General features: G+C 37.9%; 1 protein-coding gene and 1 long non-coding RNA gene across 9 annotated transcripts; one reads left to right on the forward strand and one right to left on the reverse strand.

The window, feature by feature from the left end:
* Positions 1–511: 511 nt before the first annotated feature.
* Positions 512–23,053, reverse strand: MBIP (MAP3K12 binding inhibitory protein 1). Of its 7 annotated transcripts, none has more exons than XM_038544521.1 (9): positions 22,904–23,053; positions 19,103–19,222; positions 17,108–17,332; positions 16,924–17,020; positions 14,186–14,251; positions 13,800–13,967; positions 9,512–9,609; positions 2,395–2,433; positions 512–1,136 (listed from the first exon to the last, which is right to left on the reverse strand). In XM_038544521.1, the coding sequence occupies exons 1-9, from the start codon at positions 22,985–22,987 to the stop codon at positions 1,029–1,031; spliced, it is 1,005 nt and encodes a 334-aa protein (XP_038400449.1). In that variant the 5' UTR covers positions 22,988–23,053; the 3' UTR covers positions 512–1,028. The 7 variants fall into 7 exon arrangements, with proteins under 7 accessions (XP_038400449.1, XP_038400445.1, XP_038400447.1 ...); XM_038544517.1 differs by having other exon boundaries at positions 512–1,133; positions 22,859–23,051; XM_038544519.1 differs by having other exon boundaries at positions 512–1,133; positions 13,800–13,952; positions 22,859–23,050.
* Positions 23,054–23,101: 48 nt separating this feature from the next.
* Positions 23,102–93,073, forward strand: LOC102153957. 2 transcript variants are annotated; one of them, XR_005363141.1, is made up of 6 exons: positions 23,102–23,186; positions 37,425–37,515; positions 42,486–42,534; positions 86,785–86,865; positions 91,495–91,727; positions 92,833–93,073. It is a non-coding gene; the product is annotated as an uncharacterized LOC102153957 (long non-coding RNA). The 2 variants fall into 2 exon arrangements; XR_005363140.1 differs by having other exon boundaries at positions 23,141–23,211.
* Positions 93,074–144,179: the final 51,106 nt, after the last annotated feature.

The following is a 144,179-nucleotide window of genomic DNA, read 5'->3' on the forward strand; positions in this document are numbered from 1 at the left end:
GAAACAATCAAGAGGCACCTGGAGACACAGAGAAGAGATGAACTGTTGGTGACCTCCTAGATACCACTATGTCCAGCTATACTTCTTGCAGTTAAATGCCAGACTTCGGATTATTTTTAACAACTTCCTGTTTACAGGCTATTTTAGGTGACTTCTGATTCTTGCAACCAAACAGTTCTTGACCTAAACATCTGCTCCTTGACTGTAGCTGCATCTTACTAAATGTTTAATTTGTAACTATGGAAATACATATACTGCCTAACATAACTGGGATTCTAAAAAAGTGAGGCTGAGAGGGACTATTTGTAATATCTAAACACTTTCAAAGACAGTCTTGGTTTTATAGAGTAACAATAGCTAAGATTTACTGAGCACCTCCCTTGGGCCAGTTTCAAAAGCTGTGCATGCATGATCTCACCTATTCATGACAAGTGTTTTATTATGATCAATCCCATTTTGCAGATAAGGAAATTAAGGCACAAAGAGGTTAATTTCCTCAAGGACACAGTCATTAAGAGAATAAAGATGGGATCTACTATTTATTTACATTAAAATTGACATTTGAAAAAAAAGTATGCATTCATTTAAAATTCATTTCAGTTGATACATTTTTGTTGAATGCCTATTAAATACAAAGTACTAATTTAAACTAATAAATTGGTTAACACTGATGTTACAAATATAAAGTCCTTTTCAATATCACTATTCAAAATAAATCTTCTGTGGTACACACACACACACACACACACACACACACAGATGTGCTTTCAAATTAAGTTTTTCAATTTCCAAATACCTCCTTTAAAACAGAAGGGAATACATTCTGACAATGCTGTTTCTAATACCTTAACCATTTCAAAATTCACTGGAATATTTGAAGATAACTTGTTGCAGGCTAAACTCACATGAAAAGAAACCTTGACTTCAGAGGGAAGTCTACATTGATAAATACATATCCACTTTGTTAATTGCAGTTTAAGTTACATGTATATATAAAAAAGTAAAATGACAAGAATGAGAGGAGTTTTTCACGGAAGGTGGTGAGTAGCCAGGGATTCTGCTTCTCTTGATTTTCTGAGCAGGGCTTGTTTGAGGGCACTAATTTTTTCATCAAGTTCAGCCAGTGAATAGTTCTGCTGTAAACAATAAGAATACAAATTGCTAAATGATTCTGAAGTATCTTAATGCAGATAAAGTGCTAAATGAACTATTTAAAATACGGTAAATATCTTTTTTTTCCTTCATGAGAATAATTCTTAAAGTGAACTATATATGTTGACTATATCATTAATTTAAAGATATAAAATAATAAGGCTTAAAGATTTCTTTCTTTTTCTTTCCTAATGACAAAGCTCTCCTGGACCTCTTGTACTTTGAAAGGATTGTAAAAACCTTTTCTTTAACCAACTATTCTCATAATCAATAATAAAAAAGTTAAACTTTAGGATTAGATAAACTGCTGGAAATTCTCTTGATGGATCAACTGCAATCAACTACCTCTCCTGAAAAAAACAGATGCTCTCAAAAATTTACTCAAAATTTTACAATTAAAAAATAAGTAGTATGCTCTTAAAAAATAAATTAAAAAAATGTTTAAATTTTCCCCAACTTTAATTTTACATCACTGCCATGAACAGATACCAGAACCTCACTAATTAAGATTCAACTAATTAATACAGTAGTACTGTGGACAGTGAGTGGTGGGCTTAAGTCAACTTCTGTCAAAGACCCTTTTATGATTTAGATGCTGCTCATCAGTAGTGTCAGCAAAGGGGGGAGGAGGAGGGGTGCCTGGCTGGCTCAGTGGGGAGAGAATATAGCTCTTGATCTTGGGAGTCCCGAGTTCAACCCCCATGTTGGATGTAGAGATTACTTAAAAGGTGGAGGGTGGGTACTAGGGTGTCTGAGTGGCTCAATCAGTTAAGCAGCAGACTCTTCTTTTGGCTCAGGTCCTGATTTTAGGGTCGTGAGATTGAAATCCCATGGGCGTAGTGCATTGGGCTCTGTGGTCAGGGTGAGGGTGGGGTGGGGAGGTGGGATTCAGAGGGTGGGTGGGGAAAAGTGAGATTCTTTCTCCCCCTCCTATTTTCTTTCTCTCAAATCTTTTTAAAAAGCAGAGGTTATATTACCATTTATTATTTTTCAGCATTTTGTAACTGATACATTCTGCTACAATTAACAGCTAGACAGACTTTTGTATTTAGCCCATCTGAATCATTCCATGCCTTGAAATAAAATTATTTAATTCAAGTCCATAAATTTAGGCTGCCCTTTTTTTCCAGTGCTAAACCCTGGGGTACGATCTAAAAGCAACCAAAGTAGGAACTTTTGATAAGAGAATTATAAAACTAATCAAACTATTTCAGAAGCCTCCATGAGAATGCAGTAATTTACCTGAGGTGGTTGAACTTTTCTTCTTTTTCCAGAAAAGCTCTAGATTAAAAGTAAAAAAAATAAGTAATCAATGCTTAGAAAATCTAAACAATTTTACTTTATAGAATATTGAACAAAATATGGAGTACCCTGGCAGAAATGAAGCCCACGACCCTGACTAGGCACTAGCTGCCAATGACATCTGCCTTCCTCCAAATGATGATAATAAAAGGACATGGTAGTAACATTGAAGCAACATGCTCCTCCCTAGCTATACACATATTCCCATTAATTCCCAGGTTCTAATGAGGATAATTACGGAAGGAGATGCTCTGGGGTCTTTTTACTTAGTTTCCTTTTTTCTAGCCTTTCATCCCAGGATATTGAACAAGTGAAGCAACATTAGACAGAGGAAAACACAATTTAGAGTACCTGGCCAAAGGGTGAAAAAACATACATGCACACACACCCTTGAGTGACATTAAGGATCATTGTGATTAGAAGCAGCTATCCACTGCTCCGCCAAGTGACTCAAGGGAATGCCGATCGTACCCTGGTCCTATCAGTGACTGGAACAGACATTGGCCCAATTCTGGCCAATGAGTAAGGGGGAGAGCTTCTGGAAAAAAAGTCCTCATTCTGAGAGAGAGCCCTCAAAGGATACAATTTTTCTGGACACTGCTGTATCTGAACAGGACACCTGAAAGTAGCTGTCTTGCCATTGGCCTGGGAAAAAGCCAACACCAAGTAGAACTGACAACTCTGATTTAGCCAATGAATCAATTACCGTGAAGGGTATACTATGCTGAACTTCCTTTATAAGATAATTTCCACACTGTTTTAAGGCAGTTTGAGTTTAAATGTTTATTACTGGGATGCCTGGGTGGCTCAGCGGTTAAGCATCTGCCTTCAGCCCAGAGCGTGATCCTGGAGTCCCAGGATCAAGTTCCTCATTAGGCTCCCTGCATGGAGCCTGCTTCTCCTTCTGCCTGTCTCTGCCTCTCTGTGAATAAATAAAATCTTAAAAAAAAAAAAAGAAAAAAAGTCTATTAAGCTGACAACATTCTCACTGACATGCTGCTGAGCCTTTTAAACTTTGACCAAATGAATTTTTTTAGATTTTGTTCTTAGTCTCACAGAACCCCAAACTTCTGAATGGCAAATTAGTATACATTTGATAAAGACACGGTCAGTGTAGGTGGCAAAATTTTCTCATGAACATTTCTAACCACTGAGATTTAGAAGAGAAGGTAAAAATTCACATTTCCCTTTGTGTCAAAAGGTGTTTCAAAGAATTTCCAGGTATGCCTTTTATCAGGAAATCATAAAGTGTTGGAATTATTAAATATGGGGGAAAACTGCTTATATAAACAGGTTCCTTCCTTTGCCAAACTGAGGTAGATACCTGTGATGGGGCCCATAGGCAAGTTAGGGCTTAATGTTTAATTTTGGTCAGAAGACTTCTTAGTCTTCTGCCTTTCCAAGAGGTGTCTTTCACACACCTGATTAAAATATACCTCCCCTTGTAAAAAAAAAAAAAAAAATTAGTAAAATATACTTCCCCTTATTTTCCTAATAGCTTAAGTCTGTAAAATATTGATAGTTTCCATGTCACTGAATAATCAGACTATTATTATATCATTAAACAAAGTGAGAAGTATCAGAATCAGGAGAATAAGGACTGATTCAGTAACTTAAACAGTAAAATGTGGTCTTTGGGGGCTTAGCTAAGTGTAGTTTCTTAAATATTTCTTCTCTTCCAGTCCCATCCCACCACCTTGATTCAGATCTTCATTTCTCCCTGGTGTGGACAATGCTATGTTTCCTAAACTATCTTCCTTGATTCTTCTCTCTCTTCAACTCGGACTTCATAATGCCACCAGATAGGAACCTAAATTATAGGCTCCTCTTTCTCAAAAAATTATGCACCAGTGACACTGTAATTGCAAACTGGTTAGTGTGGCCTTCAAGGCCTTCCAAAACATGTTTGCAATTTAATTTTCTTTTTTTTTTCTTTCTTTTTTTTAATTTTTATTTATTTATGATAGTCAGAGAGAGAGAGAGAGAGAGAGAGGCAGAGACACAGGCAGAGGGAGAAGCAGGCTTGATGCACCGGGAGCCCGACGTGGGATTCGATCCCGGGTCTCCAGGATTGCGCCCTGGGCCAAAGGCAGGCGCCAAACCGCTGTGCCACTCAGGGATCCCGCAATTTAATTTTCCAGCCAGATCCAGTTGCCATCTCTTATTTCGGGCCCACCACACATTTTACAGGAGATTAATTCCCTCTCCCTATCCTTTAGAACCAGGAGTTACCATTATAGACTGGAGTTAAGATTCCACCAAGTCAGTGCTTTGGAACAAGTTATGCATCTTCAAAAATCCAATAATGAACTATCAGCCAAACCCCATACATTCATACGTTTATTCAATGCCTACTAGAGTCTGTCTACATGCTCAAAGATGAACAAGACACAGTTCCTGCCCTTCAGAGGTTCACATTACAGTGTGAAAAATAGATGTGTAAACATGTAAGTGGTAAGTGCTAAAAATCAAGAAAGTGCTATAAAAATGAACTTGTGAAGCATGTTATATTTACTGTTTCAAAGGTCATAATTTAAAAATCAGTAATTCTTTGGAAATACTCATAAGGATTGTGTGTTTTATTATTTTTTTAATTAATTTATTTTTTTTTTAGATTTTATTTATTTATTCATGAGAATACACAGAGAGGAGAGAGAGAAGCAGAGACACAGACAGAGGGAGAAGCAGGCTCCATGCAGGGAGCCTGATGTGGGTCTCCAGGATCACGCCCTGGGCGGAAGGCGGCGCTAAACTGCTGAGCCACCGGGGCTGCCCGGATTGTGTGTTTTAAATGTTTTATTAAGTGATGCCCTTAAAAATTTTACAACATTACCACGTTCAAATCTCTCCATGTTGAATGTGAAGAGTAAAGATATTAGAACTATTACATTAGAAGGTGCAACAGAATCCTAATCTTTATTTTAATTCCTGCTTTATATATATTTTTTGGAGTTTGTTTTTAAAAGATTTTATCCATTTATTCATGAGAGAGAGAGAGAGAGAGGCGCAGAGACACAGGCAGAGGGAGAAGCAGGCTCCATGCAGGTGCCTAATGTGGGACTCGATCCCAGGACTCCAGGATCACGCCCTGGGCTGAAGGCAGGCGCCAAACCACTGAGCCACCAAGGGAATCCCTTTTTTTTTTTGGAGTTTTATGTCTATTTCATAACTGAAAAGAACTTCACTTTTAGTCTACTTTTGTTCTATGAGCCAAATACAATTTACATATTTTTTTCTATTAGCTTTTTCCCTTTTCATATGCTGCACTTTGATGTTACTCATGGTAACCAATTTCTATTCAACTATGAGTCTTCCCAATGTGTAGAATTCACCTATATATGGGACGCTTAGTGGTTGAGCTTCTGTCTGCCTTTGGCCCAGGTGTGATCCCAGGGTCTCGGCATAAGTCCTGAATCGGGCTCCCTGCATAAAGCCTGCTTCTCCCTCTGCCTGTGTCTCTGCCTCTCTGTGTCTCTCATGAATAAATAAATAAATCTTAAAATAAACAAAAAAAGAATTCACATACATGTTAATCTGATTTAAACACATTTCAGTTAAAGTCTTTTGAGTTCAGAATTCAATTTTTCTTTTTTTTAAAAGATTTTATTTATTTATGAGAGAACAGAGAGAGAGAGAGAGAGAGCGCGTGCAGCAGAGGAAGAAGCAGGCTCCATGCAGGGAGCCCGATGCAGGACTCGATCCCGGGTCTCCAGGACCATGCCCCGGGCCGAAGGCAGGCGTTCAACCGCTGAGCCACCCAGGAATCCCCTAGAATTCAATTTCTACAAAAATTCAATCCTTAAGAAATTTAATGGGCTCAATTTTCCCTTACTAAATTTAGAAGCTAGAAGACTATACAGCATATGTAGTCTTTTCTGTATGCTTTTGAAAGATATGTAAGAATATGTAATTGCGGGTGTTATTCTGTATGTTAGTAAATTGAACACCAATAAAAAAAAAAAATAAATAAAAAAAAAAAAAAAAAAAGAATATGTAATTGCCATGCATGTACTCCCAGCATGGGGATCGAAAAGTGATAAATAGGGATCCCTGGGTGGCGCAGCGGTTTGGCGCCTGCCTTTGGCCCAGGGCGTGATCCTGGAGACCCGGGATCGAATCCCACGTCAGGCTCCCGGTGCGTGGAGCCTGCTTCTCCCTCTGCCTGTGTCTCTGCACCTCTCTCTCTCTCTCTCTGTGACTATCATAAATAAATAAAAATTAAAAAAAAAAAAAAAAAAAAAAAAAAAAAAAGAAAAGTGATAAATAACATGCTATGTCCTCTACGGGGTGTATAACTCCTCTTATGTACAAAGACATTCCTAGTGCTGGATCTATTTCAAGCAAGGAGTGCGGCTCCCAGGGATGGCACATTCATTCTATTATGGAAGGGTGAGTGTGAGACTTCCTTCCCTTTGGTGTTGTGACATATTTATTCATAGGAATTGAGGACAGAGTTAATCTGAACGTTTAAACATTTTCAGTATTTCATGTTTCCTTGTAGCTATTAACTTGGACATGTCATTTCTAATACTAATTCTGAAATGATCCTTCTAATCAAATAGATATCGTTTAATAGATTTGGAAGTATTTTTTTAAAGTACTAGTTTTATCACAGGTATGGCAACCTAACACATCTAGGCCCATTCTGCTTATATTTGTAATGCTTCCTGGGGCTGAAGTTAGGTAGTCACCAAGTTCTAGACTTCAGGCCTCTGATAGTCTTAGTTCTTACCCATTCTGTTTTAACTATCACCTCTTACACAGACTCTCCTGATTCTCTCAAGTATAGGTCCTACTCTTGAAAAGTTTAGCTGATGTTTCTATCTGCATAACCTGATAGGACTTTAAATTCACATTTCCTCCCCAAATATCTCCCCCTTCAGATTTTCTTATTTCTGTCAATGATGGTATAATTTTTCTAATCAGAAAGTAGACTAATCCGTTCTCTATATCTCTTTCCACAGCCAATCAATTATCAGTATTTGTCAACTTTATTTCCCGTCTCTTGCATTAATGTCTTCTATTCTCACTCTCTTGTTCTTACTTAGTTCAGGATCTCACTTCACATCTATGGTAGTATAAAACTATCTCCTCATTCTTAGTCTCTCCCTTCCCATTTATCTTCCAGAACAGTATTAGATAAATCTTCTAAATAACTTGCAAAAGTTACTTCCCTGCTCAAATAGCATTTAGACTTTAAATACTTTATATTTCTGGGTATAGCATTTAAGGTCCTTTATAAGCTGACTATTCTACCTCTTTAGAGCCAAACACTCTAAACATTCTATGCTGTGTATAAGAGACCCCCAAAACAAGATTATGATTTGAAGGGTTGTTCTTTTGTTAACCAAGTTCAATGACACGTAGATGTTAAGCTTCATAAATCGAAGAGATTAATGAAGGAGCAAGGTCTCTCTGGAAGCATCTAACACTATGATACTCTCTTGTAAGATCAGTTCTGTTGTAACAAGAACTGTATTAACAACGTATGAAATTGAACTAGAAAAAATAATCTGCCTACGGATTACTTAATGAAGGCAGCTTGAATGGGAACAGCTTACAGTAGACTGTCATAGGCAAAAGCATAAAATCTTTATCAAGTTTTCTAGGAAGATACATTCAAAGAATCATCATAAAATTGGAAAGACCTTTCTAATTATGTAATACAACCAAGAAATCTTCTAAATTAGACCAGTAAAGGCCACATTTATACAGCTACTTCATAGATGGTTTCTGAAACTAAATAAATACTAATAGTTACTGAGATTTTACCATGTACTAGGCAGTGTGCTAAGTGCTTGACTGATATTATCTCTTTTAATCCTTGCTTCAGGCCTTAGAACTTCAGTAAACCTCATTTTTTCATGAGAGTAATAAATCACTAAAACTCTCTAAATTTCTGATCTTTGGGATTCACTGCTCATATGTATTATGTAATCTGCCTTCTTCATCTGGAAATATTTCTCTTCTGTACCTTACTCTAAATACTCAATTTACCACTTTGGAAAAACTGCTGCTATATCTAAATAATTTTAAATATATTTCACCAGTTACTTATAAGGATTCATGCTAATGAGTAATATTTTCTTTTTCTTTTTTTTTTTTAAATATTTATTTGAGACAGAGAACATGAGCAGGGAGGAAGGGCAGATAGAGAGGGAGAAGCAGGATCCTTGCTGAGCCAGGAGCCTGATGTGGGGCTCAATCCCAGGACCCGAGGAACATGACCTGAGCCAAAGGCATACGCTTAGCTGATTGAGCCACCCAGGTGCCCCATGAGTAATATTTTCACTAAATGTTTTGTAAATCAAAAAAATGTGTTCACTTCTACACGTTATTTTAGTTCTTTCTAATATGGTGCTGCTTTTAAAAAAAGAGAACCTCAGGCATTATGTATATAGTCACCCCAAAAGACTGAGGAAAATAACACAATGAGCTCAGGATCACTTGTCTGAAACCTGCTGATAATCAGCACAACATTGTTTCTTAAAGTCCTTGGAAAGGGGGATAAGGATGAATCAATGAATGCTAGAGTTGAGGAATTAAACATTGACTAGTCTTTCAAAAAGCTTGGTGGTTAAGGTAAAGAAAAAAAAATAAGGTGGCAGACTGAGATGTTTGTTTAGTATGGAGGAGAAATGCAAAACATGTATGAGTCGAGGGAAGCAGTCTGTGGACAGTAAGAGATTAAAGAAACAAAGGATAAGCAACATAGCAGGATCCCAGAGGAAGCCTTTGTTCTATAAGCTAGCATGTTCATAATGACAGGATGGACAACTACCCAGGCTCATTTATTATGCCATGAAAATGGCTGAAGTTTGAGAATTTAGGTAATATGTAACAATACCTCTCTAAAAAAATTATGAGTCTATATATAATACAGTATTTCAGAATCACAATTTTAAATTCGAGGGTAACCCCCTACGTATGACTATGTTCAACTTTGAATTATTAAAACAGTGTTTTGCCTGTAGCAGACAAATGAGAAAACTGTTAATATGATGAAGCATTGTAAAATAAAAAATATATATATACATTTAAAGACACTTATACTTACTACGGATTGAAAATATTCAGGAGAGATTCCTTCCAATTCAAGGATTTTATCCTCAAGTTTTTTAATTCTCTGATAAATATCCCTTGGCACCGGACCACCTAAATACATTAAAAAAAAAAAAAATCTGAGATACTATTGAGTAATTCCTCTTACAATTTTTATTCTTAAAATACCATGCAGGGACACCTGGGTAGCTCAGTCAGTTAAGCAGCCAACTCTTGATTTCGGCTCAGGTCATGATCAGGGTTCTGGGATCCAACCCTGAGTTGGGGGCTCCCTGCTCAGTGTGTAGTCTGCTTCAGAATTCTCTCTCTCCCTCTGCCCCTTCCACCCCCTCTTTAAACAAAAAAAACAAAACCAACCAACCAACCAACCAAAAAACCATGCATAGAAGATACTTATGCAGAGGTATGGGAAATATTTAAGCCTGAGAAGATAATGAACAAGAGTAAAATAAAATGAAATTCTTAGCTCACATTTTCTTATCACTCACTATAGGGCATATTATTCTATTACATCTCTCCCCAAGCCCCATTTATGCTTCCTATATTGCTAGTTTTATGTTAAATTCATTACAAGCTACTGAAGAGCTCCTGCATAGAAAAATTTATACTTCTGATAGATTTTGATAGTTACCTGGGAGGAGAAAAATGCACAGGGACAACTAACAGCTCAATTCAGTGACTGCTGTTATGTCTTTACCACTTCCTTCCATTTGTATTTCTCCTTACATGCCACATTTTCTCTTTTAACCTCAAAAAATGTTAAAAGAGGAGCTTTATCATAATTCTTAACTAACAAACTTTCCATAGAGAGGGAAGATAAATTAAATTAAGGTTACTCAAATTTCACGGTTACGGTTATATACCAAACCCTCTTATTTCTCAGCACCTCAATGTGACCATTCTGTCTACAACCCCCCATCTCTCTATGGATACCACAACCTCCAAATTGGTCTCCTTTCTGCCTTGCTTCCATAGTCTATTCTTTTTTTTTTTTTTTTTAAAGATTTTATTTATTTATTCATGAGAGACACAGAGAGAGGCGCACAGACACAGGCAGAGGGAGAAGCAGGCCCCATGAAAGGAGCCCGACATGGGACTTGATCCCGGGTTTCCAGGATCACGCCCTGGGGGCGCTAAACCACTGAGCCACTGGGGCTGCCCCTCCATAGTCTATTCTTAACACAGCAGTGACCCTTTTAAAATGTAAAAGTCAGTGTCATATCTCTGCTCAAAACCTTCTACAGCTTTTGCATTTCACTCAGATTAAAAATCAGAGCCTTTATAGTAGTATTCAAGGTTCTGCACAATTTGGACCTTGTCTCCACACCCTTATCATTCTAGCCACTTGATTCCTTTTTTCTGTTATTCAAGTAGGCCAAATACTCTCACCTGTACTTCCCTCCTCCATATTCACAAGGATTGCTCTCCCCAACTTCAGGTCTGAGATCAAAAGTTATCAGCAAGGCCTTCTCAGACCACCCTGTAATAAAATATAATGCTACAACCTCCCGCCTCACCACAATCCCTATCCTTTCTCTTATTTTTCTCCAAACCATTACTACTACCTGACAGTCCATATATTTTGTTTATTGCCCATTTCTCTACTTTAATATAAGCTCCAGGAGGGCTTAATATTCTTTGGTTCATTGGGTATGGCTGTGCAGCTTGTGCACTGCACAAATCTGGGAACCATCAGTTCACGAACCACACAGGTGCTCGGTATTTACTGACTGAATGAATACATAATTAGATAATCATTATGCAATTAAAGCATATGGGCAAATTTTCATATCAAAAGTATCACCTTGTTAAATACAAAAACTCTAGGAATAGGTTTCATTTTTGAGAATGTTTTTTTATCTTCGATTCTGGGTCGTTCCTGCTCTTGAGTAAGGTAAAATGAATAACTTATTCAACTGACTTTGCTCTTGCTGTCTCCTTTACCTAGAATGTCTATATATCTCACTTCCGAATCTCTTAAGAGCTAGTTCAAACTTGACTAAATCAGTGAAGCACTGCCTCAATCTCTTCACATGGAGGCTCCTTGTGCCCCCACCATACACTTCCTTCATAGCCCCTATAACATTTCACTTCAATATTATTCTTTCTTCAGATTATAAAGTTTTTGAAGCTAGGGACTGCAACTATATCATTTTATAGCATCCCTTATGTCTAAAATAGCACTTGGCACATAGGCATTCAACAGATATTTTTCATAATTAACTACTTGATACAATTAGATTTTTTTTTTTAAATCTAGAGAGAGAGGGAGGGAGAGTGAGCACAAGATGGGGAAGTGGAGAGGCAGAGAGAAAGAAAGAGAATTCCAAAAGGCTCCCATGCCCAGTGTGCGGAACCCTACAAAGCTCAATCTCATTACCCTGAGATCATGACCTGAGCCAAAATCAAGAGTTGGATGCTTAACTGACTAAGCCACCCAGGTGCCCTGATACCATTAGACCTAATAAGCCAATCAATCCTTTTATACAGTTGTTTTTTAAAATCCATTTATTATGGGTGAGATTAATTTTTAATGCTAATCTCCTATTACCCTCATAGTTTTACTCAGTCTCATCTTCTACTTCCATCCAGCAAATACTCCAGCTAGACTGGACTCAAATTCCCTAACTGTATTTTTTGTGTTGCCTCAGTGCTTTTTACAGATGATGTTCCCTCTTTTTGGAATAATTTGCTCCTGCCTGGTTACTACTCCTTCAAGGGCACAAATGTCACTTCACCAGGGATGCCATCTCTTGACTTGCTGTAAAGAGCTGAACAATAACTTTGTGTACCCACTGCACTTTGCATATTATCTGAAAAGGTGAAACGAGCAATAGTTCATTTAAAAACTCTTGAATACCTGGTTTGGTACCAGACACTGCACTAAGTACAAAGTTAAAGAACATGACAGATAATTTGCTCTCACAGACCTTATTATCTAGCAAGGGAAACAGATATTAAACACACACAATTGTGATAAATGCTATAAAGGAGGATAGGGAGTTACCAGGTGCTTTTGAGACTACATAAAGAGAAATCCATACCAGTCTAGGATCAGGAGGAGAAAGCACAGTCAAAGCCTTGGTAAAGGCCCTAGGACAGCAAAATGAGTGGGAATTGGGAAGCCTACAGATGGGGCTAGAACTATCAATGTAGATCATATCATGCTACTTAAAATTACAATCCCCTCCTATCCCAAGCCTTTTTTATCCTCTCCTGGTCAAGCTTTTATCTGTAGCTCTTCTTATGTAGCATATAATTTATGTACTAGAATTTCTGTTCACATGTATTTTCAGTGCCTAGAATAGCACCTGGCTCATAGTAGGAACTTAGTATTTATCTGTGGAATGAGTAAGTACTAAGTTTGGTATGCATATAAGGGTAACAAGAAACCACCTAAGAATTTTCAGCTGGGGAATAACAAGATCAGATTTGAACTTCAGGAAAAGTAATTTGGCCACTGGTAGAGAATTGGTCTTGAGGAAGAAGTCTAGTGGCAAAGCAACCAGCTAATACCCTTCCATCAGTCCGAGGCAGAGAACACAGTGATTTCAACTATAGTAGCTGTGGAAGTAGATAGAAGCAGGTAGTTCTTGAGAAATATTTAGAAGAATCAATAGCATCTGGTGACTTCTGGTGACTAAACAGGGAGAGAGACTCAGGCTTTGCAGCCAGTTAAGATTGAGGTTTGATTTCTATTTGTGATTACTACCTTGGGCATGTTGCTTGAGCCCTCTGTACTCAGTTTATCTGACAATAACAGCATTGACACCTTACAGGGGTACTATTAAATACTGAGTGAGTTGACATATATACTACTTTGAGAGTGACTGGCACTTAGTATTATTTAGTTCACTTCCCCTATGGCATTTACAATTTATATGCTTATCCTGACTGAAAGATCCCTGAGGACTAAGATCACACTTACCGATATTTTGTACCTAGCACAGTGGGTGATAAGAATGAGATATGTGATTAAGTTACGAAATTGGTGGCAAGAAAAAGACTACATTAATTTCCAGCTGAGACTTAATAAACTGAGAATGTCAGTATTTGGAATCTGTTCCCATTCTACTAACAGTCTCAAACTGGTGAGAAGTGTAAGAGGAGGAGGAAGAGCATAAACACATAACCATAGATTCCTTGAGAGTAGGGACTATGCTTATTCATCTTCGTACCAATCAGAACAATGTTTTGTACATGGCAGGTACTCAATGGAAATTCTGTGACTCAATAAATTAGAGTTTCTTTATCTGTGGGGCACTGCCAAGCACTCTGCTTACCTGTTTGCAATCGCAAGTGAGCCTCAATATTTTGTAGTCTTTCTTCTACAGCCTGATTACCACAATCTCGGAGCATGCTGTTAGGCTTATGACCTGACCCTTGAATTCCTTCAGGTCTAGTCTGTGGTCCATATGTATTCACAACTCTAGAAACTAAATAAGAAACTTCTGAAACATAAATTTAATAGGTTTAAAGTCAGAAATTCTATCTCCCTAACAGTACTTTATATTCTTTGTATAAAGACCATCTAACCATCAACCCAAGAAAGAAGCCAAGACTTTTTGTTTAAAAATAAAATTTAGACAGGAAGGTGATTTTTATTTCATTTTGCTTATAATCTACAATAAGCTTCTGTCAATGATGAAGATATGTAGTGGACACTTACCTTTCACATGACTTTTAAATCCTGGGTAAGGAGTAAAAATGGCATCAGTTCTTGCACAACTGTTTTCTAAGGAGAATTCAGATGAGTATAAGTGTAAATATATTCTTAACTTCAAATGTATGAGATTTTGATAAACTTTCAATCATTCAAATTAACATACTAACAAGAGAATTATTATTTTAAATAATAGTAATTAAATTACCATCTTATACAGGATAAAATATAGTGACCCTTACCCTCTAAAATTTATAATCTGTAATCTTCTCTAATTTTCAGATTTACATACAGAAAAATATCAGCATTCAGTGGCATAACTTAATATAATTTTTAATAAACACCAATATCCCCCCAAACCATCTGGGTCTTTGGAGAAAATATATTTTATAGAGAGCATTTAATTCTAAGCCAAAGAGACATTATTCCCTTTATTTCATCATATAAATAAAAAGAACTTAGTACTTTTACTGAAATATCTTTTTAAAAAAATACAGCATTTTGATATTGCTGATCAAATTAGGGATCATCTAATAATAAGGATTAATCATACATAATACATTTTTATTTCAGAACTCCACACAAAAAAGAATAACACATACTTTTCCACTTTACCTAGGTTTCCAATGCTCATTTAAAAATCTAGGGCAGCCCAGGTGGCTCAGCGGTTTAGTGCCACCTTCAGCCCAGGGGGTGATCCTGGAGACCTGGGATCGAGCCCTACATCAGACTCCCTGCATGGAGCCTGCTTCTCCCTCTGCCTGTGTCTCTGCCCCCACCCCCTTCTCTCTCTGTATGTCTCTCATGAATAAATAAAATCTTAAAAAAAAAAAAAATCTCTAATCACAAAAGCTATCTCTTTCCAGACTGCTCTTTTCAAAAAATTCAATTTTTGGAAAAATAAGTTGTAAAAATTTGTTCTAATTTTTTCTAAGCTGAGAAGTATAATTTTCTTCAAATTAGGTTATCAACAAATAAATTAAAAACCCATGGGAAAACTGGACTAATGTTAACATAATATAAAAATGTTTCAAATATAAAATAATATTTAAAATGACATTAAGTAAACCATGCATTGATGTAAATTTCCTGAAAAACTCCCCTGATTTTATAATAAAAAATAGTTGGTAAAAGAGATTCTGAAAGAAAATTCTTTTTTTCCCCTATGGAATTAAAAAAAATAAATCTGATGTTTATATTTTAAGTCAAATTGACAGGTATCAAAGGAATACACTAACACATTACAATACATTCATATTTTTTCAGTCTAAGTTTCCTTAATTGTTCGGCTGACAAATCAAACTGTATGAATATAATTCCAAATTCATCTTTTGTATATAGATGATACTAAACAAAATCATTTTCTTTTTCTTTGAGACACCTCAATATACGTCTAAAGGGCCATCACTTCACCATTCTCTTTCTACCATTTCATGGGGCTAAGGGTTAAAAAAAGAAGCTATCATCCATTCCAGAGTTATATTCCAAGTATATAGATTAACTGACCCATCAGTGAGAAATTCAGCATGGTGTGAAGATAGTGAATGTATGAGTGCTAGTCACTCTCCACAGCAATTCTTGCTAGCACTGTTTTGAGCCAGCAAGGGATTGAATGGACCAGGGAATCCTGCTGAGCATTTCAATTCTTGTCAATTTCTATCCCCTGGTGGTTTATAATAATAGAGTTAGCAGGGAGAACAGAGGAATAACATTACTGACACATGTGCTTGCTCCCTCAACAAACCCTTTCTCATAGGTTGCTTGCAGTTGGATGGACTGTACCTGAGCTTTTGCCACTATTGTACCTGTTCTGAAAAGCTAACAGGAATATACAGTAAGTCTAGAAATATGCATATATAATGTTAATAGCAGAAAAGGCTGAATTTAGGACCCACTTGAGCCTGTATTATTTCATTATTAAGAGAATCAGTGCACCAACATAAGAGTCAATTCTAGGTTCATCTGACAATTCTGTATTCATAATAATTAGCTAAGAGATGTTACAGGCAACAAGAAAAGTGTTCATTCCAATTAGGAACTCTTCTCCATAATTTTTTCTAAGAACTACTTGTTCTGATTATTACTAGGATGCCTGAGTAAGATCTACGCCAGTGCTATGCAGTATTTTGTATTCTGCAGCATACCTGCAGATCTGTAAATACACTATAGCATCAAGTGGAGAGGAAAAGGAGAATCTGATGAAAAACACCAAATGTATACATTATGAGAGAAAGGAAAAAAAAGCATAAGACGCCATAGTCTTGATGACAGATTGCTTTTATCATGACAGAAAACATTTCAAAAAGCTAAGGAGTAGTGAGAAAACTGCTCCCTCTTGAGGAGTATTAACTTTACTAAGCTCACTTTATGTATTAACATAGTTTCAAAAGTACATTTATAGGCTCAAAATTTATATAGCTTAGTTCCTTATTAGTGAGACTAAACAATGCAGTCACCCATACTTCATTTCCTAAAGGAACTTTAAAAGAATCTTCACCTGTGGCAAACATTAGCCCTTTTGTGTCTGCATTTATTTGATTTTTTGCATAATTAAAATGAAAACTGTTTTTGCAATGTAGTCTTATTAAATAGAAAGAATTTCTGTTGCCTTAGTTTCTAAATAAACCTGTGAAATAAATTAAATTGTGATTTAATGTTCATTTTTAAAAACAAATGAAAAATCAGAGCAACTCTAAAAACTATGCTTAAAATCCTATGAAAATTTACTTCTTCCAGGTAGTTACCTTGATTACAATCAATAACATTGCAAAATTCCCTGACGTTGTTTTCATTGATTTCAGCTTGCTTTCTTTCAATAAACGCAGATATTCGTCTGTCAATCTATAAACAATAAGTATGCATGTTTTAACAATTCAAGCATAAGACTTAAAATCATACTCTTCCCACCCCCAAATAAAACCTTCTTACTTCTGCTTTTCCAGCCTTTATTTGTACTACTTCTGGATCAAAATGGATCTGTGTCTTTTTCACATCTCCTAAATCACAATCTTCGTGCTTTTCTTCCTCTTGTAGGTCACTAATGGGAAATTTGGCATTTACTTCATTCTTGTTCCCTGTTTCTGTTCTTTCTATCTCTCCAACAATAGTTGTATTCTCCTCTTTAATCAGAGGCTGAAGTTTTGCTAAAAAAGGCTGAGAAGAACACAATTCCATCTGCAGACGTTCAAACTAATCAAAATTAATTACATATTTAATATTTATACAAATTTCCACTAAGTAAATGCAATATTTACTACCAATTAACTACATATAAAAACTTGGCATATCAGGACACATACATCTGATCACATGTAAATGTTTGCTGTTCTCTGCTATTGTGACCATTATCATTTGGTATAAATCTGCTTAAAAAAAAAAAAAAGAAAGAAAGAAAGAAAACCTGAGGAAATTTAAAATTTTCTTTGAGGGAATCATTCTGTCACTCATCTTTTATTTTGTGCCAAATCAAAGCCTCAGCCTCTGGCACCAATGCCACTTAATTAACATGTCATTCAAATGCCTCCTCAGAACACTAAGGCTTAGTATTTTTCCTCCTTAACATGAGAGCCAGTGCTCTCACTCAGCAAAGCCCTGCATTATCACTGTATCACTGGAGATTCTCCACTTGAAACTGCAGTTGGCCAAAGTGAATGAGAGAGCACAGACATGAAATATATAGGTGTTATGCTGAGTGAACACTCAGGCTTTTCCTGACATGGCAAGATATCTTCTTGGGTCATGAAATTAAATTTTTAAAAAAGAAAATGAACAAGGAAAAAAAAAAAAAACTACCAAGATCCACAGCTGAAAAGAGATATATGTCTATCACTATACTAGAGGAGGTTAAAAAAAACAAAAAACCGATTATATAATGTAAATTATACTACTCATCTCCCTCCCCCCCATAATCAGGCCTCAATTGAGTTCTATTGCTCATTATTTCTGTCCTTTAACATTAGGGTTAACTATTTCAACATGAAACAGAATTAAAATTTCCCATAAAGGCATTGAACAGAGAGCTGAAAATTAATGTTTATTCCATTAATCAAAACACACCAATACTTGTCAATGTTCCAGTTATTTTTCATACCTATAATTTTGCTTGTTGTTTATTATACCAAGTACTCTTCTGAAACCTTGTAACATTTTGATAGCAGTAAAATGACCAATCCAAACAGTTCTCCCACTTACCTTCTGACACTTCATATTTTATATTTTGATTAGAGATAAACCTCAAACTTACAACAATTATAATTGCAGAGATGTTCAATTGGAAACCAGCAAGATCATACTACTGTTCAATTATTGAACTGAAATATTAAAAATATTGCAATACTATTATAAATAATTCAATGTTGACTTCTAATATAAAGGATGAATTCAAACTGTTAAGAAAAGATAAAATAGTGACTGGCTACTTACTAAGATGAGACATTAATGTCACAGAAATTACTTTCTTTTTAAAAACTATGCTGAAACTGTTTAATTGCAATAGACACTCCAGGATGTGTCATGCTGGGATAATGCCACTTCTTGAACCACTGAAAGCACTCCATGAGCCTCCAAACTCACCCAAGGCATGGAATCATTATCATAGCATGACACACACCTGCCGTGTCTTATTGCTTAATTATAACCCACCATAGATGCAACTGTATTGAATTTTCAGTCAAAGTCTAGAATTGAATAGAATTGCATTCATTCAATCTTCATAGCCACACTGGCCTATTGGGCTATATTCCTGACTGTTCAGATCACTATGTAAATTAACAGATTTGGATCTAATCTGGCTGAAGTAACCTTTTATTGATAACACTATTAATACAATGTTAGGACAGAACTGACAAATACTCTAGCTTATAATTTAACTACAATTAATTTCCATTCTTAATACTGACTTAACATTTTTAACAAGAAATTTACCTGTAAATATAAAACATGTTGCTCAAGTGCACTAAAGAGCAATGCGGGCTGGAATGCTGAGAGGCTCTGGAGCTTGTTCCAATCGATTGTAATTTTCACCACATCATCTCTGAGGTTAAGCTTCAAAGGGGCAAACCAGCAACATCACAAAAATTACACGATTAAGCTGTATATATAGGATGTCACAAAAATAGTATTTCTTTAGGGTAACATGACTATCTAGCTCAAAGTTATCAGATTTTTAACAATACATTAAAATGCTTGTTATGCACCTCGTTACCATTTTAAAAGGCCATGAAAGGTGCAATTTTCATAGAAAAAACACAATGGTATCTCATTCTAATTCTATTCTTGGGTCTGTGTAATGGGACCATCTTACAGGTGAAACACCATCCACAAAAGATGGAAACATGAGGCTTTTTTGATACTTCATTATCTAAAACCTTTGGATGAGGGCCAAAATAGGCTTGCCCTATTCAGTACTTCCAGCTCAGAGCATTAAACAGAAGGGGCAGACACATTTATGAAAGTTCTCATACAAATATTTCTTTTTGTTAAATATGTACACAGACATAACTGACATATATCATTACCCTGATGTTTTCTGAATCATATTTTTATCATTTTCATCTTTAACCAATTTTAAAATAATCTAAAAATCAAGATTATTCATACAGATTATAAAGCCTAGGGATAAATGGCAACATGTTTATCTACTTCAAATAAAAAACTATTATCTAGCTGTGGAAATCTGAATGTAAAAAAGAAATACTCCTCCACAATAGTGAAATAAATGGTCAGAGACTGAATGGAATGGCTAGATCTTTTGCTAACTAGTATTTTCTAATACTGTGTGAGGGGGCTTGTCATATAAAACTTATAAGTTGGCTATGTATGACCTATTAGAATAAAATTATAAACAGAAAACTATCAAGAACCTGAATATAAAATTATCATCAAAATCAATGAAAATTTTAGAGTGAAAGCCTCAATCTCTAGGCTTTCAAGTGAATACAAATGAACCTCATAAACTTTTCTAGAGACATGTGTTTATAGCATACTATAAAGCTATGATGCATGGTAGAATTAAGTTTATTTTTTTTTCAGAAATCATTTATTAAGTCATGTTTTCCACAAAATAAAGGCAAGTATTACATTAGTTCAAATACTGATGTTATGAGTTGTGATTCTAATAAAACAAAAAGATGAATCACTGTACAAAGAACCAGAAATCCAAAGTTACCCAAAAAAGGCAGTATACTTAATGAATACTGTATGACAAAAATTTACCACCTTTTCCATGAGACAAGAAACATTTAAAGTCTGTATCAGACAACTATAAAGAAATAAGAAATTTTGGATAGGCTACACTGGCAGAGATTAGATTATATTAACTAAAGTTTTACATTAAGATTACTGCATTAATCTTAGTTTATATTATTTAATTACTGTACTTCTACAGTCCTCTAAGAGATCTACAGTTCCTAACAAATTTATAAATAGAGTTTTGGGATAACACAGACAAATCCTCAACTAAAGTAAAGCATCAAATTTCCTAAAGAAAATAAACAAATAAAATAAATCTTAATGTTGGGATCATATTCTCCTTTCAATTCAGCATAATTATGTAAGCCTTTCAAGCACAATTAAAGACACTTGGTTTTTTTAAAGAAAACTACATAATGATACAAATTAACTTTAAAATTATCATAATATATCCAACTATTTATTCAACAAATTCCCTATTAGTAATACGAATTCGATGCATTTTTACCCTTTATAACTTGTAAACGTAAAGCATTCACTCAAAAATGTATTGGTGTGACATTAATATGGACTATTTAAGTAAGCATTTTCCATAAAAAATTAGTATGAAACTCCAAGCTAACAATAAATAATGCTTCAACTTGGTAGAATGAGCCATGCTGTGGCAAGCAATAAGGTTAAAATAAGTAAATTTGAAATCTGGGATACTTTTTAACATTCAATTTTATGTTTCCTATTGAGGAGAGCCAACAATATAATGATACTATGCAGAATGAAACTAGGCATATTGAAACTTACTTTTTTTTTTTTTGAAACTTACATTAAAAAAAATATCCTATAAACTTGTTGCAAAAGTACATAGTGATTTCCTCCAGGGGCAATTTTATAATATTGTGGCTTTCATTCTTCCCTTTAAACAATACATCTCAAAATATAAAGACTAATATCAAAATAGTATTTAATTGATGAGACAATGATTTAATTTTTTGACACCTGTATAGATGGTCCCTTCAATGTGTCATGTAAACTTTCCAAATATGTACTCTCAACATTTTTGACAGGTGACATAAGTAAACTTTAATCACAAAATACGCGAATGTTTAAAATCTGTAAATGAGTTTTAAAAATTCAGTATGCAAAAATATTTCAAAAGAAATGTTTAAATTATTTCTTAATGTTACTTTAAAAAATTTATCACCACTGAAAATAAAACTGTAAATTACAGGTAAGCATAAACTTTTTTCATCGTGACATTAAAATATAAATAAACCTTAAAATTCCAATATCCAAGACAGAAAACGTTCTCAGACTTTTAACCATTACAGGTCTTGGGTGATAAGACTAAAATGTTAATGTCCCCAAGTCTTTAAAAAATTTTAATAAGTTGGCGGCAAACAACTGAGCTCAACAGTTACAACTTTTAGCAGATTCTGTTAATAATTGTTCCGTTAGACCAAATTAAATGTTTAACTTAGAGTAATGCTTTTTCTAAGGACAAACATATTAGGATTTTTAAAAATACTGAAATAACCTTTTAAAAAATTAATTCTCCATCCACTCACGGCTTTTAAAAATAACTTTTTACAAACTAGACAGGTGTTGTTTTCATAAACATTATCCTCGACATAAATGTTTGCTGTGCCTACTACATGCACTAATACCAACCCCATAACAAACTTTTAGAGTAAAAAAATATTCCGTCTAAGATACAAAAGATTTCCTTTTTAAAAGCAAACAAACTTATTTTCAAGTTGTTTATCATTTGTAATATGCTTTGCATTTTATTTCATGAAACAGTTGACTTGATTGAATAGTGTAAGGAGTACTTTTATTTAAACCCAATTTATTATGACATTTCTGCAGAAGCTATTCATCAGTCAGTTAAATTAGCTAATAATTAAATGACAAACAGTTCTGATGCAAACTCTATCAATCATGGATAACTCATCGAATTTTATGCAAGAAGTATTTACATTAATTCCTTTCATTTTTCCTCCCCATATGAAAGGGTAAGAGATGCACATGTAACAACCAGAAGGAAAAAAAAAAAAAGAAAGAAAACCAAGTGACTCCTAAAAGCAAATCAACCCCCCCCCCCCCCCAAAAAAAAAGCGGAGAGAGCTTTGCCAAAACTCTCAGGCCGTTACTTCTATCAATTTCTATCACAAATTCACTGAAGGATAGGGGATGCTGAGCGCCAGGCACCCTCCAAACCCACAAAGCTTTTTACGCCTTCGCTCTCTCCAAGCATGTTCTTCTGGGAGCCAGGTTTTTCACTTACACTATCCTCTCACTCTTGGGGAGAATTGCCAGCCCGTACGGCCTTCCTCGCTCCGACCGCAGCTAGGCTCAGGCTCCTCCGCCGGCCTCAGTACTCAGTCCCGGTCCCCGGCAGCCCTAAGCAGCCCCCCGCCTCCGCTAGAGGAAAAAAGGGGGGAGGGGCCGGAGAGTTCCCAACCCCCTGCTCTGCTCCCACAGACCACCACTCACTTGTCCCACCAGGCTATGCAGTGAGCGAAAGATTTCGCGGAGCACCTCTTGGGAGAGATTGGGGCTGCAGCTCCGTTCCGGACTCCTGTCACCACTGCTCGAGAGGCTAAGCTCAACGGCAGCAGCCATGACACCTTCGCAGGCTACCCCCGCCACCACCGAGCTGTGCTCACAACACCCGCCCCCCTCGCCCGCCCGCTTGCGTCGCCGGTAAATGACGTAAAAACACAGCGTCTCGTCCGGCCCGGGCCTTCGAGGACCCTCGTGACTGACAAGCCGGTGCGCCAATCAGGTGCAGCTGGAGCGTCACGCCAAGGAGCCGGAGCGGGTAATTGCCGACCTGGCGGAGCTGCGTACGGAATTTGGGACGGTGATTGGGGCGGTGGTCTAGGGAACGTTAGCGTCTGAAGCCTGTCTTGTGTTTTTAGGTGTTGCTTATGAGTGTTGAAGAGGAGACTTAGACCTAAACGTCAGAATTTTAGAAGTTAAAATTTTAGCTTTTAACATGGCGCTGTGGAGTGGTCTGGACAAAGATTGCTGTTCGGGGGTGCAGCAGGGCCCACACCTCTACACCCTGGAAAACTCTTTCACGTACGCTTGTATTTAGAACATTTTCACTTCTGCAAAGTTTAAAAACTTACACAAATTAACGTGACTAATTTTTCATGTGAGGGAGCAGAGGCTATAAAAGAACAATAAAATGCTCTACTGTTCCTGCTGTACTATCAATGGAAGAAAGGACATTAATTACTTTAAATCTGCAAAATAATTATGTCAAGTTTTAAAACGTGCATCAGTTGCTATTCTCTGAGTGATACTGTAGAGACACTCACCTAAACCTTTCAAAGAAGTGAGACACTCAAAACGATTCTAACAGTTTAATTCAAATAAGTAATTGCATGCAGCACAATCTTTGAAATTAGAAAAAATAAATGCGAATTGAAATTTGACAGCGTATTACTCATCAGATAGATTTATTAAAAGATATTTGAAGTACTTTTATAGTCCAACATTTAAAAGCTTTATGTTCAATTGAAGAAAAGAACAAAGGTTAGAAGAATTTTAAATGTTAAGCTCTATTAAAAAACAAAACCCGTCAGTTCAGAGATTAGGGACAAGGTATTTAAAATTCTTAATTCTAATAGTCTAATGCATTTACAGTAGAGGAAGCAAAGGTAGAAACTTGCACAATATGTATTCTTCAGTTTTAGAGTAGGCTGAATGAAAAGGAGCAGAATAGGCATCAGAGAACTGGAATGGGGTCAGTAGGGATAAAAGAACGCCTTTGACCTGTCCCTAGGGAGCCTCTTAATTAGGCTTTCATTTCCAAAGATCACCAGGCTTGACAGGATCTTGAGAAATCTTGTCTGTTCCCTTGTTCACAGCAAGATATACAATTTATAATCCAGCCTATGTCTAGAAACATCCAGAAAAAGATTTCACAATATATAATCCCAAATTGAGCAGCCTTCTCATTCAAGGCACTCATCTCCATCTCTAATTTAAACTCATGATTCTTTGCAATGCTGTATATTTTCTTTGCCTCTGGTTCTCTTTTTAGAAGAGAATAATTATAACAGGGTAACTAGAAAAAAAATTTTATGTAACGAATTAGCAACCAGTTTCAGATCATTTGTTTTCATCTAGATGTGAAGGTTTTTTTTTTTTTTTTTTTTTTTTTTTTTTTTTTTTTTTACCAATATTCAGGACACTGTTAGGAAACGGTTGGGGACATGTTTTGTATATTATAAGAATACCCCATAGATGTTTGGGGTGCCTGAGTGGCACAGTCAGTTAAGTATCTGCCTTTGGCTCAAGTCATGATCCCAGGGATTGAGCCCCACATTTGGCTCTCTGCTTAGCAGGGGGCCTGCTTCCGCCCCCCCCCCCACCCCACCGCTTCTGCTGTGCACTCACTTGTGCACTCGCTTCCCCTCTCTCTGTCAAATAAGTGCATAAAATCTTTTTAAAAATACCATTTTTAATACAGTAGTTCTTGTTCCTGTCTGTGCCATCACTGATTTAGAAATTTCAAGTTTTACCTGTTCCCTTGAACCTCTATTATAGAATTGATGGTCATTTGATTTTATATAAGTTCTCTATGTAATTCTGTGTTTCAATATCCAGACCTACACTTACATCTTGGAATTGCTTACTGAGATAACATTTGGGGTTTAACTCTTTTATGCATTATTTCTACTTTCTAAGGACCTTTCTTACTCCTTTATGATGTTTATTACCTTCATTTTGGAAAATTTCTTATTTTTGTCAATTTATTTTAAGTAGAAGAGTTTGTAGGCTGAAAAGATGTGGATTTCCTTGGGCTAACTTTATTTTTTTTAAGATTTTATTTTTTATTCATGAGAGACAGAGAGAAAGAGAGAGGCAGAGAAACAGGCAGGGGGAGAAGCAGGCTCCATGCCGGGAGCCCAACGTGGGACTCCATCCTGGGTCTCCGGGATCATGCCCTGAGCCCAAGACACACACTCAACCACCGAGCCACCCAGGCATCCTCCTTGGGCTAACTTTAAATAGAAATATGTAGATAGTAATGTATAACAAAAATATGAAAGTTATGACATGTAGAAAAGGAATAAAGGAAATAATTTTCCCTTTATAGGAGACTAATTATAGTTTATAAAGTGGGTTTCTGAAAAATCTGCTGCCTAGCAGAAATGATTCAAAGTGTTAGTCTTAGCATTACCAGCAGAATTAGAAATACTGCCCTGCAAGTTTATGATAAGAATCAATTGAGAGGATAGAAAGTATAAATGAAATCTGGGCTATCTATCTTATCAACAAAAATGTCCTTTATAAAGAGCCTTAAAGGCACAAATCCACTAAATAATCCAGTGCACAGCAAAATGCCTGCAGTATTATATGTGCTCAACAGATGTTTGTTCAATGCATATAGTATAAATTTTAACTAATGTAGCAAAGGAGAAATAAATATTATTTATCTTCTCTGGCTCCCCATCACCTGTGGATAAGTGCAAGTTCCTTAGAATGGCATCTTAGGTTCTTCTCATGATCTGGCCTTTGCCTAAATTTTCAGCCTCATTTTCTGCTACAAACCATCTTGTGCTTAATGCTTCTGAAACTGCCTTTAGTTCTTCAAAACTTTACTATTTTTGCATTGATATTTTGTTTTTGTTTTTTAATTTATACCCCTGCTTGTAAAATGCCTATTCCTCCTTCAAACTCCAGCTCAGAAATCTCTGGGAAGTCTTTCCTTAATTCTTCTCATCAAGAGTTTATCTTTTCTGCTAAACTACTACAACTTGTATATATTTTCCATTATTGTACTTATTCAATTGATATTGAAATTTCCTTGACTCTGAGTCTGTCTCCTCATTGAACTATGAGCACTTATGTATCATGTTTTTGTGTTTAAGGTTTGCTATAGTACCTGGCATACGGCAATTACTTAGTATATGCTTGTTGAACTGAATTTATTTGCCTATCTAGGGTGAATAGATATGTAAAATGGAAAAAAAATTGCTACTCTTGACGGGAAATTGTAACACATAGTAAAAATGATATACAAACTCATTTCAAATAACAAAGCATGTCTGCTTATCCTCTTTTGGAGTAATACCTGATTCATAGTGCTCAAATTTTTCTTAATGAATAAATATAGCTAGCCTTCATAACCATTCTTGTGAATGATAGCCATACCAATTAATTGTACCTTCTATATGCCAGACAATCTGATCAGCAGGGAGATCTAAAAATCAGACAAGGACTCTCTCAAAGAGTTCCAATTTTAGTGGGCTAGATATATACAAAGAGTTCCAATTTTAGTGGGCTAGATATATATGTAAACAAACAAACAACTATGATATAATGTGACAGTGATCATTTTAGAAGTATGTATAAGGCAATACAACTATTCTCATCCTTCTATCTCCTTCTCATCCTTTGGGAAGATGTTTGGATTCAGTGTCAGGAAAAGCTCTAAACACTTGATGTAAAACATGGATTGAGGCTCAAATGATGAGTTTAAATTTCTCAATTTAGATAAAGCATGAGAAGCAACTTGAACATGCTTAATGTGTTTAGGGAGGATACACTGAATAGAAGTAAGGCTAAGTCAGCATTTCCCAAAGTTTGTTCTGCTGAGTACTAGTCCTGTAACATACTTCTCTTAACAAGTTTCCATGGCCAAATAAGTTGGAGTGTTATTGACTAATTGTGTTGCCATGTCATGAAATGGATCACAACATTTCACTTTCTATTAGCAAGGAGCTCATACTACGATCAAAGGACACAACTAAACAAATCCCAGAATTCCATCTTTGAGGATATGTTTACTGGGATTCTCCATACCAATTTCTGAGTCAGCCAGGGTTTAGTTAGAAAATAGAAGCCATACCTGTTATTTGAACAGAGAAAATGTTAATAAAAATTGTTATTAGGATAAATTGTTGACTCAAAAGATAAGAAAACAATAGTATATCATAAAGTTAGCAAATTCAGGAAACAGCTAATCCATCTTGGGCTAGGGGAACAAAGGGAAGAGTTTGGAATTATTAAAATTTAGGAGCTTAGAGGAACATTCCTGTGAAGTCCCCCAGAGAAGGAGGTGGTGCTCAGCTGGGATTGGTATCTTAAGAGGTGAGGGGATGTGATGAGGCTGATTTGGCAAGTGTCTGAAACTGCAAAGAGAGCATCCAAGCACTGAAGGACAATTCCATGCAGTCTGACAAACATATAACTGGAATCCCTAAAGGAGAATAGAGAGAGATTGGGATAGAAGAAACATTTCAAGAGATGATGGCTGAGAAAAATTTTTTTTAAGATTTTATTTATTCATGAGAGACAGAGAGAGAGAGAGAGGCAGAGACACAGGCAGAAGAAGAAGCAAGCTCCATGCAGGGAGCCTGATGTGGGACTTGATACCAGGACTCCAAGATCACTCCCGAGCTGGGCTGAAGGCGGCGCTAAACCGCTGAGTCCCCCCCCCCCCCCCCCCCCCCCCCCCCCCCCCCCCCGCCCCGCCCCGGGCTGCCCAATGGCTGAGAAATTTCCAAAAATATTGAAAGCATCAAACAACAGATCCAGGGACGCCTGGGTAACTCAGTGCTTGAGCATCTGTCTTCGGCCCAGGGCATGATCCCAGAGTCCCAGGATAGAGTCCCACATTGGGCTTTCTGCATGAAGCCTGCTTCTCTCTCTGCCTGTGTATCTGCGTCTCTTTTTGTGTGTCTCTCATGAATAAATGAATACAATCTTAAAAAAAAAAAACAAAAAACCCACGATCCAAGAAACCCAGAGAACTCCAGTATTAGTTATGTACTGCTGTGTAACAAATTACTCCAAAACTTAGTGGCTTAAAACAACAAAAATTACTTGTCTCCTAGTTTCTGTGGGTCAGAAATAGGAGTGGCTTTGCTTGGTAGTTCTGTCACCCACTGTGGAGAAAGCCAGCAAGGCAGAAGCCATAGTGCCTTTTAGGACCTAGATTTTCAAGTCATACACTCTCACTTCCATCTGATTCTATTTGTCAATAGCAAGTTATGATATTTGGCCCATATTAAGAGTAGGGAAATTAGGTTCCACATCTCCATTTCAAATATGAAGGGGAAATAAAAATTTTTTTATGTAAACAAAACGAAGATATTTGATGATATCTCAGCAGGGAGATCTAAATCAGCAGACCTGCACTATAGAAATGTTAAAGGAAGTCTTCCAGGCAAAAGGACTGTGATAGCAGAAAGACATTTGTATCTACACAATGAAATAAAGTTTTAAGAAATAGTTAAATTAAAATGACATATAAAAGACATTCTTTCCTGGGGTGCCTGGGTAGCTAAGTCAATTAAGTGTCCCATTCTTGAATTAGGCTCAGGCTTTGGCCTCAGGGTCGTGAGTTTGGGCCCCATGTTGGGTTCCACACTGGGTGTGGATCCTACTTAAAAAACAACATTTTTTCCTCATTTTTATTTGTTCTAAAGATAGTTAACTGTCTAAAACAAAAATAGTGGCAAATTTATTGTGGACTTATAGCATATATAGAAGTGTGTGACAACAGTAACACAAAAATTGGGAGGGAGGAATTTTAAGTGTATTTATATTGTAATGGAGCAAATATATATTTGAAAGTAGACTGTGATAAATTAAAAATGTAAATTATAAGCCCTAAGGCAACCACTAAAATTTTTTTAAAGAAATAAAATTAATATGCTAAGAATGGAAATATGAAGGAATCATAAACATAATTCAAAAAAGTGGGAAAAAGAAGGAAGAGAAAAGAGATGAGGCAAATAAAAAATAACAAGGTAATAGATTTGAGTCCAACCATATTAATAATTACATTAAATGTAAATGATGTAAACACAAATTGACAGCCCGATTAAAAATTAAGATATACTTATATGCTGATTAGTGGGAACTCACTTTAACTATAAAGACAAGAGATAGGTTAAAGGTTAAAAGATAGGAAAATATACTGTGCAAGTACCAATAGAAATAAAGCTGGAATGACTATTTTATATCAGACAATGTAGACATCATAAGAGTAGTATGTAAGTAAGTAGTATGTAAGTAAGAGTCAGTTCACCAAGAAGACTTAACAATACTGTTTGTGTACCCACAACGGTACTTCCGAAACATTTCATACTATCAGCAAAAACTGCTAGAACTGAAAGGAGTAAGACATAAATCCACAATTATATTTGGAGACTTCAACACCCTTCTCTCAATAATTGGTAAAAAAATATATAGAAAAACAGTATGTTCGTTGCTAATTTTAGTAGAAGATACACCAACTAAAAGAAAATGGCTCATCAAGGGAAGAAAGGCACATTTTAAATTTGTTTGTTGTTTTATTGTAGTTATTAATCACCTTATTTATTTTTATAAATGCTTACCTTAGATTAAATTTTTTTTTTGCAGGACGCCTGAGTGGCTCAGTGGTTGAGCGTCTGCCTTTGGCTCAGGGCATAATCCCGGAGTCCAGGGATCGAGTCCCTCATCGGGCTCCCTGCATGGAGCCTGCTTCTCCCTCTGCCTATGTCTCTGCCTTTCTCTGTGTCTCTCATGAACAAAAAATAAAATCTTTTAAAAAAATGTTTTTTTCCTTGAAAAGTCATGTAAATCAAGCTTTATATTCAATCCTCCTTTCCTCTTTGACCTGCAATTTCATTTCAGAGATAGTATTCATTTCTAATTCATCTTTCACAAGTCAGTAATTCTTAATATTTAAGTTTCCCAATAAATGTATAAAATCTATATGAAGAAAACTGTAAAATGCTTTTGAGAAACACAAAGTAGACTTGAACAAATGAAAAGATCTGCATTCTTGGCTAAGGATTCAATATCATGAGGACAGTTCTTTCCATATAAATGTATAAAGTTAATACTCACTTTAATCAAAAATATCAAAAATATTTTTTTCTGGATTTGGAATGTTCATTTTAAAGTTAATATGGAAAAATTAGGCAAGAATAGTCAGGAAAATCTACATATGTTATGCTTTCATAAAAAATTATTATTGAACCTTACAAGGCATTTATCTTTAAAAAAGAAAACACCAAAAAAGTATATTTTATATTAAATCACATATTCATCCTTTCTGGTGCTCTTCATTCCTTTGTGTGGATCCAAATTTTCATCTGGTATCATTTCCCCTTTGCTTGAAGAGCTTCCTTTAACTTTTCCTGAGTGAAGATCTGTTGGTAATGACTTCTCTTCAGTTCTTCTTATGGTTATGGATCATATTTTCCTGACTTTTTGGTTGCCAGACATTATAAATTTTTATATTGTAAAATTTAATTTATTTACAATCTTATATTGTAAAATTGCAAATTTTACAATGTTGCTTTATGGATTTTGAAGCATTCTTTTAAGTAGGGTTTTATTTTGATATACAGTTAAATTACATGTAATCCGTTAGCTGCTTTTTGAGGCATAGTTTTAAGTTTTGTCTTGGCATGTTTAGAGTAGCTGTAGGCCAGGACTAAATTAGCCCCACAATGAAAGCAATACCCATTCTGAGTGTTCTAGTTAATGTTCTTTGTATTGCAAGAGCTTTTCACCGTTTTTGATGAAAACAAACTATTCTTATCCCTATCCCAATATGAGCACTGGGAATTGTTTTGCCTATTAGTTTCCAGCCTTGAGTATTTACTCTCACATGTACCTGAATCAATACTCAGCCAAAGAACCAAGGAGACCTCTGTGCAGATCTCCAGAACTATCTCAGCAGAGCTCCCTTTTCTCTGGTACTCTGTTCCACCAATTCTCACTGCCTTGACTCCTCAAACTCTGATTGCTCTCCTCAATCCAGTGAGACAACCAGACTTTATTTGCATTCTACCTGCAGGCAGGAAACTGTCTATAGGCAGTGAACTGATGGCAATTATTGAGCTCAACTTGTTTGTTTCCTTTCTCTCAAGGAACACACACAGTCCTATACTTCCTATTATCCAATATCTAAAAACAGTTGCCTTTTTTTGTTTGTTTGTTTTAGTTATTTTTTTCACCTAGTTGTTTAAGTGAGAGAATAAATCTGGACCCTGTTACTCCATCTTGGTCAGATATAGAGACTGATTTTATTAGGCCTTTTGATTCCCTTATGGGTCATGCAGTGGTTGTGACACTCAGCACAGGTAAAACCCTTCAGAATTGAGAAAGCCAAATTTGTGCTAAGCCATGAGTACCAGCAAGGCAACATTTTCATTGTAGGGAGAGGATGTTGGGCAAAGCACATATGATTCCCAAATGTCCCTGACAATGCCTCGACCTCTAATTTTCTACTGTTCTTAAAAGTTCATTCTCTGATTTAACACCACTTAAAAGAGTGGTTCTGTTTGTTTCAAGAACTACAATTACAAGTCCACTTCTCTAAACATCTGAAAGCAAAGATCTGTGGGTGTTAAACTTTCTATATTCTCATGTGTCTGAAAAATCTTTATTTTGTCGGAAGTCTTAAGTGATATTTTGACTTGCCAAAGGTTTCTAGGTTCAAAGTTTTTTTGTTATTATTTTTCCTCAGTACCTTGTAAGTATTTTTCTGGATTTTGTTTTTTCCTACTACTAATAGTACTGATAAGAAATATAATGACAATATTTTCTCATTTCTTACAGTGTTCAGTATTTGCCTGGAAGCTTGACAGTATACTTTATACAAGTTTCACCATGAATTTAGATATGAATTTTTTAAACTTAATTTTGATCAGCATTTGATAAATATTTTAAATAAGTATACGTGGGTCTTTTAAAAAGAATTCTGCCAAATTTATTTTAAAATATTGCCCACCTACCATTCTCTCTCCTTTTCCCTCCTGAAACTATGTAATCTAATGTCATTTTTTATGTATTATATTTTTCTTGTATCTTGGTGCTGAGAGCTTTCCTCAGTTCCATCTCCCCACTCATTAATTTACTTTTCATCTGTATTTTGTCTGCTATTTATCCCGTTTTCTGAGTTTTTAAAATATAAAACACGGTTTTTATTTCTAAGATGTCTGGTTATTTTTCTTAACTACTAAGTATAGTGTGTGTTTCATCACCTGTTTTTGTTTGTTGATTTCCTTTTTCATCTCTTTGAAAATATTAAGTGTATTCATTTAATATTTCTAACCCAAATTTCTGTATTCTGTCAAGCATTTACTGGCCAATTTCTCCCTTGGACTGTGTGGGGATAATCCCACCAACTTCACAGAGTTGTATGAAATCAGATAGTATTAAAAATTCAGAGAACACTGGTAGCACAAATAATAAGCCTACTTTTTTTTTTATCACTTTTCTCATCATTTGCCTATATTCTGTTCTTTGATTCTCATTGATAGTCCCATCCTTACCCCTTCTATTTTGCACCATCTGTTACTTTAAGAAGAAATTAAAAGTGTACATGTCATTCATTCTTTCTCCTAATTGTTTTCTTCTTCCATTTTTTTATCTCCCCTAATTGGAAATTCTATAATATCCCTCAAGATTGGAAAATGTCTCTTGGCATACCTCCTGGTTGACTAGTAGCAGTTTTTCTTATATTCTACCTTTATTTTAGGGAAGCCTAAATCTACTTCCTGTGTTGATAAATTGGCTCACCACACCTAGTTGCTGAAGTGATTACTCTTCATTGCTTTTCTCAATTACGTAATTATCTTTATTAAAGTAATGCATTTAAATGCTAGCACATTGTGCCATGCACATAGTAAGTTCTTAGTAAAGTTAGTTATCATTATTTTAACTTCTTTATCTTTTTGAAAAGAGAATGATAATTAAAAATTTTTTCTAAAGATTTTATTTATTTATTCATGAGAGACATAGAGAGAGAGAGAAAGAGCGCGGCAGAGACACAGGCAGAGGGAGAAGCAGGCTCCACGCAGGGAGCCCAATGTGGGACTCCATCCCGGGTCTCCTGGATCACACCCCAGGCTGAAGGCAGTGCTAAACCGCTGAGCCACCAGGGCTGCCCAAGAATGATAATTAAAATTGATGATATTCTTTAAATATCTTATTATACTAAAATAGCAAAATGAAAATTGATTTGAGAGTTTCTCTTTTTAACATTTAAGGGAGATGCAAGGAAACCTTTTTTTACAGATTTTTAAGGATTGTAAAAATAAGATTGTTCTCAAAGGCAGTAACATTGACTGCATAAAATCAAATCCCTTCTGATCCTGTGGCTGCGTCTTGTATTTGGTAAACGTAATCTTGTCATCTATGCTAAGAAATTATTCTAAAACACAAGAAGTTTTGAGCATAAAGATCAAATGCCTTTCGGTTTTTCCCCCAAATACCTTTCTATTTATATATGTTTAAAAACTAGAAATATCTTGTGAATTTACACTGATGATACCTAAAGACTCAAACAAAATGGGAACATGCTAAGAGAAAAATGTAGGATAATAAACTGTATAGGTTGTTAACTCAAATACTGGAATAATGCACAGAAAAAAGACTGAAAGGAAATTCACATAATATTAACTGTGATTGGTTTAGAGTGATCTTTTTCTGCTTACTTTCCTGATAATTTTTTTCCTATAATTTTCTACAATGACTGAATTGTTTGAAAAATCAAGGAAATAGGGCAAAAAAAAATCAATGGTCTAGTATTAGCTGCATGACTTAACTTACAAGTTGTTCAAATCAATTGAGATAGAGTATGTGAAAGCATGTTGTCAACTATAAACTGAAGTAGTAAGCTAAATTATTGTTATTATCAATAACTGAAGGATAATATAATTAATCTTTTGAACTCTTTGCATGGAGAGCTCTCTTTTCAGTCATTTTCATCTAATTTATTTTTGTCAATGCAAATGGGGTTCCAAAATACTTGGAAAACCTCCCTGAGGATAATAAACTATATTATCTTTTTTGTTATTGCTTTGAACTTTACTGTGATGATAACAAAACCCTTTAAGATGGTTTTACCTCCTATTCTTATACGTAAGGTAGCAGCAGTATCTCCCTTAAAAAAAAGTGGGGGGGGAAGAAAAAATAAAACTATTCAGATTTAAAATCTATAACTTTCTCTAAAAGGTGAGTTAGTTAAAGTATGGGCAAAGAAAATACCAAATTTACAGGAACAAATATGTACTTATTAAGTAACACATTAACTGCAAGTAATTTCATATGTAGATTATCTGTAATTTGAATGCAATTTTCTAAATTTTTTTTTTATGTGGGTAGTTTCAAAAGTCCTTTGGTGTTTAATAACATGTGCTATTATTAAGACAGTTGTTTAAGTGCAGATTTTTTGTTTAGTGCCTGATGCTTTCAAGATACTGCCTATGAGAATGTTATTACTTATAGTTGAACTATTTTGGGGCCTCTTGACTTCCTTTCTTCTCGGTACCAGTTATGTGTCTGATGCTTTGGTAGACAATGGAGGGCCAGCTATGAACACGCCAGATACAGATCCATCCTTGGGTTATAGAATCTTGTCACACAAATATTTGAGTGTCTGGTTTGTACCCAGCCCTATCCTGAGAATTTTAGGGTTCCCAAAGAAAACCGTACCCCTGCTGAAGAGCATTTGAGTTCTTACCCTCTTGCATGGTATTTTCCTGACTGCTACATAATAGTTTATTTTTACTTTACCTGACTTCTAAAACAGAAGAATTGAGAATAACCAGAGTCAGTCAGCTTTTCATCTAAGACTAGGTACCCAGCTAAACTGAGGAGAATCCAGGTGTGAGAAAATTGATTTAAAATAAAAGATACTAATTCTGCCATAGAGTTTTAGAATTATGATGTATTCAGTCATATCATTTTTGAATAAGTTAATGCTCTTTTTCTATATTTTCTTATGGTCATTTCAGATATGCAGACGTGGGATATATAAATTCTGACTAGCTAATGAGCAGCATAAATGAATGACAGTAGAGACTATTAATTTGTATATATTTAATGTCTTCTGAAAGGAAAGCACATTTATTTAAAAAATAATAAAAAAAAAAATAAAAAATAAATAAATAAATAAAAAATAATTTATAGGGCTTATAGTATAGGATTTCCAAAATCTCACAGTAGAAAAGTAAATGTTATTTATTTAATAAAAATTTTATAATATCTTGCAATTAATATTCATTTAGTTTTATGAAAGTTTAGAAGTTTACCATAAGAGGACACTTCTGCGGACGTTCTGATATAAATAAAACAATTCTAAAACAGGTTTATTAATCATACAACTATTTCAGAAGTCATGTTAGAATGTGATTTTAGAATATAATTCTAATTCATTTTTTATGGGTTAAGGATGTAAGAGAAATGTCACGTAACACTACATTATTTGGAGTAGAGAGGGCTTGCTTATAGGGAAGTGAGAAACTCCATTTTGTGTTTGTTAAACCCCTAGCTTTCTGCCATGCCAACCCTGACTTTTAGTCGCCACCCTACCTATATGTGTTTCACTGATCCTTTTCCTGTTCTGTAGAGAATTTTGTTCAAATAGTATTCTTGGAGAAAGCCATACAACTATCTACCTCTGGCCCAATGCAAAATCAATCTAACCTACTCCAACTGGGTTTTCATTGCTGCTTCACAATCTTGTTATTGATCTCCCATTTATTCCCCAGCACACTTCCCTCAGCAGGTGCTTCAGATCCTTCTGCTCACACATCTAATTCACTACTTACCCTTTCCATTCTCACCAGATAATATCCATCCTACTGTACTGTGAAATTTATAGATAGCTAGTGCTTTTTCATTTTTCCTGGTCTCTACCTTAAACAGCAAACTTTTATTGTGTATCAACCATGTGGCAGGCTCCTCTGCTTATTGCTGGCATACAGTACGTGCTCAATAAATGTTAAAATGCATGTATTGTGTTGATGAAAAGAAAGGTTAGAGGCTGAGATACTTTAGGTAGAGGAGAAGGAGAAAGGAAGTACACATTAGATACTATGACCTTGGATGTTCTTTCTTAGTAAAGAAAGATGGTTTCCTATCTCAAAGAGGTGTTTTTTATTTCCAGGGCTAGACTCTTCATACCATTCCTTTCTTCTTCCTTTTGAAAGTGATCTGATTCTCTCAAAGGAGGACAACTTCACTATATCAAAACACACCCCCCTGAAACCCATCATCATCAACTAAAACTTTGACCCTACTGACTATAACCATCCCATTTTCATACTTCCCTTTTGCTTAAGTGCTCTGCAGTTACTACAGTATACTCATTTCCTTGTTACCTATATTGTCCTCTTGCATTCATTTGTTCTGTTTTCTTATTCCCATCTACACCAACTAAAATCTCACCTATTTATTTTTAAATCGCACCTATTTTTTTAAGACTCACTAAGCCTTCTTTGGCCCCTGTAACTGGAACCTTTCTTGAGGGGGGCCAGCAATGTCTGTGCTGCTCCTATGGCATATATCTTAACCTGCCTTCTACTTCTATGCAATGCTGTGGGTTTCATGTCCTTAACATAGACAGGGTTCAGTAGATATTGGTTGAATGAGTGTTGATAAATTGAATATCTTAAATGGGGATGACAAAAGAAAAAAATGGTTAATATTTTTACAAAATAAACTTTTGCTTTAATCACTCAAATCATTTTATTTTATTTTTTTTAAACTCAAGTCCTTTTTTTTTTTTTAAAAGATTTATTTACTTATTCATTCAGAGAGAGAGAGAGAGAGAGAGAGGCAGGCAGAGACAGGCAGAGGGAGAAGCAGGCCCCATGCAGGGAGCCCAATGCGGGACTCGATACTCGGTCTCCAGAATCAAGCCCTGGGCTGCAGGCGGCGCTAAACCGCTGCGCCACTGAGGCTGCCCTAATAAGTCATTTTAAATGCTATTTCTATCCATGCCTTGGCACTCCAACAAATGAAACTGTCAGCGATTTGTCTAGTTTTAGTTTTTAGCTAGCAGGATGTTATTGGAAATAATGATGTTGGTATAGCCTTATTCCTTGCCTTTATTGTGGGAGGAAACTAATGCCTTATACGTATTACTAAAGTCTAGATTTCTCCAATGAACTTAAAGGGATTTGAGAGTCACCTGGAAAGACTGGCTTCTGAACCAATTTCAAGGTGGATTTTTAAGACTACAAATGGGAATTTCTGGTTTGCTTTCAAATGGTTCTGATATTCTTCATTTTGTTATGTTTTTCAGCTGGTACTGGTTATCACTGCACTTTATCAAATGGCATCCCCATTTCAATTGAGAATGAAGAGGTTCTTGGATAAAGAACTTTAAAAATCAGGTACAATAATAACGTCATAGATGATTCTTGGAATTTGCTAAAATGAAATGCTGCATCTAAGTGGAATATAAGTACAACATCTTAGCCATATAAGATCATTATCATAAAGTAATCATCATGATTAAAAAAACTCTAATTGAATCATTATTCTTTCCAAAAGATTTGAATTCTAAGAATACTTCTCAGAAGCTCTCAAATTTAATATGGAGCAGGAAATATTGCAATGAGTCCTCAAGAGTGAGAAATATAAAAAACAGTTGTGCTGTTCTTTCATTGTGTTTTTTAAATTTCATTATTCATAACTGTATAGTACTTATGCATGGTGAAGAATGTAGTCATAGGAGAATGTATCTGTCAGCATATTAGTATATAAAAAAGAATAAAAGTAAAAATGAAATAAGCATGCTTAGTAGGTTCTCATATTTAATATTTGAAACTTTAGCTATATATTCCTTTTGAAACTAATATAAGAAAAGAATAACATTTTTAAAGCGTGTATGTCATGACTAAGTAAAATAAACTTTTATGTAGATGGATAAAGCTAGCTCTGTGATTTCTTATTTTGACTGCTTGGACAATACCAACAGCAAGATAATGGCCCAAATATGCATATCAATTTGAAGCTGTAGCTACAAGGACACAAACGATATTTTAATATTCAATTAGAAATATTACATATATAAAATCCATAGAAATCTAACACTAAATATTGTGGTGGTTAAGATTTTCAGTGAAGTCTATAGCCAGTATAAAATTTCAGAATTTCAGGTATGCGTGGGTGGCTCAGTGGATGAGTGTCTGCCTTTGGCTCAAGTTGTGATCCCAGGGTTCTGTGATTGAGTCCTACATCAGGGCTCCCCATAGGGAGCCTGCTTCTCTCTCTGCCTGTGTCTCTGCTTCTCTCTGTGTGTCTCTCATGAATAAATAAATAAAATCTAAAAATTAATAAAATAAAATTTCAAAATAATGTTCAGAGTTTGAAAGTACGATAGATATCACAAAGGAGAAAGAAAAGAAATTGTAAACAACTCAATAAAATGTTTGAAGGATCTACTGAGCTTGATTCTTTGTCTATAAGATTAAAAAATGAAGTGCCTAATCTTACATATTTATGAGTTATATTTTAAGATGCTTTAATTTAGTCATTCCATTTTTCAGTCTTCTCCTATCTTGACATTCTGAATCCCATTTGACCTAAGTAAGCTATTTCAGCAGGGAGCATAGGCTATGCTCCAGTAATAAACGTTAGGGGCTTGAAACAGGTTTGTTTCTTGCTCCTGTTACACGTACATCAGTAGTTGGCTGGGGTCTCTGCTGCACATTATTCTCATTTAGAGAGCCTGGCTGAGGAAGGGGGTCTACCTGCATTCTTTCACAATTACTGGAAGGAAAAAGTAAAATGGAAAATAGCACAAAATATTAAAGCTTCTCCCTAAACGTGATATTTAGTGCACTAATGAGTTCCACATCCACCTAGAAAAGATTGGAGATGGCAACTCTTTTAACTCATTCTCTCTTCAAGCCAGATTTGAGTGTTGCTTTGTTTTCTAGTTGCAGAACTAGAGGGATATCCATGGATGATAACTTTCTTCAAGGACGAAATATAAGAGAATGTTATATGGAGCAATAGGGTAAACTGTTTTCTTCTCTCATTTGTTTATGGATTCATGGTCTTCTTTTGCCCCCAAGGAGACTATAATTTGGTGGGAAACATAGGTCTAGGCTCCATGAAACAACTGAAGAATGAGACTATCATATCATTCCAGTGAATGGTGATAGGCCACATAACAAAATCAAAAAGGTAGATGAAATTAAGTGAAAGATCAGTGTTGAGTAACTTAAGAAAATTTCCTTGAAGAAAGTATACCATTAGATGGACACAAAGTATTAGGTTTAGGTTGACAGAAAGAAGGAAAGCATGTACTCTAGTAAGAGACACAGCAACTAAGAAGTCAGAAATGGGAATTAGCAAGGAAAAATCAGAGATGAAATTTGCTCAACTGGAGTAAAGGGTGAAATTAAAAGTTGAAGTGACACATTAGGGTTAGTTTTCTGTGAACTTGAACACCAGGCTAAAACAACACCAGGCTAAAACATTTATATTTGACCTGATGGGAAATAGTAAGAAACTGTGGATTCAAGCAAAGCCAGAATAAAAGAGTGTTTTAAGTTATAGGAGTTTTAGGACAGCTGGGTGGCTCAGCGGTTGAGCTTGGGCTCAGGGCGTGATCCCAGAGGAGTCCTGGGATGGAGTCCCACATCTGGCTCCCAGTGAGGAGCCTGATTCTCTCTCTGCCTATGTCTCTGTCTCTCTCTGTGTCTCTCATGAATAAATAAATAAAATCTTTAAAAAATAAATAAATAAAAGTTATTTTAAAAAAATTTTATAGGAGTTTTAAGGATACATCTGAAGAAGAAATTCCTAAGAAGTTAATATTTTGTTTGGCCACATTTGGCCAATCTAAGGTCCCTAAGGATTTAATCCTTTAGGATTTAATCCTAAAATTTTTCTCAAAAAATTTTTTGAGAAAGCTGAAGACAGGGTTCCTTTTAGACCTCAAGGAATCTGGTTGGGGAGATAGACTGTGCCTTTGAGATAAAAGTAGTCTTTGGTTAAAGTATAACTTTGGTCACTGATGCTTTTCCTAGAAATAGTTAAGAAAAATAAACTTTAATTAAATTATCCAAAAAAGTTTAGATTCTTCTGCCTGGAGATAAGAGGTTGATTTAGTTTATGTTACAATGATTAAGAAACCCACACATATACCATAGAAGGTAAATATGTACATATGCTACCTAATAAGAGAGCATATTGTGTTTTTAAATCATGAAAAAATAAAAATTCATTTTGTCCTAGTAATTAAAACATGGACCATGGTTTCACAGGAAAAGCATGGATCATGGATCCAAGGTCTGCAAATTGATAGAGAAGTAGAGAAGGTTAAACTACTCTATCTTCTAAGCCTCAATTTACCCAACAATAAAATGGCAATAATAGGGGTACCTAGGGATCCCTGGGTGGCGCAGCAGTTTGGCGCCTGCCTTTGGCCTAGGGCGCGATCCTGGAGACCCAGGATCGATTCCCACGTCGGGCTCCCGGTCCATGGAGCCTGCTTCTCTCTGCCTGTGTCTCTGCCTCTCTTTCTCTCTCTGTGACTATCATAAATAAATAAAAATTAAAAAAAAAAATAGGGGTACCTAGCTGGCTCAGTTGGTAAAGCATGCAACTCTTGATCTTGGGTTGTAAATTTAAGCCCCAAGTTTGGGTAGAGTTCACTTAAAAATTTTTTTTTAATAAATAAGATGGCAATAATAATTGTATCTACCTCAGAGCTGTCATTAAATGATGAACCATATATAAGGTACCTAGCATATAATTGGTATGGTAACAGTAACGGCAATGATTATATATAAGTAATTACTAAATATTATTGAATTGAGTTAAATTTAAGGAAAATTTCCTGTCTTCATATATTTGTAAAAATTACAAAATTAGGGCAGCCCGGGTGGCTCAGTGGTTTAGCGCTGCCTTCAGCCCAGGGCATTATCATGGAGCCCTGGGATTGAGTCCTGCATTGAGCTCCCTTCATGGAGCCTGCTTCTCCTCTGCCTGTGTCTCTGCCTCTTTCTCTGTGTCTCTCATGAATAAATAAATAAAATATTTTAAAAAATCACAAAATTAATAAATCCTAATTTATTAATGATTTATGAACTAAAATTTACTTCATAATATTATTTTTATTCTAAAAATAAGTAAAATAAGAAGTAAAATAAATTTTAGGTCAGAGAATACAATGTTATATTTCTAATGTGTTTGTGATCCTTGATGGATTTGTTTCAGTTAGCAGATGTCTCTCTTCCTACCCCAAAGGCAGAAACTTTTATCAGTGACTATTCCCCAACTGTGGTGAGGAGTGTACTCCTATTTTTCAGATGAAGCTATACAAAATAAGTAGCATTCAGGAAGTTTGTTGAAAAACCAGTACTTTAAGTCATGGCATTTGGTTTACATCACTGTGTTGACTTTGTTGTCCCTCAGTAGTTTTATAGCACCTTGCTTTTTAGAGGAAAAGTTGTGGTTATGAGTGTGTCAGATCTTCAAACTATCCCAAGGACCACATTTGGCCAATCTAAGGTCCCTAAGGATTTAATCCTTTAGGATTTAATCCTAAAATTGTACTCCTGGTTCTTCCCATATCTGTACTATACATTGAGTATAAGAGATCTGAGAGTATGGTAATAAATAAAATGAAAATGAAGAATTAAAATAGAAATTCATATTTGAGAGCCTTAAGTAGTAATCATGAAATTTTAATTTGAAATTGTCTTATTAAATTTTAATTTGAAAATGTCCTGTATAGAGGCTGTTGGGGCTTTTGGCTTAATGGAGTATTAAGGTCTGATACTTCCTCTAACTGGGTGGATCAGTGTAGTGAGATACTAGTGTTCTTAGTCTATACAGTTATGAAGAAATGAACAATGGTAATCTTTCTCCTGAAGTATTTATTTTGGTGGCTCCTCAAGAGATAGTCCAGAGTTTCTGCTTTACTGGAGAATCATCTACCTCATTACCACTTTGGCATCACTGATCACATATCTTAAAATGGATTGTGTGTGTGTGTGTGTGTGTGTGTGTGTAGAAAAAAAAATCACTCAAGATGGCAAAGTAAATTCTTTGTTACTTAGACTAGGTAAGTATTTCAGCCTATATGCGAAGGGAGTTTTGCACGAATGCATTTGACAAAACACTGAGGAAAATAGACTTTTGTTACTAGACATGAGTGTCTATGCCATACAAACAAACAAACACACACATCTAACCCCTCCTAAAAAAAAAAAAAATAAAGAGAAAAGGAAAGGGGGAAAACACCACAGCTTAAATGATAGGTTTTGTAAATGCTCTGCTGTTTTACAATTTTACAATTGAAATCACAGTTTCCTTTTTCTTCTTTCTACTTTTATACACACAGCCTAGAAGATGGACTTTTGGCAAGCCATAATAGACTGCTCCTTTCCCAGGTATCTCCTGCTTGTTTCCTTTATCTGTGAATAGGAAATGGCTTAAAGGCACCTGTGTGATGAAGGTCCCAGGGGCAGCTGCCTGACTAGTGAATGCCTGATTATGTGTTAACATGCTTTGTCAGATATTGGCAGAATCTGTTCTCTTCTTTTGCCTTTTCAGCAAGGGTACCATTGACAGCCTGGCTACCCATTTATAGAAATGTTGTCCATCAAACTGTGAGGAAGGACAATAGTGTTTTTCTGTGGCCAGTGACTGTGGGAAACTTTTCTTTGGCTATTCAGGCAATTTTTGTAGCTTGCTCTGAAGAGGAGAGACTGATGAGTGCAAAAAGTACAATTAAGCAAAGCCAGACTTCAATTGAAGGCTCTAGTGTAGTCTGCTGTTCTCATTTTTTTTTTTTTTTTATTTAGAGGGGGGGAAAACCCTATGGGTTTTCACGTTGCTGTGTGGCATTCAGCAGGGGGCTATTACAATCCTAAATTTTTTTTCTAGACCACCTAATTCTAAGTTAAAATTAAATGTAATGAGAGCCACTTGGAGTTCTGAATATTTTAAAGCATAATTCCCACAGAAGGGATTCGACCTAAACTGCAGTGAGCATCAGTTGGCTAATTATAGCTGCATTTTATATTACAGCAGGTGTCAGATGCAGTCATCTCAATAAAGTCCACATAATACTCTGGGAAATAACAAAGACTTTTCTTTGAATGTGGGTACTAATTTCTGCTAGGTGTCATATGAGCCTTGATACTTCTTATTGGCATTAACAAGAGCACTGCAGCACTCAGAAATGCTTTTTGCTTGGGATGAATTGATACTGTAAAGCACTTACCAGTCAGACTTGGCAGATGTCAGTAGTTAATACTAATGTTGCAGAGGTCGGAATATAATGCAAAGAGTCTTATGTAAATACTCTTAGATGATGGGCTGGTTTTGAGAAGGCGCCTGAGCACTGCACCAACTCACTTAATGAAAGTTAAATAGATAGCAGTGGGATATCTGCTTTTAGTTTGGCTCCTGCTTTATTGCAAGTCCTTCAGAAGTGAAGGGCAGATGGTAAGGCAGTAAACTAGGTGAACAAAATACACTGGACTTGGATAAGGACTTTTTATGTTCGCAGTACTTTCCTTGAACTTGTGTGGGTGATTCAAATTACTAAAGTGACAGGGCAGAGGCATGCCTGAAGATAAGGGCTCCTGTGCATATCCCATCGATAAAAAATAAATTAAAGTTAGAAACTATGTCTGCAGCTAAAATACAATTAGGCAATGGACTAGGCAAAAGGGATGCCACTTTAAAATCATGGTAGTTGTTCTGCACTGCTCCATTCTTTTAGAAGTTTTACAGTTTGTCAAACCTATTGTAGTCATGTTGAATCATAGCAAATGAGATAAAAATGGAAGACCTATTAAAATCTTGTTATAAAATACCAAAAAAGATAAGACACAAAGGCAGTTGTCCTTAATTATATCCCCCAAATCAGCTTTGGGGTCTCATCTTGGTAGGTTACAGTTTATGTACATCTCACAGCAAATTCTGTAGGGTGCTATCAGCAATAAGGCAGAACTTTAGGAGTTTAATATTCATTTACCATTGATTCAAACAATGAATGAATACTGGCAGGAGCGCAGCCCTATTAAGCCCAGCAGTAAAATCCAAGATAAGAACGAGAACACATTGTCCCCAGAGTGCTGACCATTAGTTCACAAAAGCAGTGTCCCTCATAGCTGTTTGAAGATCTTTCTTTCTCTCTTTCTTTCTTTCTGGGGAGAGTAGGGGAAGGGACAGAGGGAGAGAGAAGGAGAGAATCTTAAGTAGGTTCCATGCCCAGCATGTAACCCAACGCAGGGCTTGATCTCACAACCCTGAGATCATGACCTGAGCCAAAATCAAGAGTTGGACACTTAACTGACTGAGCCACAGAGCCACCCTGTTTTGAAGATTTCCGTTAATTCTTGTTCAGATCATATATGATCATGGATTTTGGTAATTCCAGGACAAAACTGTGAAATAGTATGAAAAGTTGCAGATAAATCACTACAAAGGAGAACAAGTAATCTGCTAATGGCAATTGTTTCCTTACAGTCTTCAATAATGTTCAAGTGTTTTTAATATTTAAACCTCAATTGTAAATAATTTTATTTTTTCTTACATAAATGTAGTATTTATTATAGAAAATTTAGAAAACACAGATAAGATTCAGTAAAGAAAATCCATCTACTACAGTGACTCAGATAACTATTAGTATTTTGGCTTCTATCATGTTTACTCTTCATCCTGCATTTATATACACATATAAAATGTTTTAAATAATGGAATTTTAAATAATGGGATTTAAATATTTTATAATTATCTTTTAAAACAAACCTTATGATATACTAAGATAATAAGAATATTATTTAATTATTTATAAGAATAAATAAGAATATTTATTTATTTATTTTTAAATATTTTATTTATGCATGAGAGAAACAGAGAGAGAGAGAGAGAGAAGCAGAGACACAGGCAGAGGGAGAAGCAGGCTCCATGCAGGGAGCCCGATGTGGGATCCCGATCACACCCTGGGCTGAAGGCAGTGCTAAACTGCTGAGCCACCCGGGCTGCCCTACTAAGAATATTTATATTATTTAAAGTTTAAGGGGATCCCTGGGTGGTGCAGCGGTTTGGCGCCTGCCTTTGGCCCAGGGCGCGATCGTGGAGACCTGGGATCGAATCCTATGTCGGGCTCCCGGTGCATGGAGCCTGCTTCTCCCTCTGCCTATGTCTCTGCCTCTCTCTCTCTCTCTCTCTCTGTGTGTGACTATCATAAAAAAAAAGTTAAACAAATAAAAAAATAAAGTTTTTAAATTTATTTGTTTATTAGAGAAAGAGAGAGAGGGAGCACAGAGGGAGAGGGATAGGGAGAAGCAGACTCCCCTTTGAGCAAAAAGCCTGATGTTGGGCTCAATCCCAGGACTCTGAGATCATGACCTGAGCCAAATAAGGCAGATGGTTAACTGACTGAGCCACCCAGGTGCCCCAAGGATATTTATATTATTGTATATTCTTTCACAACACATTTTTACTGATTATATAATATTCTAGTGCATGGATATGACATACTTTCTTTTTAAATTTGCTATTACTGTTCATTTAGATTATTTCCTATCTTTGTTTTAAAGTCTTCTCATCTGATGTAAGTATTGTTACCCAGCTTTCTTTTCATATCCATTGCATGAAAAATGCTTCTCCATCTGCTCACTTCAATCTGTATGTGTCTTTAGGTCTGAAATGAATCTTTTGTTGGCAGCATATAGATGGGTCTTGTTTTTTTATCCATTTCATCACCCTTTGTCTTTTGATTGGAGCATTTAGTCTATTTACATTCAAAGTAATTATTGATAGGTATGTATTTATTGTCATGTTGTTAATTGTTTTACAATTGTTTTTGTAATTCTTCTCCATTCCTTTCTTCTCTTGATCTCTCATGATTAGTTTTCTTTCTTTAGTGATAACTTGGATTTCTTTCTCTTTATTTTTTTGCATCTCTATTACTGGTTTTTGATTTGTGGTTGCTATTCAGTTTATATATGACATCTTCTGAATATAGCAGTCAGTATTAGGTTGATGATCACTTAAGCTTGAACCCGTTCTTTACTCCTTTCATTTTTGAGTCCCTTAGCTGATTTTTACAAATATACTTATTTTTACTGCTTTTGTGCTTCCTCTTTTCCCTTACTTACAGTCTTTCCTTTCCATTCAAAGAATCCCCTTTAATGTTTCTTATAGGGTTGGTTTAGTGGTCATGAATTCCTTTCACTGTTGTTTGTCTTAGAAACTTTTCATTTCTCCTTCTTTTCTGAATTATAGCCTTGCTAGCTAGAGTGTTCTTGGCTACAGATTTTTTCCTTTTCTGCACTTTGAATATATCATGCTACTTTCTTCTAGCTTGCAAAGTTTCTGTTGAAAAATCAGCTGATAGCCATAAGGGGTTTTTCTTCCATGTAACTGCTTTTGCTGCTTTTAAAATTTTATATTTATCACTACTTTTTGTCATCTAAATTACAATGTGTTGTGGTGTGGACCTTCTTGGGTTGATTTTTGGGAGGGACTTCTGTACTTCCTGGATCTAGATTTCTGTTTCTTTCCCCAGAATAGGGAATAGTTTTCAGCTATTATTTCTTTAAATAAATTTTCTGCCCCCTTTTTTTCTCTTTTCCTTCTGGGATCCCTATACTGTGAATATTATTACACTTTGTTCTCATCTTCTATAATTTTCTTTTCTCTCAGCTGCTCAGCTTGATAATTTTGCATTACTCTGTCCTCGAGGTCACTGATTTGTTCTGCTGCTGCTTCTGGCCTACTCCATTTCATCTAGCTTGTTTTTAATTTCTATGTTCTTCATCTCTGGTTCTTTTTTATCTCATTATTAAGAGTTTCACTGATATACTCTACTCTTTTCTCAAGTCCAGTGAGATCTTTATGATCATTATTTTAAATTCCCTATCTGTTGTATTGCTTATCTCCATCTTGCTTAGGTCTCTTGCTATGATTTTTGTCCTGTTCTTTCATTTCAGACATATTCCTCTGTCTCCTCAGTTTGTCCAATTCTTTGCGTCTATTTCTGTGTTAGGAAAGATAGCTACAACTCCTGTACTTGAAAGTAATAGCTTTATGAAGAAGAGGTCCTATAGTGCCCAGCCATGCAGTGTTCCCTGTTCATCAGAACCTGGCATTTTAGGGATGTCTCCTACGTGTGATGTGCATGCCCTGCTGTTTTAGCTGAGCTACTTTTTCCTTCAGTCCAGTTGTCTACAGTAGCTCTGTTTGCCTATTATGGACAATGTTTGGTTCCTATTGTGTTAGTGAGCCAGTCTAGGGATGCCTTGGGCTTGAGTTGAGTCAGACCAGATGTTTGCCAGAAATGCAGTAGCACCAAACTGCAGGGTGCTTTCCCTGTGTTATCCCCTGAGAAGATTTCATTAGTTGGCAGAGCTTGCAGTCCTAACAGTTGTCTACTTCCAGCCTACTGCTGGGGCCTCCATCTGACTGGTGTGTGGGTTATCTTTCCTTCTTTCTGGGGCAGGAGTCACTTTGAGTGGTGCTGGCCAATGTAGAGGATACTTGCACACTGCTAGGTCTATGGCACTGCCTTGTATGGGCTCTGTCCAAAAATGTATTGGAAAGGTAGATCCATGGAAGCACAGTATGGGGAGATGGGGCAATAAGACAGCAATGATAGCAAGCTTTGCATGCCCAGGTCCTCTGTGGGAGGGGTCCTGTACCGCCTGGGCTGAGATGGGCTGTCAAAGGAGTGGATTGGCTGAAGCACAAACTGGGGGCAGAGGAGAGGGTGTTGGGCATGGCAACAGTGTTATTAAGTTAGGTAGTGAGTCCTGGGGTGGCTGTGTGTTTATGTTAGGGGATGGGGAAGGGAAATGGCACCTGCCAGTTCCTTTTTCTTGGAGGAGTTCCTCAGTAATTTCTGTCTCTCTGAGATATACTCTGAGATTAGTAAATAAGTCTACCTTCCATATGCTCCAGGCACCTTTCAAACTGCTGCTTCTATGCTCTATTTCCATGGGCTGTTTGTTGTGCTGTCTTTTTTAAGGGTAAGGACTCCATTTCCTCTTACCCACTTGGCTCTCCCAGGGCTGATCTTGCTGATTTTTTAAAATTCTAGGTTTTAAGTCCCACTGGTTGTAAAAACCCATGAAATTTGGCTCCTCTGTTTTTCAAAGCTAAATGTAATGGGAATTCATCCTCTGTGGGCTCTCCAATGTGGAGGTCTGTTTCTCTTCCTTCTCCATGCACATAGCATCCCTCCCTCCTGCAGACAGTCCTGCAAATCTATTTAGTTCCTGACTGCATCTGGGTCCTTTCTACCCTCTTGGATGTAGCTTCTTCTCTACCTTTAGTTGTGGAATTTGTTTTGTCTTTGGGTCATTCTCTGGGTCATTTATAAGGACATGAGTGTTTTCTAGTTGTATCCATGAGACAAAGTGTGCCTAGGATCCTCCTACTCTGCCATCTTCTCTGAAAATCTAGATTATTTCCAATCTTTTGCTGCTACAAACCACACTGTAATGACCACTTATAACTAGACTTTTTTTTCTAATTCCGTGCTAATTTGTTTATTCCTGGTAGTGGAAAGGCTGGATCAAAGGGCATGTGCCAAAAAAAAAGACATCACCTTTAATAAAAGCTATAGATTTTAAGATACCTTTCATAAAGAAGAAAAATATCTTAATATGAAATTTTTTATTGGTTTCCATTTAGGTTTGAGATTTTAATTGTTGAGAGACTTTAAAGTCAAGAGTTTAGTTAATACTAAATTGTGAATAGAACAGAATTTTTCATCTAAGAAATGGATCAGTTATTATCTGATTAATATACAGGTGGCTTCTGTAGCCAGGATATTTTCAGTTTAAACAGAATCTATGCAATATATATCACCTGGCAGCATAGTGCGAATATTCAAGGTATGGGGGCATTATTTAGGCCTTTATGTGGAAAGAGCTCTAGTATATATTTAAATATTATATGAGCAAAGAGTTTGGATGCACATTGGATTATTACTGCATTAATTGGCACTATCCCTTTAATATCATGAATTTAAATAAAGAGTGAAAAGGCTGCCTCCAATTTAAACTATCCAGTTTCAACTGGCCTTCACTGTGGCTTAGAAAGCTTTTGGTACATAAGTTCTTTCCATGTTTCACATAATAAATATTCCAAACCTTCCTCATTCTCCCTCAGGCTAATCTAGGAAGACTCATAAGAACCAGAGAGAGATTAAAGGCACTAATTTCTATGTTTTGCATTGATAGCAAAATAATGTATGTTTTGCTTTAATAGAAAATTAGGGATAGTAAGTGATCTTGGAAATATTGTTGGGCTTTGTCTTTTTCTAGATAGGGTACCATAACTGTAATCATTGAACTTGAAGTGGGAGAGGTTAGCTGATTGCCTTAATATAGCATGTAACCCTCAAAGAGAGCTAAGATACTCCTGCTTTGTAATATTTTTAGTTCAGTGCCTATATCCTACCTTATTAATGCATTCTCTCTGAGATATAATTATCTGTATAATTTAATACAGTCCCTTAAATTATTTCACATAGCAGATACAAATTGAGACAGTTGCCTGATATTTGGCATTCGAAAAGCCTGTCTGGGCTCTCTGTCAACATGGTTTTGAGGAAACCACTTCTTTTCCACCTCTAGACATTAGTGGATTTTAACAGCTGGGTGTGGCCATGGAAAAAGTAACTATAGGCATACCCTGAGATATAAAATCAGAGGCTTAACACTGGAGGAATAAAGAATTCATTAAAATAATCCTAACAGTCTGAATAAACAAGCAAATAACAATAATAAACCCTGGAATTGGGGGACCAGTGCCTGTTTTATATAATCCTCCACTTTAGGGATGGACATAATACCTAAACAGGGTTCAAGAAAGCTTTCCATGGCATATTTTATAATGGGAGATGTTAGGTAAGATTTCTTTCCTCAGAGAATATCTGAGGATGTACGTTTAGGACTGCTGGCAGCTATGTCACTTTTCCTACACAGAAACTGCCTGTGGTAGGAGAGAATAAAGCCAACATGGGACAAAGAAATAGAATAAGAGGCAAAGTGAGGAGAGATACCAAGAGAATGCATCCAGAAACAGCTGGGCAGACAAACTGACCCATCTGATTCTATGCATCCCAAAGGCCAGTTTCAACACTTCTGTGTTATGGCTAAATAAACCACCTCATCTCTTTTTCTTCTTTTACTTCAACTACTTAGAATTGGGGTTCTGTTACTTTCATATAGAGTCCCTGCTAACATTCTAAATTTCCTATTTGTGTACCTAGTACAATTTATAGAGTTTACAGTTAAAAATTAGAAGTGGGTTCCTCTTCTCAGAGCTCTTAGTAGGGAACCAAAGAGAAATATTGAGAAATCACACTAGAGGGTTCACACAGTCCATGAATCCTTCTAATTTTTGTTTTAGTGACTATGTAGTAAGCATTTTAATTTCAGTTCTTAGATTAATTTAAACTGTCATTCTAATTTTTTTAAAGATTTTATTTATTTATTGAGAGAGAGAGAGAGAGAGAGAGAGAGGCAGAGACACACGCAGAGGCAGAAGCAGGCTCCATGTAGGGAGCCAGATGTGGGACTCGATCCCGGGTCTCCAGGATCACGCCCTGGGCTGAAGGCGGCGCTAAACCGCTGCACCACTGGGGCTGCCCTGTCATTCATTCTATTATCATTTATTGATGTTTTTATATATGCAAGGGATAATAGTAAGTACTACAGAGAAGTAAATAAAATAGCTCTCCTACCTTGAGGAGGCTGCCAATTTGGTAATAATCATAATAGCAAATATTTACATATCTGGGCATTGTTCTAAGTGCTTGACATATATCCTTACCACAACCCCATAAAACAGGTGTTAGTATTTCCTCCATTTTATGGATGAAGAGACAACCACAGAAGCTTTGAGTAGCTTGTTCACGGTCCCACGGCTACAAATGACAGCTGGAGTTTGCACCTGAGCTGTGTGGCCCCAGAGCCTGAGTTCTTAATATTTACTCTACTGCCTCTTCTGGTAGTAAAGGCTAATACTTTATAATAAGAAGTCTTTATATAAAAAAATAAGATGATATCAGAGAGGGAGACAAACCATAAGAGACTCAACTCTGGGAAACAAATTGAGGATTGCTGAAGGGGAGTTGGGTGGGGGGATGGGGTAACTGGTGATGGACATTAAGGAGGGCATGTGATGTTTTGAACATTAGGTGTTATACGCAACTGATGAACCACTGAACTCTACCTCTGAAATTAATAATATACTATATGTTAATTAATTGAATTTGAATAAAATAAAATTTTTAAGAAGATAAAGTATAATCATTTGTATTATTTATATAGTATGTTTCAGAAATGGTAGATCTTAACTATACCTGTATAGAATGACTCTATAAATTGTTAAAGTATTTACACGTGTAGAAACATCCTCATCTCTTGTACATAGAAAAACACAGCATGGAGAAAAATAGGTTCAGTTACTTGTCTAGCAATTAAAGCTTCTCTCTATGAACACAAGCTTCTTTAGTGTTTTCTAACATTTAACCACTTTTATTTTGCTGATTCCAAAAAAGGTACATTTATTTTGGGTATATAGGAAATATAGAAACATATTTAAATCACCCAGAATTGCACTATCAATAAATACCCATTGGTAGTATTTATTATTTAGTTTATGGTATGATCTTACAATTTTTATTTCTGTTAAGTAGGACAGTAATATCAGTAATATCAAAAATATCTCTCCATTTTGCTTAGTATGAGAATATTGATTTTAATATATCTTTTTAAGTTTCTATTCCAATTTAGCTTTATGGGGATGCTTTTCATATTGGGTTTTTGATCATTTATATTGAGACTGGTTGATATAACACTCAACTGCATTAACATGGTTTCTAGAAACCAAGAGTGTATACCAACTATACATTTCATAGCTGTTATACCTCATTTAATTTAGTGTATTTTCCTGGATACTCATAAACAGGACAGATATGCCATTTCTTGTTTGAGAAGCACCAATCAAATTTCTTTTTTTGAAGAAATAATTCTGTCTAGCTTTTGTTGGAAATATTACCCCCAAAACCCCTAAAACTATTTGATTTTTAAAAAATATTTCATTATTAAAATGTGAGTATTATGGGATCTTAATCCTAACTAGTATCAATCAATGTCTTTTTAACATGTTAACTGGAATTAGTTGAGTTAGCGTTTTGGAAAATAAACCAGTTACTGGGAGTGAGGAGAATGAGACTGAAAAGAAGTTTAATCCAATAGTCAAGTGGCATGGATTCAAATCCTGCCTTTACCATAGCCTCATTGTATTCATTCTCTGTACCTCAGTTTCCATGTCTGAAGAGTAGGAAGTCTTATTATTAGCTATCAGTTATTATCACAATTTACAATCATTGATCTGCATTAAGTAATTAATATATGTAGATGTTAAGAATATTATTTTAATAAGTTTATGTTTTTAGCACCTACTATGTGCAGGACACTTTAAGGTGCTAAGGATTCAGCAGTGAACAAAACATATTTAAAAATAAAATCTCTGGGGGTGCCTGGGTGTCTCACTCAGTTAAGTATCCGACTCTTGATTTCTGCTCAGGTCCTGTTCTCAGGGTTGTGAGATCAAGTCCTGTATTAGGCTCCACCCTGGGTGTGGAACCTACTTGAGATTCTCTTTCTCCCTCTCCCTCCAGTCCTTTCTTCCTCTTTCTTTCCATCCCTTCCTCTTTAATAATAATAATAATAATAATAATAATAATAATAATAATAAATAAATAAAAATAAGTCTCTGACCAAAAAAGAAAAAAATGCAAAAGAGATAAGTGTGCCAGTTTGGGGGAGGAGAATTTAATGTTAAACAGGATGGTGAAAGAAAGCCTTGCTAAAAATATGATTCTGGAGTAATCATTTGAAGGGAGAGAGGGAGTAAACCTTGCAAATGTCTGAAGAAAAGGAGTTCTAGACAGAAAAGACAATGCAAAGGTCTGGGAAAAGTTGTAATTAGTGGATGATGTAAATAATTCTGATATGTAGAAATTCTGACATGTATATTGGCTGGGGTCATGCTGACACAAAAATGACAGTTAAATTAGAATTTAGTTTAAAATTTTAAAACGCTGTCTGATTACTTGCTGGCATGACGTAAGTTCTTCTGACTTGCTCTGCAGTGAAACTGGTCAAAATTATTTTTAAAAACTGGTCAAAACTGGGACATTTGGTGACTTGGATAGTTAATCATAGGCCTTTGGCTCAGGTTGTGATCTCCAGGTCCTGCGATTGAGCCTCACACTGGGCTCCCAGCTCAGTGAGGAGTCTGCTTCTCCCTCTCCCTTTGCCTCTCCCCCTGCTTGTGCTCCCTCTGTCTCTCTTTCCGGTTTCTCTCTCAGATGAATAAATTAAAAAATCTTAAAAAAAACTGGTCAAAATTACAAACAACAAACAAAACAAATCATGCAAAACTTTTGGAAATGATCCTAAGGCAAATGGCAAATGAAAAAAAATCCACTCAAGAAAATCTAGGTTAGAAAAAGAAAAACAACTAGGTTTGAAAGGCAAGTCTGTGGTATTTAAACCACTTCCTTTCTCCTGTCCCAAACCAGGGAGGCAGATTCCCCACCCTCACTCTCCTATCTCCCAGTTAGAGGGCTTTCTTCCTGGGACTAGCAGGACCCTAGCATTTCTCACCCTGTCCCCAACTGCCTGTTGTCCAGATTAATTACTGAGTGAGTGAGCAAGAGGTAGAGGATCCCTTCTGCCCAATCCCGGCTTGTAGTACAGAGGCTCTACCTTGGAAGTAGCATGCTAGAAGAACTAGGGTCCTGATAACCATTCCCGTAGCTCCTGACATGTTAGTTTCCTACCAGAAAAGGCAAGTTAAGAGGACCCTGAGCACTGACTCAGAGAGTTTGTCTTAGAGAAGAGGTCAGGCCATGAGCCACATATCTTCTTATCTCTCCCCAAAGTAATTGTCTTCATTTGCAACAGAGAGTGGAAAAATTTAAGCCTAAGGATGCTCTCAAATATAGTAGATGTGTAGTAAAAAGCAGTTGGGAAGAAATTTGATTTATGAATCTAATGAAGATATAGCCAAGACTGAGGCTGATTAGTTTGCAGGATAGAAAGGAAAATAAGACAGCTGAGAGAAACTTTCCTGGGGTTGGAACAAATATTAAACATGTCAAAAGCTATTCCTTCAAAAGAGCCACGATTTGATGAAATTTGTTTGTACAGAAATTAATTCCTTATGGCATTATTGAAAACAATGGAGCAATCAGCCTGCAATTAGTGGAGTTTAAGAGCTGGGTGTGGTCTGAGAGAGAGAGTGACTATAAGCATTCCCAAAGTTGTGCCTCCTTGAGGAACAACATCAGCAGTGTAACAATGTGGGAGAAAAATAATCCAGCCTGTCAGTAAACAAATAATGAAATAATCTCACTGTGGAAGAGAGGGTAGCAGTACCCAGAGCTGCAATATATTATCAAAAATGTTCAATTTCCAATAAAAAATTATGAGGCATTCAAAAAAATAAGAGAATATAACTCATACATTAGGGGGTAAAAGCAGTCATCACAAACTACCTGTGAGAGCAACCAGATATCAAATTAATAAAAAACATTAATATTTTAAAATTATTTTTATAAATATTAATAGAAGACTATTTCAAAGTAGCATATATATATATATATATATATATATATATACACACACACACACACACACATATATATCCACAGAACTAAAGAATGACTGAAGAAGCAAAGGAAGGTATGATGACAATGTCACATCAGATAGGAAATATTAATAAAGAGGAATCATAAAAATGAACTAAGTGGAAATTCTGAAGTTGAAAAGTACAATAAATGAAATAAAATTATTCAGTAGAGGGTGTCAACAGATTTGAATTAGCAAAAGAATTAGTGAATTCAAAGATAGATTGATAGGGATCATACAAGCTGAAGAACAGAGAAAGAAAAGAAGGAAGAAAAATGAACAGAGCTTCAGAGATATGAGCCATCATTAGATATACCAACATACAAGTAATGGAAGTATCAGAAGGAGGGGAGAATAAGAAAAAAATATTCAAAGAAATAATGGCTGAAAACATCTCAAATATATTGAAAAACAATAGCCTACATATTCAGTAAGCTCAACAAACTCTGAATAGGATAAACTCAAAACCACAGATACAGCATAGTAAAAATGATGAAAGTCATAGACAAGGAGAAATCTTAAAAGCAGCAAGATAAAGGAGATAGTTATAGGGAACCTTGATAAGATTATAAACTGACTTTTCAGTAGAAACAATGAAGGCTAGAAGGTAATGGGCTAAAGTATTTAAAGTACTCAAAGATTAAAAAAAAAGTTCAAGCAAGAATTCTATAACCAGCAATGCTATCTTTCAAAAATGAAGGCAAAATAAAGACTCCCAAATAAACAAAAACTGAGAGAATTTGTTTCCAGCAGACCGTTTTTACAAGGAATACTAAAGGAAGTTCTTCAGGCTGAGAGCAAGTGACCTCAGACAGTAATTTGAATATGCACTGGTAAAGAGCTTCTTGGAGTAACGGCTGATCTCACCAGTTGGACATGGAAATTGCATGAGCCTGGATATCTTATTGTGTCAAAAAGTAAAGAAATATTCAAAGAATTATGGTGTCATGTTGAAAGAACACACACGGCAACCTGAAGGCACTTCCATTGGGTAAATCTCAGACAAATGGGCACCAAAATAAGTAGTTTTAGTAATTATTTATAGCACATTGAATCAAACAGTAAACCATAAGTCCATACTGATAAAATAAGTAACTAAATTTTTAAATTTAGTTATTAAATAAATAACTAAATTGAAAGTAAGATGAGGAAGGGGATAGTTACATAGTTTTAAAGTATCTTTTCACAAAACTCTTACTAATTACATAAGGGAAAAGAGAAACTTTATAGTGAAGATGCCATGGCAGATATCACTTAATTCAAATTATCAATGTGAATATCAATAATAGGGCAAATTGAAATCATGAGATGCCATGCAATGTAAATAGTTCAACATCTCTGAGATATTCTAGAAAAATATTCTTACCTAGTCATGATGGAATATAAGGAAACATCAAACAAATCCAAATTGAAGAACATCTTATAAAAACCCCAAATGAGGAATATTCTACAAAGTAATTTTCAAAAGTTCAAAAGTGTCAAGGTCACTTTGGTGGACTGAACCTAAGGTGACCACCCCACACGTACAAAGATCCCTGTCTGTTGGTGTTCATACCTTTGTGTAATATTCTCCCCTTCAGTTTGAGTAGAACTTGTGACTTGCTTTTAACCAATACAATATGGCAGAGGTGATGGGATGTCGTCACTCCATAATTATATAGGATGTATATAAGACTCCGTCTTATTAGCAGAGGCCCCAGAGACATTCTCACTATCCTTGAGGTAAGCTGCCATGCAATAAGTGGCCGTGTTGAAGAAGCTCACATTGTAGGGAATTGTGGACCTCAAGGTGGCTTCCAGCAAGAAATTAAAGCCTTAGTCCTGAAGCAGCAAGAAAATGAATTCTGCCAACAACCTGAGGGAGCTTGGAAGCAGATATTTACCCACTGTAGCCTCTGATGAGATCACAGCATTGACTGACAAATACAGTTCAGCCTGGTGAGATTCTGAAGCATAGAACCCAGCTAAGCCAGGCCTGGACTCCTGATCCACAGGAACTTTTAAATTATAAATGTGTGTTGTTTTAAACTAAATTTGTAGCAATTGTTATACCATGCATAAAACTAACATAGTTGTGAAAGTCGATTAAAGACTAAGAAACTTTCAGATTAAAGCATACTAATGTGTTAGACAATTAAATGCATGATTCTTTTCTTTTCCTTTCCTTTTCTTTTTTATTTTATTTTATTTTATTTTTCTAAGTACTCTCTACACCTAATGTGGGGCTTGAATCCACAACTCTGAGATCAAGAGTCACATGCTTCACTGACTGAGCTAGCCAGGCACCCCTGCATTGCATGATTCCGAACTAGATTCTTCAGACAAATCTTTGGAAAACTTGAACAAGGTCTGAGAATTAGGCAGTAGCAGTGTGTCAGTGTTATTTCCCCGATTTTGATGGTTATTTTGCAGTAAAGTAGGAAGAAATGTGTAGGAAATAAACATTAAAAATTTAAGGATTAAATAAAAATTAGTTAATAAAAGTGTTTTTTTCTTCACTTTGCCTAACAAGATTGATTATTTTTCTACTTAATTGAAGGAAGCATTGGTTCCTTCCACCTTTCCCCTAACGAGTAGGGAAGGGAATAAAAAAGAGGAAATTAATATTTGATAATCAATAACTGTGTGCCAGAACTCTAATATCCACTTCACATGACTTACCTATATTTAATCTTTCTAACACATGCTAAGGTAAATATCATTATCCCTACTTTATAGATCAGTTAGATTGGATTGACATTCCTATTTTGTACTACTTCCCTCCACCATGTGACTTTTCATTACCTCCCACAAGAATGGGCAGAGTCTATTTCCTCATCTTATTATTGATGTTGATGTTAGTCATGCAGCGTACTTTGACCAAGTATAATGTGGGGAGAAGTGATGTGAGTCAAGGATTATTATGTGAATTGATTTCTTTGTTGTGCTTCTGCTGTTCACCATGAAAAGAACACACGCCTACACAGCTCCTATTCTGAAGAGAATAAGGAGAAACATAAAGTAGATCTGAACCTAATTCAAAGCCTGAAGCCAATCCAAGCAAATCTTGGCAGAGCAGAATCACAGTCTGCCCAAAGACTTGGTTATTGTTGTAAGCCCCTGAAATTTTGGGGTTATTTGTTACATAACATTATTGTAGCAATAGCTGACTGATACACCGGCTCAAGTTCATCCACTTATTCAATTGGTTTGATTCTAAAACTTGTACTCTTGGGATGCCTGTGTGGCTCAGTGGTTAAGCATCGGCCTTTGGCTCAGGGTGTGATCCTGGATCTCCCTGCATGGAGCCTGCTTCTCCCTCTGCCTATGTCTCTGTCTCTCTCTCTGTGTCTCCCATGAATAAGTAAATAAAAATCTTTTTAGAAAATAAAATAAGTAAAAAATAAAACTTATACTGTATTTTTTATTATTACTACTACTCAACTATATTCAAAAGGAAAAAAAATCTATGTTAATTGAAATCTTTTCAAAGTGTCTTGATAAGTTTATTTTTGCTTCCTATATTATAAATTTGTATCTTTAAACCATCATCTTTCCGTAGTAAACTCAGGCATTTATCATAAAGTAAACTTAATATATGTAAACTTAATATATGTAAACTGGAACTTGAGTTCTGAGCTATCTGGGTATAGGCTATATTGGTCATAGCTTTTAAGTCAGAAGTCTTTAAGATTAGGATCTATGTTATTGAAGGTATGCTGTTATGATTAGATATATACTTTGATCATTTAGGATTTTTAAAAAGATTTTATTTATTTATTATTTTATTTTATTATTTTATTTTATTTATTTGAGAGAGAGAAATCATTCAAGTGAGGGGAGAGGCAGTGGGAGAAGAAGAAACAGAGCTCCCATTGACCATGATGTGGGGCTCAATTCCAGGAGCCTGAGATCATGATCTGAATGAAGGTCAGATGCTTAACTGACTGAGCCACCTAAGTGCCCCTAGGATTTTTAAGGATGTGCCAAACAGTTACGATTCAAAGAAGTAAATCTGCAGGTCACTTGTAGGGATTTAAAAGTTCTTCAGTTGGTAAAAATTTAGTTGGTGTAAGAGAGGTCTCTGGTGCCCTGTGTTGCATCCCCTCAGCCTACTTCTGATTACAATCACAGTTTTGGTGGACAGTAATTGCAAGTTCAGACTCAGGCTGTTATTGGCTCACTTCAAGTGTGCACTGTGTGGTTTATCTTTCTGCTTCATCATCTCCTCCAAAGATACAGAACTTGCTGGACCTACTTTCAAAGGCAGTCCAGAGGGAGAGAAGTTAATATCTCCAGGGCATTCTCAACCAGTTGGGACAAGGGCAGTAGCTAAATGCTCTAGTCCTCTGTTTTGGGGTTGGGCAATTCTGGAGGGCAATTCTGTATATTTCTTAATGATCCAGATATAATGGATCCATTATATCCAGCAACCATCTTGATAACACATTTTATTGCTATCTCCTTACCTGTCCCACTCCCACAATTCATTTACTCCTGCTTCCTAGAACATCTCCAAGGTAAATTACCTTCACCCAAATTTTTGCCTTATTAAACTAAGACAGAGTTTCCCAGAAACTGAGGAACAAATAAATACTCCTCTCCAAACCAACATGAGTTTGAATATGGCAGGAGTATGAGAGAGGCAACCTCAGTGGGTATGACTCCCCCATTTTTTTACTTAGATCATGTCACCACATGGCCAGTTGGCACCAGGAATGCATCAGTTTTACACACTGATCTTGAAAAGCTCCTCATCTATGCTTCCAGTTTTTGGCACCTGGCTACCTTTGTTTGTATTGTGGGACTATATTGCTATGACTCCTTGCAGCATGAAGGAGGAATGGCCTCTAGTGCTCAAATCTTCACTCTAACTCACTGGATAACTTTGGGCCTGCCACTAAGCCTAAGTTTCCACATCTGAAATGAAAATTGTATAAGTAAACGTGCTTTATAGATTGTAAAACACCTTAGCATTAGAGCCAGCACAGTATATTCATTAAGAGGATCAGCTGAATACAGCTTATTAGTTGTATAACCTTGGGCAATTTACTCATCATCCATTAATAGGTGTAATGGCAACACCTACTTCAAGAGATTCTTGAGAAGACAGAATGACATAATGCATGTAAAGAATTTGAACAGGATCTAAAACATAGTAGTTAATAAGTGTTAAATAATAATATTTTTTTGTAAAGAGATTTTATTTATTTATTCATGAGAGACACAGAGAGAGAGAGGCAGAGACACAGGCAGAGGGAGAAGCAGGCTCCATTCAGGGAGCCCGATGTGGGACCCGATCCCGGGACTCCAAGTTCATGCTCTGGGCCAGAGGTAGGCGCCAAACCACTGAGCCACCCAGGGATCCCCTAAATAATAATATTATTACAAAATATTTGTATAATCAAACAAATTATAAGTGTGTAAAATAAGCAAAGCTCTGCACAGGAAACAATATTGTATCATTGTAAGATATTTTAAGCAGCTATTTTTTTAAGTTTTTATTTAAATTCCAGTTAGTTAATATACAGTGTAATATTAGTTTCAGGTGTACAATTTAGTGATTCAACACTTACGTAGAACACCTGGTGCTCATCACAAGTGCCCTCTTTAATCCCTGCTATCTATTTAACCCATCCCCTCACCCACCTCCACTCTGGTAACCCTCAGTTTGTTCTCTATAGTTAAGAATCATATGAATAAAGTCATATGATATTTATCTTTCCTCTTATTAACTTATTTCATTAAGCAGACCTCTCTGGTTCCATCCATGTCGTTGCAATTGGCAAAATTCCATTCTTTTTTATGGCTAATATTCCAGTGGTGTGTGTTTGTGTGTGTACCACATTTTCTTTATCCTTTCATTAGTCAATGGACATTTGGGCTGTTTCCATATTTAGCTATTGTAAATAATTGCAAGCAGCTAATGTTACTTACCCTGATGGATATAGTCATGTACTCAAATATATGCAGTACCAAGCAGTATGCACGGAATGTTGGGGGAGGGTTGGAGTTGAGCAGGGCATGCATTGAAGAATGGTTTCTATCTTGATATATGAAAATTAGGGTTAAGTGCTTTAGTCAGTGAAAGTAGTCAGTGAGAGATGCATAAGCAAAGCCACAGACATAAGAGTATTGTGGGATTTAAGACTAGATAAATATGTTGAGTCGAGGTTACAAACAGTCCAGAATAGCAGGCTGGATTTTCTCTGGACAGCAGGAGAGACCCTCTGATAGACTTTTAAGCAGTGGTGTAAACAGAGCACTGTGTTAGGAAAGTTAGTCTGATAGTGCTTCATGTAAAAGCACAGAAGAGGGAAGCTTAGATACCAAGAGATCATTTGGAAGAAATGATCTAGTACTCTAGTAGTAAAGGGATCATGGTCTGAACCAAGGTATGGCAGCAGAACCAGGAAAGTCAAGACACATGTGAGAAGCATTTTGTTGAATAGGTTGACGATGATATATTCTTTACCCTTTACTCATAGAAAAGAACTTTTTTTTTTTAATTTTTTTTATTTATTTATGATAGTCACAGAGAGAGAGAGAGGCAGAGACACAGGCAGAGGGAGAAGCAGGCTCCATGCACTGGGAGCCTGATGTGGGATTCGATCCCAGGTCTCCAGGATCACGCCCTGGGCCAAAGGCAGGCGCCAAACCGCTGCGCCACCCAGGGATCCCTCATAGAAAAGAACTTACCTAACTGGTTTACCTCAACATAGCAGCCAATATAGAAATAGCCAGTGATTTGTACACAGCTATACAATGCACTCATCCTTATGGTACACTTTTGTGGAGTTTGCCAATGGTAACCTTTTTGCTTATTTAAGGCTTATGCCTTATCACTCTGAAGTGTTCTGAAAGGTGACCCTGGAAATCTACACAATGAGTTAATAATAGGCAGTGGCAAGGGTGTACATTCCTTAACAAGTAACTATTGCTTCTGAACTATCCATGAATTTGGGTTGACCCTGTAATCATTCTTGCAGAATAACCTGTGAGAACTAGTATTATCCCTGTTTTGCAGATGAGAACATTAAAGTATAAAAAGAGAATTTTTAAAGCTCTCTTTATAAATTTTGTCCATCCTTCTAGTCTTAGCTCAAATATCTTCTCCTGAGGACTTTACAGAGCCTAGAAAAAATCTGAGCTCCTTGAACACTTGTTTATAGTTTTTTATGATATTTAGAGTGGGTATTAGATTATTTGTGTACATTTTATATCTCATTTATTTGATCACATGTTTCTTTAAAATAGAGGCTATTGTATTCATCTTCGTATTCCCCATAGAGCATGTCCTAGTACCTGACACATAGTAGGGACTCAATAAATGTTTGTTGAATTGATTGAAGTATGAACACTAATAAGCCCTAGCCTGCAATGGGTATGTTTATTTGAATGTTTAATTGGTAGTTTCCCCATGGATCCCTTGAAGTGTGTGTTGATACCTTAGCAGCTCTTTGAAGTTTGATGCATTTAATTAATTGTGCAATCTTTTCAGAGTTCTTGTATCAAGAAGATAGATTGCATATTATAATATATTCATTGTTCATTCAGAAAAAGACCTTTTATCTATTTCAGTATTCAGTTAACAAAGACAACAAAGAAGAGAAATAACTGGATTCAAAGTATTAACCAATTCCATTCTCCCCCAAATTAAATATTTTAAGATCTTCTCTGTTCTATTTCATATTCCTTTTTCCCTGTTTTTGGTCAGAAAGGATCCCTTCCTAAATAATTCCACATGGTTCCATTTTTCTTGTGTTTTTACTTTATGTAAGCATTTTTAAAAGAACACTGCATTTCTCTAAGCTGCAGTTTATAAGAGGACCTGTTTCGAACCAGGGGGAGTTTGCTTACATGGGATGGAGCCAGGAGGAGGTGTGAGTCTTGCAGGTAAATACACAACTACAGCCTCATAGATTAACGCTGCTGTGGGGGCTCTATACTTCCAGCCCTCTTCAAGAGTAGATATTCTGTACCCTCCAGCTTCCAGCAGTTTCTAGGCTTTGGGATATAGTAAACCTGGTTTCCTAAGAAGCATTTTTGGTATTAGAGCACCATTTCTCAAACAAGGCTGATCATAAAAGTGACTTAGGGTGTTTGTAAAAAAAAAAATATTCTAGAATCTACTTCCTAAAAGCTTCAGGGAAAGGGCTAGAATACCTGTTTTTAAACCAAGCACCTCTGATTAAACCTTATGATCAGGTGAACTAGGACACTTTCACATAGTGGTTTAAAATAACTGACTCTAGTACCTCTCACTTAATGGCTATGTAAATCTTAATTTAGTTTCTTCAAATGTAAAATGAGGATAATTACAGTATACAACTATTAGAATTTTAGAGAGGATTAAAGTAAATGATAATGTATGTTAAATGCTTAACATAGTACCTGGGACATAGCCCTCAATAAACATCATCTCTTTTCCCCTTTTACTTATAGCCACAGTCTTGCCTTTTAGAGGATGTTCTACATCTCTAGGTCACTTTTTCCAGGAAATCTTTCCTGTCTAACTAGAAGAGATTCTTTGAAGTCCTGACCTTACTAAACCCCTGCAGTATCTCTCCTAGGAAATCACACTATTTTTTGTATTTCCCTGGCTTGAGAAGGACTTAGGGATGTACATTTCAATACCCCAATGTCATTTTCTTATTTTTGGTCTATTTCTTATTCATTTTCAGTTAGCTCCCTATTCATGTATAGCTGTATATTACCTTTCTAGGACCCATCTCCTTCCTACTTTCTTTCTTTCTTTTTTTTTTTTTTTTAATTTATTTATGATAGTCACACACACAGAGAGAGAGAGGCAGAGACACAGGCAGAGGGAGAAGCAGGCTCCATGCACCGGGAGCCCGACGTGGGATTTGATCCCAGGTCTCCAGGATCATGCCCTGGGCCAAAGGCAGGCGCCAAACCGCTGTGCCACCCAGGGATCCCTCCTTCCTACTTTCTTGTAGACTGGGCAATATGGATGACCTCCCAGATGGTTCCAGGATCCCTCTCATACCCAGAAAATGTTCTGGTGTGCTTGTTTCTTTGATGGTTATAAGATTTACCCTTCCACCAAACATCTTTTCATTAAGCTTTCCCTTTGCTGCCCAAAGAGAAACTCTATGAATGCTTGTCCTGAATTTTAAAAGCTAACATGTTTTCCTCACTAATAGTAATCTAAGAGTCAACCTTATTAAATTTTTATTATATGTTTTTCTAGTCTTTTTGTCTACTTATCTGAATCAATGTTGTCTCAGTTAGATTGTATGATCCTGAAAGAAGTTTTCATGTTTTCCCACTGTCTTAGGAAAAATTCTGCACAACTATGTAATAAATGCCAAAACAGTATGATACTGATGTTGGTAGTAAATACAATGGACTTGACTCAGTTTGTTATATTGTTCTTGTTCTAGTAAAATTCTTTTGGTTCTAAGGTATATTTGCATGATTTCTTTTCACTTTAAAAACAATTTAATGGGCAGCCCGGGTGGCTCAGTGGTTTAGCGCCGCCTTTGGCCCAGGGCCTGATCCTGGAGACTGGGGATCAAGTCCCACGTCGGGCTCCCTGCATGGAGCCTGCTTCTCCCTCTGCCTGTGTCTCTGCCTCTCTCTCTCTCTCTCTCTCTCTCTGTGTGTGTGTCTCTCGTGAATAAATAAATCTTTAAAAAAAATTTAATGCACTATTAATCTCTGTCTCTGCATTTCTCCAATTTTAAGAACCACTTCTTTGTGCTAATTTGTCAAGCAAAACTTAATAAACAACTCCTGAAAATTTAGAATACAGAATTTTGAAGCATTCATTTGCTTTTCTTGGCATTTACTTCCTTAAAGAAGTCAAAAAATTATTGAAGCATGACTTTTTCATTCCGGAGACTGCATTGGCTATCTTTAATCAAGCTGTGCTTTTCTCAGTGTTCCCCATTTAATCTCCTAAAATACTTCCTAAGACTTTGCCCCCCACAATGGAATCAAAACTAAATGGTCTGTAATTTCCTCAAGTGTTCCCAGATCCTGTTGTAAATAATGACATTGTGCTGGCCACTTTCCAGTCTGAATGAAGTGACCTTGTAAAAATGTCTGCTCACTCTTCTATAATGTCTTTTTCTACTTTCTGTAGGGCTCTTGGATACAGCTTGGCAAACAATACCTATTCCAAGAAACACCATTCTTCACCTCAGTATGTTATTTCCTTCATATAAGCAATACTGTATCCAGAGCTAAAAGACTTATCTTTAAAAGTTAATTAATATTTTAAAATAAGGAATTATAGGTGCACTGTGACAGAAGGCCAGACTGGATGACCTATGAATGATCTGAATTGACAGAAAGAAAATCTATTGTGGTTTTGTAAACTCTTTAAGAAAGTGTTGAATTTCCATCTAGTCTTCAGATAGCTTTTATTGTAATCATGTTCAATGCCTTTTTTAAGAAAAGGAACTATTCCAACTTTATAATACAAAAACACTTAAAATTAGTTATTCCAGTCTGGCAGTTGGAAAGGAATATTTCACATTATTGGTAAAGATAGATGCTCTTTCCGAGCAATTATGTTGCATTCAAATGAGACATATGTGATGTTTTGGTTGTCCCAATGCTCGTCCCCCCCTCCCCCTGTCAAAAAAAAAAAAAAAGAATCAGGACATCTGGCAAGGCCTAGGGAAAAGCAGCTAAACTCACTGAAGGGACAGGGTACTTCTCACATGAAGACAGACTAAAAATACAAAAACCTATTAGTGTGAAATAACAAAGGCTGAAAGGGGAGAAGTAACTGGGACTTCTGAATCCCCAGCTATGTGGGACCACCAGCTAGACAAGCTAATTAAAATTAGCAACCCATTTTTGTTTATGGCCTACAGGAGCATACAAGTTTTAGAAATTAGATACAAGTACTACAACTGAGAGGAGTTAAAGAGAGGGAGACGTTGGTAGTTTTCAACAGATGGCAGTGATTTTATTATTTTCTTTAAGAAAATCCAAAGGATAATCAACTTGAGAGAGCATTTTGAACTTCAGAAATCAAATCAAGATTTAAAGACATTTTTGTAAAGTTGTGAAGCTAAGAAATAAGCCAGCAATGTTTTTTCCTCATAAGATAGAAGCAAAGTAACAATATTTAAAATTTGGTTGTTTGGTTCGTATTTTGAGTAAAGCAATTGCTTTTGCTCATGCTTTCATAACTGTAAACATGACATGCATCTGCGGGGTCAGCATGTATTCATTTACCTTCCCTTGGCATTGTTCAGCTCTATCAAACACCTGTAACACAATATGCTCCATTGTAGGAGACTGGCAGCAAGGTCCTATTTAATTAACTAATTGGATGACTCATCCTACACGTAAATTAGCATTATTAGGCCTTTTATAATGATTGTTGAAGCATTGTAAATTAATTTTCTTACTGGCTATGACCATCATTTGCTGCTATCACTGCTATCACAGTATTTAGAGATAATGCCATGCACAGTGGGAAACCTCTATCGGCAGAAAATGAACATGGTCATCCTTGGATCACCAATTAGAAAACCTATTGTGTAGCAAAAACATCATTTCTATGCTGTAATATGATCAAATAACCATTAATTACCTTCACTAGTGAGAATTACCTTCTTTGTTAGAGGAGTATTACATTCCATATTATAGTTCAAAAATGTCAGGAGAAACCAGCAACAGAAACATCAATTTCTAAAACCAATACATGTAATCCAAATCATATTAACCTAACATGCTACATGTCAGGTTAAATTAGCATAAGCTTTGTTACTGAGTCTGAATAAGATAGCTTACCTCTTAGCCTTTAGATGTATTGATTAAATAGGTCATCCTCACCTGCCCATAAATACAAATATAATCAAACTGCACTGTTCTCTAGGGAACTGAATAGCAAAAATACCTTGATACGTATCCAATCCAGATTCATGATAATTAAGAGCCTGTTTCTTTGCCTAATGCAGAGATGACAGGACAAAGATAAGCAAATCCCTAGAGGCTATCCTTACAGCCTGTGCATGGTTGTGTGTGTGTGTGTGTGTCTATGTGTGTAAATACGAATGCTTCCTACAACCATGGTCCTGGAACTTTCTTTCATGAGATTCTCTTGCTTTCATGAGAGGGATCTGTGACACCACCTTCCCTTCCAAAGTACACCACCTTAGAAGCTCATGTGGAAGCAGCCATTGTGGAGAAGACTGCCCATGTATGAGTGTCATGAAGGTTCAACCATGAATGAACAGGAATGCCAATGTGAGGTCCCTGTCTTGTTCAGCATAGCCATTAAACCTTCACTGGGGAAGGATTTGATGTGATGGTCAGGAGACAGAACCCTGGTTTAGGTTGCCAGGATTTGGCCCAATTCCTACCCTTTAGAAGCTATGTCCCCTAAGGCAAGATACTTTAGCTTCTCTGAGGCTCAGTTTTACTCATTTTAAAATATTACTCACCTCAAAAGTTTGTCGTGGCTATATATATTCTCAGGGAATTTCTGGTGGTCTAAATAGCAGAACCACAAAATGAAAGACTAGTAAGTTTGACTACACAAAAATTTAAGTCACTGCAGGACTATAATTATCATAGATAAAAATAAAATAAAAGGATATATTTTATTTTAAAATAATCCAGCAGGGCAGAGGAAGAGAGGTAATATAGGCAGGCATGGTAATAAATGAATTAAGTTTATATGTATATTGATAATGCTGGGTATTTAGCCCATACAAATTTTTAATCTATTTTCTTTGTTTATGTATTTGAAATTTTCTGAAATAAAACATTAAAAAAAATAAAAACAAAATACCATGGACAATATCAAAACAATAATGACAAATTAAGGGAAAAAATATTCATAAGACATGAAATACTAAAGGGCCTAATATATAAAGAAGTCATACAAATCAATTAAAAAAAACCCCAACAAATCAACATTTCAAAAATAGAAAATGAACACAATTACAGAAAAAAAGAAAAATATATCAAGTAAAGTATTTATAAAATATATATTTAAACTTTAAATTACATTTTAATTAATTTAAATAAATCTAAATTCTTATTTATACTTTAACAAAATAAAATTTCATCATATTTAAAATATATCAAGTAATGCTCATTTTATTCATATTAAGAGAAAATACAAATTAGAAGCAATAGTGAAAATCCATTATGACCTATTGAATTGGCAAAAATCAAAAAGTTTTATAATATATGTGGGTAAGAGTATAAGGTAGTATAACTTCTTTGGAGAGCAATTTTATAATACCTGTGAAAAGTTAAAGTGTACATTCCTTTTAACCCATCAGTACTGCTTCTAGGAATTTGCCTACAAATATATTCACATATGAATACAAAGCAAAACATACAAGGATATTTTATGTAGTTGATTGTAATAGCAAAAGATTTGCAATATCCTAAATGTCTATTAGGAAGGAATTGGTTAAACATTATAGCACGCCCATGTAATGGAATACTGAGAGGTGGTTAAAAAAGAATGAGGCAGCTCCATAATATGAGTTAAATGTGAAAAAGAAGTAGAACAGTAGATTAATATATGACTGAGTGTAAAATATATCCATATGTTTCCATATGCATAGAATAAGAATCTGTAGAAGGATATATAAAAACTGCTAGCAGTGGGTGCCTCGGGAGAGGGGAAATGAGGTAGAGGAAGATACAGATGTAGGATGGAGTCTTACTCTTCACTGTACCCTGTGTCTTTCTAAACCTTTTTTATTTTTTACTGAGGGCATATATTAGCTATTCATAAATATATTTTTATATTTAAGTGCTTAGAATTGTGTTGGTATGTATTAAGCACTCAATGCTATCTACTCTTAGTGTACTGTTGCTCCAACCTCCATTTTAGGCCTATCTTTCACTCTGCCATTGCACATACCTTTTTACAATCAAAAGTGAATAATAATCAGTCCCCAAATATGCTCTGTTTTGCTGTTTCCATACTTATATTCAAGTGCTTGCCTCCTCTTAGAAGGTCCCTTTTCCATCTTTACTTATTGAAATTCTACCTTCCTTTCAAGGCCCAATTCAAATTTATGTAACTTCTTCAGCAAGAAAATCTACTCATGCACTTATTTAACACGTAGTTCTTGGTTACCTATTTTGTACAGGCACAATGATAAACACTTGGGCTAGAACCATGAAAAAACCAACAGTATCCCTGCCCTCATGAAGCTCACGGTCTAGAAAGGAAATTTCCTTACTATTGATAAATGCTATGACAAATGTGGAAGGATGTGGAAGTGCAGAGAAGCGGCACCTATCCAAAAAAGAGAAATGGTTGAGTTGAAAGGAAAGTCAGAAACAAAATAGGATTTTAATTTTGAGTGAACCCAAAGAAGTTGTAGGTAGCGAGCAGCAGAGAATTGAGAAAGATTAGTCTTGACACCTCTCATGCTTGTGACCATTTGGAGTCATTGGTCTCTGTACCTCAGATAAACAAAGGCAGTCCAGAGAAAAGAGGCAGTGCGCCTCTTGCCCTTAGTCTGGAAAGCTCTCAAGGGTGTAGTTTTTCTGCCTCCCCAAGCCTATCATCTTTCATGAAGGCCAAGCCCTTCAGACTATCATACAAAAAACAAAGTTCTTTACTGAAGAGTCAGGCAGTTCTGGAAATGGTATTATAGGGGGAAATAAAAGTTTAATTTAGATATACCTTTGTACTAACCAAGGGCTGAGGCCTTGCAGAATTAGGAGTACCAAAGCATAGTGCCTCCCCAGCCTCTAACCTGCTCACTTCTGCCAGAGGTATCCCCCCAATCTGGTTCCCTCTCCCCGTCCTGGACTCCCTACCCCAGCCCCCATCTCAAACTTTCTTCAAGACTCCCAGTTAGGTGAAGCCCATGGCTCTCTCTGGGAGCAACTATCACTAACCCTTCAGAAGGAAGCTGCTTCTGGCTCCTTCTAGCACTTGCAAACAGTCAAGGCCCCAGGTTTGATCTAGATATGAGCTTATGAGCTGAAGTTCTCAACTCAGTCCATAGCAACCAGAGGAATATTTTCATTCCCTGAAGAGAATGTAATAAGAGTACAGTCTTCCCCACTGATGAAAGATGTGTCACTGGTAGAGTAAATGCAAGGTGTAACAACAATCATTCACCTTATCAGACTAATTCTCCATAAAGGAAAGAATATTTCTGCTATTAGCCTGGTTTGGTCTTGACCTTTAGGGACTACTGCTACCAACCCCTGCTATCACTATGCTGAGAAACATTTTCCTCTTACAACTGAGATCTGACAGATTCCAAAAGCAACCACTTGGGTCAGTTGGAAGAATAAGTTACAATAATATCTAATAAGATCCTTTTGATTCAGATGCCCTTCTGATGGAGGTAAGGAAAAAAGTTTGCCAATTTACATAGCTGCTAGTTGAATTTCTCTTTCAGGAATTTGTTTGGTTTGCCTTTTTCAGGAGGAAGCTCCTCTCACTCACACATTAAAAATATGAAAAGAAAGAGAAAACAAACAAAAAACTCTGAATCAAAAATGAAATTCTGTGATTCTTTAAAGAATTGTAGAGTCAACCCAGGTGACTCCCCCATGGCTTCTGCAACTATGCCCAGGTGAAAAGTAGGCAAGAGAAGCTTTCATTACTTTTGATCAAATAGCCATGAACTGGAAACATGATTGGGTTCAACAACACAAAGAATCACATGGTGACTCAGTGGCACCTAGGAGACAACCCTCCAGGTCCCAGTTTACCTCTAGAAGAAGAGGGTGAGGTCCAGAGCCTCTCTGAGCATGTGCATGGCAAAAGATTTATGCTGCCCTCTGCTGGTAAGCAGCTCTACTGCAAATTTTTTACAAGGGGAAGGGGGCCTGGTAGATTGACTACTACCCCACTTCTAGCCCCCTTCCTAGCAGCCTCAAAGAGAAATAATCAATTACACTTAGAAGTTGAGGGGAGTGGGATTGAAGTGAGTGTGGAGTAGGGGGCGAATATAGGACAGAAGAAGCAGAAAGACCAGAAACCAGTAATATGTCACTATTAGAATCTAATATAGCCCACAGGGTTCATCTGTGTATTTGCTTTGTGGAGAGAAATTTTCATTAGGACTATCATGTGACATTTGAGTTACTTAGTAGTGAATGCATTCAGAAAATGCATTTCACTAATGCTTCCCTAATTCATAGGGGCTGCTGTTTTACCAGTCACCATGATCCTTAATCAGTGTAGTTGTATAGCATGTAGATGGTCTATAAAGGTGCTTCATAAAAATCATTTAATTCTAAATTACATGAGTGCACTTAACCCTAAAGATATTAAAACTGATTGTTTGATGTATTGCCATGGGTAGGTAGAAATTCAAAAATAAAAGCTTCCTGCACCTAAATCAAAGAGCACCAAGCTCATAGCCACTTGGTACAAGCACATGCATCAGTGTCATGAAGCTGGGCTATGATAAACTAACCCATTTTAGGCTTTTAAACTGTAAATATGAAGTACTTGAATTTGATCAGCGATGAGATACATAAGTGAGTTTTTCCGAGCAAAGTACTGTGTGTGACCTGATAGCCTGTTAGAAGCCTATGGAGATCACCTGTCACTTATTTGCAGACTCGGTGAGGGCAGCAGTGGGGCCAGCCACTGGTGTTTGGCAGGGCTGATACACAATGCTAGTCTAGACTCTAGCCTAGAGGCAGGTTTGGTGTGAGCAAATAGGAAAGAGCAATTTTCATTGACTGCATTTTTACCTTGAATTTTCCTTGTAACTACATTCAGACTTGCTTGACTCACATTATACAGCCCTCAATGCAAAACCATGTCTGTGACGAAACAAATCAGTCTTGATTATGGATCAAAATAAATTTTGGAGGGATATGTCCATCAAATTTGAGGTATCTCAATAATTTCCATGCTTTAATGAGTATAGTAAGAAAGATTATAAAATACCTACTCTTTCTCTGTTCCAGATAACAAATATGCTTACCTTTTCATTTAAGATTGTTTTCTCAGTTATGAGATTGACTTTGCTTTTCTTTTTTTTAAAAGCTTTCTTCTAAGTGGTTAAGCTGGCAGAAGAGAAGAAAAGATGTATCCTTTTCTCTTGTCCTTCTCTCCATGTTAACAGTGCTTTATGTCTGACTTTTAAAAGCTTCTGTAAAGCTGAAGCTTGTAGAGTCATTTCAAGGAAAATGGAGATTTTGAGAAATATCCAGGAAAATGCACAGATTCCCTACATCCCATTGAGAACTAAGTGGAATTGACCAATCAGGTAGCTAGCTCATTGTGAATCATCTATGTAGTACCTGTTGAGTGTAATATAATACAGTAGGTGATGAGAAACTTAAAAATAAATGGAAAATAAAATCTGTATTCTTGGAGCATACAGTCTGGCAGGCCTAAGTTCAGAAGAAAACACCCATTGCATTCAATGCTGGCTAAAGTCAGTTTCTCTGGAAACAGCCTCTGAATTAGAGATTGTACACAGGAGACTTTCTGGGGAGTGTGAGGAAGTGGGAGAAGCAAAGGTTGGCTGAGGAAGAAGTTGAGCTGTGATGCAATTGTCATAGAGGTCTCAGCTAATCCTCTGGAGTGCTCTGGGATGAGGATAGTCTTTAAGAGTTGTCCCAAGTGGAGGCAAGAGGATCTGGCTTTTATGTCCCTGCATTGACTAGTCATTGGATGCAGGCTGCCCCCATGGAGGAAGCAAAGCCTTGGTTGAGGCAGATCTTTTTGGCCCAGGGAAACTTCCAGAAAGGGACTCAGCCTTAAGTCTTCAGCAGGCAACACTCCCAGCAGCTGAGGGTGTGGAGGATGAGGGATGAGTATCTTGGTCCTGACAGCAGGAATCTGGGTAGTACACTATAGCATCCACAGTAGTCCCACCTGTGTGCTTCTTGGAGCCATTTGCTTTTTACAGTAACTTCACTCCATCTGGAAATAGCTTCTTCAGATTTCTGATTGGTGCTTTTTGGGTACACAGCCAAAGGGGAAAATGACAACCCCTGCTACTGTTGCTGGTCTCAAGGACCATATCTGATACTTGTGTCTTTGTCCTGTATTTCTTATTCTAGATTTCCTTTACCCTTGGGTAGCATCTCTGCTGGTCTAGATCACTTAACTGGCAGGGTAATTTAGATCCTCAGCCCTGAGGGTTATGAGCTCCTGGTCACCATGCACTTCTTAGACAATGGCTACTGCATATGTCCAGAGAATACAAAAACAAACCCTGGTGGATCATCCGAATAAAAAACCTCTAGACCCATTGTATAATAGCAGCTCTGTTTTCTCCTAATGGTTAAGGCCAATTGCTTGGTAAAGATGGTGACTTTCTTAGCTTACTGGTGCCTTGGCATGAGATGCCCAAAGTGACTAAGCAGAAACTATTGCTTAAAGTTTAAACAACTCTTATTGTGTCCCTTGGTAAAAGTATTTCCCCTGTAGGAGTTAGGATTCTTATTTTCATAGAACCAGAGCCATCACTGGGAGTGTTTTAGTAAGCAGAACCATCCCTACTTTTATTTCTTTATTCCCAGTTCAATATTTTCTATCCATTAAGGACATATAACTTTGATGATGTTTGATTTCTGGTATAGACTATGTCCTAGGGGATGCTGCCCATAGTTGCAGCATAACAATGATGATGATTGATTTCTGGTATAGACTATGTCCTAGGGGATGCTGCCCATAGTTGCAGGGCATCAAGACTAAGCTGGCCTCAAAAGAAGCTGACCTCAGCCAGCCTTGAAAAGGCTGTTCTACATATTGTTTTATTTCACTCCCTAAGGACAACATCTTATGGATGGTATGGTATTTGCCTACTGATATCCCCCCTTCACTTTAAAGACAGACTCTCGGTCCAAGTCAATGTTATATGAGACCCTGTGTTGGTAGATAACTCTGAGCCCTCAGACAGAAATACCGCCCAAGGCCTCATAGGCAGGAAGGACAAATCTGTGCCTGGAATAGATATCATTTCCAATCAAGATGAATTGCTGTCCTTCCCAGGATAGAAACTGCCCAAAGTAATCAAGTTACCACAATGTAGTTTCCTAATGTGATATGCCCTATGGGAGGCTCAGCTTGGTCTCTTGTTATTGGTTGGACATTTAGCAACAGAAGTAACTGGCCTGAATGAGGAGAAGGCTATACTGTTAGGCCCATAAAGTCTCCAGTTGTGCCACCAAAGCTCCATAAGCCTATTGTACTGCCATCAGGATAACAGAGATTAACTTATTTCATTGTTGAGTCTTTCTTTCTGGGTAGTGCCCTCCATTATTGATGCTCTCTAGTGGATGCTAACTTGGGATACAAATATCTTCACACTCATGCTGCTATGGACTGAATGAATATGCCTCCTTTCTGAAGCCCTAATTCCCACTATGATGGTATTTTTGGAGATAGAAAATTTGAGAGGTGATTAGGATTAGATGAAATCATGAGGATGGGGCCCTGCCTAGTCCGATAGGAAGTTTCCTTATAAGAAGAGACACCAAACAGCTTGTTTTTACTTTCTCTGAACATATGAAGAAGAACACACACAAGCCAAAAGGAGAATTCTCACCAGAACCCACTCTGGATCAATGCTGGCACCCTGAACTCGGTCTTCTAGTCTCCAGAACTGTGAGAATATAAGTTTCTGCTGTTTAAGCCACCTATTCTATGGTATTTTGTCATGGCAGCCCAAGCTGCCCTCCTATATTTCATCCAAATGTTTTTTCCCAGATCTCCTTATCCCAGCTTTTAAAAATCTTTCTTTCTAGGCTCTTGACCAACCAAACAGGCCATTTGCTACTTCCCATGAGTCTATTAATATTCTTATATTAAGCCATTTCTCTTTCCACACACAGTAGAGGCCCAAAGTTCTGTACATTAGGAGGATTTCCCTTGAGCACTCTCTTTTAGGACCATATGTGTGTGGGACCCTATAGAAGCCATCATTTTTTTAGCTTCTACCCATATACTAGGTAATATATTCATGAACCAAGCTTGTCCTTTTTTCTCTTCTGTGATCTGGTCACAAGGGAGCTTGTGTTGACATAGGTTTGAGTTGAGGAAGAAGTTCTGGTGCAACAGTGGTAAATGATCTGGATTCTGGGTCAACCGTTTTAAGCTTACCTATGTACTCCAGCCCTGCTCATACCCAATCTTAATATACCACTTCCATTTTATGATAGAGTTCTTCTGAGTCTTTATAATTTGGTGGTTCTAACAAAATCCAGTTTAATTCTTGCCATATAGTCAATTGACATCCCATGGTTTTCATCTCTACCAGGACCTAGTAGCATACCAGGAGCTAGTTTTAAATGGTATGGAGTTCTATGCTATAGGTGGCATGTCCTTGCTCTATAATCCTACAGCTCTACATTTTAAGTCTTCTATTGGTGGCTGCCATAAACTCCACACGGTGTGTTTTCCAAGTGTGAAAACAATAGGGTCTGCCATATTGTTCAGCCCAAATGGCAGAGTTGCTTGCATCTCAACCCAAACCTGCTTCAGACCCTTTACTCCTCTGAGCCTCTCTCAAAACTGGCAGCCTTCTATGTCATCCAGTACATGACTGTTGTAGTATTCCCACTCGTGCAATATCCTGTCTCCAGGGCCTGAAGAAATGTATCAGAGGTTTTGCTTCCTTTTCAGAGATGGAAGGTGCAAGATGCTATGATTTGTCCTTTATTTTGGAAGGGATATAGTGGCATGCTCCAGACCACTGGACCCCTAAAAACATCACTAATTTGCTGGGCCCCTGAATTTTCATGGGGTTTATATCTTACCTTCTGGGTTGCAATTGTCTTAACTAATTCTATAATTATTTGCCACTTTGTACTCAAATGGTCTTGTTAATATAACATAATGAATCATTATGATGTTCTGTGGAATATCCTGGTTTTCAAAGCACTTTCAGGCTATCAGAGAGGGTGGGTGAGTTAACACAACTGTGGGTCAAGAATGTAAATGTACACCATATTTGTCCCACATGAATGCACACTACTTTGATCCCTCTATCCAGATCACTGGCATCACTGGCTTCATACATGTACCCAAAGCTGTCTTCATCTCTTCCAGCAGAAATACCATATGTGACATAGTAGCTGCAGTTGAGACTGCTATTTGGTTGTTTGCCATAGTCCACTGTCATATAGATTTCACCAGTTCTTTTTGTATTGAGCCAGACTTGGGGATAATGATGGGGATCATTGCCCCTGTATCCTTTATGTCTTTAAGGGTGACATTAATCTCTGCTATTCCCCCCACCCCCCAGGCCAGGTATCAATGTCAACTCAAATCCTGTGTCCAAATGTCACTGAAATATCTGTATTCCTCATCATCTGCTCTATGGTTACCTTAGTAAATGACCATAGGTCTCATAGGGAAGGGCTAGGGGAATCATTACTGCATATTACTAGCCATGATGCTGCAGGGTCATAGTCTCTCATTCAGTGAATGGATTTAGGGTCTGGGAACTGGCTTAGATCCAAAAACTAGGCAGAGGATCATGGTTTGTTTTTGTTTTGTTTGATTGGGATGGCTGCTCTTATTCATTCTTGATTTCTTTTGAGTATATAAATTAAGTAATACCCTTGTCAGCTGACATCTGTCCTGCCCCTGGGAACGCTGTTCTATTAACCATCTCCATACTTTTCTGAATGTCACACTATGCTAGCTGCCACTCTGACATGACTGCTCATTAATTTTGTGTTCAACTTACTTTTGATAGTTATGTGCCATCATCTAGCCTCTATATTTTCAGGATATAATTAGCCCCATTCTACTGTCACCAGTGCTATAATCAATTTTTTACCATAAGCTATGGCCTGCAAAGGATAGCCATCATTGGACTTCTCAATAATGTTGGTGGCCTCCTCATTAGCGCATTTCTTATCACTTTGGCAAACATGGTGTCTTCCAAGCCCTGTCTATCAGTGCTGATTTCCAGTCTTACACAGTATATCTGTTCTGACATACTCATTTCTCTGTGACTTTTGATTCCATCTGTGATGGACTTCTCATCTAATGTAGGAGATTGTTTTTTCTAAGCTTCCTACAGCACATTAGCGCTGACTCCTGGGGTTGTTGCCAGAAATTAAATCCTGTGTCCCAGGCAAGTATTCTTGTACGGATAAACTCTCCTTTATCTAACTTCACATTTTACCTCCTTTAATCCAGAATCTTTAGGAACCAATCCTATAACATTCTCCTGGATTTTGCCAATATATTTGTGGGTTGGTTCCCAAATTCCTTTAGCATATATAATCCCTTTCCTCACTTACAGTCCTAGCACTTCCCTAGCTGGGTTGTGTTGTGACTTGATCCTTTTGTTGGTCTGTTAGCCAGGAGGAAAGTGGGCATAGATCCCAAGGAGAACATATATGATTTAGCAAGCAGAGGCCTCTACATCATCTTCAGGTGGGATGCAAGGGGAACTAGCTTTTGGCAGGAAAGCATGGTTTCCTTCTGAAGATCTAGAGGACTCAAGACTCATCTGTGTTTTTATTTTTTTCATTTATTTTTAAAAAATATTTTATTTACTCATTCATGAGAGAAACACAGAGAGAGGCAGAGACACAGGCAGAGGGAGAAGCAGGCTCCCTGTGCAGGCCTCGATCCCAGGACCCCAGGATCACAACCTGAGCCAAAGGCAGACACTCAACCACTGAGCCATCCAGGCATCCTCATCTGTGCTTTTAAAGTTCTTTTGTGCAATGGTGCAGGTGTCAAGTCCCAGGATCCCACTCATCAGTCAGGGTCCTGAACTTGGTGTAGGAGACTTGCTATAATTAAGAAATCAACACTCTCTGTGACCCTTTTAATCTTAAAATTAAATCCTGGTCTGACCCTCAGCATTTTCTGTCCCCTTGCTGTAGGAAATGAGAAACTATATACAACCATGGAGGCCCTGTGACTTTCATATCTTGCCTTAAATTGGTAGTTAGTTATCTCTCTTTTGCCTTTTCATTATCTTTGTCAAATATGTATTGATAATACCTAGCAACAGTCAATCAATTCCATAGTCCTTATAGGTACTTTTCCTGTTCCTCCCAAACATCTGAGGTATTGTACCGGTCAGTACATTCCCTTCTACTGGCATCTTGTCTGGTTCACCACCTATAAGAGTTCTAATAATTGCATTGATATGGCGTGCCAGAACCTATCAGTACTTCACTAACACTAGTGGGGTCCACCAATTGGACAGTGGATAAGCCAGCCTCACAATCCTATTTTATAGTCAGTTTCCTAGGATCATTCCTATGCCAGCTGTCTAAGTTGCCAACTGAGGGGATTTCCTTGCTAACTTGAAATGCCTCTAGTCATACTATAATTTCCAGTATACCAGTGTAACATAGATCTGTTGGTTTTCTCTTTTTTTTAAGATTTTATTTTTTTATTTGAGAGAGAGTGAGAGAGAAGAGTGGAGGGACAAGCAGACTTCTCACTGAGTGCAGGGCTCAATGCAAGGCTCGATTCCAGGACCCTCAGACCATGGCCTGAGCCAAAGGGAGATGCTTAACCAACTGAGCCACCCAGGTGTCCCCACATGGGTCTGTTTTTAGACTTCCTGTTAAGTTCTGAAGATGCACATGCCTATTTTGGTATCAATACCCTGAAATTATTGAAAATTATGAAGTTATTTTTCTTTTTCAATGATAAAACTTTATCTTTTTCTGGATAAAACTTAAAGTAGACTTATAAATTCCTAATCTTCAAAAATGATGATTTGAATATTTATTAAAATTGCATTAAATTTATAGGGTAATTCAGAGAGTGGTGTTACAACATGAAGTTTTCTCCCTCTAGAAACCTGATATTTCTCTCCAATTATCCAAATTTTCATTTATTTACTTCAGTAATGTACTATAGTTTTCTTTGATCTAGATTTTATGATGTACATTTACACACATGGGAAGAAGGCTATTGTGTATGAGTTTTTCTCTATTATATTTTGACATTTTACTAGAAAATGATTAATTTCAATGTTTTTTCACTGAATTTTACTAGTCTGATTGCTTTTATTTATTTATTAGAAAAGAGTTGGGGAAGGGCAGAGGAAGAGTTGGGGAAGGGCAGAGGGAGAGGCAGAGAGAGAATTGCAGTTCAATTTGTCTCCACACCTAGTATGGAGCCAGATGCATGGCTAGATCTTACATCCCTGAGATCACGACCTGAGCCAAAATCAAGACTGGATTCTTTTTTTTTTTTTTTTTTTTTTTTAATAAGAGCTGGATTCTTAACCAACTGAGCCACCCACATGCCCCAGAACTGTTGCTTTTTAAAAGGAAGGCCTCTAATGTTTTTTTACCATTAAGTTTGGTGTTTGTGGTTCTTTTCAGATAAATGTTTCATATTCTTTTATCAACATTTTCTTTTTTGTGAGCTCTGCACCCAGTGTAGGGCTGGAACTCACGACCCTGAGATCAAGAGTTACATGCTTTACTGATTAAGCCAGCCAGGTATACCCCATCTTCCATTCCTAGCTTATTAAAGGTTTATTAGTTTATTACAGTTTTAATAAGAATGAATATTGCATTTAGTCAATTGCCACTGAGATATTAATAAATTAATCATTGTTTAGAAGATGGCTGGCAGACTGCTAGTCATCTGAGGGTAGAAGTATACTGAGCATTTGGGAAATTAATTACCTTTCTGTCTTTCTAAAATGCCCTCTAGGTAGAAACTTCCCAGAATGAAAGTACATGTACTCCAAACTGAACACACACTTGGGAGGGCTAGAGGAATCCACTGGGCAACTATATCCCTGTTTGAGCACAGAGAAACTCCAAGAAATGCAGACAGGAATGGCAGCAGCCAGAGATAAAGAAAAAGAGCCAAGGTGAAAGAATATTCTTTAATGAGTACACTGGGTCCCTATGCCAGAAAAGGGGCATCAGAGAGAGTGTACCTGTGTGTGTTTATCATGGCATTATAAGATGCATCACTTTTGGCAGACACACAGTTTAACTCCTCAAATAACTACACTTCGAAACTCTAGTTCCTCTCCTTATTCTTAGAGCCCATTGCTTGGAGAAAATGAGCTACCTTAGAAATTGAGATTAATGACAGTCTTCTCAAGGAAAAGTAATAAAAAGTAGACTTTCAAGTAAACAAAATAGATAAAATCTATGTGCACATTACTAACCCATCCTTAGTTGAAGCTCATTTGAAACTTAGGTCTTTATTATTTGCTGTTTATGTTGTATGCCAGTGCTTAATCAGCTTGTCTCTTTCTATGATTGGTTATACAGTTTCGAAAACAAACAAGCAAACATTAAAAGCTGTTTTGTTTATAGGGTAAATGTATCTTTATTCCCTCTTCTATTAAAAATGTAAGCCAGCCCGGTCTTTTTTTCACTTGCCAAGGAATCAAGGCAGCCAAGAAGCTCTGGGAAAACAGGGACACTTCCCTTCTGGTTCTACCCATTTTATGCAGCTGCAGGATCAGGAATGCCAGGGGATCTTTTAAAAGGTGTCAAAGGAAGGTTTACTTTAGATCCCCTAAAAACACCTTTATTATAGGAAGGGCTTGCTCGGAAACTGAACCCTGTATCAACTTTGCTTTGGAAGGTCTCACTAAGAAGATTATTGTGTTCTCAGATATTTGGGGAAAATAAACAAGAAAACCAGTGCTCTGGTGTGATACAGGGGATAGAAACAAGGGTATAAGCAAGGACCAGGTTAGTCAATAAGACCTGACAATTTGACTATCTTTTTATTTTATATTATGTTATTTATTCATTCATGAGAGACACACAGAGAGAGGCAGAAACCCAGGCAGAGGGAGAAGCAGACTCCCTGTAGGAAGCCAGATGCAGAACTCGATCCCTGCGATCACAACCTGAGCCAAAGGCAGACACTCAACCACTAGGCCACGCAGGCATCCCTTGACTATCTTAATGTCTCTGGCAGTCATCTCCCATTCGCATTTGAATTTACATTGCCCTACCCTTATCACTTTTCATCTAGATAATTGAAACAGCCAACAACTCTACAGCCCCAGGATAACTTTCCCCACCTACCTGCCTTCTGTTCTCAGAGTATCTTCCTTCAATGCAGGCTGATCACGTCACTGCCTAACTAAACCCCCTTACCTGCAGTAGCATTTTCCAAAGTGAGGTCTCAATTGGAATCATCTGGAATGCTGATTTTAAAATGCTAATTTTGAGCCCTAACACATCAAGATCAAAGCCTCTGGGTGTGTGGAATTTTAAAAAGCTCTCCAGGTGATTCTTTGCCACATTACAGTTAGACAACCCCTGAGCCACTGTAAGTGCAAACTCCTCGTGGCATGAGAGAGCCTTCAGAATCTGGAACCTTGGCTTATTTTCTCAGCCTCATCTCCACCAATCACTCCCCATTTGTCCTAAAAAGCTGCACCCAAATAAACAACTTGTGTTTTGTTGAAACATGCTGGGCATGTCAGGTATCTGTGTCTCTTGATACATCATTGCCTTTTTTTCCTTTGACTGCTAAAACCCCTGTGTATCCTAAAACTCATCTCCTCCTTGAAGCCTTCCTTGATGATGCTGTCCATAAGAGTGTCTTTCTTTCCTTGGGACTCCCACAGTTGGGTGCATGTTATTCTATTCCAGCACTCACCCCCTAGGCTATTGCTCTGTAAATAACTGCCCTTCTTTTATATGGAAGCTGCTGAGAGCAGAGCCTGGATCTTATTTATTTTCAGCATGTTAGAGTGCTCAAAAGGGATTGACTGAGGGATTGAATGAGTATTACGGTTCTCATTCTGACCAGCACTGTCCAATCAAAATATAAATGTGAGCGTTATGTAATAAATTTTTCTAGTAGCCATAGTAGAAACAAGTGAAATTAATTCTCCTAATATACTCTTACTTAACGCTGTCTATCCAAAATATTGTCATGTCAGCATATAACCCCCATTAAAAACTATTGAGATGGTTTATATTCTTTCCTCATACTAAGTCTTCAGAATTCTAGGGTATATTATATGCTTAACATATGGCAAACCAGACTCACGTTTGAGCACTCAGGTGCTTAACAAGCACAGGTGCATCATGGTTACTCTATTGGACAGCATAGTTTGAGACTAGAGAGGATGCTGTCAAGGTGTATGTGCGAGTCTTCGCAAGTGAAAAAAAATGCAATCTAGGTCAGTGTTCATCTTTGGTGGTTACGTGACACTGGGATGGTTTTTACCAAGACTGTTAACCTTGCCCTCATTCACCTCACAGAGCTGTTGAGTCCAATTCTGACTGATGGTCCGGCATACCAGCTATACACAGCCCACAAAGAAGCTTCAGGACAGTGAGCAGCTAACAAGCCTCCTTCTCTTCCAGGCCTTTGGAGCTGAAATGTCCAGATACACTACCTCTCTAGGGAACATTAAAGGCAATAAGAATGCTGCATTCTTTGGTGTGTAAAGCCACACCCTCTAATGCCATCATTACGGAGGCTTTGGTCACCAAAAGAAAAAGCCACAGAAATGTAAATACAGTTCATTTGTAGATGCCATGGTAGAGGTAAGCTCCAGGTATCCACACCCTCTAGGGACATCATTCCATCTGAGGGAGGAGATTTTAAAAATGTCTTAAGCAGGAAACTTAGAACACTTCCAAGACATGAGCTGTTTGTCTTGCTCAGGCCTGTCTGCTGGCTCCCTCTAACTCAACCTAAGTGAGTGCCGAGCTCAACCTCTCCTCAACCTCTCAGGTCAGAACTAAGAAAAGAAAATGAATCTCCAAATCCTTGCCCCATACTCTGTTGACCTCAGTTAAGAAACCTGGTGCCAACTGGCACTAAGTGTAGGGTGGCACCAGCAGTCGACTTGGCATTCCCTGCCTGGCATCTTCTTGCTGGGCAGTGACTCAAAGTAGTCTTTCCATCTGCTCCCTCCTTTCCCCCACCTCATTTTCAATTAAACAATCAGGTACACAAATTAGCATTGGAACCAAAATGGTTTCCTGGGAAACTAATGATAAAAATCCCAGTTTTAAAACATTTTCTTTGCAACCTAGAGAGCAAAGCCATGTCTTTCAAGAGGACAAAAGCCCTGAGCCAGAGAACTCCACCTTATGTAAAAAAGTGTCCCTGACCAGAGATTCTGGAAGAGATGAAAAGTGCTATTTGAGGCTTTCAGAACATGCTTTATGTATTTTCCTATTCTTACTCCCACATAATCCTTGCTCTCCAGTCACTCTTGACTGTTTTTACAGAAATGAAATATTTCCTTGTTAATTAGTTTTCACTGGGGACCTCCTTCCTGAGCTCTTTAGAATGCAAGCAGCTGGAGGATGGGTCAGGATTTTTGCCATTGTCAGGTGGACCTCTCCATATTATATGTCCATCCAGAGAAGTATACCCCCTGGAAATTATCTCAGAAAAAAATTTACATTCCAATAATAATATATGCATTTTGTATGATAGTTCATAGTTTACAAAATGCCTTCATATATATTTCCTCAATTTAACTTCACAATAGTTGGAGTAGAAACAACAGGTTCAATATTCATATGAATATCCCTAATATTCAGTATTCATGTGAGTATCTGTAGAAGCATTCATTCAATTGGTGAATATACTGAGACCCTCTGTGTGTCTGGCCTTGTGGAATGCACTGGGGAACAGAGCTATCAAAACATTAGTTCTTGGGCAGCTCAGGTGGCTCAGCGGTTTAGCTCCTGCCTTCAGCCCAGGGCCTGATCCTGGAGACCTGGGATCGAATCCCACACCAGGCTCCTTGCATGGAGCCTGCTTCTCCCTCTGCCTGTGTCTCTGCCTCTCTCTCTCTCTCTCTCTCTCTGTCTTTCATGAATAAATAAATAAAATCTTTAAAACAAAAAACAAACAAAAAAAACCCATAGTTATTTCTGGGAGGAGCTGAGTCTTGTGGGAATAGAAAACAGACAATTAAAATCTATATAAACACTCTTGCAGATATGTACAGCATGATGAAGGAACACATGAGAGGGACCCTTAGTGCAGAATTTGAATATCAGATAATTTCTTAATCTGAAGAAATTAAACTTCTTAATAATGGAATTTCTGATATCCTAACAAACTAGTAAGGGAGCTGTTGCAGGGAGGCTTTCCCAGAGACCCCCAAATCACATACCACTGGCTGTGTCTTACCTGGAAGGTATAAGTATACTATGTATATAGTATGTATGCAGTGCACATACAGTTATAGTATGAAACCAGAATTTGTGTAGTAGTCATAACATTGGATATGACTCTAAATTGCCAGGCCTGGGGGGCACCTAGGTGGCTCAGTGGTTGAGCATCTGCCTTCAGCTCAGGTTGTGATCCCAGGGTCCTGGGATTGAGTTCCACATTGGGCTCCCTGCAGGGAGCCTGCTTTTCTCTCTGCCTATATCTCTGCCTCTCATTCTGTGTCTCTCATGAATAAATAAATAAAATCTTTAAAAAAAAATAATAAATTAATTAATTGACAGGCCTGATTCTTTCACAATATACCAGGATCCGTATGCTCTCCAAAGGAGTATTAGACTTCTGATGTAGAATAACTACTTCTGAATGCAGCCTCTGCTTAAAACAGTTTATAATCCCCCTTTATTGGCATTTTCTTCAGAATGTGGAGGTAATATTTCTCCCCTTTTTTCTCTTGTTTTCTAAATACACATACATACTCATGCTAAACAATCCAGTATCACTCAAGTATACAATTTAAAAAATGAAAGTCTCCCACAATCATCTACCTCCCTCTGCCATATGCTGTTGATAGTTTGCAGCATATCTTCCCAGGTTTTTATTTTTTTCCTTGAAGATTTTATTTCTTTGAGAGAGCGGGGGAGGGGAGCAGAAACTGGGGGAAGGGCAGAGGGCTTCAAAGGACAAGCAGACTTCCCACTGAGCCCCTGATGTGGGCTCCATCCTGGGACTCCAAGATCATGATCTGAGCCAAAGTCAAACACTTAACCTGCTGAACCACCCAGGTGCCCCCTTTTCAGGGTTTTAAAAATGTATGTGTTTATACATTTTTTTTAGCAGAAATGTGACATAATATACATCGTATTCAATACCTTGTTTGAGGAATAGCTCTCTTAGATAGCTTTACATCTTGGCACAGAGTCAGCATTCATTTAAGTGACTGCATAGCCATTCATTATGCAGATGCACTATAAATTATTTAAGCAAACTTATGGCAAATGCTGGGCTATTTTTAATAGTTTTTCAGTTTTATACACAATGCTGTAATAGCCTTACAAACACTTATTTGCTCATTGGTTTGAGTATTTCTTTAAAACAAATCCCTAGAAGTTGAATTGATAGCATGTTCTTCACAGATCCTCAAGGGGGGCAGAGCTTTAACATTTAAGAATAACAAATCATCTAAAAACCTATTTGTCAAAATACAACTTAACATTAAGTGGGGAGGAGGGGAAAGATTTACAGAGAAGCTACTAACTGGGAGTCAGTCACAGGGCTAGAAACTTGTGTTATCTCATTACTTCTAAAAATTCTGAAAATTATTGTTCCCATTTTAGGGATGAGGAAATTGTGACACAATTGTGAGAGGCTAAACTTTTCCAAGGTTACATAGTTATCAAATGGAAGAACCAGGATTGGAGCTTAGGTCTTTCTGACCTGCCTTTAAGTAGGATAAACTCACATTGCTGGTTTCTTGATTTAAACTCCAACTGACTCTAAAGAAAATCTCAAAAACGTTTTGATCAGTTCCAGAAATGCTGAAATAAATACACATCTTATCACAGACATTACACATCTGAAACATAAATTCTGCTATTAATTATAAAATGTCTCATTAACTTAGTCACCTCTTCTCCCTGTTCTTACTGAATAACAGTGCTGTTTATAAGAAAAATGCATCCAAATACATACACTTCTTTGTTCTGAAATCCTTTTGCTCTAGGTTTATGTAAATCCTGTTATTTAAAACATTGGTAAAGAAACAAGCTCATTATTAAGCCAGTTTGGCTACACCCTCCATTGTATTTGATGGAACTAACCTGTTATCGGAAGAGCCTATACTTTCCTTATTAATTAACCACCTCTTTCCTTTCAACCTGCCTTTGAAAATTCAGTTCTATAGTATTCTTCAGGGTTTCTTTCTGGGGCAGTTTCTTCTGGAAACAAAATACAGAAGTTATGAGATGAAATGGGTAACAACAAAAAGAAAGAGAAACCAGGAGGCCAAAAGAATAGTACCCAGATATTTCACCTCTTCTCTGAATGGTTGTCTCAATTGCTTCAATTTGGATCATCAGCTCACAAGGCAATATTAATGTTTTCCAATGTAATGTTTTACTCACGTAATTTGCTCTTCAGCACTGGGTTTTCCTTTTCTCAAATCTTTTTTGGCACCACTCTTAGGTGCTCCCTAGTCTCTGCATACCCCAGCTACATCCCTTGTCACATTGTTTCTCATCCTTCCTCATTAGACTGAGAGTTTCTTGATAACAAAGACCATTGCTCTGTTATTCTGCCCTGAATTCAGAACACAGCACGTAGCACATGATTAGTGCTCAAGAAATATTTGTTGCTTGAATGAATATTTTCAGGAGCATTATTTCCCCTAAACCTTCAGTCAAAGAAGCACACTCCTGGGTTGGCCTGATATAAGTGATAGATACACAGTCACAACATAAAGTCAGGAAATTTGATGGCTGTTTTCCTCAAGTGCAGTCTGTTTTCATCCTTCACACATATGAACACAGAGCTCAGCACTGTACATTCACCCAGAAAGGATCCATTCATATCATAAGCATTAGTAAACAATGTTGATTTCATGGAAGATTTTGCAGGAATATTAGGGAAGGGTAAACTACTTAAAAGTCTTGATCAGACTCATTTGTTCTCTGAGGTCTTTTCTTTCCCATAAGCTTCCTCCCTCTATTATACAGGACAGCTCAGTCCTCCCCTGGCTTCTTTCTCTAGACTTCCATGTCCACACCTATTAAAACATCTGCCTTTCAGAGATAGTGGGTGTGTGTTAAAAATAGCATTTTCCCTGTCATATCAGCATTTTCAGTTATTAGTACTTAAATTAGATTTTCAACAGCTTTAAGCACTCTAATGTAAGCAAAAAATCTTGCTTCTTCCAGGCATACCATTTTTAGTTATCCCCTACCTCTCCAGTCCAAGGAAGAACTGGTTGTTTCTTATTGATGACCTCCATCTCACAGGTAAGTAAGATCCTTTGTGTTTGGCTGTCAGGCTCACTTCATCACCTCTTACACCTCATGGTTTTTAGCCCTCGAAGAAGAGGCCTTCTCACCCAAGGCCCTGACGTCACCACACCAGCTGAGGCAGAAACTTTTTTCACCTGATGGTTGGTGTCTCCTCTCTGGCCTTTAGGAAATATTCTTCTCCCTTATTAACTTTAACACTTATAATACAAGTGCAAATATATTAATTTGCTCACTGCTCACTACTATGAGTCAGGCACTGTGCTAAGCACTCTTTATACATCACCCTGTTTATTTTAGTTTTTTAAAGGTATTCATCTACAAGTTACTTTTATTTCTCATTAAATGAACACAGGGTTCATTAATAACAGTTATGTTTATTATACATATCCATCAGTGCAGCTTTCAATACCACTTGAAACATGCATGTCATCCTAGAGACGACTCAATTTTCCAGATACACATTACTGCAAAGCCATTATAATTTACTGAGGAGGTATTTGGTTAAAAAAATAAATAAATCATACTGTCCATCTGAATCAACTCTTGCTATTGGACAAGAGTTTAACACTATTTATCTGGTAATTCCTGCGTTAACTGGAATGTATTACCATAATTTTCTTTTATGTTAATGTAACCTTCAAATTTTGCAGAATTTTATAAAGTCATTCATTATTGTAGCAGATAGTTTAATGCAAAGATTGTACTCAACTAATGGAAGTCCAGCAAGGACTTTAATATTAGTCTAGTCTAATATTTTAAATTAAGCCAATTATCAATGAAAAACCCACTGACACATAATTTTTTGAAAATATGTTCTTATGGGGGCAGCTGGGTAGTAACTTAGTTGGTTAAATGTCCAATTCTTGATTTCAGCTCAGGTTATGATCTCAGGGTCCTGAGATCAAGCCCCGTGTCAGGCTCCATGCTCAGCATGTAGTCTGCTTCAGATTCTGTCTCTCCCTCTCCCTCTGCCCTTCCCCTTGCTCACACGTGTCTTCTCTCTCTCTCAAATAAGTTTTAAAAAAGAAAATATGTTCTCTTGAAGTTTCTATGTTTAGTCATGACAGTAAAATAATTCTTTCAAATTAAGACACTAAAGGGGCAATGCAACTCCCACTGAAAATGTTCTAAGAATAATTTACATTTCAAACAGTGCCATGTTACCCTAAGACAGCCCTGTAAATGGTTATTATTCTTATTCTTATTCTCGTTTCACAGATAAGAAAACTTAGGTGAGGGGAAATTAAGTAATTTCCCTAAAAGTGCTTAACTCACATGGGGTTTAAATGCAGCTCTGATTTCTAAGCTTATATGTGTGCTTTGATCCCACTCTCTCTGAATATAGATCCAGCATTACCTCCTTGCACCTAGGGCAATCTGAACATTCCCTTCTTCCTTCCTATCTCGTGTTGATCTAGAACTACTCAGAGGCCGTGACCTTACCTTTGCCCTACAGGCCAACTAGGCCCTGGTCAACTGTCTTGCTCTTAACTCAAACTATGTAGCTTCCACTCACCATTGGCACAGATGGCTCTGGATCCCTCTTTTCCCTTTTTTTGTTTTTTTCATGCTGTGTCCTTGGCTGATGTGCTGTTATCTTTTTTCTTCCTCTTCAGTATTCCTACTTAATCTCTACTGAGAAAAATAAGATGCCAAACTCCATCAGCATCTGACCCAACCCCAAGAAACTTCCTAATTTTTCCTTATTATGTCATCTTTGAAAGGTCCCAGCAATTCTTAAAGGTTCCCTTTATTCTCTTAAAGAAAATAATTTTTGTCAAATGTTAAGTAACTCGAAAAAGATCTCTATGTTATATTATTAAATGAGAAAGGCAGAGTGCACAAAATGGATATGTTACCATGTAAAAAGGATAGAAAAACTACCTGGCTTTGGTAGTTTTGAGGTGAAATGAAGATTTTGACTACACAGATGAGAAATAGGGGCAGGAAGGGATTCCACTATATAGTTTTGGTAATTTTTTGATATTTAGACCATATTACTATATTACCAACTTTAAAAATTATATGAGTGATTTTTTTAAATAAGAAATATGAGTAACCTTCCTGATGGGCAGGAGAAGGTGTTTTACAATAATGGTAAACAATCATAAAATATACTAAATGAATAAAATAGTTTTGGGTAAGACCAGAAAGACAATGAACCTATTCCAGAGGAACATTCAGGCCAATGAGTATTTCACATAAATCTGGTAATCCAAAACACCCAGCATTATGGGCAATTTGGGCAATGGTCTGAAAGCAATCAGTTGAGAGTGGAAAGCACTGATACAGCTTTACGTGTCGTGTTTCTTGCACCACACATGCCTAGGGGTCAGGGACTTCTTTCTCATACAACTAGAACTCAATAGATATTTAGTAGTAATAGGAAAAGATTGCCACACAGAATCCCTTTAACTCTGAGAGGAGCAAGAAGCCATTTCAGTGTGATTTGTTGAGTCCTAAAAAGACAACAGAACCTTTTGGGGGCACAGTTTAGTTGATATCAACTCAATCTCTACTTAATAGCATAAAATAGAGGGCAGTTAAGTAAGCAGCTGTGCCCTCATTCACATTCCTAACCCAAGTCTTGGAGAATGGATAACTTGCCCTAGCCTACTCCAATATGGTTCGTAATACAAGTGACTTGAGGAAGCTAGGATCAATTTTCAGGGAATCCAAGAACTTTGCTGGCCTTAATTTGTTACCTCCCAAATATTCCTGAGCACATCCTAAAGTAGAATGAATCCCCGAAGCCATCCCTAGAAGTGATTGGTTTCCTGTTTTCTTTGGCTTGGAGATGACCAAGGGTTGACACCCCCAACCTCTCACATCAAGATCAGAATGGATTGGACATAACATATGGCCTTCTCTATGTTCAGCTCCATCTTCCTAGCATCTTGGGACCAGGATAAATGGCAGCTGGTTTCTGTCATATCTCTCTTGTAGCAGATGTGATTTCATCCAGATAGTATTTTAAGATTTAAAGGTATGGGGGAGGCAGAATGGGGCAAAAGGAGAAGTTGAGTTTAATTCAGTCACAACAGAGACTTCAGTTGATCCCTTGGGGACCTCTAACCTAGAGTGGCTCTTCAGAGCTTTCCAGAATTGAGATAAAGGAAGGAGTGGGCCTTCTATTATTGTGTAGATCCATCCTTGGATTTAGGCTACCAAAGGAAGGAGGTATAACCTGTTTGAGACTGCTCCCTTAGGCTAAAGGCAATTCCTGGGGAGGGACTCAGTTATGGAGCTTCAGCAGAAAACACTCTTAGCAGCTGAGAGAATAGCTACTTTGATTTACAAAGAGGATCTGGCAGATCCTCTGTACAGATCTGTACAGATGCAATGAAACGCCGGGACACCTGCACCCCGATGTTTATAGCAGCAATGTCCACAATAGCCAAACTGTGGAAGGAGCCTCGGTGTCCATCGAAAGATGAACGGATAAAGAAGATGTGGTTTTTGTATACAATGGAATATTACTCAGCCATTAGAAACGACAAATACCCACCATTTGCTTCCACGTGGATGGAACTGGAGGGTATTATGCTGAGTGAAATAAGTCAATCAGAGAAGGACAAACATTTTATGGTCTCATTCATTTGAGGAATATAAAAAATAGTGAAAGGGAATAAAGGGGAAAGGAGAAAAAATGAGTGGGAAATATCAGAAAGGGAGACAGAACATGAGAGACTCCTAACTCTGGGAAACGAACTAGGGGTGGTGGAAAGGGAGGTGGGCGGGGGGTGGGGGTGACTGGGTGATGGGCACTGAGGGGGGCACTTGATGGGATGAGCACTGGGTGTTATTCTATATGTTGACAAATTGAACACCAATAAAAAATAATTTTATAAAACAACAACAACAACAACAAAAACCCAAAAAGATCTGGACAGCACACAATGGCATCTCCTACGTAATCAAACACCTCTAAATGAATACCAACAAATGCATCATGGGTCTGAAAGCAGCTTGCAGTTAGCTCAGAGAATACGGTAGTATGAAATCTAATGGAGCTCTGCTCTGGCTGAATATGTTAGGAAAGTTCTTGAAGCCATAATTGTCTGTGTATGATTACCTTCTGACTCTGAAATTGCCAGTTCAGTAAGCGAAAGGAGGCTGATTAAAAGCCATATCTATTCTAAAACTCTCAGGGGCAGGGCCTCTCAGGGCTAATTCAAAAAGAAAATTCTTGCTACAGATTCTTCCACATTTTTTCCATTTCTCTGTATTCCATGAGCAGGTGGCCACTACCTGCAGCTGATAATTATAGACTTTATGCATGCCATACTATGAAAGGAGCTTGTGTGTGGTGCTAGGGCCGTTAGGGAAGTATGCAGCATATATCTGACCCTGTAAGAGGGGGAAATATCCTTTTGTTATGGGCCATAGGGTTTTCAAGGCTGCTATCCATGGCAAATGTTCACCATGCTCAAAGTCTAACGGCCAAGCATACAACCTTTTAAGAGCTTGTCAGCACAAAGTCCATTCACTGAAAGCCTTGGCTCTCCCATGCAGTAAGCAGGTAATCAGAGCCATATTGTGTTCCCCTCTTTGTAAAAAGGTAAAAGTTCTATAGCTTACACCACTGAAAATATTGAATGTTGCGCATTTAATTTTCAATAGTGATGATGGTGATAATGATGATGATGGTGATGACAGAGAAAATGCTGCCACAGACTTTGTAGATAAAAATGGATGTTTTGAACTTTGGCAAAACATTTTCTCTTCTGAGATGGAACAAGGCAGCCATTTTGACAATAGCTAAGAAAATGACATAGCAGTTCTGGACAGGAATATTACAAAAGCTGTATTGAAATTACAAGAACAATTGAAACAAAGAATTGGCCCCAACCTGGGTAAGTATGCTCTCCTCTCTCAATCTACTCCCAATTCACATCCACTGATAGCTGCCAGACAGATGTTTATTTGATTATTCTGGATATTGAAAAATGTTGTATCATTGTATTGCTATTATTAGAATTTTTATTCATATTGATAGTCACTTAGGTAATTTATAATAAGATGTTCATAACCTAAATTAGATCACAAAGTGATGATAGGAAAAAGTGGAGTGTTTTCTATTGTGACAACAATAATTTTGTTCTTTCTGATTTCTAAAGTGATTACTTGAGACTATGCTAAAAAAATCACACATTATTTGTCCGATCATATGGATTTTTTGTAATTAGAGGCAAAAATGTGAAATTTTGGAAGTAGAGCTTACTTTTGAAGTTATTGACTACAAGTCCAACTTTTACAAATCAAGAAAGAGTCCCAGAGAACTGGAAATGCCCATGGTGTTACATTCAGGACAAGGATCCAGGCCTCCTAATTTTCTGACAGTCTTTTTTCCACTAGAAGAAACACATGCTCTGATTATTAATATTATACGTATATGTTGGTGGCACATTTTTTTGATTAAAAGAAAAGGAAAATCTAGATGCCTTTTGACTAGACCATATCCAGGATTATTTCTTATGTCCCAGAGAAAACTAAATTTGAGACTAAACTCTAACTTAATTTGAGTCTCAGACATAGATGGTTATTTAACCTGGACTCTGATCAAGCATATCAATGTGTGACTTCACAGACTGGGATTTCAGCATTGCTGGCTTTCATGTCATTGTGCCCAGAATCCTCATAGACCTTAGAGAGTGGTTATGACAGCAGCACCTAGTGAGACTTCTTTTTTTTTTTTTAAGTGCTTTATTTATTTATTCGAGAGAGAGAAAGAGAGAGAGAGAAAGAGACAGAGCCCAAGAGAGGGGAGGGGCAAAAGGTGAAGCTGACTCAGAGCTCAACCCGGGGCTTGATCCCAGGATTCTTGAGTTTATGACCTAAGCCAAAGGCAGCTGCTCAACCAACTGAGCCACCCAGGCGTCCCAAGACTACTGAAACTCTTAAAAGATACCAATATGTTTATAGATCCCAATGTCCCCCCCCCCGCCTTTTTTTTTTCAGATTCCCACATAATGGGACACACTCACAAATGATGGCATGGATACATTTTTCTACTAAGAAGAGTTGAATTGTGTTCTGCTAAGGCTAACTCTGCAGATCTGGCTCTACATACTCCAATGTCCTAGAGAGATCAGAATATAAGTCACTTGTGTAAAATATCTCCCATCTTTGTAAGCATAGCCAATGCAAGTGGTGTAAAGATTTTTTAAATAAAGCACCAGCCTTTCTTACTTTCATTTCACAGGGTTTTTCCATGGCTGCTAATTCCTAGGGATGTAAATGTATGTTTATACATCTTGAGGGTCCAGTTTGGGAGGTGGAGGTATGCATGAAGATAAGGCATATTCTCTACAATGATGTACAGCCCATCCTAACTCGTACACCTACTCTGCAATGCAGGATGTTGATACATGCTGATTTGCAGACAATGTATTTATTTCTTCAAATGAGGGTATTGCAGATTTGTGTTGCTGGGGACAGATGACAGGATCTACCAGCTGAAACCTGACAGAGTACCAGTTGAGTTCATAATAAGCCTGAAAATAGTGCTTTAATGTGCATCTATCTCCCGGAAGGCTGCAGTTCCTTGCAAATATCCTTCCTTTTTCTTTCCCTTTTCATTTATTCCAGAGTTCTCATTATGGGAAAGAGGGGTCCCTGGGAGAATGACTTATACATGTGAACCACAGCCCAGACATCTCATGGAAAGGTTCCATGGAATTGAGATTTTAGGATTAGTTAACTAAGGCTATCATAACAAAGTATCACATTCTGGATGGCTGAAATAACAAAGTTACTGTCTTGCAGTTCTTGAGGCTAGAAGTCCAATATTAATGTGTCAGCAGGAGTACTTCCTTCTGAGGGCAGGGTTCCGTGCCTCTCTTAGCTTCTGGTGGGTTGCTGGCCATCTTTGGTTTTCCTTGGTTTATAGATGCATCATCCCAACCTCTGCTCTCATCTTCACATGGAGTTCTTCCTGTTTGTCTGTCTGTCTGATATGCAAATACCCTATTTCCAAATAAGGTCACATTCACAGGTACTGGGGGTCAGGACTTTAACATCTTTTTGGAGGGACATTTTTCAATCCATAACAGAGCTTCTAATGTGGGTCCAAGAAAGACAATGGGAACCACTGGATCAGGCAGATACAGCCCTAATCACCCTGTTTTCCTACCTCCTTGAGATAATGCCTCATTCCCCATTCCTCCCCAGCCATATAGAGGCAAGGCTTTTTTTTTTTTTTTTTAAGATTTTATTTATTTATTAATGAGAGACAGAGAGAGAGAGAGAGAGAGAGAGAGAGAAAGAGAGGCAGAGACACAGGCAGAGGGAGAAGCAGGCTCCATGCAGGGAGCCTGATGTGGGACTCTATCCTGGGACTCCAGGATCATGCCCTGGGCTGAAGGCGGCTCTAAACTGCTGAGCCCCCTGGGCAGCCCGGGGCAAGGCTTTTCTGAAGGAAAGTCTCTGTTGGCGGCCTATGATGGCATAAAGCTTCTTTATGTCTCCTGAGGCTTTCAACCTACTATCCTGATTCTAGGCCTGGATTTCTATGCTTCTGATACCCAGCATCTGCCTACATTTTTGATCCCTCGTGGTAGAGACAAATTGTCTGTGTCTCTGGTCCTTTTCATCTAAACTTATGGATGAGGCAATATAATATAAGGGTTAAGAAGTTGGGCTCTGAAGCCAGACTCTCAGCTCTGAAACTTCCTAGATGTGTAACCTGGACAAGTTGCTTAAACGGTGTTCCTGTGTCCTCTTCTGTAAATCCATCACCTCCAAAGAGTTGTTAAGATGATAAAATGAAATAATTTGTATGAAGCAGTTAGAACCATGCCTGGCACATAGTAAACACTAGTTAGCTGATATTATTATTAACTTATTGCTGGCCCAGTGAGCTAGCACTGGTTCTTGGAGATGCAGGAAGGGCAAGGGTGATAGGTGAAGTGCAGCATGAGGAGAGGCCCCCAAGGATGAGCAGTGGGGGAAACAAGTCCCTGTAGGGCAAGCATCAACAATGGGGAATCAGAGGAAGCCAGGACTCAGAAATGAAAGAGTAAATGAGAAGGCAGCAAAGGAGGTTAGCCTTATAGTGTAATGGTCAGCACTTTGGACTCTGAATCTAGAGAAGGCAGCAAAGGTTCAGCATCTGGGCAGCAGACCCTTAGAATGAGACGAAGAGTCTGAGAAAACAGTGCAGAGACTTCTTGTCTGCTTTCTCCCTGGAAGAATAATGATCTCAGAGTGTGGGCAAGCTTGAGCTTCAGCAGGTATACCTGAAGGTAGACCAATAGTATGTGTGTGTGTGTGTGTGTGTGTGTGTAAGCTGCAGGATGTTTTTTTTTTTTTTGCTCCATTACCCTTTACCTAAAGTACTCTTCTATTCTATGTTATATATTTAGTCTAAGAAGACTTTGGGGACCATCCTCTTTCTCACCCTTCAAGCTTTCTCTCTGTTCTCTCAATCTCAAACCCATGTCTTTCATCCAGAACAGCTGCCACCCTGGACTGCTGCTGCCAGCAGAAGTGCTCTGCTTGCAAAATTCTCTGTTTGGTTGTCGCTGTTTGGCTATTACCCCACTGCAAAAGAACAACTCAACAAATGAGTTTAAACTATTCACTTTTCAAATATTAGGTTAAGGCTATCTGACGTTTGATCAAGATATGGTGGATAAGAAATCGCTGCCCCTCCTAAAAATTTAGGTTATGATTCAAGTGCTCTTTTAAGAAGCATTTCAGAATGTTGACTGTATGCATTATCCCAGTGCCCAGCAACCGTGGCATAGCTACATTCATCAGTCTTTTGTGATGAGAGATGTATATAAGTGAAGCATTTGGTCATTCAAAAAAGCATCAACCTTCTCCTGACCCTGCTATTCCCTTAAGGTACCACCCTATCTCTCACTTTCTCTCTACTCCCCAAATTGTCAAGAAGCAAGTCAGTACTCATTTTCATTGCCTCACCACTCACAATCACATTGGATTATATAATCCTTACTCATTGTGACCTTACCGTGCAGCAAAGTTGCTCCTTGGGGATTGTCATTACCTATTGCATCATCAGATCCAAGGCTGCATAATAGTCTTTAACATTCCTGACTTCTCTATAGCAATGGAAACATTAAAAATCCTCTCCTCCCAAGGCTTCCATGACCCTAAACCCCTCTCGGCTTCCTGTCTCTCTGACAGCAATTCCTCTTGATCCTTCTTTAGCTCTTACTTCTTCCCCCTAAATGCAGGTATGCCTAAAGTATGTGTTCTCTTGCTCTTCTCCTGCCTCCTTATACCCTCTCCCTGGCTATGTCTAGTTAATTGGGTAAGATAGTGGGTTATGGGAAACACAGAATATCCAAGGCTAGGTATATTTAGCCATGAGATTTTGTGGAATCTCCTACCAGAAAATGTGAGCGAGTAGTAGTCCAAGCACCCACGCAGAAGGAACCAGCATAACAATGGCATGCTTGGCTGCAGCATAGGTTATGGGATGGGCACCAAGGTGCTGAACAGTAAGGTAAAGGAGGAATCCAAAGCAATCTGTAGGCCAACATGCTTGAAGAAGCTTATTTCTAATGGCTCTATGTATCAGTTTTAATAGTGTTCCTGATTTCTCCACAGGATTTATTTTAAGGTTTATTTATTTATTTGAGAGAGAGAGAGAGAGAGCAGGGAGGGGCAGAGGGAGAGAGAGTCTTAAGCAGACTCAGCACTGAGCACAGAGCTCAACTTGGGGCTCAATCCCATGACCCTGAGATCAGGGTCTTGAGATCACAACCGGAGCTGAAACCAAAAGTCAACCACTTAGCCAACTGTACTCCCTTTGTACTCTTCTCCACAAGGTTTAGGTATCCCTTTATACTTCCTCATCAAGTCCTTATCACCCTGGATATGGTGTATTGTATATTTGCTAGTCTATATTCACCTCTAGACTGTAAGATCTGGAGAGTGAAGACCATATATATCTGTTTTACCATTTAATTTCCAACACCAAGATCAGGGCTTGTCCCACGGAAGATGCTAAATCAATATTAATTGAAAAAACAAATGAACCAGGTTTTTAAATTTGGAAACCAAAGAAGTGGAAAGTATGAAAAAGGAATCCTATGTAAACCAAGATAAAATTTGTACAAAGTGCATACCATATGGTGATGAAGCACCTTTAGAGGTGGGCACAGATTGCATTATGAACTTCCTAGCAATCAAAGCAAAGGAAAAAAAAATCACTCACAAAATTCGTAGTGCCTATTGAATTTAAAAAGAAAAGTTCCTCAGGTAAAACACAGCTTTTCCAATGTTGACTTAGAGAAATATCTCCATGGACTCTCACAAGGAATTACCATCTGGGTTATAGACAATGTGTTCCAGGGTATCTCTATATTAGACATAGTAGTGGATGCTGTAGAACTATTTTAAAAATGTCCTTCAATATAGGTTAACCACATACCTTAAATTTAAAGTAATTTTATGACAGGGAGACCAAGGAAATGTAAGTAAGTGCCCAGAATTCTGATGACCTGGCTTGATCCAAGGACAAAATTTAGAATATCTAAAATAAGATGTGTTCTGAGAAAAATGACTATTCCCTATGATATGATCTAAAACAAAGATTTCTATGGCCAAGTGTATTTGGGAACTAGTGCATATTCATGTCAGATTTCTCTTTTTAAGATACTTGCATGCACATTAACATATATTAATTAAGTGCTCTAAGAAGTCCTTCAGTAAAAGAACTTTGTCTAACCCAGAAGTTTTACCAAAATAATTTGATTCTCTTATAATATGGTACCTGTTTACATTTCAGGGAAATTTTAGCTAACACTTTAGTAAACAGTCATGTAGGGAAATTATGGACTACATATCTTCAAGCAACCCTATGTGAATACTGTTTCTGAGAACCAAGTCCTTCATAAAAATCTTGAAAAGAGTGTTACATTTTATTCCCTCTGGCAAAAACTTGGGAATGCAGATATTCTGTGCTGTCAATTAAAAATAGACCTTTTGCTGTGACAGTCAATTGAATAACAGGTCATCTAAGGAAAGTAAAAGCTCCTAATAATCTTGTGCCCACATCTTGCCCAGGGAGGACTGAAAGGCAGGCCAAATATTGTTGTAGGAAACATTCATGGTTCCAGTCTATTTAAACCCAGTGATACAATTTGAATCGATTCAGTGGAAATCAATCTGAAAATTTAAGTTTGTTTCAACTGCAGTAATGGATTTCTTTCCAAGAACTTCTAAGTGCTTCTAGAAGTGGTAAGAAACACACTGCTATTGTTATTGAAAATAACATCTATCGAATATCTTAACCAATGACCCTATTCTTTATAGGTTAATGTGCCAATAATTTAGGCTGCTTGATTTTCTCCACTGAAACTTAAGATTTAAGTTTGTGATCACTAGATCATAAAAAAAATGGTACAATACAGCCCTTTCTATCTAGGCAGGCATGCTTCAGACTAACAATACTGGGTAAATGTAATCTCCATGGCAAGAGGAAGAGAAGTGAAGTTTGTGTCCTGATATATTCTCTGCTTCTAACCAAGTGAAGGCTTTGTAGTATGTCAGAAAACCATCGGCTAAATGAGGGACTGGAGACACTCACAGTGCAAATCACCCAGGCAAAATGGAAGAGAGCCCTAAGAAGGAAGAGGAACACCTAATTTCTGTTTTGTTTTGTTTCTTTCTGTTACTAATCTCCTTGAAATTTCTAAAGTATTTCCTGCCTTAACTTACTAGGTTTAGTAGAATCAAGAAAGATAGAGCACCATTTAAACATATCAGATAAGTGAGCTAAAATGAATTTTACATTTCATTCTGGAGTTCATTATACTTTTGGCAGCAAATTTATCTTCCTAATTATGTTTTACTTAGGTTGAAATTAATTTTAATTGGTATTTCCTGTGAACACACTGAATAAGAAGCAGAAAAATCTGCCTGAAATTAAAAGTTGACCTTGAGCAATCCAAAATTCACACTTACTCTGGATGACCTCATTTATGCCCATGACTTCACCCTCCCTGATGCTCTGAGGACTTCCAAATCAACACATCTCTTCCAGCTTCTCTCCTGAGCTAAGCAGTACATCTCAACTAACTCTTGGGGAACTTCACCTATATGTGACATGTGCAATATGAGATCTCATCTTCCCTGACATGTTTCACATCTATTCTCCTCTCCCCATAATCCCCAACCTCAGTGATTGGAACCCTCCCACCCAACTGCTCAACCTCAAATCTGGAAGCCACTCCAGATTTCTTATTCTCACCACCAACTTTTCTTTTCTTTTTCTTTTTTTAAATTTATTGTTTATTTGTGTTCAATTTGTCAACATATAGAATAACACCCAGTGCTCATCCCGTCACCCAGTCACCCCCACCCCCCGCCCACCTCCCCTTCCACCACCCCTAGTTTGTTTCCCAGAGTTAGGAGTCTTTAATATTCTGTCTCCCTTTCTGATATTTCCCACTTATTTTTTCTCCTTTCCCCTTTATTCCCTTTCACTATTTTTTATATTCCCCAAATGAATGAGACCATATAATGTTTGTCCTTCTCCGATTGACTTATTTCACTCAACGTAATATCCTCCAGTTCCATCCACGTCGAAGCAAATGGTCACCACCAACTTTTCTGAGACTAAAATCTAAATTCTTTGTCAGGGCTTTGAAAGGTCTTCACAGTCTAGCCTCATGTTTCCCAGTAAAGACCCTACTGACAACTGAGGCACAACAGATTTCTTCTCTGTGCAGAAGTACCCTTCTTCTTCCTAGTCCCACCCACTAAAAGCCAGTAATAATTCCTATTCACCTGACAACAACAAAAAAAAAAAAACAAAAAAAGACCCTTCACATTTCCTAATGCTCCTTTGTGGAGTAATACTGCCTGTAGCTGAGAATCACAAGTCTAGCCTTGCCCACCTTTCCAGCCCCATCTCCCACTATGCTCCTCCACAGCCTTGGCATTCCAGCCATACAGAAAGATTTACTTACCCCATGTGTGCTGTGCTGCACTCTCTCAAGCCAAACCTCTGCCATTGCACATGCTATTTCTTCTGTCTTCAATGCTCTCCTTTCAGCCCTCTCCTTACTAGACAAGTCAAAAGTCTATAAACCTCAAGATTCAACTCAAACTCCTTTCTCCTTTTGAAGTTTCCAACCACAGTGACTCTTCATCCTTGTACATTTAGGTGGTACTTACTGTAAGTATCTCCTCCTTTGGACAGTTCTAGACTGACCAAGCCTCAAAAGACCTGCCACACATACATCCCACTTTGAAGAAAACTCCCATCCTCATAGCTCTGCCATTCATAGATCCTATGACCACCTCACAACTGATGGCCCCAGAGCAGCACCTGGTATGAGGGCAGCCCTTCCATAGACAGTAATCCACGATATGTCATAGTTTTTCTTTCTTTTATGTCATAGTTTAAAAAGATGAGTTAGGCTCATTAGATTCTCTGTTTCTGTCTCTCTCATTTGTAGTAAGAAATACAAATAGAATGAGCCATTTGTCAGGAGCTGCTATTGCTGAAAGGTCATAGGGTAGAGATGCCACAAGGAAAAGGTAATGAGACAAAGTCTGTGTAGACATGAGAGAGATGGGGAGACCAGAAGAGTCACCCAGGTAGCACACTAGACTACCAGGACTCCTCTCCACCATTGTCCCCCCAGTCCTTGGTAGCACTGGTAATAGTATCAGGGGACCCCTGAGAAGAACAGAGAGAAAGCAGGGCACCAGGATTGCTGAGCAATGGAGAGTGGCCTTTATGATCAGAGGCAATACTTGGCTCTGACCTGCCTCCAGAGAGCCTCCCAAACCCCAATGTGACAGATCTTCTTTTTTGCACTATGCTGACCTACAGAAGAGAGAGCAGGCTGAAAGGAAAAGCTATTTCCTAGCTCTGCTTCCACTGATCACAATCCCTGTAGCCTGGGGCAAGTGTTTCTAGAGCACTTTTTCTTATCTGTAAAATGAATATTTTAGTATCTGTCCTGCTTGTGGTTCTACTGAATGATATATTTTTTTAGAGTTTTACTTTTTAAAAAAATAAGATTTCATTTATTTGAGAGACAGAGAGAGTGAGAGCCTGAATGGGGGGATAGGCAGAGGGAGAAGCAGAATCCTCCTGAGCAGGGAACCCCATGTGGGGCTGATCCCAGGACCCTGAGATGATGACCTAACCTGAAGACAGATGCTTAACTGTCCGAGCCACCCAGGCACCCTGGTCCTACTGAATGATTAACTGTATGACATTATGCAAGTCATTTGATCTCTGTGAACCTAGTTCCCCAGTTTTAAAATGGAGTCAGTAAAACCCATTTCTTTTTTCTTTTTTAAATTTTTTTTAAAGATTTGTTTATTTATTCATGAGAGACACACAAAGAGAGAGGCAGAGACGTAGACAGAAGGAGAAGCAAAAAAAAAAAGAAGGAGAAGCAGGCTCCATGTAGGGAGTCCAACGTGGGACTTGATCCTGGGACTCCAGGATCACACCCTGGGCTGAAGGCAGGCACTAAACCACTGGACCACTCAGGGATCCCAGTAAAACCCATTTCATAAATTACTATAAAGAGGATGCAATAGTCAGAATAGATAATGTATATAGTAAGTGGTTTGTAAACTGATTGTTGCCATATATATTTATAAAGTTAAAATTACTATTTCCTTTTCCAAGACTTGAAAGTATCACAGAAGACATTTTTTTTAAAAGATTTATTTATTTATTTGAGAGAGAGAGAGAGAGTGAGAGAGAGAGCATGCATGCACACACATATATGGGGTGGGGAGAGGCAGAGGGAAAGGGAGAATCCTAAACAGGGGCTTCATCTCACGACCCTGAGATCACAACCTGAGCCAAAACTAGGAGCCCCATGCTCAACCAACTGCATCACCCAGGCACCCCTCACAGAGACGTTTTTATTGGTATTTATAGTTGTATACATAGATTTATCATATCCATTAGTATTATTCTAAAACTTTACTCAGTTCTACTGACAGTATTACTTAAAATGTTAAACCTATTTTACACTATTTTGTAACTAAAGATTGTCATTTAAATTCAGCAATCTTAGTCACTAAGGGATTGCTATACTTCTAAAAACCATTTATCACTCATTTCTTATCACAACACTTTGAAATCCTTCTGCAGGCTATAAATCAATGTATTTCCCCTGCATACTACCTGCTGTTTTAGTTTTACTATAAATAATAGCTTTAAAACCTATATGTAGCCCTGGAGCATTTTTTCTGAGATTGTTTATTATTTGATTTCCATTAGTAACCGTTGATTTTTTTTTTTAAATCCTTTTGAGCACCTGAAACTCTGAGAGTCCCTGAAACCTGGGCATTATTCTTGATCTTTTTCTTTCAAACTCTCCAATCAATTGTTGACTTGTTTTGTCTGCTTCATAAATATTGCTAGAATTATAGTCCACTGCTGTTATCCTAGTCCAGACCACTGATATCTCAATGAATACCTGCAGCAGTTCTCTGACTGGTTTCCTTGTATTCAGTTTCCCAGGCTGGTGCTATGGATACTTCAGTGAGTAACAAGGTAAAGTATAATATTCCAAGGCTGTGGAGTTTTTTAATTAGTGGGATAAAGTCTAAAAATAAAAAAAGATAACCTCAATTTGCAAATTGTAATGAATGCTATATAGAGAAGTAAGCAAAAACCTAAAAGAGAATAGAGGGAGAGAAGCATTGTAATTATAGGATATTGTCAGGGAGGATGACTCTGAAGAGGTGACTGCCAAGCTAAGACTGTAAGGTTAAGAATGAGCCAACCAAGAGAGGAGAAAAAGCATGCTGAGTGGATGTAGAAGACTTAGGAGGAAAGAAGTATCTGAGAATCTAGAATACTAATATAGCCGAGTCATTCCCCATAACCACAAGCAGAATCAGTGCCCCTCTACCCTCAAGGATTTATAGCAAATGTGTAGAAATAAGAATAAGGCACCCCATCTAGGTGGATGAATGCCGTTTCTACAGTATAAATACAACTCAGTCATTAAAGAGCTTCACGATTTCCTATTATCTTTAAGTGTTCAAACATCTTAATTTGTATACGATTTACAAGAAGCTTCACACTCAAGCCTCCACCCACTTCCCCCATTCCCACTGTTCTTCTCATTCTTCACTGACCTTCTTGTGGTTCCTTGAATGTACCATGTATTTTTGTGTCCAAGACTTCCCTCTCTGTCCTGCTAACTGGAACATCATTTCCCTCCCCATTACTTGGTCAGTCCTTCCTCACCTTTGAAGCTTCAGCTTAAATATCACTTACTCTGACAAAGCCTCTCAAAGCTTATGTCTGAGAACTTCTCTGTCCTTCACACTGCCCCTTAGATACTGTGTGCCTAATTCCAGTCACTGCTGTCACTTCAGACCTCTAGGAAGGCAGTTCAGGGTGCCTGTGATGACTACTTTTGGTGTGGTCAACATTATATCCATCAGCTATTTTTTGGCTGAGGGTCTCAAACTGTTCTATAATGGACTCATTATCTTTTAAAGCTCTTTTTGCATGTATGGATGGAGTACTCTCTATCTTGCTATTAGGATATTCAGAATGACAGCTCTGTCTAGGCTCTAATTCAGAGTGGTTACAGATGTATCAGAAGACCACCCTCCTTAAGTAAACTCCAAGACAGAGTAATAGTATGGCTAGAATGTCTTAACACAACAGTCTATTTGAAGTTTGCAAGCAGTGGAAGGAAGAGAAGTGAATCCAGCTTCCTAAGATCACATTTACAAGCTAAGCACAGAGCAAAAAAAAAAAAATCATGACATTCACCTTTGATAGCAACCTTTTATATAGAGAATCCAAAAGTGGGGAAATGGACTTAAGATGCTTAAAATCTTGCAGCAGAGAAATAATGCTTTCTATCAACTTCCTTCCACTAAAATTTGTATGCAACCAGGCTCATCCTAAAGCAAATGGTTCGCAGCAACACAACAAAATATTCGTATACCCACATCTGTTTTTTTTTAAACCCATATGCCTATAGATTTCTTGAGACCAAACCTTAAAATAATAATAAGTGTTTATGGTTCTGAGTAAAAATGCCATGAAGTAATCAAACGCAAATTAGTGATTTATCTGTCAATAAGTACCTCATGCTTGACACTTTGCTCTTTAGCATATGTAGAAAAGACCAAAAAAGAGTATAATATAGTAGCTGCCTTAGGTTACTCACATGATCTGAGAAGCCTACTTTTCTTCACTTAGGTAGGAAATCATTTCAATGTTAGATTGCAGAGGGGCTCATAAGAGATATTCATACTGAAATATACTTAAAGTTTCTTATACTGGTCCTAAAGTCATCAACAGTATGAGCCTGGTTTATTTAATGTGCACCCTACTTGTTACAAGAAAGAATTTGAGGTTATATATGTATATAATGTAATCAGATCAAGAGTAAAATAAAAATGGAAGTAGAGGAAAAGGAGTAACAAAAGGTAGAAAAGTAAGATGAAGCTGGGAGTGAGTGATTGCGTGGTTTCCAAAGTCTTAAGTTTCGATGCAGTTTGCCAGAACACAATTTTTTTAAAAAACCACTTCTTTTTTTTTTTTTTAAGATTTTATTTATTTATTCATGAGAGACACAGAGAGAGAGAGAGAGAGAGAGAGAGAGACAGGCAGAGGGAGAAGCAGACTCCATGCAGGGAGCCTGACATGGGACTCCATCCCAGGTCTCCAGGATCACGCCCTGGGCTGAAGGTGGTGCTAAGCTGCTGAGCCACCTGGGTTGCCCCAGAACACAATTTTTATGTGTGTCAGGGAGATTTGTTATTTCCACATTATGTATATCCTCATTTAAAAACAAAACAAAACAGCACCCAAAACCATAAGATACCTAGGAATAAACCTACCAAAGAGGTGAAGGATAGAACACTAATGAAAGAAAGTGAGGAAGACACAAAGAAATAGATAAACATTGCATGCTCATGGATTGGAAGAACAAATATTATTAAAATGTCTATGCTACCCAGAGCTATCTACACTATCAATGCAGTACCTATCAAAATACCATCAACATTTTCCACAGAACTGGAACAAATAATCCTAAGATTTGTATGGAACCAGAAAAGACCCCAAATAGCCAAAGTAATGTTGAAAAAGAAAGTCAAAGCTGGAGGCATCACAATTCTAGGCTTTAAGCTGTATTACAAAGCTGTAATCATCGAGACAGTGTGGTACTGGCACAAAAACAGACAGATTAATGGAACAGAATAGAGAACTGAGAAATGGACCCTCAACTCTATGGTCAACTAATCTTCGACAAAGCAAGAAAGAGTATCAAATGGAAAAAAGACAGTCTCTTTAACAAATGATGTTGGGAAAATTGGACAGACACATGCAGAAGAATAAAACTGGACCATTTTCTTCTACCATGCACAAAAATAAACTCAAAAAGGATGAAAGACCTAAATGTGAGACAGGAATCCATCCAAATCCTAGAGGAAAATGCTGGCAGCAACCTGTTTGACCTCAGCCACAACATCTTGCTAGACACATCTCCAGAGGCAATGGAAACAAAAGCAAAATGAACCATTGGGACTTCATCAAGATAAAAAAACTTTTGCATAGCAAATGAAACAGTCAACAAGACCAAAAGACAACCTACTGAATAGAAGATATTTCCAAATGTCTTATCAGATAAAGGGCTAATATCCAAAATCTATAAAGAACTTAACAAACTCAAGACTTAAATAATTAAGACATGAACAGACATTTTTCCAAAGAAGACATACAAATGGCCAACAGACACATGAAAAAATGCTCAACATCAATCGGCATCAGGGAAATACAAATAAAAACCACAATGAGATACCACCTTACACCAATCAGAATGGCTAAAAAATTAACAAGTCAGGAAATGACAGATGTTGGTGAAGATGCAGAGAAAGGGGAACTCTTTTACACCATTAGTGGGAATGCAGGCTGGTGTTGCCACTCTGGAAAACAGTATGGAAGTTCCTCAATCAAAAAGTTCAAAATAGAACTACCCTATGACCCAGCAGTTGCACTACTAAGTATTTACCCAAAGGATACAAACATAGTGATCGGAAGGGACATCTGTACCCCAATGTTTATAGCAACAATGTCCACAATAGCCAAAATATGGAAAGATCCCAGATGTCCATTAACAAATGAATGGATAAAGAAGATGTGGCATATATCTACAGTGGAATATTATTCAACCATCAAAAAAATGAAATCTTGCTGTTTGCAGTGGTGTGGATAGGACTAGAATGTATTATGCTAAGTGAAATAAGTCAATCAGAGACAATTATCATAGGACTTCACTCATATGTGGAATTCAAGAAACAAACAGGATCATAGGGAAAGGAAGGGAAAAATAAAATAAGATAAAGCCAGAGAGGGAGACAAACTTAGAGATTCTTAACTGTAAGAAACAAACTGAGGGTTGTTGGAGGGGAGGGGGATGGGGGATGGGATTGGGTGTTGTATGCAACTGATGAATCACTAAACTCTACCTCTGAAACTAATAATGCACCATATGTTAATTAATTGAATTTAAATTAAAAATATTTTTAAAAATTTAAAAAATAAAGACAAAACAGAACTTTTTTTCTAGAAACTTCTCCATATTTTTCTTTAATTTTGTTTATAAGCTCCTAAAAGTAAACCCTAGTTGATTCTACTAGCATTTTATCCCTTGGGAATAAATATTCTTTTAAATTCTCCTATATTTAATAAATACAATCCATGAACTTAACATTGATAATGTTCTCAATTACCTGAATGACATTCCCTGGGAAGGGTGAAAGTAATGTGATACTGTCAGTCAAATAGTTTGATTCTCCCAACAAAAGCCTACAGCTCACAATTCCTGACAAGTCTGCATCATCAGCCTACTGTAGAACAAATGCCTGAGTGCTGCCCACAATGTAGCTTCACAGGCTACATTTCCTTCCCAACTAGCCAAGGCTAAAAACTGTGACCAGATTTAAAAGCACCATGATGGTAATATCTTAGGAAGCTACTATGTAAATGTAAGGCATTTTTTCCTTAATTCACAAGACCTTTGTTCTCTCAATCTAAGCCATTCCTTCTAATGAATAAGAGCTTTAAATTAAGTATTTGTCCTGATTTTTTTTATCATTGCATCCTCCAGATAAGCTTGTTGTTGTTTTCTCTTACAAAGAGACTTGTTTGCAAGGGTACATTAGCACCTCCTCACCAGTAGCAAACATTTGAAATGAGAAGGGGTAATTCTTAAGATCTGTTTCTCATGTGCTGGAACTGTGGCCAGGATGGTCAGCTGGGCAAGCAGTTTTGTGTGACCAGAAAGATGGAGTCCTCATGGCCACGGAACTAGGAAGCAGTATCTCAGAAACAATGGAAAATTGCATGAGGATATTACCAGTGTGTTTGAGACTGATATCTCATGTGAATAGTATTAAATAGAAATATGAAGACAGAACCAGGGAAAGTAATGAAAGTAGTTATTCTTCAGTATAGGGAAGGAGAAAAGAAAGATGTTGCCCCTCTCTTGCATTCCCTTCCCTTCCAACATTAAGAGCCACATGGCAGCAGCTAGGTCTTAGGAGAACTGTCTTGGATTGTATGATTTGGTTCAGTGAGCTAAGGGGGCCTTACAAGGCTCTGTGGACTTCATTTGGGCATGTTTAACACGCAACCTAGGGAAGCCTTGTCTGAGTGGCTCAGAATACAGGCATTTTCCCCAGGTCCTGCTCTACATCCTCACTTTTTACATTAATAGTGGTCAGCATACACGTATAAAAGGGGGAACAAGGAGGGAGAGTTTAAGTAGAGAAAGTATGGCAAAATTGAGAAATGTTCACATCAAAGATTCTTACAACTTACTGAAAGCTGTTGACGCTTTTCTTAAAAATTCAGAGCTTCCCAATTTACCTGATTGAATTAGTAATGACAGAAAAGTGGACCTTTATTTTTTTTATTAAAAGTGTTTTTTTAAATCAAGTCACAAAATAGAACATATTCCTCTTATTTTTTAGCATATGATGAGTGCATCTAGTAGGATATTTGAATATTGGTTTAAGATGATTTCACAGAATAATTTGGTTTTAAAATCAAGGCTAAGATGTAGGAAGTATGAGAGACAAAAAGCACATAATTTTTTTCCCCTCTGGCCCCAACAAATGTCCTGATGGTTATTCACTCCTCCCTTTCTCTTCTGTAAAATGAGGGAGTCATGTACCTACTTTACACAGTACCATGAAGATTTATTGAGTTTGGAATATTAGTAAATAGCAGCCTGAGCGGGTTCCTTGGGGGAAAAGTAGTGTTATCATTACTAAGGACCCAAAGTCTTGTAAGCTCAACATGAAAGGTTGGGGTAGGAAGCAATATACCTGTCTCTTCAGAGAAGGTGGTAGAAAGGATTAAAAACTGTGGCTAGGATCCCTGGGTGGCGCAGCGGTTTGGCGCCTGCCTTTGGCCCAGGGCGAGATCCTGGACACCCGGGATCGAATCCCACGTCGGGTTCCCGGTGCATGGAGCCTGCTTCTCCCTCTGCCTGTGTCTCTGCCTCTCTCTCTCTCTCTCTCTCTCTCTCTCTCTGTATGACTATCATAAATAAATTTAAAAAAAAATTTAAAAAAAAGATTTAAAAACTGTGGCTAGTATAAACAGCCAACCCAACTAGATTTTTGGCTGGAGCTTCTGGAGAAGTCTGATACTACAAAAAGCTCCTGAGAACCCTGTGCTGAATGATAGAAGCCTGAATTCTGTCAAATTCAGGGGTGCAACAAGTCAAATGAGCTTAGACCCAAAGTCTAATGAAGCTCACTTTGTATGTATGCCCCTATGGAATAAAAACAAACAAACAAACAAACCACAAACCTCCTTTCTTTCTCTTTCCAAATATGGGAAGTAGATTTGGTTAAATAACAGGAAGAGGCTGCAAGGAAGTCAGGGAGGGGAAAGAGTGGTTGGAGCCTCCCTGAAAGTGAGGCCCAAGTAAGGGAACAGCAGGAGCTGAGCTGCTGGAGGCTTTCCCACCACAACTTGCAACTGGCCTATGTGCCTTCTCTTCCTCTGCCTCATCTCAGAGAGGATCAGGGCTACATTTTTACAGCTCCTGGGAGCATCCAGAAACTGATGAAAAGCATCCAAGAGCTCATCCTAGTCAGGGCTGGTGGGCTACTTCCCTCACAAAAGCATTAGCTGTTGTGGCTTATTTTATCAAACTCTAAAGAGACTTGGAGGGATATAGAAGTAGTGTAACACAACATGCTTGCTGTGTAGAAGTAACAATCCAGTTAGTGATGTGGAATATGGGACAGACCACCATCTGAGGCCATGAATGCAAACAGTGCAAATGTGTAATGAAGCCCATACATGCAAATGTGAAATGAAGTTAATCATAGGGAGGTCTCCTTAAAGGTTTGAGTTTTGAGCCATGCTTTAGAGGAGGCTTAGATGGGGGCAAGTGACTTCTTGGGGCCAAAATGGACATTTCCAAGGTCAAACTGGAAACAGGTAGGGGTGGAGGTTCAACCTGCCATGGCACAGAGCAGCTGTTTCTGGGGTGGAGTCAAAATGGACTCTGGAAATACACTGCACATATACACAGCGGGCCACAGCCACCAAATTTCAAGGCAGAAATGAAAAGGGTGTTAAGGCCTAGTCAGGGTGGGTATTATCCAACATTAAGCATGAATAAGAGTTCTACAGCTCTTCTTGTCTTCATGAAGAACAAGAGAGGTCTGTGTTGAGGAGCAATAAACACACAGCAGGCTCTATGGCTTAAGCCTGGCCTAGCTAGATGAGTCTAGATTTGACTTGCCTGACACCAGGAAGCCTCTGGAAGTTCTCAAGAGAGAAGTGACATTATGCAAAGGGATTTAAAGAAACCTGTTCTGATGACTTTGTCCAAAGAGCTTAAGAGGAAAGACTATGTGTTTCTGGAAGGGCTCCAGTTTAGGGGTTGTATCTGTAGCCCAGAAGCACTGCTGTCTGACTCTAAAATGAGTTTGCTGGTTTGGAAGTAAACTACAGGATTAAGCTTCCTGTCTATTATAGTAGGCATCATCTTGTCAAGTTAAAAAAAATTGATGCAGTCTGTTGATCTCTTGCTTCAAAAAATAGTTCATGGTTAAAAAAAGACAATACAAAACAAAACACTCTGGTCTCTCAGTGTCATCCGTTATGGCAAATAAAATGTTTTTATGGGGCCTGAGGCTTGCTAAAGATGACTGCTAATAGTCTGTAACCCTACTAAAGCAGGACATTTATCCAGAGGGGATAAATGACCTCACAAAAGAGATCAATTGCATTAATTAAGACAGTGTTCTACCTTTGCTGGAGTTAAGTGTTTTGGCCAAAAATAACATTACTTTAGGAGTAAACTCTGAGCAGTGAATTTATAGACTCAAGAAAGTGATGACTATATTCTATATATGCAGTCAATCTGTCTGACACCTGCCCACTAGAGTGTGGCACGGGGCTCGCTGACACTCAGCAGAGCACAAAACCACAAGTAAAGCCAAAGATATGATGATGGCCTCCAGTGCCTGTTTTTGCTTAGACTGGTGATTCCGTGCCTGGCTGGGCCACTTAATCTCCTGGGGAACTTTTCAGAGATAGGAGATGCCAGGGCTCTCACCAGAATCTGAATCTTGAAGAATGCAGCCTAAATTTATCTATAGCTATGTTACCTTTTTTTCAGGTTCCCCAGATGCTTTGGCATATAGCTGGAATTGTGAGCCACGGGTTTATTTGATAAAGTCGAAATGGTCGCACACAAACACATGCACATATGCAAATATGCAAATGTACCTTCATACACATACAGGCACACATTTCTGTAATAGCCAGTCAGCGAGCGTTGCCCATTTTTTTCTTATGGACAGAAGTATTCACAGATATTCTGGGATTATCAGGCTCTCAGAGTCCCTAAATTCTTTATTCCATAATACTGTGTCTCCTGGGTTTTCTTAACTGAGTACTAAAGCAATGTAACACCTTTTCAAAATACTGTAGCACTTTTTTTTTTAAGATTCTTATTTATTTATTTGAAAGAGAGAGAGAGAGAAGCAAAGACATAGGCAGAGGGAGAAGCAGGCTCCATGCAGGAAGCCCGACGTGGGACTCGATCCCGGGAGTCCGAGATCATGTCCTTAGCTGAAGACAGACGCCTTCAACCACTGAGCCACCCAGGTGTCCCTAATACTGTGGCATTCTTAAAAAGCAGTTTTCCTAAGCAAAAATGAGTCCTTATTTGCTGTCTTGTGGGATAACTGGAAACTTTTTCTTGCAGTCCTCATTTTAAAGCCAGCTCTTCATTTGCATTCTGTCCTCCTCTCAGCAGTATTTGCTGAAATCCACATTCCTTGTTGATCCCTTCCAAAAAATAAGTGGGGGTGGGGTGGGGGGGGGTAATAGTTTCTGGAGCCATTGGGGAAGAATTAGTCTCCATGGAACAAAGTCACAGAGGAGCCTCTGAATTAACTGAGGTAATCTCCATTGAATCAAAACACAAAGAGAGAGGCTAATTCAATTAGCAAATGATGCCTTCTAGAAAAAACTTCTCGAACTAGTAAGGGGGGGGGGCACCTCCAAGGACCGGTGCCTGGACTGTAAACAGAAAAAATATTGGCAATGCTTGGAGTCTGCCACCAAGAGATCACTGGTTGTTCATTTTATTATCATTATTACTGAAAAATCAGCGATGTGATAGGCACAAGGCTATGTTCACAAGATAAAGTACACTGATAAAACACAGAGAAAGGGAAGGGATCAAAATATTCTTCAGGGAAATGGGGGTCTTAAGTACAAAGGTTAACATATGTAGGGGAACATTTCACATTCTGGCTTTTAAGTGATTTGAAATCGCAATTCAAGAAAGAAATGCATCTTGAGAGTGTACTCAGCATAGAGCCAGGAGTTCTTATAAGACAATTTGAGGGGGAAAAGGAGGTTACTTATTCCACATTCAACATGGTGTTTTGCATGTAGTAGAACCAGAGAATGTGCATTGAATTGAATGTTATTTCAGTACAGATTGGGGTATTTTTCACTCTTCATAATTTGAAAAAGATACTCAGAATAGTAGAGTTGAAAAGGATCTTGATATTATCTAACATCTTCCCTAGAGTCCCATTGCTTACTCTGTTTAGATGAGTGTCTCATGAAAGATGCAGTTCTGATTGCCAGACCTTCCCTATGCAGTGACCCTAAGCAATCTTGAAGAAACTAAACTAGGAATCTAAAACTCAAAGGGTGTGGCAGACAGAGCCCACTGCTCTTTCCATATAACCAGGGGAAGTTCTGCTAGAGGTGTTCCTGTCCATGTTTTTCTCATGCATCCCATGTCGATGTTTTGTCTTGGACCGCTGAGATATAGTGAAAAGAACATGGTTTAGGGTCAGACAAACCTGGGTCTGAATGCAGCTCTACTTTTTTGCCTTATATTCCTGATAAATTATCTAGCCTCACTGAGCCTCCACTTTATTGAATAGTGATAAAATGTACTCTTTAGATCTTAGCAGTGCATGAAAAGTGCTTGGTGTGTGGTTTGGGCTCTCTTCTGTGCAGGCAATTGAATATTTGAACATAGAGACAAGAGAGGCAGAGGGCATTGTCATAATAATAGTAATAATTGCACATGGCACTTATGTGGCACGTTCTGAGCTTCTAAGTTTGGCACATCACATATATTAACTCAATCTTCAGAATACCCCATGCAGTAGATACTATTTTTTTTATCTCCATTTTATAGGGAAGGAATCTGAGGTGCAAACTGATGGAATAACTTGTCCAAGGTCACAGAGCTAAGTAGGGAGGTTGGGAGTTAAATGCCAATTATATGATAAGGAACCATGCTTTTAGTCAACGTACCATTTCTGCAAAAGTGCAGGATAGGAGGCAAGGGAGGACCAAGTGGCAGATATGGTGGGGAAGGCTTGGTTGGTTGGGGTGAAAGGAATGTGAGACCTGGAGTTAATGGGCATGTCTAGGGGCATCTGAGTGGGTGATCGTCTGCCTTCAGCTCAGTTCGTGATCCTGGAATCAAGTCCCACATTGGGATCTACACAGGGAGCCTGCTTCTCTCTCTGCTTACGACTCTCCCTCTCTTTCTGTGTCTCTCATGGATCAATAAACAAAATATTTAAAAAAAAATAAAGGGCATGTTTACATGGTCAGACATTTAGAGAGTCTGGTATTTTCCATAACCCTTTAGATAGCAGTTAGCTCACGGCTCAAGAGCAAAGAAATCTGAGATTCTCTCTCTCCCTCCACCTCCATATATATATATATATATATATATATATATATATATACAAATTGAATGTATAAACCCCAAACTATCGTATGTTGAGCACTTACTGACCCACTGTATGTTGGTACTTTCCATGCATTATTTTATTTAATCTTCACAACAGAATCTTATAAGAAAGTGTTGTTATCTAGAGCTTAGAAGCTAAAAGAACTTGCTCATAGCCACATGCTTAATAAATCTTAGTGCTAGTATTTGAAACAGCTGAAGGACCTTTACTGGTTCATGGGTCACCAAGTGTTTTTTCCTGTACTAGTTTTAAAAATACTTTCCTTAACTCTTCTCTACCTCCCAAATTATTTTTACCCAGCAGCACTAAAGTCATCTGCAGATGTCAATGGTCATGTAGTTTTTCACTTGTGGCCTGCCAGCCATCTTTTCTAAGTTCACAAAGGACATCTTGATATTTTTCTTTACTAGGGAGAGCCTCTCCTAGTGGGCCACAGTTACAGCCCTCTTTAAATGTACAACCTTTGCCCTGTCCTCACTCTTTCATTTGGCACACAGTGGTTCAAATCATCTCCCCTATCCATAAACAACTGCACTCGTGAAGCAGAAATGACTTTAAAAAGAGTGGTAGAGACTCCCTGTTGGGACCTCTAATAGGCTCAGTCAAAGACCAGGGAACATTACTATCACGTCCATATGTGTCCTCTTACGAGGTCAGCCTCATGGAAACAGGCACAATAATAGCTCCGGACAAAAGCCGGGGATAATATTGAACTCACTTTCCTGGGAGAAACCTTTCTCAAAGGCCACCACATTCTTGATTAGGGGCAGCAGGCCCAAGAGGAGGAATGGATTTGAGATTATTTTTTCATTTTCAAAGCTAGTGAAATTAATTTGTATATGCTCCCCTGAACTCTTTTTTTTTTAAAAACTGGGCCTTTAGTTGGCAGACTCAGAGTGAGGGGATCACTCTGAGTGATACACAAAACCTGTACCTTTCATTGCAGAATATAACAGAAAGTATGTTATTGATACCTATTGTCTAAACAAGGCAGACAAGCAAACAGCCCTGCAACGTGAGCGAGCCACATCATTCACTTTCACTCTCACAATATATTTGCAATTGCAAATATCAGATGCCAGATTTCCAAAAGGTTTTAAAAATAGAGCAAGTTTTTTTTTTTTTTCCCCCAATCTGGGTTAAAAAGACCATTAGTTTCAAGTTAGAATGTGAAGGATGTAAAATAGAAACCCTGGTGAAATCTCCATTTCTATGGAGCACATGAAGCAGTTCTGCGAGGGCATTTTCTATGTGGATCGAGTTTTCTTTTCTGTTGCAATGCATGTAATTTTAGTTGTCATGTGTCAAAGTTTATACTCCTGCTCTAAAGCATCTCTTCAACTTTAACAGCATAAGTGAAATCACCCAAGTGTATGGCCTCACTGGTAATATGGCTTTTAAAATATAAGCTCTTCTCCTTTATACCCCTTGTCATTAACTGGTAAATTACTAATTTATTTCCTATTAGAATTTATATAGTTTGCAGCAATTAAGAAGAAAGGCATAATTGCTGACAAACCCAGGGCACTATTTAAATCACTTCCTTGTTGACAACATATTTCTCTTTCCTCAAACTGAATGTCACTGAAATCTGATTTGTGCAGAACCCTTGTGGACGAGCACGCTGCACCTGTCACCTGGGCGCTAGCATTTTGCTAAGGATCAATTTACATAACCTCATTTAATGGTTCATAAATCATACCCATTAAGCCCAGCTAACAGGAACCAAGGGTTCTAATTTATGCTGCCTTTCATAGCAGAAAATTGGGAGGCTGGAGCCTGTGGATAAAGAACCCAGGTCTTGCCTTTGATTGTTGATTGTGATGGTAAATGTATGGATGATGAGAACAGATTTTCACTTTATTGATTTCCTGCCAAAGCACAGCATGCTTTATTGTGAAAAGGCGCCTTTTGGCAGCAATGCTGAAAGTGGCAGTTGTTTAGGAGCCCTTTGCCAAGATGAGGTCTAAGACAATACAGAGTGGTAAATACTAAAATAATATCAAGCTGAAATGTTATTCTTTAAAGGAAAAAATGAATCTTTAACCTTTTGGAAATCAGTGACCTTTTCTCCTTGGCAGTACCTCCCACCCCCACCCAAAAGCATGTGAAGCCAAGAACTAGAGACAGGATAGTTTTAAGAAATGAAAAAAACAATGCTTTCCATCGCCTGCCCTAAGTCACTTGCCTAGGGAGGCTCATGCAAAATAATGCAGATGTCTAGAATCCTTCAGATAATGACATTTCAGCCAGTGCGCTTGTAGGGGCCAAGTTTGCAGCCTCTGCTCCTCTCTTCTGCTATGGACTGCTTTTTGGTTGAAAACCCGGAAACACCATTTTTCTCTCTATTTCATTTTCCCCTTTAGGTCAAGATACTGTATCCAACTATATATAGTTCTCTGAAAAATGCAATATATAAAAGGTCATCTTCTCACAAGTGCTTGGGCTGGATTTCAAAATAGCAAAAGTGGTCCTAAGATCATTTTCCAGATGAAAAACATCTCTAAGTATTGCTGAGGCATATTGATTCACTTCTCTCATCTCAGTTCTGCCCTATAATGGACATTGTATATTCTCATTTTAGCTTGTTCTCAAAGTCTTTGTTAAACATGATGATTTTTCCTGATAAAATGGAGTGCCTTTCCTTACCATCTCTCACCTCAAGGCAAGGTTTTCTGAAACACTTCACTTTGATTCCATGTTGTAGATGTTGCTATGGAGGCTTATTTGATGTGTAGTGCAAACATGGTGGCCTCCTTTCCACCCCCATCTTTAAATTCTAAACCTGGGGGGATCCTTGGCTGGCTCAGTGGTTTGGTGCCTGCCTTCGGCCCAGGGCGTGATCCTGGAGTCCTGGGATCAAGTCCCACGTCGGGCTCCCTGCATGGAGCCTGCTTCTCCCTCTGCCTGTGTCTTTGCCTCTCTCTCCCTCTCCCTGTATATCTCATGAATAAATAAATAAATAAAATTTTAAATAAATAAATAAATAAATAAATAAATAAATAAATAAATAAATAAATAAATTCTAAACCTGCCATGTAGAAAACCTGTTGGAGCCAGGCAAGAGAATCTAAGAAAGCTTGACAATCATTGCTATCTGTGTTTCCATCCAACATGAAATATCTCTTGCTTCATAAGGAAACCTCAATAGTATCTATGTCTTTTTTAAAAGGAAGTCCTTCTTTATAAGGGAAAATCAATGACATATATCTTTTCTATTATCTGGGAGGATTTCTATATAGTTAGTTATTTAGAGCTACTAATTGAATGTAAGTGGACATGCAGAGTTCAATCATATTTGGAACACATTCCCTCCAATAATAGAATAATAGAACCCTTCTTTCCCAGGAAAACCCACTCCATATAATGAAGATAGGGTTGACCTTACTTCCAATTCTATCTCAGGAGATAGGCCCATAACTGAAGACTGGCCTATAAGAGGATAGCCATGTTCCTAGTGTGGTGATCAGTTCAGGAACCGGTACCAGACATGACCTTAGAGTTATCTAAAATTGCTGTCAGGGAAGACTATCTTTCCTCTCTAGAGTTTTTAATCTGGTAGTGGATAGAGTTCTGCCCAAGAAATGGAGAGAACAGGACAGAGCTTTGAAGATGTCATTGGAGCTCCTGGATCCGGCCAGCCATGTCTGAAGTTTAATACATCTCCGGGCTTGCTAGTTTAATGAATTCATAAATCTATCCTCTTTTTTAAAAAAAACTAAGCTAGATTGAGCTGGGTCTCTGTCACTTGCAATCCTAGTAGTTCCACTTAATACATAGAGGAGCTTAATATACAAAAATGGGGTGAAAAAATAGAGCTTCATATGGTAGTAGATTCCGATTCCAGTCCTGACATTGTCAGTGAAGCGCTAGGCTTTGGTGTTCTTATTAAAACAAACAAACAAACAAACAAACTGTATTGGAGGATATGTAATTAAATCTACATTTAATTCATCCATTTATCCTATTATTCATTCATTTAACAAATATTTATTGAGAGATGATTCACTGGCACTGTACTAGGCATGGTGATACAAAAGTGAACAAAATAGAAAAAATGAAAAAACAAATCCTGCCCTCATACAGCCTACATTCTAGTTAGTAGATGCAGACATACAAATAATTAAAGAAGTATCTGGGAAGATATTAAAATCTTAAGTGGTGCTTCACTTACTTATTATTAAACAGCAAACCTCCCCAAACTTAGTGGCTTAAAACAAGAAGCATTTGTTATTTTTCACAATTCTGTAATTAGGTCTGTACTCAGCTGGGAGGTTCTTCTACTGATCTTGCCTGGGGTCACTCATGCAACGGCTGTTATCTGGCAGCTTAATTGGGGCTAGAGAGTCTAAGATTGTCTCACTCATGTGTCTGGGCCTTGATGTAGGCTGCCTGTAAGCCTGCTTTCTTGATATGGGTTCTCATCCTCTCATCCACTGTTTATTTAGCCCAGGCTCGTATACCTGGCAGTGGGAGCATCCCAAGACAGAGAAACCAGACCTGCAAGATTTGTTAAGGCCTTGGCTCTGAAACTCACAAATATCAGTTCCACCACATTCTGTTGGTTCAGGTTAGTCATAAGGCCAACTCAGATTCAAAGCATGGGGAAACAGATTCCAGCTCTTGATGAGAGGAGCCACAAAATATTGTGGCCCTATTTTTCAATCTACTAGAGGTAGGGTGGCCAGAAAAGCCCTCACTGAAAAGATGCTATCTCTGTAAAGACTTGGGGGGCTAAGGAAGCAAGCCATGTGTATATCTGGTGGGAGAACAATCCAGAGGGAATACTTGTAAAGATCCTGAAGTGAAAGAAGACAGAAATTCAGGAAGCAGGAGGGAGGGGGCTAGCAGCTAAAGTGGAATGCACAATAAGGATCTCTGTAACTACTGTGTTTTGAATAGACCAACCAGGTCAAGATGGAGAAACGGGAAGAGCCTGAGAGATAGGCTCAGAAGATAGTGTGGAGCCAGTTTGTAAAAGATCTGGAATGCCACACAGTAGGTTGGTGTAGTAGTGAGTTCCCCCAAATTTGGATCCAGGATTTCTTCTCATCTACAGAGGAACTAAAGGAGGACAGAAAGTGGGGACTAGTTTCAGTCTATGAGCTATATTCACTATTTTGGAAAGTTTAAAATATTAAGCTTCTTTGCTTTTGTTAAGTATTACATAGCACTTTTTCCTTTTAGAAACCTTGGTTAGATCATATTGATAAGCAGGTTGGCTTGACTGTCCCTGGCAACATAGGCATTTCTGGGAAGTGATTGGGCCACTTGGTTCTGTTTTCAGACCTACAGGCTGGGCAGTCATTGCAGAGAGAGCATTCCACAGGGACCTGTGATTGTGTGGCAAACATATTTATGGAGACCTGGTAACAGTGCTTAACTATACTTTCTTAACTGTGTTGCTTTTTTGCATTGTAGATTATTATTTTATATTATTATGCAGCCCTGATAAGCACTGGTTACTGATGAAAACTTGACTTAATGTTCAAGTGGAAATTGTGCCAACATTTACTACATGCTATTTGTCTGGTATATAGGAGCTTTCAAAACATGGTATCCATGATACTCAGCCTTCAAAAAAAAAAAAAATAAATAAATAAATAAAAAAGAAATCTTGCTACTTGCAATGACATGGATAGAACTAGAGGGTAATTACACTAAGTGAAATAAGTCAACCAGAGAAACACAATTATCATATGATCTCACTCATATGTGGAATTTAAAAAACAAAACAGAGATCATAGCAGAAGAGAGGGAAAAATAAAACAAGACAAAATCAGAGAGAGAAACAAACCACAAGAAACTCTTTTTTTTTTTTTTTTTTAAAGATTTGTTTATTTATTCAGAAAGAGAGAGAGGCAGAGGGAGAAGCAGGCTCCATGCAGGGAGCCCGACATGGGACTCGATCCCAAGCCTCCAGGATTACACCCCGTGCTGCAGGCGGCTCTAAACCACTGCGCCACCAGGGCTGCCAGGAACCCTTAATCATAGGAAACAAACTGAGGGTTACTGTAGGGGAAGAGGGTGGGAGAATGGGGTAACTGGGTGATGGACATTAAGGAGGGCATGTGATGTAATGAGTACTGGTGTTATATAAGAATCACTGACCTCTACTTCTGAAACTAATGGTACACTATATGTTAATTAATTGAATTTAAATAAAAAAAAGAAAAAATGAAGACGGAAGAAAACAAAACATGGTATCTATAGGCAGAATGTACACTGATTGCTTTTCCTTTAAATCAAAAAGTAATAATGGAAGATATAAGCCTTTTATTCTTTTTGGACCTGGATGGGGCATAAGTTATAAATAATAATGTCCTATATTTCTGAGTTTAAATTACATATTTTTGGTATCACAGGACAGAAAAGAGAGAGAAAAGAGTCTTCTTCCTTTTAATTTTGAACTTGTCAAACTTAGGTTTATTAAGTTGATGACATTTATTTCAAGCTACTGAAACTTTTATTTTTTAAAATTTTATTTAAATATATTTAAATTTATTTAAATTAAATACTGGCAGCCCCACTGGCTCAGCAGTTTAGTGCCGCCTTCAGCCTAGGGCATGATCCTGGAGACCCGAGATCGAATCCCACGTCAGACTCCCGGAATGGAGCCTGCTTCTCCCTCTGCCTATGTCTTTGCCTCTCTCTGTGTGTCTCTCATGAATAAATAAATAAAATATTAAAAAAATAAATCCAATACTGAAACTTTTAAAGGTCATAAATATTTAACAATCAGAGATAAGTGATATATTATGGGACATTGTAAATGGAATACTATATAGGCATTAAAGATATTGTAAAACCTTTACTGAATGAACAAATTTAAATCGTAAAATCACAGACATGACATGATTATATTTTTTTAAATGTGTGCATGTGCCCACATGTCTCTGGGAATGTGTGTGCATGTGTGTATACATATGTGCTTGGGAAAAATAAGAATAACATAGACAAAAATTTTTATTTTTTTTAAAGATTTTATTTATTTATTTGAGAGAGAAAGACCGAGATAGTGTCAGGGAGCACAAGTGGGGAGAGGAAGAAAAGGCTACCCGCTGAGCAAAGAGCTGGTCGTGGGGCACGATCCCAGGACCCTAGAACTATGACTTGAGCCCAAGGCAGATGCTCAACCAGCTGAGCCACCCAGGCGCCCCATAGACAAAAATTTTTAAATAAATTATTTCTAGGTGTTAAATATAGGGTTTTTGTTCTAAAAATGTACTGATATTTTCTGCATGTAATTAACATGTGTTGTTTAATATAGTTTTTACTACTTGACACAGAATTAAAGGAGCCAAAAATATGACAAAGTTATTTTTTACACCAGATAGTTACATCCTAACTTTGGTTCATCAGGCAAGATGAGTTAAAGCAAAAGGCTGCCTAAGACCCTTCCAAGTTGTTCCTTCACCTACTGCGTCTGTCAGGGGTTGCAGGATGATTTTGCCCATCCTAGGTCTCACATGGAACCCTTTTTTCATGGAACACAATTAATTGAAAAGACTGGTGTTCCAAAAAATCCAATTTGTGAAACCTGATCTAGACGTTTTCAAAATTACAAATCACAGCCATCATTAAGAGCCTTCTAGAAAGTGCTTTTTCATGAGGGCTGATTAAGTTCATGGGAGTGGGCAGGGAAGGACAGAGGTGAGGAACGTGAAGCATATTTAATGGAAATTACAAGTGAGGAACTTGGGACTAGAAACCCATTTCTTTTTTGTTCTTGTGTCTTGTAAACCAGTGTAACATGTCAATAAAAGATTTGGTGCATCTGCTAGATTGAACTCTAAACTTTTTATTTAGGAGGATTTGTAATATTAAAAATTCACTTCCCCTACCTTTGCAGTAGAAGCACATTCTTAGATTTAAGTTTACTGATGGCCCTCTCTATTCATGACCTTGTTCTCTTGCTATCTGTGAAATCTGGAGAGTATCTTTAGGGTTCCTCTGAGTCAAGAGGCTAAAGAAGCACCTGTAGGTCTCAGGAGTTGAGTCACATTTCAGGAACAATGCAGAAATAAGTTTCAAATGCTTCATCCTTACTCTTGTGGCTTTCACTTACAGCATTAGCACTATGTTTGATATTTTCAATGAAATAACATTCCAGATCAGTATAGGTATTATTTCATTAATGTTGATTTTCTTTTATTATGAAAAATGCATTCTTTCTCTTTAGGGAAGGTTTTTTGGTCAGCTGATCTTATGAGAATGTAGAGGATTGAGAACAGTGAGTTATCTGTGTTTCTTCTTTTAAATCAAAGTAGCCCTGATATCATTTAGCAATTGGATTATATGAAAAATCCCAACACAGCATAGCTCTTCTATTGAAATTGGATTGATTTCTTTGGAGACCATCTGATCTCAACAGCAGTCTGTAAAATATCCTCTGGACCTTGAAAGAAACTAAAATTAATGGATTTTTTAAAAATCTAAGCTCTCAGTTTTTGAGCATGAAAAGATCCCTTCTCCCAGCAATTTACATCTAAAAACAAAAGTGAAAGTGTACGTGTCCGTACATATAAGAAAACCTAACACTTCACTCTTGTGCTGAACTTTCTGATTTCTCTGTTTACTAAAGAGAATTACTATATTTTGTACCTACTAAAATTTTCTTTGAAATATCCTATCAAAAAAATAAATAAAAAAGAAATATCATATCAACCTATAAACCCAAAGTTCTTCCAATGGCATGAACTTTAAGAAAAAATGCATAGTTTTTTTTTTTTTAAAGGGAATTAGAATATGCCTGCCATCCTTTCCATGTGCAGAAACTCATTAGGTATCCTTCCAACCTTGTGTTAGGGTTCTAAACTGGAATATGGATGGCCTTCTCTTGAAGCAACTTGAAGCCAAACATAAGATTTTGAGACATTTACAACAAAGTGTGATATTACGGTGATTACCAAGTTACAAAAAAATTAATCTGGGGCAGTCTGGGTGGCTCAGCGGTTTAGCGCCACCTTCAGCCCAGGGCGTGATCCTGGAGGCCCGGAATCGAATCCCACATCCTGCATGGAGCCTGTTTCTCCCCCTGCCTGTGTCTCTGTCTCTGTCTGTGTCTCTCATGAATAAATAAATAAAATCTTAAAAAAAAAAAAGATTAATCTGAAGTTTTAAAAATTAATCACCTCTAAAAGTTTTAAAGCGATTTAACTTGAAAACATCTTGTACATTTAGTAATACGTATATTGTATGTAGTAACATTTCCCAAATTTCAGTTTTTCATATATAACATTTTTTTGTTGTTGTTATATCTATGCATTAGTTGGTTCTCAGGTTTTCAGACTCTGGGACTTACACCAGTGACCTCCTGTTTCTTGGGCCTTTGGCCTTGGACAGAATTACAGTACTAGTTTTACTCATTCTGTAGCTTGTAGTTGACAGATTGTAGGACTTTTCAGCTTCCATAACCTTATAAGCCAATTCCATATACACACACACGGATGTATGTAATATCTATATTCATTACTATTGATTCTTTTTCTCTAAGAACCCTAATACAATCTCATTGCCTTTATATTTTTTAAGATTTTATTTATTTATTCATGAGAGAGACACAGAGAGAGGCAGAGACACAGGCAGAGGGAAAAGCAGGCTCCATGCAGGGACTCCAGGATCACGCCCTGGGCTGAAGGCGGCGCTAAACCGCTGAGCCACCCAGGCTGTCCGCCTTTTTTTTTTTTTTTTTTTTTTTTTTTAAGTGTCACATGAGTCTACTGTTTGCATGTGGAGATTGTGAATAAGCCTTGTTCTCCACCTTCCACTGCTATAATTCAGTCCACAGTCTCCTAGGCTAAAGCCCCACGCCGAGTTCCTAGTATAAAGGACCATATTTCCCAGCATCCCAGAGTGGCCCTATGTACCACCAGCAGCTCTCCCCACCTGCAGTTTCTCATTGCCCTGGATAGGGATTCTCACTCTTTCTTATAGCGGCTTTGATAGAAAATTTGAATGCCTTACTTTTCCCACTCTCTGCAGCTACCTTATATTTCTTTTCAAATAGATCTGAACAGGGGCACCTGGGTAGCTCTGTCAGTTAAGTGTCTGCCTTCAGCTCAGGTCATGATCCTACAGTCCTGGAATGGAGCCCCATGTCGGGCTCCCTGCTCAGTGAGGAGTCTACTTCTTCCTCTCCCTAGGCCCCTCCCCCTCCGCTTTTGCTCTCTCTCAAATAAATAATAAATAAAATCTTTAAAAAAATAGATCTAAACTAACCTGGCGATACGTGTCAAAAGCCTTAAAAAAATCCATGTGTATTTGACCTAGCATTTCTACTTCTAAGTCTCTACTTTAGGAAATATTCAGAGATTTGGAAAAAGATTAATTTACAAGGATGTTGATTATAGTATTGTTTATAATAATATAACAATATTATTAATATAATAGTAATATAATAATGAACATAAGGAATATGAAAAGCAATCTAAACTATAGGAGATTTATTAAAGTGTTATATATTCATGTCATGGAATATTATGAAGACATTTAGAAATCAAATTATAGGACTTGTAAAAATGCTCATGACATAGTTAAGTGAAAAATAAAGGCTATGAGATTATATAGGAACACTGTACTTTCCACTTATTTTCCTATTAACCTAAAGCTGCTCTAAAAAATAAATATTTTTTAAAAACTGTATGAACTATAAATAAACATTAGAAAGCAGTATGTTTTTTATAATCCTTATTTATAAAACCAAAAGACTATATACTAAAATATTAGTAGTAGTTTTCTCTTTCAGTGTTGTGACTGATGCTAATTTTCTTCTTTATACATTTCTGTTTTCCAAGTTTCCAAATGACAAATATTTACTGATTTTTAAATCAAAAGAAGAAAATTAAACAAGCAATATTGTTTAAAAAATAATTAGAGTGGGGTTAGGTTTGGAGAAACAAGCCCTGAGTAGCTCAAAATAGTCCAGGATACAGGAATCAGAGAGAGAAAATGCAAGACTGTATGAGTCCAGCCCCTGACCTTAGTGACATTTTTCGAGGAGAAAAAGACTTTCAGAAGAACAGGTTATCATTGCCAGAGGAAATCCTCAGAATATCAGACCGCTTTAAAGACCTGGACTCCCCTCTTGCCTTTTGTGGCACCTTGACCTATATGATCCTCTGCTGTAGAGACCTTTCAAAAGGTCCTGTGATCTCTTAAGAGAAGGCAGATGTAGAGTTAGGGGCCTAGAAACAGGAGAGGGCTTCTCAAAGGCTTAGGAACGGGCTTAAGCACTTGCACTGGGCTTAAGGGGGAGATTCTAGTTTCCCTTTACTATGCTCTATGCAGTTCCCTGAGAAAGGTAGGCCAGGATTCCTGAAAGAAGCCCTATTGAAGAATAAAGATTTTATCTTTGATGCAGAAGTCTCTGTATTGATTTGGAAATATCTCCAGTGTATGTTGTTAAGGAAGGAAAGCAACAGTCAGAACAACATACAGTATGCTACATTTTGGTTCAAGGGAGGAAAAAATAAAAATAGAAAAAAAATGTGCCTGCATTTCCCTGAAGTAACATTGGAAGGATATACATGAAACTAATAAGAGAATTTACTGAAAGGGAGATGGGAAACAGGGTGGACAAAGATGGAGCTATGAGCAGGTCTTCTCAGAGAATGTATTTTTATACCATGTTGATTTTTGAACCATATTGTCTGTTCAAAATAGGTAAAAATCCAGCCAGAGGTTAAGGGGAAAAATAAGAAGCTCATCTCTTTGGGGGAATGGGGGACAGGAGTCAGGAGGATTTGCAGGTAACTTAGTGTCAGTCATTTTCATCACAAGGTAGAGGAATTATCAGACAACTCTTGATGATGGGATGTGGCCATGTAGGGTCTGGAGGTCAACCTCAAAGTTTGATGAGAACCTCTCTCTAGTATCTTACCAGGTTCTCACCTTCTCTCCTAGTCAGGTATTTGGGCCCAGAGCTACTCCCTCACTAGCAGGACACAAGAAAGCATTTAGTACCTGGGATACAGGCTACTGACCTGCAGCTCTGGGATGCTTAGAACCTGGGGTCTGTCTAAAGCAGAGCACCTGCAGCTGAGCCCAGGATACAGGATACAGGATACAGGCCAATTCTCGAGTAAGTGGCCCTGACCTGTATCTTGCCCTGCTAATTCAACAACCCACGGAGGAACTACTACTGCTCATGTGCTTTATGTGGTAATGTGTTTATAGGACTGGAAAATGTGACTTACGTATCTGCCAGTGTATGTGTTATGTTAATATGGATACACTCGATTCTTGGTTTTCCACAAATAGAATTGTCCAGCTGGCAAGGACAGGGTCAGTCAAAGAGGGTTGGGGCTGGGTACAGAAAATTTGAATACATGCATGGAGAGAATTCAAAAAGTGAGTGTTTAGAGGAAGATGGAGACAGGGAGAGGGATTAACTCCATGCCAAAAACCAGAGAAAGGGTTCTTCCTCTTTCACTAACCTGAATAGGGAGAGGTCAGATCAGAGGCTATGAAATTTTAGGGATCAGAAGGGCATTAGAAATAAACCAGTGGAACTGCTTCAATTTACAAACAAGGAAACAATATAAAACATACTGTGTGGTAGGTGGAGGAAGGTGCATATATGCACAAGGATATAACTCGTACCTGTTATCTACTCACACAAGGATACACCTTGGAATGTTTCCCCCTCCTCAGGCAACTTAATTTACATTCGGTTTCCTTTAAAATATCATTACTAGCTCATTCTCATTGCTAAAATGAGTCATGAACATCAGGCTTCTCTGTCCATTTATTATTTTGAAGCAACCGCCAAATGCTGTGGAAATGGTTTCATTTACCTCCAAAATTTGCCAAAAAAAATCCAATGGTGACTGAAACCAGTAATGACTATTTTCTATTTTCTTTTCCCTGAGTAATTGACCATTAATTATAATATCAATAGGCAGTGGGTAAGGAAAGCAGACCCATGTTAGGGCTACATTTCATTTGTAACTGTTTTGTATATATCATAAATCTCCAATATTGGGCTATTGTCACCCATGATGAATTATTGTAAGCATGTCAGCACATGGTGGAAGTCAAGTACATTCAAATACTACTCAGTCAGAATTGAATTTGGCATGATAGTCTCATAAAAGGGGGCTCAATTGAGAGTTTCCACTTGCCTGCTCTAAACTTGTCACTTGTAGGTGCTAAAGAGCTTGTTGTGTTGGTTTAATTAGTCAACAAATCGGTCCTTACTTGATTGCGTGGTCGTATCACATATGTTAACACTTCAGTGTTTGATGGAGATATTAACAAGTGACAAGAGTCTCTTGGTCTGTGGACTTTAAAGAAGAGAAGCTCTTCTATATTATTTCATTTGGCCCTGCCAATATTTATTAGATCATGCAGCCCGCAGGCTGCCAGTTAAAGAAAGACAACACAAACATTTTTCAGGGTTATGCTCATCTGTATCCCAAAGAAGGGTCACTGAACAATCGATGGGAGAAGAGCATAAGTAAGATAAGTGTTTTCTTCTACCGCTTACAAATTCATTATTTGATACAGTTTGCTGCAGACCTCCTTTGAGCTTTTTTCACTTAAAGATAATTTATGACAAGAACAGAGAGGTTCTTGAAAATGCTATAGCAACTGAAGCTGAATGATACCACACTGGTGTGAGACGCGGAGTCACCAGAGGCTGGTAAAGAGGAAGTTTGCATTTGTATGAAGAATTGTATTAGTTAACATTCATCCACAGTGGATAAAATTCTCATATTAATAGCCAATATGAGATTCAAGGAAAAAAATTCAATCACCAAAATAATTATTCCCTGGACCAGGGATAGGCAATAAAAAGTTGGTACCCTGAAGTTTGCAAAAGACCCGTCTATTCATTTTTTCTATAGCAGAACAAACAAAAGGGCTGTGCTTACTTTGAAGGACTGGCTTCATTTGTTCTGGCTCCATTTCGTTATGGCTTTTATCTGTGCATTAGCAAGAATCAGGTCTCCATGCCACGTGCAGAAATGATGCAAAGTGTATGAACCAGAACCATCAGATAGTTCATTTTGGTTGGGCATTGCTTTGCAAAACAAACAAACAAACAAAAAACCTTTGCATAACTACTAACAATTCAAAAATTGCCAGCAGTAACTTAACCATTGAATATGGCAGGATAAAACTATGAGTAAAGGGTTTTCTGTCAAGATTCTCTAGTGGGAAAAAATTTTAAAATCCAATTTATTTTTATTTTCCTTAGGAAACTTCCTGAAAACTCAAAAGTTCCTTGTCTCTTTGCCTAACAGATTTGCCATTCCTCTCCTTAGAAGTGCTTACATTGATTTATTCAGTATTTAATTATGCTGTGGTCACCACGTTGTTGGTGAACCACACCCCCCAGGACTGGCCTAAGTGTTCACCTACTTGTTGGCTGATAGTTGTCTTGGAGCTATGGGAAAGCACCAGGAGGGGGTGTACATGAACAGTGGAGACAATAATGTCTTGACTTTCTCTGCACACAATTTTGGAGAGCATAAATATCCATGGGTTAAGGAGGTTTTATCTTAGTAATAATAAATAGTCTTCAAGAACTTATGGCATCTTCCTTCCCAAGGCCACTCCATTTTACCCAAGCTGTGGGCCTGAAGCAGCTCCAGTGCCCATGGTAAAGCCTTTCTACTCTCAGATCAGTGTGTAGAGAGAGTTGAAAGGAGGACCACACTCTCTCTTGCCTACTTTCACCTCAGCTTTTGATTAGTCTAAGCACTAAACTGAGTCACCTTTAGGAAGTTATTAAACTTCTTAGCTTCCTCATCCTACCCGCCACCGTCACACGTGCTTTTCATTGGAGTTTCCACCCAATTCCCAGATACACCCAGTCGGGTTTTGCTGGGAAGCAGGCCTTCAGTGAATGCTCCTTGAGTGATTGGTTGATTGACTCTGGTAAATTATGGGCGTTAGTCTAACCAATAGAAGCAAAAAATAATTTGAGTAAGTTACTAGCGAAAGGTTAAAGGGAGCAAGATGGGGTGTGCTATGGAGTAGCGCAGGTTGATGTTAAGAATGTGAGAGCTTAAAAAAAAAAAAAAAAGAATGTGAGAGCTTTGGCAGAGTAATTTTCTTTGGAGGAAAAGGAGATGGGAAATGGGTTGGTTGGCCTGCAAAAGATACCAGTATCCTCAGTGCAAGAATTTTCCTGCACTGAGCCCTAAAGAAAAAAAAGAAAGGCAAAGGATGCAGAGAATGAAAAGCCATTTGATGTGAGGTGAAGAGGGAGGATTAGGGGGAGGGGAGAGGGAGTAAAAGCTGTTAAAAGGGAAGCAAAGGAAGGAAGAAGGGAAGCAGGAACATGTGTGACTTAATTTAAGGCTCAATCTCCCAGAGCTTCCAATTTTTTGCTATTACCACAATCCTGTTAAAGAACATCCTTATGCACATAGCTTTGTGTCCTTTTGAAAATTACTGGGAGAAAGGGAAATATGAGGGCCTTCCCTGCTACTTTTTGTAATTCTTTAATGTTGAAATTTCATATAATTAAAATGGATTGATTTTATAGTCAGAAAAATAATTAAGCCACATTAAACTAAGAGACAACTTTTGAAGATGTTACTATTTACGAATAGAAACAATAGAAGTTTCAGCCTCTGAGGCTTAGTGATTTAATAATTAGTTGTGACTGTTAAAATGTTTTCAACTCATTTAGGAATATTTACCTCAGCTTCCAGAAAGGGTTTGATTTCATTAAACATATCTACTTTCAAAAAAGTTTGTAATCTTCTCCTCAGTTCTAAGAGATTGTTGCTTGCCACTTCAAACAAGGACAAAAGCATTTTCCCCCGAACCAGCTAGAAAAACCTTATTTCACTAGATTTTCCAGTCCCTCCACAGGATGGGAAACTGTTCTTAAAAAAGAGAAATGGGTTGACAGCAGATCTGTGTTGCCTGGGGCCATGGGTGGCAGAGGGGACCAATCGGAAAGGGGTACATGGGAACTTGTTGGGGATGATAGAAACGGATCTTGACTGAGGTGGAGGTTACATGACTATATACGTTTGTCCAAATCCACCAATGTACACTTAAAGTGGGTGAATTTTATTGTATGTAAATCATACCTCAGTAAAGCTATTTTTTCAATAGCTTTAAACTTAAAGTAAACTAGTACTTTTTGGGTGATCATGTACATGAATATTCTAAATTTTGTAACAATCAGGAGGATTCTCTTTTCAAAAGTCCTTAAACTAGTTATCAAGCGATGTGTTAGATTGAAAAGCTAAAAGGACTTTATGTACTTAAATGCCATTTTTATCTATTGGAAGCTAGCATAAAAAGAAAACAAATACATTTTTTAATTGCAGATTTTTATTATCTAATTTTTGTAGTTCTTTTTTTAAATTTCCCTTAGAAGGGTGGGTGACATCTTCATTCCAGTATCGATATTTTGATTAAGACAAATATCCACATATTCATTAAAAGTTTCTCTCCTATAAAGGAATTCAAAAATTTTTTTTGATTGGTGCTAGACTCACAGACAGACAGAAATAAGCTGCCATTCTTCTATTTGATAGCCAGACGCTGCCAGTTGTAGCCAGGGCAGTCCTGCTGTTAAATTAGGTCTAATGAAGGAGTAATTGCTTTAGATATAGTGAACCATTTCAAAGAAAACAAGGATTCTAATTGATTTGCAATTTGTTTGGCACGTTGCATTGTCCACAGCTATTGATTAGTCTTCTGGATTTCACACTGCATGTGTTTCCCTTTATTAAGGGAATAACAGGTTACTGATTACTTTCTTTCTGGGTTTAATGTAGCGGTTAATGTCTACTTTGTTCTTGTGTCATGTCACAGGCGAGGAAGGAATAATAGGCAAGTGGGTGGCCCTTTGCTAAGCAACTTCCCTGCTGTTCTGAGCTGTGTGCTCTGAGACAGGCTGAAAAGCAGATCAAGAGAAAGGGTTAGAATAGCAGGACTCACAAGTTAGGGCCTGAGTCAGGCTAGACCTGGCTCGAAACTTGGCTTTCCCCTCCCAGTCAAAGCATAGCATGGGACTAAGCAGCTGGTGGTAGATTTGTTCTTGTATCATTCGATTATTTGTAGACAGGATATGAATCTGTGCCCATTGTTTTGTTTAATAGGTATGCATACTAAATGGGTGCAGAAAAAGAATATTTGAGGTTGAGGCCTTTTGGTTCATTTAACCCTTTGGAAAGTGACATTTTGTTGGCACCTGGGAAGCACTTGTTGCTGAGGTGTCGATATGATCATCAAAATGGCTCTTATGTTTATACCAACTGCAGGGGAGGGAGAAAAAGTTCTCAGGGTTGCAGTCATTTCATTGCCCTCAAAGCACAGCAGGAATTATTAGCTTACCCTGGTGTGCCCCTTTGTTTTCCTAGGGCTTTGCTCCTCCAGCAGATACTCATTTAAGGCGAATCCACTGCTTTCTGAAATGTGTTTTGCAATGGTGCACAGAACAGGCACTCACTTAGCGGATCTAATCCTTTCACCGCTCAGCTTGTTAATGTAGCCAACTGCTGAAAATGGGAAATGGATTCTTTAATGAGACAGGTCCCTTCGTGGCTTTATTCTCCCAGTCCAACCCCCAGGCATTCATTCAAGTCGCCCCTTCCCTCCAAGCCAGGATCAGGCACCTCCACTTCCCACCCAGCAAGCAACCCATTTTCCAGCACAGAGTCCCCCACCTCTAGGCCCCTTGCCTCCCCACCACCTCCCAAGAGCCCTTGGAGACTCACAAATAACAAAGGGGTGTGGGCAGTGAAAGGTTCTCCTTTCTCTGCATCAGTCACCTCCTTCTTAAGCCACAGCCCATCCTTTCCTGAGCTCCCAACATCATCAACAAGGTTAGAGAGAGGAGTTACATTCAGAGCAGCAAATGCACAGGAATAGCCTCTAAACTTTTCAAATAAACACAATTTTTATATACTACCCAAGACATTTAAAGATTTAATATTTTTAATGAATACAGTTTTTGTGCATAATGGATTTTATAGTGATCCCGATTGCAAGGGTTTAGAATGCAGCCAAGCAGGTAAACCTGGGCTCTGGTCTTAATATTATTTTTCTCTTACCATTTTTGACTCTTGTGAGTCTTCCTGAAGCCTGTGTATTTCTCCTCCAGAAGTTTCACTGCCCACCACCCCCCCAATTTTTTAAGCAGGTAAAATTCAGGTTAAAAGAAATGTTAAAGACAATTTGGAAGTCATGACAGGACAGTCTGCAGTTTGAAGTATGCATTTTGAAGAGAAAATATGGATAGTTCCACCTGTTTTGCTTTGAAGACAGTTGACTTGGGGAAGTGAATTATATATACATGAGTTCAGATCTTCCTTTAGTCTGAGTTCTTAACCTTTTCTCATGTGTGCCATGGAATCCTTTGGTAATCAGATGAAACTTGTGGACTTCTTCTCAGAATTATTCTTTAGGGCCACCTTGGTGGCTCAGACGGTAAACTGTCTGACTTGATTTCAACTCAGGTCATGATCTCAGGGTGGTGAGATCCACACCTGCATGGGGCTCCACATTGGGCATGGAGCCTGCTTGGGATTTTCTCTCTCTCTCTCCTTCTGCCCCTCCCTACCCTCACTTGTGCTCTCTCTCCCTCAAAAAAAGAAAAGTTTCTTTAAATTTATAAAATAAAAAACCCAGGATTACAAAGAAAGCCAATTATACTGAAATAAAGTTATTAAATATTTAGGAAACCAAATTTACATATAGCAGCTCCTTTATTATTTTTTGTTAAATAATTAATTGCTTTAATAATAAGATCTATGGGTAGATCTAGCCACTCCTGCAATTTTGAAGTAATAGGGAGAATTAAGTTCTGATTACCTATAATAACTTTAATATATTATCATCTTTAAAAATCTATGATTTCTCTTGATGACACCATCACAGGTACAATAGTTATTGTTTTTTGTTGCCTGAACCAATAATTGAAAGGGGTTATAAAAATAAAGATATATAAGGTGACTGGGTGGCTCAGTAGGCTAAATATCTGCCTTTGACTCAGATTATGATCTCGGAGTCCTAGGATCAAGCCCTGAGTCGGGCTTCCTGCTCAGTGGGGAGTCTGCTTCTCCCTCTGCCTCTCCTCCTGCTTGTGCTCTCTCTCTCTCTCTCTCTCTTATAAATAAATAAATAAATAAATAAATAAATAAATAAATAAATAAATAAAAATGTGTATATGGGGCACCTGGGTGGCTCAGTCACCTAAGCATCAGGTCATGATCCAGGAGTCCCAGGATCCAGCCTTCATCGGGCTCCCCACTCAGCAGGGAGTCTGCTTCTCCTTCTCCCTCTACCTCTTCCCCTGCTTGTGTGTGCACACACATGCACTGTCTCGCTCTTTCTCTCTTGCTCTCACTCTCTCTTGGTCACTCTGTCTCTCAAATAAATAAATAAAATCTTTCTTAAAAAGGTATATATATTTTTCCATACAAATTCATGGACTTCCTAGATTCTACCCACAGACCCACAAGACCTCCTGTTGTCTATAGTAATGGCCTCTTCCAATGTTCAATCAGGTGCCCAGCAGCCTGTCATTATAGTTCTAGTAAGAGGAAAGAGAGAAGAAATGAGCACTGGAGATGCCCAACTGATAATGCCCCAAATCTGAGCCCTCCATCATGAGTATATAAAATTTCATGGAGCATAAATGTCTTCCATGCCTTCCTAGACTATTGCTTCTCCCAGTGTTCCCCATCTATAAAACTCAGGGCTATTGAAGCCAAGGCCATACCCAATGGATACATGAAGAGAGGAGAAGCTGGCAAGAGTACAATAGAACAAGCACATGAACTGTGCATCTTTTCATTATATGAGTCTAATTATAAGACACACACTTAAAAAATAAAATCTTCCTGGGTATAGGTAAGATGTGAAAGTAACAAAATAAAAATATTATCAAGGAGAATTCAGTTCACATTTAGTTAATGAAGGTTGGCAGATTTAGCAAATAAAAATACACATATTTCATGGAACAGACTTATACTAAAAATTATTTCTTGTTTATCTGGAATTCAGATTTAACTGGTTTTTCTGCATTTTATCTGAAAATCCTAAATTAACACATTGTATAAAGCAAGTAAATCTAAGTTCAGATTATAATTAAGTGATGTGGGAGGACTTTTGTTTTACTGGCCAAATACTTTGAACTAAATTTAGAAGTGGCAAGTGTTTGGTGATTTGTTTTATTTTTTTTAAATATATTTTTTAAATTTTTATTTATTTATGATAGTCACAGAGAGAGAGAGAGAGAGAGAGAGGCAGAGACACAGACAGAGGGAGAAAGAAGCAGGCTCCATGCACCAGAAGCCCGACGTGGGATTCGATCCCGGGCCTCCAGGATCGCGCCCTGGGCGAAAGGCAGGCGCTAAACCGCTGCACCACCCAGGGATCCCTGGTGATTTGTTTTAAAATCAAGAAGGATTTTCAGGATTAAAAGGGAAGTGAGATGAGAAGCTAAGAGGTGACGAGGAATGAGGTGAGTCAAAAAGCAGGAGGGATAATAGCAAAAGACAAGCACAGGGAGTCATCCTTGTTGAGAATCCTGGGCAAGTCAGCTTCTGGTGGTACCTACTATGTGACTTCCTTCTCTCTCTGGACAAGCACTCTGCTGTGAATCTTTTGACGTGGAGAAACCCAATGTTGCTCAGGCTTCTGCTTCATCCTCACAGGACTTAAAGGAACCAAGGTCCAGACAAGTTAAGCAACTTACCATCAGCACCAAAGACTTCATGCTTGCCACCATAGCTCACTACCTCTCCAGAAGTTAACACCCAGAATTTTATCCTCCCTACTCTGCACATTGCCATATCTCCTGTTTACTGAAGAGGATCGCAACTGTCAGCGCTGGTAGGTTTGTGTTGTATGTCAAAAACTATGAAAGCTCCACTCTCCACAGGCCTTGCCATTGTCCAAGGGAGAGCAATTAAATTAATCAGCTGGAAAGCTCACTTCCTGAGCAGGAAAGAGCAAGCTCAGTCTAGCTCCTTATTAACAACAGCAATGACAACGGAGCAAAGTCCTAACATGATAGCATATCTCAGCCTTTCCTTTATTCCCAGGTCCTGGAAATTTAGATTTGGAGTTTTAAAATTGAGGAGGGCAGCGTCAGATCTTAATAGCTGCCTGTGGACCTGTGTGCTCTGAAATTGCTCATCTCTCCCCATGACGATGCTACATCCCAGAAATATCTGGGGAACAATGTTCTCGAGGTCTCAAGATGAAGAGCCCTCACAGCAAGGCAGTGTTAGTCTAATTCTCTTTATGCCTCAGGGCACAAGGGCGAAGGCAACCCCGCACAAACTTCAGACTCTCTTTTTGGAAGTCCAGACTTGCTATAAATCAGATGGTCATGCTCATGTCAGCTCAGCCAGGGCCCTGCCTCCCTCTCCAGGAATCATGCCTGTGTTTAAAGCTGCTCCAAGGGAAATCCTCCCTGAATGAAGTCTTCACCATCAGATCTCCTCTTAACCGAGGATCCCATCATCTCATGTTGATATTCAGATATTTCCCCCCTTCGTAGAGGCATTTTCTCTTGCTTTATCACAAGTGGTATCAATAGGTTATTTATATTTTGAACTCTATTGAAAAGAGGATTATACCGGGACATTTAATTTTAGTTAAGAAAATATAGAAATTACTCCCATGTAAGAAAAGCAGTGCTTTAAAATGAAAGAAAATAGTTCACTCCTCGCTGTCACAGCAGTAGCACTGCTAAGTACTTCTAAATTACTCCACTTTGCTATTGTCTGAGGCCCTTGATAAGCATTCTGCATTTTAAGCTTTATCTATTTCTCATCATTAAAAAGCTCATTAGTTAGTCAGCGTACTGGTACTTTCTTTACGGTTCACAAATTCAGATTATAACCTTGTGTCCTATAAATGGTGCCACTCATTATATCATCCAAAACACTAGTGTGGAGACATTTAATGGCAAGATTTAAAATTAGATTTCTACATTTAGAAGTGTCATTAAAATACCCTGACGACCCAAAGTTTTTAAAGGGAGACATGAAATCAGTAGAAATGTGACAGGACTGTGCTTCTTACCAAGCTACTACAGCACCTATGTTATGTAGCCTGGGATCAACGCTGCCTATATAGTAGCTGAATGAGGATGTATGTATGGAGTTAGTGCATCCAAGCTTAAATTCTTGATGCCAAGTTCTTCTTTTCCTGATCTAATAGAAGTAGTATATCCTCTTCCCACAGTAGTCGAATTTTGTAGTGATCTTCCTTCTAATATGATTTGATTGTGAAGCTAACATATCTTAATTTGAACCCAGGGTTTTTGAGCATTATTTGGACAATTGATGTACTAGAAAAAGTCTGTCAGTCACAGACTGACAAGCCATGGGCCAGATAGGAAACCAATGACCTTAAGGGCCTTGATTCCACACTCGAGTAACCTTAAAATGCAGAAAATCTCCCAAGAACATGGCTGGCCCAGTGCCGAATATCTTGTTCTGACAGTAGGAATTGGGAAGAAAAGAAGAAGGTGGCAAAGAACACATTAGAAAAGTGGAATGCATAGACAAGACATTGTTCTGTCCTCCTGGCTTAAACCAAGGAGCAGATACAACTACCAATCTAAGTTCTAAATGAAAGCAGAAGAAACTAAGCTTCATAAAAACTAGGATTGACACCAAATGAAAAAGAATCAAGAGAACAAACATTACTGAGGGTCCCCAGAACACACACAAAAACATTTTCTCCTCCATGTTCTTGTTTTTTCTTTTTCTTTTTTTTTTTTTTAAGATTTTATTTATTTATTCATGAGAAACACAGAGAGAGAGAGGGGCAGAGACACAGGCAGAGGGAGAAGCAGGCTCCATGCAGGGAGCCGGACATGGGACTCGATCCCGGGACCCCAGGATCATGCCCTGGGCTGAAAGGAGGCGCCCAACCGCTGAGCCACCCAGGCATCCCGTTCTTGTTTTTTCTATTTGATATTTTGCCCTGGACTGGACATCGTTGATCTCAATGGACCCATAATACATTTATACTGCTGTCTTTCCCTAACGTGACCTACTCAACTTCCAACGTCTTCTAATAGTGAACTATCTTATGGTATAGAGGAGTGAGATATTGAGGCTAAAGGATGACAACAGAGCATCTTGGAGAGGGCTGGGGGGTTGGGCAAAAGTAGGAATGGTTCTAGTTGCATACCTGTGAGGCATGGCATTCCCCAACAGAAGGCTCTAGGCTGGGTATAAAATTTCTTATGCTGGAGAACTTTAGGAATATGCTTTCTGTCCTGTGCTATACTTGACAAGTAGGCAGATTAGGTGATTTTAACAGGACTAAACTTGACTATCACTCCACTTGTAAAAACTAGAGGGAGGAGAGACCTCCTTTCCCTGGCTACTTAGCTCCCTGTCCTCCCATTTCCTTTAGAGTGACATTTGACAGTTTCCCTTCCATCAGCCACCTCTGACCACAAGGTAGCATTTGGTTCAATAATTTTTATTCATTCAAGCCTGTCTTTGAGAATCATCCATGATACTCAAGGCCTAGATTGCACCGTCCCTTACCCTGTAAGGAGCACATATGATTTACCTTTTCCTAACAGATGCCTCTTTCTTTTCCTTGTCACTCCCCCACTGCCCACTCCACCACCTTTCATGTCCACAACCCCCTCTAACTTCCTCATTTTACTTCTATGCCATATTGTGAACACACAGCCCAGAGACCAACATCAGAATACAGTTGAGAATTCTAGGCTCTATTCTCAACTCCATCAGGCCTGCCTCTGAGAAACCAAACTATTTTCTAACACAGAGTGTCTTGGCATCTGTAAATAAAAAAACATAAAGACCTGAATGCTGAATGCTAGTGAGACACCAGCAGTGAAGAAAGAGTGCCAGGTCATGGATAATGAAGCCTATATGCATGCTCTAAGCCATATAGTTCCTCTATGTAAGCCATAGTTGTTCTTATGCGAACTAAGGGAAGACCTCTGGTGTGATGTCTCTCTATTGAAACTCATTTCTCCTTAAATGTATTGTTCAACGTTATTGCCTTCATTCTAATGACCTTGCCTCACCACTGGACAGGTTTAGTCTTTCCCAGACTTCATCCTCACATCTTGGCCAGCCTCTTGAGTTGAGGCCAATACCTTGAGATTTTAGCAAAGCATTTTTATTTTTATTTTTATTTATTTTTTATTTTTATTTTTTTTGCAAAGCATTTTTAAAAAAAGATTTTAATTTATTTATTCATGAGAGATACAGACAGAGAGGCAGACACATAGGCAGAGGGAGAAGCATGCTCCCCACAAGAAGCCCGATGTGGGACTCGATCCCGCCCCAGGATCATACCCTGAGCCGAAGGCAGACACTCAACCACTGAGCCACCCAGGCGTCCCTCAGCAAAGCATTTTTAAGTTGTGGCTCCATGTTTCCCAAAAGTTTTCTTGGTCCACTGTTTTTCAAGAGCCTTAGCTTGAGTGGATAGCTTGCTCTATACCACAGATACGCTGTTGGGGGAGTACAGTACAGTTTTTTGCTGATGGAATTCTGTTTTAAACACAGAAGAGAAGCTCACTATAGCAACAACCTATTTGATAAATTATTTTGTGAACCAAAAAACCCAACATTTCTATTTAGAAGAGTAGGTTTTCTTAAGACAAGTCATACCTCAATAACCCATCTCTTCTTGCTGCTTGGCAAGGGGCCTCTGAGACTCAGTTAAACTCAGTGGGGATTTGTCCTCTGAATGTTTGACTCCTGCCTGCCTAACTATTCTTGATAGACTCTGTTCATCCAGTCTCCTCTCACTTAAACAAACACAATATGTTGTTGTATGTACTGCCACAAGCTGGGCCCCAACCTCTGACATAGCTTGCTTCCCTGACCTCTCCCTCTAAGTAAGCCAGGCCCTCCTCAGCTCTGCAGCCTGCAGCCAGTTGGTCCTCTGGCCCAGCTTCCTGGGCGGATCATCATGTCAGCTGAATCCCTTCTGAGCCCTGATGTTCAGCTCATGCTGATGTGCAGATAAGGTCTCAGTCCTGCTTAGGAATCCAGCATTTTGCCTCTCCATCACTGCATTTTAGAAGTCAGGGCTTCAGTGGGTGGTGATTCTTTGTGTAGTTCAGAGTTTCTTTGGCCTGCAGGCCACGTCACTTGTTCACACAGTCAGGAGCATTCTGCAGGCCGGCACCACAGAAAAGCACAGTACACATGGTAATGGCTGTTAGCTGGGCTAAGCCTGCATGCTAGAAGGCAGTGTTCTCATCAAGAGGGTGGAGAGGCCCTCCAAACTAGGAAGTCCGAGAGTGACAGGACAAAGCCCAGACTACACAGGCTCTGTGGGTGAGTTAAGAAACCTGACAGGGGAGGGTCATAAGCAGTTCTTGTCTGTGGAAGCCACGAAAGTCCATTGACCCATCCTGGCCATCCACTCCTAACTAATCTAATTCCCTGACATCTAATTCCCTGCAGTTGTGAGTGACTCCCTCACAACTGCAGAAAAGCCCACATTTACTGTATGTGTATTTTTCATTGGTTTGTCTGATAGGCAGAATAACAGTCTTCCAAAGATGTCCACGCCCTAATCCCTAGAATCTGAGAATACTGTTTCTGCACATGTCAAAAGAGATGTTGGAGATGTGATTAAATCAAGGACCTTGAGATAGAGAGATTATTCTGGATTATTCCTGGTGGGCCCAATGTATCACATAAGTCCTTACAAATAGAGAATCTTTCCCAGCCATGGTCAGAAGGAGACATGAACTACAGAAGGATGACAGAGATGCAGTGTTGCTGGTTTTGAAGGGGCCACGAGCCAAGGAGTATGGGCAGCCTCTAGAAGCTGGAAAAGACAAGGATATAGAGCCTTCAGAAAGGACCACAGCTCTGGAGACTCCTGGATTCTAGCCCAATGAGACCCATTTTGGATTTCTCACCTCCAGAACTATAAGATAATAAATGTGTATTGTTTACGCCACTATTTTGCAGTAGCTTGTTGGCCACCATAGGAAACTGATACAGTTTGGAAGAGCAGTGTGTTAAATTTGTTGCTGCAATTTCTCTTACTTGAATGCCTTAAGAGCTTTCATCACATTTCCCTCTCCTAGAGGGTTTCTGGAAACAAACGACTCCTCTGCCTTTTAATTTTTTTTTCTTTCACATGTAGGCTAAGGTTTATTCAGGCTTATATTACTGAAAGTCTCAAGCAATATTCTCTCAGCATATAGCCCCTGACAAGAACACTCCTCACAGGATGCTTCATTTTCTGCCGCAGGAAGGCGGGCAGGGTGGAGGGCACTGTGCGGGGGTGGTGACTGCATTAACTGTAGATATGTTCTGGGGAAGAAGAATGAAAAGAAGATGTTTTGACCAGCTTGACTGTGGCACTTCATCCCTGGAGTTGGTCCCTTGAGTCGAAATTGCTGCTGACTGGGCAGTTTTCCTTCTAAAAGCTTCAGGATGACCCAGTGTGCTGCCCTGGGAAAAGAAGACAACAGCTCTGAAAGACTCCAAGATCTCACCCCCACCGCTGCACTCCCCAATGAAGAAAAGTTAAGAAAACAGCCAAATGTGTGCCTCAGAAAAATGCCTAGTCAGGCAGTTGTTTCACCCCTGCCTGTTGAACATTTGGGTCGCCCAATGCAAGTGTTAAAGCTGTGTTCAAACCAGAAAAAATAAAAATAATAAGCTGTCAGAATAATTACTAAGAACATGCAAGGATTATACAAAGTAAACTGCAGCCTGCAAAAAAGAGAATTGCATGTTAGCTAATTGTTAATTTTAGCAATCGCAGTGGCTAATTACCACGGCACACATTGACTATTAGCTTGATGCCCCGGCACCTGCTTTCTCCAATGAACAGATTTCTTCATCGCTAGCACAGGAGCAAAATGTGTAATTATTGGCCATCATTGGGGCGATTTTTCAGTGATTCTTTTGTGCGATGTGAATAAAGCATAATGACATATTTTATTAGAGGGCAAATAGCTGTTTGTTAATGGAAATGATTTGAAATCCAAAAAACTAGAAGCTAGGAGCATGTTTTCGGTATCAGCATGAATTCAAATGTATTTTCTTTTAACTCTTTATAAAAGGAGCATAGAAATCAAATCTAAACTGAGTATAATATATTTAATGATATGTACAAACACAGCATTGATTAATTACCTCAAATGCTTTCAGTGGTACACCATTTATTTTGTTTCAGTCATGTATTAAATTTTAGTATTTCATATTTAAATTCTTATTTCTTGGTCCGAGAGTCTTGGTGAAGCTGGCCTGCGTCACACCTCATTTCCTGAAGAACTCTTTTTTTATTGGTATACGTGGCACTTGCAAAGAGTGCTCTAAAAATCTAGGCTTCGTTGCTTTGATGCTGGGCACACCAGTGTCTCCCTGATGAGCATGAATTAGGTTATCAACACCCAACTGTCAGCCACCAGGTGGATTGTACATTGTAAATAAGTTGCCCTGAAGACAAGACTGGAACTCTTTTAGACTTGGAAATTGCATTCTTTTCCCTTTCATGGCACAATTAATAGATCTGCCCCCGGGAACCTATCAAAGAATAAAAGCAATGTCTGTCTTCCTCTGAGACATATGAATGATCATATATGGGTAGGGGTGTGTGTGTGGGGTGTGTGTGTGTGTGTGTGTGTGTGTGTGTGTATGTTTACTGGAACACAGTGCTTCCATTGGCAGTGCTGCAACACAAGAAATAGGGTCTTTTCTTTCAACTTTGTTTCCAACAAGGGTCTTGAACCTCTCTCTGCCTCCATTTTCTCCCTCACCCCCCAACCAACACAATCTTTGTATTTTTATCATGGGATAATAATTCTAAATAGGGTGCTGTAGAGCGTGAGTCTAAAGTTCTCTGGATCTCTCAAATGAAATAAAAGCATTTGAGAATGGATCAATGAAGAATTAATATTAACATGATCAACATATCCCTGTTGTCTTGATCAAGCTCAGGGGAAGAAAGCTGGTTTAAAGAGAGTGTTTAATTCCATCACATATTTATACCTTATTTGTATTTCTGTGAACACTCTGTGCTGCATTCTTCCTAAACCATGACATGAGAAAATGTACCTCTTGTTCTCAACAGGAAAGATTAAAGGGCTGCACTTGAGCTGTGTGTTTGCTGAGCTTTCGTCACTCCAGTCCACTCTTGAGTTCAGTTATGAAAGTTGTGTATTTTCAGAGGTCATTGGAAGGCAACACACCTCTGTTTTCTGAGTGTGGAGAACTCGCTCCTAATCGCCAGGCTTATTGTTTTATTACCACTGTTTACAAACAGGGAGAAACACCCTTGAATGGGCACTTCCTTTCTTACCACAGGCTTCCCCACTATTTTAAGATGTAGATAAGTTCAGTATTCAGGTTCACTGTTTGACCCATTAAACTGGTATTGAGGTATAATTTGTGTGTTTTCCCAGTACCGTTGCACATAGAATGGGGTTCATTTCCACACGTTTGAATAAATTTATCCAGTTCAGTGAACCTGTTGTGAAGCTCAGCAAAACTCAGTAGGTGGCTTTAAAGTCCTGTAATTAGCCCATTACAGAAAATCTGTACTTTGGATTTTTGCACATTGGTTAATAAGCATAACATGCTTCATATATAAATAACATTACATTAAATGATGCAATATAAAGGAATTAAAGGCCAATGGAGTTAAACAAAATACTTGAAAGAGACCTCAAATTAGCATGTTTAATTCCAACTCACTGCACAGGAAAAGCCTCTTGCTCTTACTGTATCAGTTCCACACGAGCTTAGAATGGCATGCACTGTGCGCACCATTAACACATCCTACCTGCCTCTCCTCCGCTCTGTGAAGCTTGGGGTAAGTTTACCTTTACCTCATTTCCTTTCATTTCTGATCATGGACAAGGAGACAAGTTGAAGGGGGAGAGAAAATAAGACTTCAGCCCAGCTGTGACTTCCTGGGATGATATTTGCACGATCACTTCCTCCTGGATTCATAGGAGTACAGTGAGCCTGGCTCTTGCTTTCTCTCCACTTTTCTCACTCATGTCCGTTTGACAATCACTTCAGGATGAAGTATCATATGAACATCCCATCTACAAGAGCTTCCCTCCCGAGTTTTAATCACTTTATTAGGAATTTCACCATTAGACAGCTCCGTGTAATATTGCCTCACTCTGCCCTATTTGAAAAAGCTTTTTCACCTGTCTGTAGAATGAAGTTACGTTTCCATTTAAATGGTGCCCAAATACAGCATAACAATAAAGTAAGTCTGTTCCTGTGAGTTTAAGAACAAGTACACACATAGACAAAGTCACACTGTAGTTGTCTAATCAGTAATAGAAAATTGCTGAGCTACAACTCACCCTAGAATGTAAGCTCCGTGAAGCCAGGAGTGCTGATGGTCTTATTTCCCTTTCGATTCCCCTCACCCAGCACTACTCATTCATTTATCCATCCATCCGTCCATTCTTCAGCTATTTATTGAGTATCTTCTGCATGCCAGGCACTACAACAGGTTTTGAAGATACAGTGATAAATAAAAGAAACCCCAAATAAAAGAAACTGGCCAATTGGCCAAATACTAACCCTGCAAAATTAACTCACCAAATAATCAATTTATTGAGTCACTGATTTGTCAAATTTACCAAATACATGTTTCTTTTAACTATACAATTTACAACAATTTGTTGATATGGTCTTATTGATCAGTTTTCTTTTGCTTTTAAATATAGTGGCATTCTTAGATATTTTAATTTGTCAAAAGCCAATGGTAGTTTACTCCTCTTATACGTACATTTTACATCCATAAAATATTTCATATTCTACCTAAAATTTTAGTTATTTTCCTTAGAAATATTCAATCTTCTACAGATTTCTTTTTTTAAGTGATTTACAGTTTTGTCAACTAACTAGCATCCATAGGATTATATTTACCAATTTTCTAAGAGAAATATTGGCCTTAATATACGAAGTTTTTGCTTTGTTATTTCCTAGTTCATTTCTTACTGTAGCCATCTTTTAGCATCTTTAGAGTTTTTAGCAAATCTTTTAAATCCTTTTTCACAGGGACGCCTGGGTGGGTCTGCCTTTGGCCAGGGGCGTGATCCTGGGTCACGGGATCAAGTTCCACATCAGGTTCCCTGCATGGACCTGCTTCTCTCTCTGCCTATGTCTCTGTCTCTGTCTCTGTCTCTCTCTCTCTCTCTCTGTGTGTCTCTGACTAATAAATAAAATCTTTAAAAAAAATCATTTTTTGCAAATGTTAGTTTTATGGTAATATATAAATCAAGTTTGAAATTTTGTCATTCAGTTAATTATGCCAATCCCTTCTGAGCCTCCTGTCTTCCCTTATGGATCTTTGAACACATTTGCCCCTTCATTTCAAATCTTCTACCTGCATACAACCAGGTAAAAACATCTCAATTTCTCCTCGCTAGAAAATAAAAAATTGAGCATTTCATCTGCAGCTACTTGTGATTTCTGTAGGTTTCTATTTTTTTCAAATTATAAACATAATTAGTTTTCTTTTTACAATTGCTTGATGGCATGGTGGACCTAATTTTTATGTCTAGTAATTAAATTTTTAAATTTCAGCATTACACATGGGATGAGAGTGTTTCAGTGGATGTAGAGTTTTTCTCCATCTTTCTTAATGTCATTTAGAGTCTCTCTATAAGCATTATTTCATTCTTTTAACAATGCCTTCAGTGGCTTACCAGCCTTGATTTTATATGACTACTAATTAGTGTCTAAAATCTCGGCACTTCACATTGACTTAGTTGCTCTGAATCCTTCTTTAGCAATTTCATACTGAAAGGAATGAATGTTAGACTTGAAGTACTAATCTTAACTAAAGTTTTGGTTACTGATTACTAAAGATGCTTTTCTGAATATTAAATATAGATTCTAAAAGGCTAAACCATACTGTGTCCTTTAGCTGTTAACAATCGAACATTCCTTAAAATATTATTTTGAGGACAAAATTAAAGCTTCACAGAAATCATCAAAAGCTGTTAAAACATTCTGTCTAGGGCAGCCCCGGTGGCTCAGCAGTTTAGCGCCGCCTTCAGCCCAGGGTGTGATCCTGGGGTCCCAGGATCAAGTCCCATGTCGAGCTCCCTGCAT

The sequence above is a fragment of the Canis lupus genome, chromosome 8, assembly GCF_011100685.1.
Source record: "Canis lupus familiaris isolate Mischka breed German Shepherd chromosome 8, alternate assembly UU_Cfam_GSD_1.0, whole genome shotgun sequence".
Lineage (NCBI taxonomy): Eukaryota > Metazoa > Chordata > Mammalia > Carnivora > Canidae > Canis > Canis lupus.

Excerpts from the sequence above, each read along its gene's own strand:
- MBIP (XM_038544516.1), bottom strand. The coding sequence starts at position 22,987 with ATGGCTGCTGCCGTTGAGCTTAGCCTCTCGAGCAGTGGTGACAGGAGT. Across the intron at positions 19,223-22,858 it reads TGCATAGCCTGGTGGGACAA|CTTAACCTCAGAGATGATGT; the intron begins GTGAGTGGTGGT and ends GCCCCTTTGAAG. Across the intron at positions 2,434-9,511 it reads CTGAATATTTTCAATCCGTA|AGCTTTTCTGGAAAAAGAAG; the intron begins GTAAGTATAAGT and ends CTTTTAATCTAG.